This window comes from Ranitomeya variabilis, chromosome 3 (assembly GCF_051348905.1).
Source record: "Ranitomeya variabilis isolate aRanVar5 chromosome 3, aRanVar5.hap1, whole genome shotgun sequence".
Classification (NCBI taxonomy): Eukaryota; Metazoa; Chordata; class Amphibia; order Anura; family Dendrobatidae; genus Ranitomeya; species Ranitomeya variabilis.
In genome coordinates this window covers 49001722-49145900 of record NC_135234.1, presented here as the reverse complement: position 1 = coordinate 49145900, position 144179 = coordinate 49001722, and positions in this window count along the sequence as shown.

The following is a 144179-nucleotide window of genomic DNA, read 5'->3' as shown; positions in this document are numbered from 1 at the left end:
TTTAGGCCTTTGAAGCCTGTCTGCGGTCCCTCCTTCCACTAGTCCTCCACTGACCAGACCACTGCTGCCCGTGTACCCCTGGAACCAATTATAAAGTGCCTACAGCCAGCCCATTTTTTTGTTAGGCCTTTGAAGCCTGTCTGCGGTCCCTCCTTCCACTAGTCCTCCACTGGCCAGACCACTGCTGCCCGTGTACCCCTGGAACCAATTATAAAGTGCCTACAGCCAGCCCATTTTTTTATGTTAGGCCTTTGAAGCCTGTCTGCGGTCCCTCCTTCCACTAGTCCTCCACTGACCAGACCACTGCTGCCCGTGTACCCCTGGAACCAATTATAAAGTGCCTACAGCCAGCCCATTTTCTTATGTTAGGCCTTTGAAGCCTGTCTGCGGTCCCTCCTTCCACTAGTCCTCCACTGGCCAGACCACTGCTGCCCGTGTACCCCTGGAACCAATTATAAAGTGCCTACAGCCAGCCCATTTTCTTATGTTAGGCCTTTGAAGCCTGTCTGCGGTCCCTACTTTAAATACTCCTCCACTGACCACCAAGCTGCCTGCCCGTGTATCCATGTAACCGCTGTAAAACTGCCATGAGCCTATTGTTTGTTATGTTAGGCCTTTGATAGCCTGTCTGCGGTCCCTACTTTAAATACTCCTCCACTCACCACCAAGCTGCCTGCCCGTCTATCCATGTAACCGCTGTAAAACTGCAATGAGCCTATTGTTTGTTATTTTAGGCCTTTGATAGCCTGTCTGCGGCCCCTACTTGCAATACTCCTCCACTGACCACAATGCTGCCTGGAGTGCCTGCCTGTGTATCCATGTAACCGATGTAAAACTGCCATGACTGCCTACTGTTTGTTATTTTAGGCCTTTGATAGCCTGTCTGCAGCCCCTACTTGCAATACTCCTCCACTGACCACACCAATGCTGCCCGTGTACCCCTGGAACCTATTTAAAAGTTCATAGAGCCTAGTTATATATTTTATTTACTATTAATAAGGCCATGATGGACTACGCTGTACCACGCTACAAGCTAACCAGTCGACACTTCTTTTGCGAGAAAATCCATCCCAACCCTCCACCAGCATGTAGAAGACCGCATTGTCCATGCACTCTGGCAATCTGTGAGTACAAAGGTGCACCTGACAACAGACGCATGGACCTGTAGGCATGGCCACGGAAGATTACGTGTCCATTACGGCGCAATGGGTTAATGTGGTGGATGCATGGTCCACAGGGGACAGCCTACTAAGTCTGTCTGCAGTCCCTAATTCAAATTGTCCTCCACTGTCTAAATCGGAGCTTCCACCTTCTGGCTTTCGGCCTATAGTATCAGAAATTAAACTGCATTTGGCCTTCAACTTTGGTTAGGGCCTACTAACGGCTTCTGCCCCTCCCTGGTGTTGCCCTCAACTAAATAAAGCTGAGCTTCAACCTTCCGGCTCTCATTAAGTGGTTTTAAAAAAAAAAAATGGTGGTTAGGGCCTACTAACGGCTTCTGCCCCTCCCTGGTGTTGCCCTCAACTAAATAAAGCTGAGCTTCAACCTTCTGCTCCAAATTACCATTTTAAAAAATGCAATAGGCTTTTCCGGCCTACTAAAGGTGTCTGTCTGTGTGCCCCTGCCTGGTGTTGTCCTCAACTAAATAAAGCTGAGCTTCAACCTTTCGGCTCTCATTAAGTGGTTTTAAAAAAAAAAAATGGTGGTTAGGGCCTACTAACGGCTTCTGCCCCTCCCTGGTGTTGCCCTCAACTAAATAAAGCTGAGCTTCAACCTTCTGCTCCAAATTACCATTTTAAGAAATGCAATAGGCTTTTCCGGCCTACTAAAGGTGTCTGTCTGTGTGCCCCTGCCTGGTGTTGTCCTCAACTAAATAAAGCCGAGCTTCAACCTTCCGGCTCTCATTAAGTGGTTTTAAAAAAAAAAAATGGTGGTTAGGGCCTACTAACGGCTTCTGCCCCTCCCTGGTGTTGCCCTCAACTAAATAAAGCTGAGCTTCAACCTTCTGCTCCAAATTACCATTTTAAAAAATGCAATAGGCTTTTCCGGCCTACTAAAGGTGTCTGTCTGTGTGCCCCTGCCTGGTGTTGTCCTCAACTAAATAAAGCTGAGCTTCAACCTTCCGGCTCTCATTAAGTGGTTTTAAAAAAAAAAAAGGGTGGTTAGGGCCTACTAACGGCTTCTGCCCCTCCCTGGTGTTGCCCTCAACTAAATAAAGCTGAGCTTCAACCTTCTGCTCCAAATTACCATTTTAAAAAATGCAATAGGCTTTTCCGGCCTACTAAAGGTGTCTGTCTGTGTGCCCCTGCCTGGTGTTGCCCTCAACTAAATAAAGCTGAGCTTCAACCTTCTGCTCCAAATTACCATTTTAAAAAATGCAATAGGCTTTTCCGGCCTACTAAAGGTGTCTGTCTGTGTGCCCCTGCCTGGTGTTGTCCTCAACTAAATAAAGCTGAGCTTCAACCTTCCGGCTCTCATTAAGTGGTTTTAAAAAAAAAAAATGGTGGTTAGGGCCTACTAACGGCTTCTGCCCCTCCCTGGTGTTGCCCTCAACTAAATAAAGCTGAGCTTCAACCTTCTGCTCCAAATTACCATTTTAAAAAATGCAATAGGCTTTTCCGGCCTACTAAAGGTGTCTGTCTGTGTGCCCCTGCCTGGTGTTGCCCTCAACTAAATAAAGCTGAGCTTCAACCTTCTGCTCCAAATTACCATTTTAAAAAATGCAATAGGCTTTTCCGGCCTACTAAAGGTGTCTGTCTGTGTGCCCCTGCCTGGTGTTGTCCTCAACTAAATAAAGCTGAGCTTCAACCTTCTGCTCCAAATTACCATTTTAAAAAATGCAATAGGCTTTTCCGGCCTACTAAAGGTGTCTGTCTGTGTGCCCCTGCCTGGTGTTGTCCTCAACTAAATAAAGCTGAGCTTCAACCTTCTGCTCCAAATTACCATTTTAAAAAATGCAATAGGCTTTTCCGGCCTACTAAAGGTGTCTGTCTGTGTGCCCCTGCCTGGTGTTGTCCTCAACTAAATAAAGCTGAGCTTCAACCTTCCGGCTCTCATTAAGTGGTTTTAAAAAAAAAAAATGGTGGTTAGGGCCTACTAACGGCTTCTGCCCCTCCCTGGTGTTGCCCTCAACTAAATAAAGCTGAGCTTCAACCTTCTGCTCCAAATTACCATTTTAAAAAATGCAATAGGCTTTTCCGGCCTACTAAAGGTGTCTGCCCCTCCCTGGTGTTGTCCTCAACTGAACAAAGCTGAGCTTCCACATTCTGGCTTTCGCCCTATACTATCAGATATTAAACTGCATTTGGCCTACTAGTGTGGTTAGGCCCTTGAAACAGTGTCTGCTGCTCTTGGGTTTGCTACTCCACTGAACAAAGCAATGCCGCCTGTTTAGTCCTGTTACCAATTTTGAACTGCATGTAGCCTACTTTATTCTTTGGCCCTATATCTGTTTCCTCCTCATCCTGCCCATTGCCCAGCCACTGCTAAATGAGTCTGCTGGTACATTGACCTAGACCACTACATTCCCCTTGTACTCTACACAGCCAGAATCTGACCCTGCTGAAAGTAAGGTTCCCCTTCCCGCATGTTATACCACCTTACACAGGGACAAAGAGGAAGGTGCAGATGAAAGTGCAGGTTCCTTCATCAGGTGGGGGGGGCATACTCGTTGGCGACGTCACTGGCACAGGGCCCCTCAGAGTACGCAAAAGTGTCGCTGCTGGTGGGAGGCGCCCCCGCCATGCAAACACACCGCCGTACTTTGAGGGGCCCTGTGCCAGTGGCAATGCGAACGAGTGGGCCCCCCCCTGCTTGCTCAGGATCACAGCACTTGCAACTTTTAAATACTTACCTTTCCCTGCAACACCGCCGTGACGTAGTCCGCATTTCCTGGGCCCACGAAAAACTTGAGCCAGCCCTACTCCCCCCACAACTTTCCCCCAATTCCCTATGCCCAACTATTATTATACAGTTAATTAAGATTGGCAAGCTTCAGAAACAAGAATGGATGTTTTTGGCATTAAAATGGGCACTGTAGGTGTTTTCCTGGCCTCCACTCACTGCCGACTATGCTTCCCCATTGACTTGCATTGGGTTTCGTGTTTCGGTCGATCCCCGACTTTTAACGATAATCGGCCGACTGCACTCGACTCGACTCTGGACAAAATTGGGTTTCCCAAAACCCTACTCGATCTTAAAAAAATGAAAGTCGCTCAACCCTAGTGAAGACAAGGCAAAAAAACACCATCACTAATAACTCATGTCACATTGTAAAAAAGGATAAAAAAAATTACACACATCGCGCAATATATGGCAAAGACAGTTTATGACCACAAAAAATACTAAGGGACTCGCAAGCAAATACATGCGAGTTAAGTAGTGAGGTAGCAAAGTTGTAAGATGGTCCATTTGTAAATAAAGTTAATACTCTCGACTTCGGAGTGAGCAGACGTGCCCATCTGCTCTCTGCAAGATGGAGGAGACAGAGGACATAACACGGCGCCGTGCTTCTGGCAGCCCATTGCAGCAGCAGCTTCCTACCGATCAATATTGCTTGCCAGGAGGTTGAGATTGTTAAGAGCTACAAATATTTGGGGGTTCACCTTGACAGTAAACTCAATTGGAGGTGTCATACAGAAAAGGTTTACAAGAAGGGAATGAGAAGACTGTACTTTCTTCGGAAGCTCAGGTCGTTCAATGTGTGCAGTAAAATGCTGGAAATGTTCTACCAGTCCGTTGTGGCAAGCGCCATTTTTTTTGCTATCATATGCTGGGGCAGTAGTGTGCGAGTATCTGATGCTAATGAGCTCAACAAACTTATCAAGAGACAAGCGCGGCTGTTGGCCTCCATCTGGACTCTTTGGAGGAGGTATTGGAGGATAGGATTCAGAAGAAGTGTAGGGCTATAATGATCAATAATACACACCCACTATACGAGCTGTTCTTGAAGCAGAAGAGCACATTCAGCAGCCGCCTAATCCTACTGCTATGGGGATGTATAATAATTTCCTGAGGGTGGTAGACAACAATGACTGATCGCAGGTGTACTAATGTCAATTAACAGTGACTTATATACCTGAACCACCCACATTTATTTGTTATGTAATGTTGGTATACCTGTGCAAGATTTGTATCCTAATATTTTATGTACTGCTGTTTGTATTGCTGCTGTAATACCGAAATTTCCCCCGGGATCAATAAAGTGTATCGCATTGTATCGTAAAGCTATGTAGAGATAAGTGAGACTGTAAAGTTTCACAATATATCCAGAAAGGCCATTAACTCAAGGTCCTCCAGCAAAACCAGATATGGAATATTGCTACCAAAACTCATTATATGCATAAAGTGCTTTTGACAGTGCTATTGCAAAGTGCTTACCCCTGTGGGAATAGATGATGGTGAACATGTTTGCTGCAGCACCGACGCACGTTTGCCGTGGTGGGCTTCCTCGGGGAGATATGTTGGTTACCACGTATGTTAGCTCTCTATATGTCCCCTACCCAGGTGTATCAAATCAGCTCCGCACTCAAGGGAGAGCATGGGTGGCGGGTCCATGGCCGCAAACGTGTCACTTCCAGCTATCCAGGCCCCAGTGCAGGTCAAAAGAAAAAGTTCCTTGTGAACCTTCGGTAGAAGCTAGAAAGTAGGGCCTACCAGATTCTTAACCCATAGGCCCTCAAAAATCTTTTTGGAGATAATGCTCTGTGTAAAAGCCCTATTTATAATTTTTTCCGTGCTTAGCCTTTATGAATGTAGAAATACCATAACTACACCTCTTTATTTTTTATGAGCCCCTCCAGCTGGTGCCTTCAAGGTCAAGGATGTATGGATGTCCCTGCTTGTAATCACTGACAGGCTTTGCACTGTGTGCAGAGCTTTTATGAGTGTAGGAGTAATAATAATAATAATAATAATATCTAAAAAAAAGTATTGTTTTTAGGAGTTTTTCTTTTCCTTGGTGTTTATAATTTGGACCACTTTCTGCTAATTTGGTTTTTGGTTTACAACATCCTGGCCACTAATGGACAACCCCTGCTTAAACAATTCAGAATTAAGAATTAAAGTTAAAAACAATATATACTCACCTCCTGCAGTGGCGCCTTTACTATTTCATCAGAGCGCATGCACATGATAGGAGAAGGGGAAAGGAAGAATCACAGAAGACCAGATGATGGTCTACCAGGTAATGGGACAGGTGAGCATTGAAGGGAGAATTAATTTTTTATATATATTTTTTTGCACATACTTAGCTTAGTATCCGCTGGGGTGTTAAGAGACTCCAGAGCATAATGTGGTGCATTAACTTTGCATTGAATAATTTTCCAGCAAAATTACATTATTTGGGAAATCTGAATCTTGCTTGATCCGATCATTACATCTACCGTAATAACATCTACCCACAGAGGCAGCAAGTAAAGATACAACATGACACTAAAGGCCCCCATACATATAAAATAAAAATAGGCCAAATCCATCATTTTGGGTAGGATTGGCCGACCATCAAATGTTAATGGGGCTACCCAATTCTTCCCCATCAAATTTTGTTGCCGGCGATAAAGAATTATGTGGTTGAAATTCAACTGTCCAATCTTTTTGTTCTCCGGGAAGATGTGTGACTGACAGATGATTCTGGCACCAAATTAATCCACTTTCTCCATAGAGGACAAATGATTGCTCAGTTGATCTTAGCTGTTCTGTGTAGGAGGGAGTTGGGTGGGATAGCTGTGAGCTGTTGGTTTTTTGGCATTTAATGTGCATGGTCAACTTAACTGATGTAATTCCTTAAACGGTTATTTCCAAAAGGACTCCATCCACTTGAACTCCCATTAATCCAGAAAGCGGTGCACTGAAATGCCTCTTTGGAATGGAGCAATGGACGTAAATGCATTCCAGGCTCCATTCATTGTCTATGGGACTGGTGAAGAATGCTACATCTTCCGGAAAGTCCATACAGAATGGAAAGAGCACTGATGCACTTTCTCAGCTATCACTCTTTTCTGTTTGGTCATGGTGCCTCATTATCAGGATCTTTGGAGATCTCAACAGTCAAACTCCCAGTGATCTGTAAAGGTACCTTCACACGAAACGACTTTGTAACGATATCACTAGCGATCCGTGACGTTGCAGCGTCCTCGCTAGCGATATCGTTTAGTTTGACACGCAGCAGCGATCAGGATCCTGCTGTGATGTCGCTGGTCGCTGAATAAAGTCCAGAACTTTATTTGGTCGTCCGATCGCCGTGTATCATTGTGTTTGAAAGCAAAAGCAACGATACCAGCGATGTTTTACACTGGTAACCAGGGTAAACATCGGGTTACCAAGCGCAGGGCCGCGCTTAGTAACCCGATGTTTACCCTGGTTACCAGCGTAAAAGTAAAAAAAACAAACAGTACATGCTCACCTGCGCGTCCCCCAGCGTCTGCTTCCTGACACTTACTGAGCGCCGGCCCTAAAGTGAAAGTGAAAGCACAGCGGTGACGTCACCGCTGTGCTGTTAGGGCCGGCGCTCAGTCAGTGTCAGGAAGCGGACGCCGGGGGACGCGCAGGTGAGCATGTACTGTTTGTTTTTTTTACTTTTACGCTGGTAACCAGGGTAAACATCGGGTTACTAAGCGCGGCCCTGCGCTTAGCAACACGATGTTTACCCTGGTTACCCGGGGACTTCGGCATCGTTGGTCGCTGGAGAGCGGTCTGTGTGACAGCTCCCCAGCGATCAAACAGCGACGCTGCAGCGATCGGCATCGTTGTCGCTATCGCTGCAGCGTCGCTTCGTGTGAAGGTACCTTAAGTTATCACCTACCCTTTGGATAGGTGAGAACTGTAAATACTGTGAATAACATTTACAAATTGGCCAAATATGCCTTTTTGTAATTTGCAGATGATTTAGTAGGATAAGGTGAATCCTCAAGTAATTTATTTGCAAACTCAAGCAAACAAGTGATGAACATATAAATAATCCAAAGCAACGTGTCGGCTATGTAGCCTTTCAAGGATATCTGTGTATGCAAACAAGAACAAAGTGTGTAATACATAAAACAATATATAATAAATTTTTGGTGAAGAATCAACAAGTGGAACACAATTGTGAAGTTGAACGAAATGTATTGGTTATTTTACATTTTTGTGGAAAAAACTGAAAATTGGGGCGTGCAATATTATTCAGCCCCTTTACTTTCGGTGCAGCAAACTCACTCCAGAAGTTCATTGTGGATCTCTGAATGATCCAATGTTATCCTAAATGCCTAATGATGATAAATATAATCCACCTGTGTGTAATCAAGTCTCCGTATAAATGCACCTGCTCTGTGATAGTCTCAGGGTTCTGTTTGAAGCACAGAGAGCATCATGAAGACCAAGGAACAAAACAGGCAGGTCCGTGATACTGTTGTGGAGAAGTTTAAAGCCAGATTTGGACACAAAATGATTTCCACAACTTTAAACATCCCAAGGAGCACTGTGCAAGTGATCATAGTGAAATGGAAGGAGAATCATACCACTGCAAATCTACCAAGACCCGGCCGTCCCTCTAAACTTTCATCTCAAAGAAGGAGAAGACTGATCAGAGATGCAGCCAAGAGCCCCATGATCACTCTGGATGAACTGCAGAGATCTACAGCTGAGGTGGGACAGTCTGTCCATAGGACAACAATCGGTCGTACACTGCACAAATCTGGCCTTTATGGAAGAGTGGCAAGAAAAAAGCAATTTCTCAAAGATATCCATAAAAAGTGACGTTTAATGTTTGCAACAAGCCACCTGGGAGACACACCAAACATGTGGAAGAAGGTGCTCTGGTCAGATGAAACCAAAATCGAACTTTTTGGCAACAATGCCAAATGATATCTTTGGCGTAAAGGCAACACAGTTCATCACCCTGAACACACCATCCCCACTGTCAAACGTGGAGGCAGCATCATGGTTTGGGCCTGCTTTTCTTCAGCAGGGACAGGGAAGATGGTTAAAATTGATGGGAAGATGGATGGAGTCAAATACAGGACCATTCTTGAAGAAAACCTGTTGGAGTCTGCAAAAGACCTGAGACTGGGACGGAGATTTGTCTTCCTACAAGACAATGAATCCCAAACATAAAGCAAAATCTACAATGGAATGGTTCACAAATAAACGTATCCAGGTGTTAGAATGGCCAAGTCAAAGTCCAGACCTCAATCCAATCAAGAATCTGTGGAAAGAGCTCAAAACTGCTGTTCACAAACGATCTCCATCAAACCTCACTGAGCTCAAGCTATTTGCCAAGGAAAAATGGGCAAGAATTTCAGTCTCTGGATATACAAAACTGATAGAGGCATACCCCAAGCGACTTGCAGCTGTAATCGCAGCAAAAGGTGGCGCAACAAAGTATTAAGTTAAAGGGGCCGAATGATAATGCATGCCCCACTTTTCAGTTTTTGAATTTCCACAAGAATTTAAAATAACCAATAAATTTCATTCAACTTCACAATTGTGTTCCACTTGACGTTGATTCTTCACCAGAAATTTACATTTGGAATCTTTATGTTTGACGCATGATATGTGGGAAAAGGTTGAAAAGTTCCAGGGAGCCGAATACTTTCGCAAGACACTGTATTCTATGAATCATACCTGTATTGGCGGTCTTTTGGCACTGGTGAGAGGCTGCGCCGTGTGCCGGTTTTTATAGTTAGAGGAAGTATAGGTGATATCACTTCCGGATGTGCGTATGTGGAGGATCATTGGGGAAAAGTGCCCACGTGTGGGGAAAATAGTGAGGGAACGAAGATTAGATGTACATGCGTAAATGAAAGAATCTGCATTCTGACCGGCAGGCAAATGCATGATCAGGCAGTGACAGGAAAGGGCATGGATCAATGAACGAAGCATGAACTAAGAAGGCACAATATGTAATGAAATGAGATTAAGATACAAGTTTGAATTGGATTATTTATCAGTTTGTCACTTGTTGGCCTGAGTTTAGAAATAAATTACTTTTGGATTCACGTTATCCTACTAAATCGTTTTTTCTAAGTGCAGAAGGTTTTTTCACTTATCTGTTATTACTATTTTCCTTCAGAGCACAGTATTTACTTAGTTGTACAAGCCCTTATACTTTTTGTAAAAAAAAAAAATCCAATGGAGTTTTTCACCATTTCTCCTCGTATTCCAGAACTGGAAGCATTGCAGTTCATTCTTTCTCTTTTCTTGTATCAGGATGTCAGAAGAGCATATGACTGAAGAGGTCGTTATTCTTCAGTACTCTGCTCAAAACCGTCCACCTTCATTCCTGTCCCCTTAACCCAAGTTGACATCTATATCCTGCCTACTTCTAGCTTCCCAACTCTTTGGTTGCCTAGCCAACTCCTATTCTCTTTCCCAGATTACATGACCCGAGCCTTCCAGTACAATGGATGGCAGGCTGATGCGACCGTTTTATCTAGCAACATGGTATGTTTCCATATTGTGCAATCTTGTGCTCCACACCATGGATGCTAGCCAGCCTGTATTTCCTCTCTATGACACCCTAAAACTAATCTAGCTTAGAGATCTCCCTGTGTCCCCTATACACAATCCTTGTTCATTATAGAAGGTTGTTACAAAGACTCTTATGTGGAACTAGCCTATCATGCACCACATAGCCATCACATTTATTTAAATGGACTTTGTGCAATGCTAATTCCTACTGAGATGGAATCGTCTTTTATTCTCTTATGGTAATGAGTAAAGAGAGCTCGACCTCCAGTCTTTGTTTGCATACCACCTCCCTCCCAACAACGTCACAGTGTCCTCTGTTGTGTATTGCTGGTCTGGAATCTTGCACCTGCACTCTGCAATCGTGTGATTATACTTACTTTTTCCACCCTGCCTTGGGCATTTGTTTCATTGATCTTCTGGTCAGGCGCCGGGGAGTCATTTCTACTTCTTCTGCGCAGGCGCCAGTGAGTCATTTCTGCTTCTTCTGCGCAGGAGCCAGTGAGTCATTTCTACTTCTTCTGCGCAGGCGCCAGTGAGTCATTTCTACTTCTTCTGCGCAGGCGCCAGTGAGTCATTTCTACTTCTTCTGCATAGGCACCAGTGAGTGATTTCTACTTCTTCTGCGCAGGCACCAGTGAGTCATTTCTACTTCTTCTGCGCAGGCGCCAGTGAGTCATTTCTACTTCTTCTGCATAGGCACCAGTGAGTGATTTCTACTTCTTCTGCGCAGGCGCCAGTGAGTCATTTCTACTTCTTCTGCGCAGGAGCCGGTGAGTCATTTCTACTTCTTCTGCGCAGGCGCCAGTGAGTCATTTCTACTTCTTCTGCATAGGCACCAGTGACTGATTTCTACTTCTGCGCAGGCGCCAGTGAGTCATTTCTACTTCTTCTGCGCAGGAGCCGGTGCGTCATTTCTACTTCTTCTGCGCAGGCGCCAGTGAGTCATTTCTACTACTTCTGCATAGGCACCAGTGAGTAATTTCTACTACTTCTTCTGCGCAGGCGCCGGCGTGTTATTTATACTTCTACTCAGGCACTGGAGAATCATTTCTTCTTCCTCTGCGCAGGCGCCAGTGAGTCATTTCTACTTCTTCTGCGCAGGCGCCAGTGAGTCATTTCTACTTCTTCTGCATAGGCACCAGTGAGTAATTTCTACTACTTTTTCTGCGCAGGCGCCGGCGTGTTATTTATACTTCTACTCAGGCACTGGAGAATCATTTCTTCTTCCTCTGCGCAGGCGCCAGCGAGTCATTTCTACTTCTCCTGCTTAGGCACCAGCGAGTCATTTCTGCTTCTTCTGCGCATGTGTCGGTGAGTTACTGCTACTTCAATGGATACACTTGGAGATCAGCATATTAGCAAAAGACCTTTCTATGAAGTAGGGACTGTCTTTATTAGAACACAGTATTTTTGATGGCCGGAGAAGCCTTTGCAGATGGAGTCATGCTTTATTTCTAGCATCATTTTCAGAATATAGAAACCTTCCCTGCATACTTAGATGAATAAATTGTAGTTATCCTACAAGCTGCGGTTAGGAAGTAAATTGACTTTCTTTTCTTCTATAATTCATAAATAAATCATGATTGATTGTTTATTCAATAAAAGTTGACACCGGCTGCGGCCGACCTGGGAATAAATTAAATTAAGAAGGAATTTTAGACACGTCTAATTTACACCAGGAATTGACAAGAAGAGAAATAAGACGCATTTTAAATTGGAGATATTGTATTGTTTGTGTTGTATGAAAAATCTGAGGAAAGGAGAAGAGCAGAATCCCGGTGGTGTTCACAGGAGATTTAATTTACCGTCTCACTTGACCCGAGCTGTGTAAATTCCTACTGCACACAATAGCAATAAAAGTCAGGGAACACGTTGGAGGTGATTCTTTTCTATTGACTATCCTTTTAGAGTTATATTTGTTTTTATTGGGTCACCTTGGGTCAGTGTGCTGTGTAAAGCAGGGGTGAAGAGGCCGCTCGGGCTGTGTCGATCAGCTTTGCTAGTTTTGCTGCAGGTTCTTTTCGGTGACAGTTTGTATTTATTCCCACCATTTAATCTGTTTTCGACACAGGTCTATAGATTATAAAATGCCGATACAAAGTATTACAGGGCGGGAAAGCGCTTACATCTTACTGCTATCGCCCTGATCACTTTTCTCAAATTCATTTGCATCTTGACAGTTCGATCAGGGGGTAACCTGCTGAAATGAAGAAATATTATACCGGGCCGTCAATGGTGCTGACAGTTGTAAAAATTAAAGTCTAGCCCGGCGACATTAGGGGGAGTGTATATACTTTAATAAAGAGATAGCTTAGGCACGCACCCTATTAGTGAATTAAAGGGGTGGTCCAGATGTGGCATATTGATGACCCATAGCTAACTAATATCAGTTTGTTGGTTGTCTGACACTCGGCACCCCCACCGCAGCCACGACAGCACAGCTCCTTACATACCCAAAATGTTTGGTTAATCTGGATGGTTTATGGACATTTAATATACCGCACGTTTGTTTTGAAGCAACAACCTGGATCCTTATGCGTGCACAAGCATTTACCAGAGAGCCAATCCCTTACAATTGGTGCTTTGAATGGAAGCAGAATCCTAAAGGGTACATGTGACTGCCTCAGGGAAACCACATGTCTTGGCTTAAAGCGACTTCAGGAGCAAAAGCAGACAACATGGAAGAGCTGATAAAGCAACTGCTGCAGGATAATTGTAATGGTGGTGGAAGCTGATAGTTTTCTACCTGACACTCAATGGTTAAATGTATTTGATGCTCATGTATGTGGTAAAGGTATGATACCCACTGGGCCTGCAGTTGACTGGGATAGAGTTAACTGTAGTAGCCAGCCCAGTTTGGGAAGGGGAACTGACTCTTATTGGCAAATGCAGGAAGTGACAGTCAGTCTCTGTGAGGGCAGCACTGAGTAATGTAGCAGGCCTGGGCTGCTAGGGACAGCGTGAGCCTAATACTCGAGGCAGTGGATTGCCTTAAATACACTTCAATGTGATTTCGTCTAATGGCCTGGAGCCACCTCGGGATGAACGTCTGGGGTCAGAGGCACACTCAGCTTGTGAAGTTACAGGGAATGATGGTGTCAAGATCCAGTCCGGAGATTGTTTTCTACTATCCTCTCTCTGGACTGGTAATGCGGGGGCTTAATCCCCTCTGCCTTGTTTTGTAGCTGCTTGGGCTTTTTTCAGTCCTCTACAGTCTGCTGCCCAACATCTGTGATAGTTCATGCTTCTAGGCTAGAGCAGTGGACCCGTATACCATGGTGATCTTTTTGCCTCTGACTTCCTGTATTTGTGTAAGACTCATTCCCTATCCCTGACTTAGTGTTGGTGGTTTTCCTTACAGTGTATGACTCGGCCTGATCTCTGAACCCGGCCTTGCTTTCTGTCTCTGATACCTCGTTCCCTGACTGGCTTTGACTTCTGGCTCGTACCCCAACTTCATCTTACTTCTCACGTTTTGAATACCTCTGGTACTATTGCTCCTGACAGTTTCTCACTCTGCTCTTCTGACCACTCTTTCTTTACCTGTGACACCTGTGCGGCTGCTCAGTGTTGCTACGCTGTGAGTGTACAACCTCTCTTCTCTCACCCGCACTGCAGCCGCATCACATTATCACTGACCACACATTTAAAAGGGGATTTTGCATTTTTTTTTCTCTGGTCATAGATCCGCTTAATAATTTGGTGGATCAAGTGTCCAGTTTAACACAGATGATGCAGGATTTTTCGGTGGAACATCGGACCCTTGCCATGTCTCATATTCACTTTAGAAAAAAGCTGACGGAGACTGTTAAGACTGTGCAGGGAACCACCCCTCATGCTGTTAGTTGACCTGGTGATTCAGCAGATGTTGTTTTGCACTCTCCTGAACACTCAGTTAAGCTTCCTGACACCTTTTCTGGTGAAAAAGATAAATTTCGTACGTTCAGGGAAAGTTGTAAATTATTATTTTCTCTTAGACCCTGATCGTCTGGGAATGAGACTCAGCAGGTAGGGATTATTATCTCCTTACTTAAGGAGGGTCCCCAATCTTGTGCTTTCTCGCTGCCCCAAACTGCTCTTGAACAGATGTCTGTAGATAGGTTCTTTGAGGCCCTAGGACTTATCTATGATGAACCGGACCGTGTCAGCAGTGTTGGCAGAGGACACTATTATGGGTCTGGTTCAGGGAAAGCACTCAGCTGAGTGGTACAGCTTCAAGTTCAGCCGATGGTCCACTGAGGTGTCCTGGGATGACTCTGCATTGAGATGTCAGTTCAGGAGCGGACCGTCTGATTTCCTGAAGGATGAACTGGCTCTCCATCCACTTCCCAGCTCATTGGAGGAAGCTATGACTCAGGCAATCTGTATTGATTCGAGGCTGTGGGAGAGACATGTTACACAGCGAGAGGTTCCATTGCTCCCTGCTGGTTCTATTGTTTTGCCTCTGTCTGAACCTATGGAGGTGGGGCCGCCAACCTTCAGGAGAAGTAGAGGAGACAGTGACATGTAGGAAAGCTGTGTTTTTACTGCGGATATCCCGGACATTGGAAAAAGGACTGCCCCTCCTGCCCACCGACTACCAAGCGGCTGAGTCTGGGTGATTGTCGTGGAAGTCACCCAGACTCTCAGGCACCTTTTTCTGCATTATCAAAAATTTTCTTGCAAGTGGAACTTTGTTGTGGGAGTGACTCCACGCCTACTTCTGCCATCATGGATTGCGGGTCGTCCATGAACTTTATTGACTCTGACTTGGTGTCCAAGTGTAAGTTAGGGACAGTTAGGCTGGAGACTCCTATTCATGTTGTTGCCATTGACAAAACACCACTGGCTAAGAATGTCATCAAATATGTTTCAGAAAAGTTCCTCCTTAAAGTGAGTTCCCTACACCAGGAACGTATTTCATGTTTTGTTATGGACAGTCTGCTTGCGGAACTGGTGTTGGGGCTCCCCTGGCTACAATTACATAATCCTGTGATAAACTGGGAATCTCGGGACATTGTTAAATGGGGTCCTAATTGTAGTAAAAATTACCTCACTGCTGTACTTGTGTCATCCGTCAGTCTGGATGGTGTTCCAGAGTACCTGAGGGACTTTGAGGATGTGCTCTCTGAAAAGGAGGCTGAGGTTCTACCACCACACCGCCAATTCGATTGTGCTGTTGATCTTGTTCCCGGTGCCAAATTGCCCCAAGCCCACTTGTACTATCTTTCCGGCACTGAGCGGGCCGCTATGAAGGAGTATATCTCTGATAGCCTCTGTAAAGGGCACATTCGACCATCTGTCTCTCCAGTGGTGGTGGGGTTCTTTTTTGTGAAGAAAAAGGATGGTGGTTTAAGCCCATGCCTCGATTTTTGAGAACTGAATAAAATCACTATAAGAAACACTTATCCCCTCCCACTTAAACATGATTTGTACAATCAATTGTCGGGGGCCAGGTGGTTCTCTAAGTTGGAGCTCATGAGAGCATACAGTCTCATCCATATGCGTGAGGGGGATGAGTGGAAAACTGCATTTCCCACCTCTGAGGGTTTGTTTGAAAATTTGGTTATGCCCTTTGGACTGGGTAATGCACCAGCAGTGTTTTAGAATTTCATTAATTATGTTTTATCAGATTTTATTGGGCGATTCATGGTAGTTTATTTGGATGACATCTGGAGCGCCCCCACTGCCGCAGGGCCGTGGGGTACCCGGGAACCGGGCCTCTGAGTCTCTGCTATGGGGTTGTCACAGTGGCTAGACCCGGTCCGTGACCCTGCTGAGGGGCGCCCAATGAAAGGTGTGGGTGGTGATGCTGTAGTGGTGCGGTGCAGGTCGCAGTAAATAACGAGGACACCAGGTTGCAGTCTCTTTACCTCTTTACTGAAGGCTTCAGGATCCTCAGTCCGGAATACGGTTAACCGGGCTGTGGGAGTCCGGCCGGTCCGATGGCACCTCCAGAGTTCCCTTTGCAGGTGGAAATCTGTGCCTACCTTCTAGCGCTTGTGTGTTGTGGTCCTCCCCTGCTGTGCTTACGGGATAGTCCCCACAACTGTGTCTGTTTCTGAAGTTCCCTCACAACTCGATTATGATGTTCTTCTTCGTCCCCCAGATGATATGGCTAGGACGCACCCGTATGACGGGTAGGCTCGGAGCTCTTCCTGGACCCTAGTGTCGCCCCTCTCCTGTTGTTGCCCCCTATGTCTTCTTAGGTGATTTGGGTGAGACAGCCCGCCTATAACTGACTGTCCTGCCGTAGGTTTGAAGTTAGGCCTGGAGCTCTATACTTCCTCGGCGTTCCGGCCACCGGCTGCGCGCCTCAGTAGGATGTTGCCTCGTCTTACAGCACGACTCCTACTGGTGTTTCTCCTTGTTGCATTGATCTTGTTTCTCACTCAGCACAATAAACCTCGCTTCTTGTCCTTTCTTAGGGCACCGCCGCTATCTTGTGCAGGCGCGGTCCCGTAATGTTCTCTCTGTTTGCTAGGCCTCTGTCAGGATCCCACACCTGACAGTGGCCCCCCTGAATCTTCCCCTGCAACACCCCCTGCCACCGGATGTTGCCTGGTTCCAACCCAGTCAGCTTTCTAACTAACTTCCTATCCAACCCCCAGTTTTACCAGATTGTGAGGAGTGGCCTAATACATAGCACCCTTAGCTCCCCCTGGAGGCCAGACTGTGAAGTGTGTTATGACCCCAATGGCAGGGGGTCTCAGAGACAATAGCGAAGTCTGCAAACATAAAACCCAGCTCATAGGGCAGTGGTAACTGGGCTGACCATATAGCTGAACCTAGCACACAAATAACAGCAGCCGGGGAACGTACCTACGTTGATTCTAGACGTCTCGCGCCAGCCGGAGAACTAACTAACCCTAGCAGGGAAAAGAAAGACCTTTCTTGCCTCCAGAGGAAATACCCCAAAAAGTTGGATACAAGCCCCCAACAAATAATAACGGTGAGGTAAGAAGAAAAGACAAACGCAAGAAATGAACTAGGTTTTAGCAAAGAGAGGCCCGCTAACTAATAGCAGAATATAGGAAGATGACTTATATGGTCAGCGAAAACCCTCACAAAAACTCCACGCGGAATATTCAAGAACCCCCGAACCGTCTAACGGCACGGGGGGAGAACATCCGCACCCTAGAGCTTCCAGCAATATAAGGAATCAAATTTAGTACAAGCTGGACAAAAATAAGAGCACAGAAAATAACCAAAAACAAGAAAGCAGGACTTAGCTTAATTTTGCATAGAACCAGGACCAGCAGATAGGAGCAAACAGAAGGATCTGATTACAACGATGCCAGGCACCAGACTGAAAATCCAGGAAGTTCAAATAGCGACACCCCTGGACTAACGAGGCCAGGTGGATACCAAGCAAGGGAAGGAATATCAAAGTGTCATATCACTAGTGACCACAAGAGGGAGCCAAAAGGTCAATTCACAACAGTACCCCCCCTTAAGGAGGGGTCACCGAACCCTCACCAGGACCACCAGGGCGATCAGGATGAGCAGCATGAAAGGCACGAACCAAATCGGCCGCATGCACATCAGAGGCGACCACCCAGGAATTATCCTCCTGACCATAGCCCTTCCACTTGACCAGATACTGAAGCCTCCGCCTGGAGAGACGAGAATCCAAGATCTTTTCCACCACGTACTCCAACTCGCCCCCAACCAACACCGGAGCAGGAGGCTCAACAGAAGGAACCACAGGCACAACGTACCGCCGCAACAAGGACCTATGGAACACGTTGTGAATGGCAAACGACACAGGAAGTTCCAAGCGAAAGGACACTGGATTAAGAATTTCCAAAATCTTATAAGGACCGATGAAGCGAGGCTTAAATTTAGGAGAGGAGACCTTCATAGGAACAAAGCGAGAAGACAGCCACACCAAATCCCCAACGCGAAGTCGGGGACCCACACCGCGGCGGCGGTTGGCAAAACGCTGAGCCTTCTCCTGTGACAACTTCAAGTTGTCCACCACATGATCCCAAATCCGCTGCAACCTATCCACCACAGAATCCACCCCAGGACAGTCAGACGGCTCCACATGTCCCGAGGAAAAACGAGGATGGAAACCAGAGTTGCAGAAAAATGGTGAAACCAAGGTAGCGGAACTAGCCCGATTATTAAGGGCAAACTCAGCCAACGGCAAGAAGGTCACCCAATCATCCTGATCTGCAGAAACAAAACATCTCAAATAAGCCTCTAGAGTCTGATTTGTTCGCTCAGTTTGGCCATTAGTCTGAGGATGAAAGGCAGATGAAAACGACAAATCAATGCCCATCCTAGCACAAAAGGATCGCCAGAACCTGGAAACAAACTGGAATCCTCTGTCAGACACGATATTCTCAGGAATGCCGTGCAAACGAACCACATACTGAAAGAATAACGGAACCAGATCAGAAGAGGAAGGCAGCTTAGGCAAGGGCACCAAATGGACCATCTTGGAAAAGCGATCACATACCACCCAGATGACAGACATGCCCCGAGACACTGGAAGATCCGAAATGAAATCCATGGAAATGTGTGTCCAAGGCCTCTTCGGGACAGGCAAGGGCAAAAGCAACCCGCTGGCACGAGAACAGCAAGGCTTAGCCCGAGCACAAGTCCCACAGGACTGCACAAATGACCGCACATCCCGTGACAAGGAAGGCCACCAAAAGGACCTAGCCACCAAATCTCTGGTGCCAAAAATACCCGGATGCCCTGACAACACCGAGGAGTGAACCTCGGAAATGACTCTACTGGTCCATTTATCAGGAACAAACAGTCTGTCAGGTGGACAAGAGTCAGGTCTATCAGCCTGAAATCTCTGCAACACACGTCGCAAATCCGGAGAAATGGCCGACAAGATTACTCCCTCTTTAAGAATACCAACTGGCTCTGAGGCTCCAGGAGAGTCAGGCACAAAGCTCCTAGAAAGAGCATCAGCCTTAACATTCTTTGAACCAGGCAGGTACGAGACCACGAAGTCAAAACGGGAGAAAAATAATGACCAACGGGCCTGTCTAGGATTCAGGCGTTTAGCAGACTCGAGATACATCAGATTTTTGTGATCAGTCAAAACCACCACACGATGGTTAGCACCCTCGAGCCAATGACGCCACTCCTCAAATGCCCACTTCATGGCCAACAACTCCCGATTGCCAACATCATAATTCCGCTCAGCAGGCGAAAATTTCCTAGGAAAAAAAGCACATGGTCTCATTACAGAGCAACCAGGGCTTCTCTGCGACAAAACGGCCCCTGCACCGATCTCAGAAGCATCCACTTCAACCTGAAAGGGAAGCGAGACATCAGGCTGACACAAAACAGGCGCCGAAGTAAACCGGCGCTTCAGCTCCTGAAAAGCCTCCACGGCTGCAGGAGCCCAGTTAGCAACATCAGAACCTTTCTTGGTCATATCCGTCAAAGGTTTAACAATGCTAGAAAAATTAGCGATAAAACGACGGTAGAAGTTAGCAAAACCCAAGAACTTCTGAAGACTCTTAACCGACGTGGGCTGAGTCCAATCATGAATAGCTCGGACCTTGACTGGGTCCATCTCCACAGCAGAAGGGGAGAAAATAAAACCCAAAAAGGGAACCTTCTGCACACCAAAGAGTCACTTTGAGCCCTTAATAAACAAAGCATTCTCACGCAAAACCTGAAACACCATCCTGACCTGCCTTACATGGGAGTCCCAATCATCAGAAAAAACCAGAATATCATCCAGATAAACAATCATAAATTTATCCAGATACTTCCGGAAGATGTCATGCATAAAGGACTGAAACACTGAAGGAGCATTAGAGAGCCCAAAAGGCATCACCAAGTACTCAAAATGACCTTCGGCGTATTAAATGCAGTTTTCCATTCATCTCCCTGCTTAATGCGCACAAGGTTGTACGCACCACGAAGGTCTATCTTGGTGAACCACTTGGCACCCTTAATCCGGGCAAACAAGTCTGACAACAGAGGCAAAGGATACTGAAATTTAACAGTGATTTTATTCAGAAGTCGATAGTCTATACAAGGTCTCAAAGATCCGTCCTTCTTGGCCACAAAGAAAAATCCCGTACCAAGAGGGGAAGAGGATGGACGAATATGTCCCTTCTCCAGAGACTCCTTAATATACGAACGCATTGCGGTATGCTCAGGTACAGACAGATTAAATAATCTTCGATAAGGAAACTTACTACCTGGAATCAAATCTATAGCGCAGTCACAGTCCCTATGAGGAGGAAGAGCACTGGACCTGGACTCGCTGAATACATCCTGATAATCAGACAAATACTCAGGAACATCCGAAGGAGTAGAGGAAGCAATAGACACCGGAGGGGAATCGCAATGAATTCCCTGACAGCCCCAACTTGACACAGACATAGCCTTCCAATCCAAAACTGGATTGTGAGTTTGTAACCATGGCAGACCCAAAACGACCAAATCATGCATTTTATGCAAAACAAGAAAACGAATCACTTCTCGATGTTCAGGAGACATGCACATGGTCACCTGTGTCCAAAACTGCGGCCTATTTTCCGCCAATGGCGTAGCATCAATACCTCTCAGAGGAATAGGATTAACCAAAGGCTCCAGAACAAAACCACAGCGCTTGGCAAACAACAGATCCATAAGACTCAGGGCAGCACCTGAATCCACAAACGCCATAACAGGATAGGAAGACAATGAGCAAATCAAAGTCACAGACAAAATAAATTTAGGTTGCAAATTACCAATGGCGACCGGACTAACCACCTTTGTTAAGCGTTTAGAGCATGCTGATATAACATGTGTAGAATCACCACAGTAGAAACACAACCCATTCTGACGTCTATGATTTTTCCGTTGAATTCTAGTCTGAACTCTATCACATTGCAATAACTCAGGTGTCTGTTCAGACAACACCACCAGGGAATTAGCGACTTTGCGCTCCCGTAAACGCCGGTCAATTTGAATAGCCAACGCCATGGAGTCATTCAGACTTGTAGGAACGGAGAAACCCACCATCACATTCTTAATGGCTTCAGAAAGGCCATTTCTGAAATTTGCGGCCAGAGCACACTCATTCCACTGAGTAAGCACGGACCATTTCCGAAATTTTTGGCAATAAACTTCAGCTTCATCCTGGCCCTGAGAGATAGCCAGCAAAGCTTTTTCTGCCTGAATTTCAAGATTGGGCTCCTCGTATAGCAACCCAAGCGCCAGAAAAAACGCATCAACATCTGCCAAAGCCGGATCGCCTGACGCCAACGAGAAGGCCCAATCCTGAGGGTCGCCCCGTAAGAAAGAGATAACAATTTTTACTTGCTGAGCTGAGTCTCCAGACGAACGAGGTCTCAGAGATAGAAACAATTTACAATTATTCCTGAAATTTCTAAATTTAAATCGGTCTCCAGAGAACAATTCCGGAATAGGTATTTTAGGTTCTGACATTGGACTGCTAGTAACAAAATCTTGAATACTCTGCACACGAGCAGCAAGCTGATCCACACTAGTAATCACGGTCTGGACATTCATGTCTGCAGCAAGGCTCCAGCCACTCTGAGATAAAGGGGAGGAAAGAAAGAAAAAAAAAAAAAACTCAGAATTTCCTTTCTTATAATCCCACTTCTGCAATGCATTAAATATTCACTTATGGCCTGGCATACAGTTATGACCCCAATGGCAGGGGGTCTCAGAGACAATAGCGAAGTCTGCAAACATAAAACCCAGCTCATAGGGCAGTGGTAACTGGGCTGACCATATAGCTGAACCTAGCACACAAATAACAGCAGCCGGGGAACGTACCTACGTTGATTCTAGACGTCTCGCGCCAGCCGGAGAACTAACTAACCCTAGCAGGGAAAAGAAAGACCTTTCTTGCCTCCAGAGGAAATACCCCAAATAGTTGGATACAAGCCCCCAACAAATAATAACGGTGAGGTAAGAAGAAAAGACAAACGCAAGAAATAAACTAGGTTTTAGCAAAGAGAGGCCCGCTAACTAATAGCAGAATATAGGAAGATGACTTATATGGTCAGCGAAAACCCTCACAAAAACTTCACGCGGAATATTCAAGAACCCCCGAACCGTCTAACGGCACAGGGGGAGAACATCCGCACCCTAGAGCTTCCAGCAATATAAGGAATCAAATTTAGTACAAGCTGGACAAAAATAAGAGCACAGAAAATAACCAAAAACAAGAAAGCAGGACTTAGCTTAATTTTGCATAGAACCAGGACCAGCAGATAGGAGCAAACAGAAGGATCTGATTACAACGATGCCAGGCACCAGACTGAAAATCCAGGAAGTTCAAATAGCGACACCCCTGGACTAACGAGGCCAGGTGGATACCAAGCAAGGGAAGGAATATCAAAGTGTCATATCACTAGTGACCACAAGAGGGAGCCAAAAGGTCAATTCACAACAGAAGTGTATTGGTGTCTGTGATACCTGGTCAGGTGAACTCCTTCAGTGCCATCAGACGTACCATAGCCCCCCTTAGCGGCGGAGCATCAGTAATGCAACGACCAGGACTCTGGGGCGCTGCACTCCCCCCCGGTTAAATCCAGTACTCCTGGACTGGGAAGAAAACAACAATACATGTCAGCAAAAAGACATACAATTTTGAAACACAGTAACAATAAGCAAATTTGAACAGAGCTTCCCTTTATGGGAGGTGCGGACACTTGAACGTTACAAACATGGTTAAATACTTTAAATAACGTACTATAAATAACTTTTTCTTACCCAACCGGGTATTCTACTAAGTGCAAATTTTTGAACAATAATTTAACGTTGCCTTTAAGGACGTATGTTGTGAATTTGCTTTTTGCTCCCTCTAGTGGTTACTAGTTTTTTGACTCTGGTTTTTCTGTCATTCCTTTTATCCGCACCTGGGTCGTTAGTTAGGGGTGTTGCTATATAAGCTCCCTGGACCTTCAGTTCAATGCCTGGCAACGTAGTTATCAGAGCTAGTCTGCTGTGCTCTTGTCTACTGATCCTGGTTCCAGTTATATCAGCTAAGTCTGCCTTTTGCTTTTTGCTATTTGTTTTGGTTTTGTATTTTTGTCCAGCTTGTTCCAAATCTATATCCTGACCTTTGCTGGAAGCTCTAGGGGGCTGGTGTTCTCCCCCCGGACCGTTAGACGGTTCGGGGGTTCTTGAATTTCCAGTGTGGATTTTGATAGGGTTTTTGTTGACCATATAAGTTACCTTTCTTTATTCTGCTATCAGTAAGCGGGCCTCTCTGTGCTAAACCTGGTTCATTTCTGTGTTTGTCATTTCCTCTTACCTCACCGTCATTATTTGTGGGGGGCTTCTATCCAGCTTTGGGGTCCCCTTCTCTGGAGGCAAGAAAGGTCTTTGTTTTCCTCTACTAGGGGTAGCTAGATTCTCCGGCTGGCGCGTGTCATCTAGAATCAACGTAGGAATGATCCCCGGCTACTTCTAGTGTTGGCGTTAGGAGTAGATATATGGTCAACCCAGTTACCACTGCCCTATGAGCTGGATTTTTGTATTCTGCAGACTTCCACGTTCCTCTGAGACCCTCGCCATTGGGGTCATAACAGTTTGCCAGTCCAGTATTAAATGTTTAATGCATTGCAGAAGAGGGATTATAAGAAAGAAGATTCTGAGTTTTTTTTTTCTCCTTCCCCTTTACCTCAGAGTGGCTATGCTTGCTGCAGACATGAATGTCCAGACCTTGATTACAAGTGTGGACCAGCTGGCTACTCGTGTGCAGGGCATACAAGACTATGTTATCAGAAATCCTAGGTCAGAACCTAAAATACCGATTCCTGAACTGTTTTCCGGAGACAGGTTTAAGTTTAGGAATTTCGTGAATAATTGTAAATTGTTTTTGTCCCTGAGACCCTGTTCATCAGGAGATTCTGCTCAGCAAGTAAAAATTGTTATTTCGTTCTTACGGGGCGACCCTCAGGATTGGGCTTTTTCGCTGGCGCCAGGAGATCCGGCATTGGCTGATCTTGATGCGTTTTTTCTGGCGCTCGGTTTACTTTATGAGGAACCCAATCTTGAGATTCAGGCAGAAAAGGCCTTGCTGTCTATGTCTCAGGGGCAGGACGAGGCTGAAGTGTATTGCCAAAAATTTCGGAAATGGTCCGTGCTGACACATTGGAACGAGTGTGCTCTGGCCGCTAATTTTAGAAATGGCCTTTCTGAAGCCATTAAGAATGTTATGGTGGGTTTTCCCATTCCCACAGGTCTGAATGATACTATGGCACTGGCTATTCAAATTGACCGGCGGTTGCGGGAGCGCAAAACCGCAAATTCCCTCATGGTGTTGTCTGAACAGACACCTAATTCGGTGCAATGTGATAGAAAAACCGCAAATTCCCTCATGGTGTTGTCTGAACAGACACCTGATTTAATGCAATGTGATAGAATCCTGACTAGAAATGAGCGGAAAATTCATAGACGCCGGAATGGCTTGTGCTACTACTGTGGTGATTCTACACATGTTATCTCAGCATGCTCTAAACGTATAGCTAAGGTTGTTAGTCCTGTCACCGTTGGTAATTTGCAACCTAAATTTATTCTGTCTGTAACTTTGATTTGCTCACTGTCATCTTATCCTGTCATGGCGTTTGTAGATTCAGGTGCTGCCCTGAGTCTCATGGATCTCTCATTTGCTAAGCGCTGTGGATTTACTCTTGAACCATTAGAAAATCCTATTCCTCTTAGGGGTATTGATGCTACACCATTGGCAGCAAATAAACCGCAGTATTGGACTCAGGTTACCATGTGCATGACTCCTGAACACCGCGAGGTGATACGTTTCCTGGTTTTACATAAAATGCATGATTTGGTCGTTTTAGGGCTGCCATGGTTACAGACCCATAATCCAGTCCTGGACTGGAAGGCTATGTCAGTCTCAAGTTGGGGCTGTCGTGGTATTCATGAGGATTCCCTGCCTGTGTCTATTGCTTTTTCTACGCCTTCGGAAGTTCCGGAGTATTTGTCTGATTATCAGGATGTCTTCAGTGAGTCTGAGTCCAGTGCACTGCCTCCTCATAGGGACTGTGACTGTGCTATAGATTTGATCCCAGGCAGTAAATTTCCTAAGGGAAGACTGTTTAATCTGTCGGTACCTGAACATACCGCTATGCGTTCATATATCAAGGAGTCTCTGGAAAAAGGACATATTCGTCCGTCTTCTTCCCCTCTTGGTGCGGGATTCTTTTTTGTGGCAAAAAAGGACGGATCTTTGAGACCTTGTATTGATTATCGGCTTTTAAATAAGATCACTGTCAAATTTCAGTATCCTTTACCGCTGTTGTCTGACTTGTTTGCCCGGATTAAGGGTGCCAAGTGGTTCACCAAGATAGACCTTCGTGGTGCGTACAACCTTGTGCGCATTAAGCAAGGTGATGAATGGAAAACCGCATTCAATACGCCCGAAGGTCATTTTGAGTACTTGGTGATGCCTTTTGGGCTCTCCAATGCGCCTTCAGTTTTTCAGTCCTTTATGCATGACATTTTCCGGAAGTATCTGGATAAATTTTTGATTGTTTATCTGGATGATATTTTGGTTTTTTCTGATAATTGGGATTCGCATGTGGAGCAGGTCAGGTTGGTCTTTAAAATTTTGCGTGAAAATTCTTTGTTTGTCAAGGGCTCAAAGTGTCTCTTTGGTGTACAGAAGGTTCCCTTTTTGGGGTTCATTTTTTCCCCTTCTGCTGTGGAGATGGACCCAGTCAAGGTCCGAGCTATTCTTGATTGGACTCAGCCCTCGTCAGTTAAGAGTCTTCAGAAGTTCTTGGGCTTCGCTAACTTCTACCGTCGTTTTATCGCTAATTTTTCTAGCATTGTGAAACCTTTGACGGATATGACCAAGAAGGGCTCCGATGTAGCTAACTGGGCTCCTGCTGCCGTGGAGGCTTTCCAGGAGTTGAAACGCCGGTTTACTTCGGCGCCTGTTTTGTGCCAGCCTGACGTCTCACTTCCCTTTCAGGTTGAGGTGGATGCTTCGGAGATTGGGGCAGGGGCCGTTTTGTCGCAGAGAGGCCCTGGTTGCTCTGTTATGAAGCCTTGTGCCTTTTTCTCTAGGAAATTTTCGCCTGCCGAGCGAAATTATGATGTGGGCAATCGGGAGTTGTTGGCCATGAAATGGGCATTTGAGGAGTGGCGTCATTGGCTCGAGGGTGCTAAGCATCGTGTGGTGGTCTTGACTGATCACAAAAATCTGATGTATCTCGAGTCTGCTAAACGCCTTAATCCGAGACAGGCCCGCTGGTCATTGTTTTTCTCCCGCTTTGATTTTGTTGTCTCGTATTTACCAGGTTCAAAGAATGTGAAGGCCGATGCTCTTTCTAGGAGCTTTGTGCCTGATGCTCCTGGAGTCGCTGATCCTGTTGGTATTCTTAAAGATGGAGTTATCTTGTCAGCTATTTCTCCGGATCTGCGACGTGTGTTGCAGAGATTTCAGGCTGATAGGCCTGAGTCTTGTCCACCTGACAGACTGTTTGTCCCGGATAAGTGGACCAGCAGAGTCATTTCCGAGGTTCATTCCTCGGTGTTGGCAGGTCACCCGGGAATTTTTGGCACCAGAGATCTGGTGGCCAGGTCCTTTTGGTGGCCTTCCTTGTCAAGGGATGTGCGGTCATTTGTGCAGTCCTGTTGGACTTGTGCTCGAGCTAAGCCTTGCTGTTCTCGTGCCAGCGGTTTGCTCTTGCCCTTGCCTGTCCCGAAGAGACCTTGGACACATATCTCCATGGATTTCATTTCTGATCTTCCGCTATCTCAGGGCATGTCCGTTATCTGGGTGATATGTGATCGCTTCTCCAAGATGGTCCATTTGGTTCCTTTGCCTAAGCTGCCTTCCTCTTCCGATCTGGTTCCTGTGTTTTTCCAGAACGTGGTTCGTTTGCACGGCATCCCTGAGAATATTGTGTCAGACAGAGGATCCCAGTTCGTTTCCAGGTTCTGGCGATCCTTTTGTAGTAGGATGGGCATTGATTTGTCGTTTTCGTCTGCTTTCCATCCTCAGACTAATGGACAGACGGAGCGAACCAATCAGACTTTGGAGGCTTATTTGAGGTGTTTTGTCTCTGCTGATCAGGACGATTGGGTGACATTCTTGCCGTTGGCTGAGTTTGCCCTTAATAATCGGGCTAGTTCCGCCACCTTGGTTTCGCCTTTTTTCTGCAACTCTGGTTTCCATCCTCGCTTTTCTTCGGGTCATGTGGAGCCTTCTGACTGTCCTGGGGTGCATTCTGTGGTGGATAGGTTGCAGCAGATCTGGAATCATGTGGTGGACAACTTGAAGTTGTCACAGGAGAAGGCTCAGCGTTTTGCCAACCGCCGCCGCGGTGTGGGTCCCCGACTACGCGTTGGGGATTTGGTGTGGCTTTCTTCCCGCTTTGTTCCTATGAAGGTCTCCTCTCCCAAATTTAAACCTCGTTTTATTGGGCCTTACAAGATATTGGAAATCCTTAATCCTGTATCTTTTCGTCTGGATCTTCCTGTGTCGTTTGCTATTCACAATGTATTTCATAGGTCCTTGTTGCGGCGGTACATTGTGCCTGTAGTTCCTTCTGCTGAGCCTCCTGCTCCGGTGTTGGTTGAGGGCGAGTTGGAGTACGTGGTGGAGAAGATCTTGGATTCTCGCCTCTCCAGGCGGAGGCTTCAGTACCTGGTCAAGTGGAAGGGCTATGGTCAGGAGGATAATTCCTGGGTGGTCGCCTCTGATGTTCATGCGGCCGATTTAGTTCGTGCCTTTCATGCCGCTCATCCTGATCGCCCTGGTGGTCGTGGTGAGGGTTCGGTGACCCCTCACTAAGGGGGGGGTACTGTTGTGAATTTGCTTTTTGCTCCCTCTAGTGGTTACTAGTTTTTTGACTCTGGTTTTTCTGTCATTCCTTTTATCCGCACCTGGGTCGTTAGTTAGGGGTGTTGCTATATAAGCTCCCTGGACCTTCAGTTCAATGCCTGGCAACGTAGTTATCAGAGCTAGTCTGCTGTGCTCTTGTCTACTGATCCTGGTTCCAGTTATATCAGCTAAGTCTGCCTTTTGCTTTTTGCTATTTGTTTTGGTTTTGTATTTTTGTCCAGCTTGTTCCAAATCTATATCCTGACCTTTGCTGGAAGCTCTAGGGGGCTGGTGTTCTCCCCCCGGACCGTTAGTCGGTTCGGGGGTTCTTGAATTTCCAGTGTGGATTTTGATAGGGTTTTTGTTGACCATATAAGTTACCTTTCTTTATTCTGCTATCAGTAAGCGGGCCTCTCTGTGCTAAACCTGGTTCATTTCTGTGTTTGTCATTTCCTCTTACCTCACCGTCATTATTTGTGGGGGGCTTCTATCCAGCTTTGGGGTCCCCTTCTCTGGAGGCAAGAAAGGTCTTTGTTTTCCTCTACTAGGGGTAGCTAGATTCTCCGGCTGGCGCGTGTCATCTAGAATCAACGTAGGAATGATCCCCGGCTACTTCTAGTGTTGGCGTTAGGAGTAGATATATGGTCAACCCAGTTACCACTGCCCTATGAGCTGGATTTTTGTATTCTGCAGACTTCCACGTTCCTCTGAGACCCTCGCCATTGGGGTCATAACAGACGTACACGCTGAATCCACTAAAGACCTTCTTATAAAACACTATAAGGTTAATCAACTTTTCCTTCATTTTCCATCCTTACATCTGCAGGACCGCCTGTCTATCTGTCCCAGGCCTACTGCCTCTCGTTCTGTTGCAGGACCGCCCCTTTCTGCCCGGGCCTACTGCCTTTCTACTACTATACACAGTATAGAACGTATCATCCATCTCTCAGTTCAGGATCACCGAGCCATCTCTATATGGCTCCTAGGAGGACTCACCGACTAACCCCGTACGGGTTCACTTCCTGTCCTCATTCTCTAACACATTATTAAACATTCCTTACAATTAACTAGCTAACTACATATAACTGCTACATGTCAGCATTATTACTTCTTCTGTTAAAGTATCAGCATTCTCTAAGTGCTATCGATGAACGTCCCCTTTAAGAAGGGACCAAGTCTCTAAGAGGTAGTGCAACTTCTCAAGCTGCGAGTTCGTATACAGCAAGGGCTCCGGTACTGCTTCCAGGAACAGTTTCTTCACAAAGAGTCCTTTCTTTTGTAAAACCAGTAGAGGGCACCTTTAAGAAGGTGCAAACTATTTACAATGAGTTTGAAATCATGCAGTGTTCATGATCCAGCAGTTCTTTCCAACAATGATAAGACGAGAAACAAAAGCAAAAGCAAAAAGACAAAAATAGGGATCCCGGGTAAACAAAGGGATCCCTTTAAGACTAACCCTGCTCGGGTTGTAGCAGCAAAACAGCCAAACAGATGAACAGTTAACTATATACATACTCGTGGTTCCGAGGTTTACTCTCGCTCTGGCGGCCGTAGCTCTGCATAGACCTCGCTTGGCAAGGTGATCGGCGAGATCGGGGCCTTTAAGAAGTGCTCCATACCCATGGCCCGATCCCAGGGTGTAAGGCGCTGGAGTCTATAGGTCCCAGGGAGAGGGGGTACCGCAACGGGGCCTATCAGCAGGTCCTCTGCTGGCGAGGCAGGGTCGTTCTTCATACCTGCTTCAGATGCGGTCCCTCCGGTGCCGATGTGCTCCGTTTCTGCTGGGATGTGGAACGCTGTTTGCAGGGCCTTGCGCTGCGGCGTTGTCATCTCCGTTTGCAGCACCTCGCTTTCCGGCAGGGCCTTGCTTTCTGGCTTGGGAACGCTGGAACCTCTTTCCTGCTCCGGACCAGACGAGGCTGCCAACAGACGTCTGATGAGGCTCCCGATGAAGGTCTTCTTCCACCCGGCCTCAGTGCTCAGCTGCATATGCCGGAGTTGGTCGCTGAGCTCATCCACTCCGGCCTGCAGGAAATCAATATCACCGGTGGAGGCCTGGTTGCGGTGCCCCTCCGGGTAGTTGGGGGAGTCCTCTGCTCCTACCCCACGCTCCGGCTCCGGGTGGCTCGCCATGGCGTCCTCCATGTGGCTCACTTCTTCTTCCTGGTCCTTTTCCCGCTCTCTCCTCCGTGGGCGGTTTCGTTTCCTCTGCCCACCATTGAGAATCAGGAGGCGGATCTCGGCTGCTGAAGGACACGTCCTCAAGGGGCAGAAATACTTAGACTGGGCGGCCATTGTCCTACGCGCTCTTCAGCTTGTTTACGCCCACTTCCACGCCCTTCTTCTCCTGCGCTCCTCTTAGCGCTGTAATGGCGGCGGTTTTGGCGGGAACTTCTGGCGGCAAGTGGCAATCCACAGTCTTTGCAATAAGTCACAGTCCAAGCACAGTAAATCACAGTTCCAAGGCACACATGACCTGATTCTTCAGGCTTAAGTACATCCTGTTCGTGACGCCAAGTTGGAGGGCCCCCACTGCCGCAGGGCCGAGGGGTACCCGGTACCGGGCCTCTGAGTCTCTGCTCTGGGGTTGTCACGGTGGCTAGACCCGGTCCGTGACCCTGCTGAGGGGCGCCCAATGAAAGGTGTGGGTGGTGATGCTGTAGTGGTGCGGTGCAGGTCGCAGTAAATAACGAGGACACCAGGTTGCAGTCTCTTTACCTCTTTACTGAAGGCTTCAGGATCCTCAGTCCAGAATACGGTTAACCGGGCTGTGGGTGTCCGGCCGGTCCGATGGCACCTCCAGAGTTCCCTTTGCAGGTGGAAATCTGTGCCTACCTTCTAGCGCTTGTGTCTTGTGGTCCTCCCCTGCTGTGCTTACGGGATAGTCCCCACATCTGTTGTGTCTGTTTCTGAAGTTCCCTCACAACTCGATTATGATGTTCTTCTTCGTCCCCCAGATGATATGGCTAGGACGCACCCGTATGACGGGTAGGCTCGGAGCTCTTCCTGGACCCTAGTGTCGCCCCTCTCCTGTTGTTGCCCCCTATGTCTTCTTAGGTGATTTGGGTGAGACAGCCCGCCTATAACTGACTGTCCTGCCGTAGGTTTGAAGTTAGGCCTGGAGCTCTATACTTCCTCGGCGTTCCGGCCACCGGCTGCGCTCCTCAGTAGGATGTTGCCTCGTCTTACAGCACGACTCCTACTGGTGTTTCTCCTTGTTGCGTTGATCTTGTTTCTCACTCAGCACAATAAACCTCGCTTCTTGTCCTTTCTTAGGGCACCGCCGCTATCTCGTGCAGGCGCGGTCCCGCAACGTTCTCTCTGTTAGCTAGGCCTCTGTCAGGATCCCACCCCTGACAGTGGCCCCCCTGAATCTTCCCCTGCAACACCCCCTGCCACCGGATGTTGCCTGGTTCCAACCCAGTCAGCTTTCTAACTAACTTCCTATCCAACCCCCAGTTTTACCAGATTGTGAGGAGTGGCCTAATACATAGCACCCTTAGCTCCCCCTGGAGGCCAGACTGTGAAGTGTATTGGTGTCTGTGATACCTGGTCAGGTGAACTCCTTCAGTGCCATCAGACGTACCATAGCCCCCCTTAGCGGCGGAGCATCAGTACTGCAACGACCAGGACTCTGGGGCGCTGCACATCCTCATATATTCTTCTGACAAACAGAGTCACATGGGCCATCTCCTAAACTGCACTGCAGCTGCATCACAGATGGACTCAGACTACATGGGGTGGAAGATATTGCAATCCGGATATACTGCTAGAGGTGAGGAAGATTTCTTAGAAATAGGAAAGCTAGAGAGATGGACATGCCACCTATACCCGAGAACCAAGGCTGATGTTGTGTACTGTTCCTGTGGGAGAGATGACAACCTGCTATTCCTTAATCATAGTATTTGCTTGTAAATACTGTACTGACTGCCATTCACAAAGTAAAAGTTTGTTTTTTATGAGCCATGTGTCATCTGGATTAATTGCTGCCCTAGTTCCAGGAGAAAGATTCCTGGAGTCAGAAGAGGCCTGCAGGCCAGAAGTTAGTGGAGAGCACCACATACTTTGCATCACACTGGGACTGAGAACACCTTATTTGTAGGATGCCAAGGGAGTGGGGACCGAAGATCGCCCACAACTGCTTTCTTAGGCATCTTACATAATCTCCAGCAACAACAGCTATGACAGCAGCAACAATGGTGGCAGCAGCAGCACAATGATGAGATGGAACTTCTAGCTGGAGCGATCTGTGGCAGGTCAACCACCCAAACCTCAAATCAAGGTGATGATTAACATGTGGGGAAGATAGTAAGGAAAGCCTTGCAAAAGATGACCCCCGGTGATGACGGTGATGACCCTGGGTCAAGATGCTCTTGGCGGTTTTTGAAAGGGTGGCGGAACAGGAAAACAGAAAAAATTACCTCCGGAGCAGTGGGCTGAGGTTCTGGTGCCATTTCTAAAGGGGAAACCGAAGAAGGCCTATTATAACCTTGCCTTGTAGGATGCAAAAGAGTACACTAAATTGAAAACAGAGATCTTGGTGCACTTAGCAGTGACTATGACTGTCAAAGCTCAAAGTGTGCACCACTGGGCCTATCACAATGACCAACCTCCCTGGTCCCAAATGTTCGACTTATTACATCTGGTTGCTTGTGGAGCACCCCCAGACGCAGGGCCGGAGCGCCCCCAGACGCAGGGCTGCAGGGTACTCGGTACCGGTCTTCTCTGTCTCAGTTCTGGGGATGTCACGGTGGCTAGACCCGGTCCGTGACCCTGCTAAGGGGCGTCCAATGAAAGATGTGGTGGTGATGGGTGGTGCAAGTCGCGATGAATAACGAGGACACGGTTGCAGTCTCTTTACCTCTTTACTGAAGGCTTCGGGATCCTCAATCCAGAGCACTGCTAACAGGGCTGGCTGAGACCGGCCGGTCCGAAGGCACATCCAGAGTCCCCTTTGCAGGTGGGAATCAGTGTCTACCTTCTAGCGCCTGTGTGTTGTACTACTTCCCTGCTGAGCACCACGGGATAGTCCTCACAACTGTCGTATATATTTCTGTTCTTTCTCTCTCTTCGTCCCCCAGATGATATGGCTATGACGGGGTAGGCCTGGAGCTATTTTATAGGGACCCTAGGGACGCCCCTCTCCCACAGTTTGCCTCCGTTGTCTTCGTTAGGTGTAATGGTGAGACAGCCAACCTATAGTTAACTGCCCAGCCATAGTTTAAAGTAATGCATGGAGTCTCTTACTTTCTCGGCGTTCCGGCCACCGGCTACGCGCCTCAGAAGGATGTTGCTGCTCTTGAGGCACGACTCCTTCTGGTATTATCTCCTTTTTGCTGTATTCCCGTTTCTCACTTCTCCACAGTAAACCTCGCTTCTTGTCCTTTCTTAGGAGTCTGCCACTGTAAGGCTCAGGCACAACTCCGTAACGATCTGACCCTTTCTAGGACCCTGCCAGGATCCCACCCCTGACAGGTCCTCTCTCGAGCTCTTCCCAGCTACTTTCTCCCTCACTTCCTATCCAACCCCCAGTTTTACCAGAGTGTGAGGTGTGGCCTACTAGATAGAACCACTCCCCCTGGTGGCCGGAGTGTGAAGTGTAATGTGTGTCTGTGATACCTGGTCAGGTGAACTCCTTTAGTGCCATCAGACATACCATCACTCCCCTTAGCGGCGGAGTGACAGTACTGCAGCGACCAGGACTCTGGGGCGCTGCACTTGCAACCGGAATCTTCTTCTCCCAGGCAGATGATGGAGCAGGTCTTCATGGACAGGTTCATACATTCCCATGAGTCCTGGGCTGCCCAGGAAGATGCCCGGAATGTGAATGACCTGTTGGAAAGGTACCAGGCAGTCGAGAGTTCCTTGGGGAAGCAAGGGGTCTTAACATCTCCATAATAAGGTTCCAAAAGAGGGCTGACACCTAAAAGAAGGGAGCTATACCTACATCTGGGTGGTGTCCAAGAAGCCTTCTGAGTTGTTACCAAAGGCCCTATTTAGTAACAGTGATTGGTTGGAGGTGTCATGTCCCGGAGTACACAGCCGCCCATTGCCCCACGCCCACTGAGCCAATGAACTGCAGAATAGGTCAGCGCTGCTCAGAATTTGCATACCTTGCCTGCAGTACTAGCCCTCAACCCGACTAGGGGCCACAAGTTCGTCCTGCATCCGTGAACAGAGTGCCAGTGACTAGTTTGTTGGACTCGGGAAGTTTGGTAACACTAGTGAGGGCGACACTTCTTTATCGGCTGATTTCTGGGAAGATGGTGGGTGTCTGTTGTATAAGTGGGGATGCTTAAGACTACCCTGTGGCCCTGGTGGTCATTAACCACCAGGGCCACAAGGTAGTGGCATACAACCGGTCGGTAAAAGTAAGACAGTTTAGTGCTGGATAGTGTTGAGCGATACCGTCCGATACTTGAAAGTATCGGTATCGGATAGTATCGGCCGATACCCAAAAAGTATCGGATATCGCCGATACAGATACCCGATACCAATACAAGTCAATGGGACACCAAGTATCGGAAGGTATCCTGATGGTTCCCAGGGTCTGAAGTAGAGGAAACTCCCCTTCAGGCCCTGGGATCCATATTAATGTGTAAAATAAAGAATAAAAATAAAAAATATTGATATACTCACCCTCTGACGCGCCCTGGTTGTAACCGCCAGCCTCCGTTCATAAGAATGAGCGCTTGAAAGTCCTTAGATGACGTCGCGGCCTGTGATTGGTCGCGGAGCGGTCACGTGACCGCAACGTGACCAATCACAAGCCGTGACGTCATCTAAGGTCTTTCAAGTGCTTGAAAGTCCTTAGATGACGTCACGGCCTGTGATTGGTCGCGGAGCGGTCACGTGACCGCAACGTGACCAATCACAAGCCGTGAAGTCATCTAAGGTCTTTCAAGTGCTTGAAAGTCCTTAGATGACGTCGCGGCCTGTGATTGGTCGCGGAGCAGTCACGTGACCGCAACGCGACCAATCACAAGCCGTGACGTCATCTAAGGTCTTTCAAGCGCTTGAAAGACCTTAGATGACGTCACAGCTTGTGATTGGTCGCGTTGCGGTCACGTGACCGCTCTGCGACCAATCACAGGCCGCAACGTCATCTAAGGACTTTCAAGCGCTCATTCTTATGAACGGAGGCTGGCGGTTACAACCAGGGCGCGTCAGAGGGTGAGTATATCAATATATTTTATTTTTATTCTTTATTTTACACATTAATATCGATCCCGATACCGATTCCCGATACCACAAAAGTATCGGATCTCGGTATCGGAATTCCGATACAGCAAATATCGGCCGATACCCGATACTTGCGGTATCAGAATGCTCAACACTAGTCCTGGAGATTGGTTTCTAGTACTGGTACCCACGGTGGACAGTAAATTTTTGGACAAATGGAAAGGCTTCGGCCTGCAATGACTGCACCAATTGCAAGAGATCGTCTCTCAGAGTAGATGCTCGTGCACACACAAGGATCTAGTTCATTAGTTCAAAACAAACGAGTAGTTTATTAAATATCCATTTATATAAATAGGTTATATAGCTTACATACATGCCCATCTTTGTCTCTGCATACATACCACACTGTCCATTTCGTCTGGATGAGAATCCATTTCAGTGATAGCTTTATAAGTGAGTAGGAAATCTCTATAGCATTACAGGTGGGTTCTGCCATCGTCTGGGTTTACAGACTCAATTACCGTCTCCTGGTTTATGCTGTAATTTAATGAATGGAGATAGGATGACATATGAATAAAGCATGCATGCTCTTAATCAATTATATAATATATTGTTACATTATATTATTAGACGAGACATGAGCTTGCAGTAAATTAATTTAATTCAACATGCAGTTGTAGCAAAAATAATTGCCATCCTGTTTTACATCCATTGTATGTTGTCACTGTGCGGCTCTATTCGCACCATGTTTGACGCACAGATTAGGTATAGGTAACGCAGGCTGTGCATTGTAAAAAGTTCTACCACTTCCTTGTAGACTTTATATCTCAATTCCACATGGCTTTCAAGATCTCTGCTGGCAGTCATTCAATGCATTGATTAGTTTCAAGGAATAAAAGAGTCCTAGTTGGTGCACGGCTCTTTACTTTTACCTTTGTGGAAATCACTTCATGGACAATAGAAGGAAACAATAAAAATGGCTATTGTAGCTAAGCAAGCATAGATCTCGGAAAAAGTGAAAAAGTGATGCAAGAATTATATTGGTATACTGTTCATTATACAATGTAGAACCTTCAAATTTGGGAAGTATCTTTTTAGGTTCACATGTGCTTTATATGCTACCGAAAAATTTTGTAGCAAATTTCGAATATGCCATAGTGAAATTTGACCTAAATACTGTAGATTTTGGTGTAGATTACTTTTACCTTTGTTTCCTGCAAAAAAACAGATTAGCATCTAAAATAAATAATAAAAAAATATATTTACCTGTCACCCTCATATTGAGCATAGAAGCATGGCTTCAGTATAAATTGTAAATGAAAAAAGAGGTAAGGTTATATTTTGACCCCTTTGTTCTACGAACCCCTGCTGTAACCGGGTAGTAAAGTAGGTTGTCTTATGGAGAGCAGACATGGAGGCTGTACACAGAGGAAACAACAGACTGTGAGATGATACTTTTCTGCCCTGTGTAAATAAGTCTTCCTATTTTCAAAGAACTACAAGCAGCCTGCATGATGCCGGATGCCAGATATGATTATTGTTTTTTTGTGACCGTTGTAGGTCCAGTAATTATGGTATACATATTTTAGGCATTGTGGCGCATTGACGAGCACAACACATTTACTTGTATCACTGTGTGGTCTGCGCATAAGCTCTGAATTAATATCAGCCAGATGGATAATGTTGTATATGCCACATCTCATATCTAAAGAAAGTTAAAATCATGATAGGAAATATGGCATGAATATCTCCAGAACCTTTAGGATGGAAGATATCCTTAAGATTGGGGTCTCATCATTTTTGGTACCTGAGACTCATCAATTTTACCAACCCCAGCTGAGGTCACAAAGGGAAGTTTGTAGGAGTGACTCTTACCTGGTAAAAGTAGATTCTAACTTAGAGTCATTGTTCAGTACTGGGAGATACAGGTGTAAAACAGCACCATTTCATACTCAGAGTGCTCCTCTCCACAAGATCTGCACCTATGGCAACAGATCTAGTAATTTTCTTTTGTTTATCCCTTTTGTTTTTATGTGACTGAAAACACTGCATCATTTGGTCCTCTTTGTATCATCTTGTGTTTATTTTTATCAACACTGCCTAATTATTGGATTAGATATATAAAATGTAATAACTGTGTTCCTCTTGCTCTATGAACCGCTCCCCTATAGTCTTGTGAAGCTCCACAATATCAGTATGTGTGGCCAATAGACCAGCATAAACAATTGGTGGTGGCAGCTAGTTTTTTTCTGTGGTTATTGCAGAGTTTGGCAGTGACCGTACCAAAGTATATATATATATATATATATATATATATATATATAGCTTGAAGCAGATACCAGGAGACGGGCCAGTGCACAAAGAGATGTGGAGGGGGCCATAGGAGGGGAACAACCCATTAGCAGGTCAGCTACCTCCTCCTTTATGCAAAGAAGAACAGGAGGAGCAGTGCCAGAGCCCTGCAAAATGACCTCCAGCAGGCCACTAAACCAGACTTCATGAGGCTGGTATAAGGGCCCGACGTCCACAAGTGGGTGTTGTGCTTACAGCCCAACACCACGCAGGGCGATTGACATTTGCCAGAGAATACCAAGACTGGCAGATTCAACATCAGCACCCTGTGCTCTTCACTAATGAAAGCAGGTTCATACTGAGCACATGTGACAAAAGTGATAGAGTCTGGAGATGCCGTGGAGAGCAAACTGCTGTCTGCAACATCCTCCAGCATGACTACTTTGGCAGTGGATCAGTAATGGCGTGGGGAGGCATTTATTTGGAAGGCCGCACAGCCTCCATGTGGTAGCCAGAGGTACCATGACTGCCATTAGGTACCAGGATAAGATCCTCAGACCCATTGTGAGGCCATATGCAGGTGTACTGGGCTCTGGGTTCCTTCTGATGCATGACAATGCTAGGCCTCATGTGGCTGAAATGTGTCAACAGATCCTGCATGATGAAGGCATTGATGCTATGGACTGGTCTGCCCTTTTCCCCAAACATGAATCCAATCGAGCACATCTGGGACATCATGCCTCATTCCATCCATCAACTCCTTGTTGAACCACACTCCAGGAGTTAACTGATGATTTTATCCAGGTCTGGGAGGAGATTCCTCAGGAGAACATCCGCTGCCCAAGCATTGTAGGGAGGTTATACAGGCACGTGGAGGCCACACATACTACTGAGCATCATTTCATTATCTTGAGGCATTTCTAATGAAGTTGGATCAGCCTGTAATTTGACATTCCACTTTGATTTTGAGTGTCATTCCAAATCCAGACCTCCGTGGGATATTAATTGTGATTTACATTGATCATTTTTATGTTTTATTGTTCTCCACTATGTAATGAATAAAGATTTGCAACTGGAATATTTCATTTAGTGATATCTAGGATGTGGGGTTTTAGTGTTCCCTTTATTTTTGATCAGTATATATATATATATATATAAAATCAGAGCAGTAGGTTGATTTCTGTGTGGAAAATATCCCCTAGGTGTGGATGAAATTTATTCACATCTCATCTACTGTACTCACCTTGACAGAATATCACCAGCAACCTGTGAAACATTTGCCACTCCTGAAGTGTATCCCATGAATGAATGAACCCCAAACTAAATGCCTGTGTCTTTCAGAGTGGGCGCTGTAGTTAAAGAGAACATCACTTGCCATAAACAGGACGTTTTTTTCCTGTCGTAAATGCTGTTTTTCCCCTGAAGCCGGCATTGTTTTTCTTTTGTTCCTGAGCCTCTGTATTCCTGAGATATGGCTACTTTTTCCCTTTTACAAAAATCTAGTCTTGTTAGCCAAGGGGGAGTGGTCATTAACTCTTCTCTGTAGGCATCTTCTTAAGGATTACGCCCTCTTGGTTATCAAGACTCAATTTATATACAGGGAAAAGAGGGCCATATCTCAGGAATGAGGAGGAGCAGGAACAAAAGAAAAACAATGTTGGATTCAGGAGAATAGTGGCATTTAGACCTAGCTAAAACCCCCCACATATTTATAGTAAGTGACAGGTCCTCTAGTAGTTAGCAGGTTACTGTAGGCGATGATAAATGGGGTTCACAAGGATGTCTGTAAGTCCTAATTGGGCATATACAAGTGCCAAATCCAAAAGTGTTCCTAAAACCGTACAAGCATAATGCACAAGCCGTCCATTTCTAGCTATACAAAACCATTGAAACAAATTCAATCATGCATTTTGCAATCACCAGGCTCCGTCCATACATTACACACAATACAGGCCATTTAGCCGCTTGCTGTCACACAATATTTTCATTTCTACCTAATTGCTTGCATTTTATCTGCGTTTGCAAAATAAATGCGCAGAGTCGAAACAAATTATAGACGTGAGGAAGGGACATGGGGCGCTGCACTGGCAATCATTATGTTATTTTCTTCTGCCTAGAAGTCACAGAGCAAAATTAAATCTGATGAAAGGAAAGGCGCCATTCCTGGAAAAAAATAAACCAGGAGTCTATGAGCGGACACAAGCTGATTTATGATAAAACCCAACTGTAGGGTATAATTAGTACAAAATAGAGTTTTCCTAGAAAGATGGTAATTACGTGTAGTAGTAAACACTATGGTATGTGCCTCATCTATGTTACACCCTCATATAGCACATGTGTGATTGGGTCCATTTATTCTCTGTTTTCATCTCTCTATTTATTAAAATGCGCAATGGAAAATAATGTAATATAGATACAATGGATGACATCACAAAACCAAACCAAAGCAAAAGAAAAAAAAAAGATCCTAGCATTGGCAAGAATTGTAAAGAAATATTATAATGTATATAGACAACATAGTTACATTGTTATTTGCCGCATCAATGATGACAATAGCTCATTTTTCAGCTTCCCTCTGAGCACAATCTCAATTTATGCCCGAGTGATCTGGCTGTGGACTATCAAGATGAAATCGATGCACTATTGACTATTCTCTGCAAATCAAGAGGTTGTAGAGCGTCTCATCGAGTCCCAGCACCTCCATAATACAGAGACGGTTACCTTATGTGTTCCAAAATATTGCTCTCTACTGAATCATATGAGGCATTGTTTCTTGACGATAATATCTTAGTGACACAAAATCTGATGGAGCATGCCATATTATTTTTCTCCTTCGCTCATTTAGAATCTGGCATAATGGAATTAGAGTCATATTGAGGTGCAGCATGGCCTCATTGCGGTCTGTAAATGCTGGTCTAACAGGCCAAATAAACCCCTGTCCAGTTTATCCCCCAGGCCAGAGTATACTCTGGGGTATAAACTGTCCTAGGCCAAATTAGACCACATCAGGCTATAATATACCCCTCTATTTTATGAGCCCTTGTAAATAAGATAGACTTTAGATTTTAGATTTTTTAATAACTTAAAACTGACCCAAATAGTGGGAAGGTATTTGTGTTGCTGATCACATGATCACCAAAGATGACAGCAGAAATATGCCATAAATGAGCCAGAAGTGAACAGAAGGTAAGACTAACCATTGTTAATAAATGTAAAAAATTTATTTCCCTTTCCACCACACTTACTCTCATCATGCTGACATACGCTCTAACAGTTTTGGCTCCATTACTCCTCAGCCTCCTTTGCAATCCCCAAACCCCAGCACCCTCTAACCAAGTAATAATCTCTCCTTCCCTCCTTCCTCCCCACCTGACCTCCTCTGCTGGCCTGCTCCTCAACCTCAGATCTCTCCTAAAAAAACACAAAACAAGCCGCCCACTCTCCTTCTCCCACCTGCTCTCTCTCTCTGCTTCTCCTCACTGCTGGCGACTTATCTCCCAATCCTGAACTCCCACAGCTCATACCTCCCATTACTTGACCACCTCAAAACCATGCCCATGATGCCCACCCCCCTGCACCCTCTTTCTGGATCACTATGGAATGCCCGCTCCATCTGCAATAAACTCCATGCGATTCACGACCTCTTTACCTCTTGTAATCTTTCCTTTCTGGGCATCACAGAAACATGTCTGACATCCTCTGACACAACCTCCCCTGCTGCACTATGTTTTGGTGGCATCCACTTCACCAACAGTCCTCGCCCTGGCAACAAAGATGGTGGAGGAGTGGGCCTTCTCCTTTCTTCCAACTGTACCTTTAACCCAATCCCACCTCTACCCTCCCTTATTCTCCCTTCTTTTGAAGCCCACTCTGTCCGTATCTACTCCCCCTACAACCTCCAAATACACCAACCTCCGGGCCCAACCACTGCCTTTATTGACCAATTCTCCACCTGGCTCCTTCACTTTCTCTCTGCTGACATTCCCAACCTCATCATGGGTGACTTCAACATCCCCATTGACACCCACCAGTCAGCAGCCTCCAAACTGCTGTCCCTTACTTCATCCTTTGGACTTACTCAGTGGTCCTCCTCAGTCACCCACACAGACGGAAACACATTAGACCTGGTCTTCACCCGTTTCTGCTCTCTATCTAACTTCACAACCTCCCCTCTCCCTCTATCTGACCACCATCTACTCACTTTCTCATCCCTGTCCTCCTCACCTGTCACCCATGTCCAGCAACATGCGCACCCAATTCAGGAACCTCGCACACCTAGACACCCACACACTCTCTGACTCTATCCTACCACTAGCATCCATATCCTCACTCCACGACACAGACACTGCCACTGCTTTCTACAATGCCATTCTTGCATCAGCTATCGACACAGTCGCCACTGTCATGCATAGCAGAGTGCGACGAACCACAAGACAACCCTGGCACAATAACATCACTAAAAAGCTTAGACCAGTATCCAGAATTGCAGATCGGCGTTGGAAGAAAACGCATTTGCAAGATGATTTCACTGCACTCAAGCAAGCAACACTCGCATTCAAATCAGCTCTCACCTCCGCTAAACAGGCCTACTTCACAACCCTCGTATCTTCCTTATCCTACAACCCCAAACAGTTGCTCAACACTTTTAACTCCCTCCTCCACCCACCACTGCCCCCTCCGAGTTCAAAGGCAAGTCTTTTTTGTCAAACCACCACAACCCCTTTGTATACCAGACCAATGCCCAAACCCTATAACTTCCCTCTCCAAAATCACTGAAGGGGAGCTTGCTCATCTTCTCTCCAAATCACACCTCACCACTTGTCCACTTGACCCCATCCCATCCCACCTCCTCCCCAACCTCACCACTACACTAATCCCATCCCTAACCCATCTCTTCAACCTATCATTAAATTTTGATACCTTCCCCACTGTGTAATAATTATAGGGGATAACTCAGGAGACTCTTTGCGTGGAACAAGACAACTACAGGACACAGTTTTATAAGTAGTAAAGTCTATATTATCACATGGTGATTCAAACAGGTGCAGAGAGAAACTCAAGTCCACAACACTTGGTGTAAATATTAAATGCAGCTTAGCAGTCTATAGGGAACTTCAGAGGAAAATGCAATCAAGCAGAAAGTCTATGAAGCACAGTTATTTTTGAGGATACTTGACACGAATAAATCCTTGTCTTAGTCCAAACACAGATAGATAAGCTTATAAGGCAGTTCAAATCATATCTTAGCTCAATCAGGGAGGCCTGGTTAATAGTCTCAGGTTTTTGCAGAGCAGAAACAGCTTACATGTCCAGCAAATGCAGATGGAAGTAAACACGAGCAGCAGATGAAGGAGGATTACTGGAAACTGGTGTATGCAGCAGGAACTCAGAGCAGAGTAGCAGGATCACCACACAGGTTCATAGGAGCAGGTATATAGCCAGGGAGTAATCAGAGGTCAGGAGCTGGATGCAAGGCAGAATACTCTAGCACAGACTGAAGGCTGGGGTGGAGTTTTATCGCAGGAAGACACAGTGCACATGAGACCAAAGACGCCATCTTGGAAAAGGTCAGTAATGCATAAAAGGTAAAAAATGTTCAGAGTCCTGACACACTGCTTTCAAACATGCCACAATCACACCTATCCTCAAAAAGTCATCCCTTGACCCAAGCGCTATGTCCAGCTATCGCCCAATATCTTTGCTCCCATTTGCTTCCAAACTCCTTGAGCAGCACTTCCATGCTGAACTTTCCTCTCACTTTGCATCTAACTCTCTTCGACAACCTAGAATCTGGCTTCCATCCCCACTATTCCACTGAGACAGCCCTGACCAAAATTACTAATGACTTACAGTCAAAGCTAACAGACAATTCTCTATACTCCTCCTTCTAGACCTGTCCTCTGCCTTTGACACAGTTAACCACTGCCTCCTACTACAGATCCTCTCTTCCTTTGGTGTCAAAGACCTTGCCCTATCTTGGATCTCCTCATACCTTACCAACCGCACATTTAGCGTTTCCTACTCCCACACTACCTCTTCATCTCACCTCCTCTCTGTTAGTGTCCCTCAAGGCTCTGTCTTTGGGCCCTTACTCTTCTCAATCCATACACTCAGCCTGGGACAACTCATAAGGTCCTATGGCTTCCAGTACCATCTATATGCTGATGACACTCAGATCTACCTCTCTGGCCCAGATGTCAGCTCTCTGCTTTCCAGAATCCCAGAGTGTCTATCAGCCATAACCCCCTCATTCTCCTCTCGCTTCCTCAAGCTCAATGTGGATAAATCTGAACTAATTATCTTTCCTCCATCTTGCATATCTTCCCTACCTATCTATCCAAATAAATGAAATCACACTTTCCCCTGTCCCCAAAATCTGCTGCCTCGGAGTAACCCTTGACTCTGCCCTGTCCTTCAAACCGCACATCCAAGCTCTCACCACCTCCTGTTGCCTTCAGCTCAAAAATATTTCCAGAATCCGTCCCTTCCTCAACCCTGACTCTACCAAAATGCTTGTGCATGCCCTAATCATCTCTCGCCTCAACTACTGCAACATCCTCCGCTGTGGTCTACCTTCTAACACTCTTGCACCCCTCTAGTCCGTCTTTAACTCTGCTGCCGACTAATTATTCTCTCTCCTCGCTACACTCCTGCTTCCCCTTTTTGCAAATCCCTTCACTGGCTCCCAATTTCCCAGCGTATCTAGTTTAAACTACTAACGTTGACCTACAAAGCCATCCATAACCTTTCTCCTCCATATGTTTTCGAACTAGTCTCTCAATATCTTCCCTCACGTAATCTCCGGTCCTCCCAAGACCCCCTTCTCTCCTCCACGCTTATCCGCTCCTCACCCAATTGCCTCCAAGACTTCTGCCGAGTATCCCCCATCCTCTGGAATTCTGTGCCCCAACACGTCCGAATATCCATCACATATGGATCCTTCAAAAGAAACCTGAAAACCCACCTCTTCAAAGAATCTTACAGCCTGTAATGACCACACGGCCACCTCAACACCATCGGAGCTACTGCAACCCTCGACCTACTGTCTCCTTCCCCATAATCCTGTAGAATGTAAGCCAGCAAGGGCAGGGCCCTCTTCCCTCTGTACCAGTCTGTCACTGTTAGTTTTGTTTACTGTAAGTGATATTTGTATTTTGATGTAATCCCTTTTCATGTACAGCACCATGGAATTAATGGTGCTATATAAATAATAATAATAATGATGATGAAGATTAATCTTACAATACAATATCACTGGTAGTGGACAACAGTCATTACATCTGAGATTATACTGCTCTCCAGTAAGATAATTGCTTTTACCTTAGTATGCAAAATGTAACTTGATCTTATCACTTCACTGGTTTTCTTACATCTCTGATTGGTTGAAAAGTGTACCGATCTCTTTCTATCATACTCAGACACACAGCAGTTTATAACGTGAAACTACTGAGAAGTGCGGTAGATTCTTTTTACCTTAGATCACAATTGTAACTTGATCTTATCACTTCACTGGTTTTCTTACCCTGTCTCTGATTGGTTGAAAAGTGTGTAGATCTCATTTTATCATCCTCAGACAGAGAACTGCTTTTAATGTGTAACTACTGAGCAGTGCGGTAGGAATCTTTACCTTTTTATATCTTTATGGAAGTCTAATACTTTTACTGATTGAAATTTTCTGGTTCAAGTAACAAAAGTCTATGTATTTAGTATTATAAGATTTAAGTCATCTGTTATCTTCTTACGTAACTTACCTGACAAACAGGAACCCACAATAAAATGTTGAAAAATTAAGCAATTCTTGTGTATATCACTCACGTTGCTGATATCAAGGGGGGTATAATCAGGCATGAGGGGGTATTAAATGGCATAGGCCAATTTATACCCCAGAGTATAAATTAGAATAGGCTATAATATACCGGGGTATAATGAAGCCTAAGCTGCTAAATCCTAAGTACAGTCTGGACTTGGGATATGCTCCGACCTGTTACATCGGTTTATAGCCTCGCACAACTCAGAGATATAACGATACATTTTCCTTATGTGGAACACAATCTACTTTCCACATCTTGGACACCCTCTATGGCTAATTTTATAGGTGGTGTGCTAATATGTTTTTGGAGGATGAGATGAATTTGGAAAACTTGGAAGAATCCCAGGTAAACAATGGAAAACTTGCAAACTTTATGGTGACTGGAATTAGAATCCAAGAACCCAAGCAACAGTATAAAGTATTGAGACAGATTATATAGTCACTAGATGGCAGCCCGATTCTAAAGAATTGGGAGTCTAGAATCCATATATACTTTATTTATTCAAATGTAAGAATAATACAATTAATAAATAATAGTAAGAAAGAACAAAAAATGGCTGCACTCATCAGCTCTTGACAATTCTTGACAGTACGGCACATTTCTGATTGGTCGCTCGCAGCAGGCGGCAACCAATCAGAAAAGTGCCGCGCACCACGAAGGCATATATCTTTGTCCACCCTGAGCGGGTGTAGGACGCTGGTGACGTCACTTATCTCCGGACATTATCTCCGGACAAAGCCACGGAAGTTGGCACAAATTGCCGGAAGTAGTATTCTAGGCAATTATATATTACATTTTAACCCCTTAACGACCGCCGATACGCCTTTTAACGGCGGCCGCTAAGGGTACTTAATCCACAGCGCCGTTAATTAACGGCGCTGTGGAAAAAGTGAATAGCGCCCCCCAGAGTCGGATTTTCTCTGGGGTCTCGGTTGCCGAGGGTAGCCGAGACCCCAGAGAACATGATTCGGGGGTTTTTTACCGACCCCCGAGTTGCGATCGCCGGTAATTAACCGTTTACCGGCGGTCGCAACAAAAAAAAAAAACGCGATTTGCCGTTTAATTTCTCTGTCCTCCGATGTGATCGCACATCGGAGGACAGAGAAATGTGGTCCCCGATGGCCCCCAATAGCCCCCCAATACTTACCTACCTCCCCCGGTGCTCCTCGTGTCTCCCCATGGGCGCCGCCATCTTTTTTCCGGGAAACAATGGCGGGCGCACGCGCAGTGCGCCCGCCGCCCGGCACCCGGATGTTCTTTGGGGTCTCGGCTGCCGGGGGTAGCCGACACCCCAAAGAACATGATCGGGGTTGGTTTGCACCGACCCCTGCTTTGCGATCGCCGGTAATTAACAGTTTACCGGCGACCGCAAAAAAAAAAAAAAAAAGCGATCAGTTATTTCTCTGTCCTCTGATGTGATCGCACATCAGAGGACAGAGAAATAGGGGGATTCGGGGACCCTATCATACTCACCCGGGGTCCCTGGGTCCTCTTCTGTCTTCTCCTGCCAGCCGGCTTTTTCATCATGGCGGGCGCATGCGCAGTGCGCCCGCCATCTGCTGCCATCTGCCGGCCGGCAGGAGAAGACAAGTTGGGGCTAAAATTAGGGTTAGGGTTAGGGTTAGGGTTAGGGTTAGAGTTAGAGTTAGGGTTAGGGTTAGGGTTAGGGTTAGAGTTAGGGTTAGAGTTAGGGTTAGAGTTAGGGTTGGGGCTAAATTTAGGGTTAGGGTTAGGGCTAGGGTTAGGGTTAGGCTACTTTCACACTAGCATTTTTTGGCTTCCGTCGCAATGCGTCGTTGGAGAAAAAACGCATCCTGCAAAAGTGCTTGCAGGATGCGTTTTTTCTCCATTGGCTTGCATTAGCGACGCATTGCGACGGATTGCCACATGTCGCATCCGTCGTGCGACGGATGCGTCGTGCTTCGGCGGACCGTCGACACAAAAAAAACTACATGTAACTTTTTTGTGCGACGTGTCCGCCATTTCCGACCGCGCATGCGTGGCCGGAACTCCGCCCCCGCCTCCTCGCACCTCACAATGGGGCAGCGGATGCGTTGAAAAAACAGCATCCGCTGCACCCGTTGTGCGGCGCTTACAATGCTAGCGTCGGTACGTCGGCCCGACACACTGCGATGGGCCGAGTACGACGCTAGTGTGAAAGTAGCCTTAGGCTTCTTTCACACTTGCGTCGGTACGGGGCGGTCGCAATGCGTCGGCCCGATGTACCGACGCACGTTGTGAAAATTGTGCACAACGTGGGCAGCGGATGCAGTTTTTCAACGCATCCGCTGCCCAGTCTATGTCCTGGGGAGGAGGGGGCAGAGTTACGGCCACGCATCCGCGGAAATGGCGGACGCGACGTACAAAAAAAAGGTTACATTGAACTTTTTTTGTGACGACGGGGGCTAAAGTTATGGTTAGGGTTGGGGCTAAAGTTAGGGTTGGGGCTAAAGTTAGGGTTAGAGTTGGGATTAGGGTTAGGGTTTGGATTAGGGTTGGGATTAGTGTTACGTTTGGGATTAGGGTTGGGATTAGGGTTAGGGTTGGGATTAGGGGTGTGTTGGATTTAGGGTTTTGATTAGGGTTATGGTTAGGGTTGAGATTAGGGCTGTTTTGGGGTTAGGGTTGTGATTATCGTTAGGGTTGTGATTAGGATTATGGATCGGGTTGAGATTAGGGTTAGGGCTGTGTTGGAGTTAGAATTGGGGGGTTTCCACTGTTTAGGTACATCAGGGGGTCTCCAAACACGACAGCCAATTTTGCGCTAAAAAAGTCAAATGGTACTCCCTCCCTTCTGAGCTCTGCCGTGCGCCCAAACAGTGGTTTACCCCCACATATGGGGCATCAGCGTACTCGGGATAAATTGGACAACAACTTTTGGGGTCCAATTTCTCCTGTTACCCTTGTGAAAATAAAAACTTGGGGGCTAAAAATCTTTTTTGTTGGAAAAAAATATATTTTTTTATTTTCACTACTCTGCATTATAAATTTCTGTGAAGCACTTGAGCTTTCAAAGTTCTCACCACATATCTAGATAAGTTCCTTAGGGGGTCTAGTTTCCAAAATTTGGTCACTTGTGGGGGTTTCTACTGTTTAGGTACATTAGGGGTCTGCAAACGCAACATAACGCCCGCAGACAATTCTATCAAAGTCTGCATTCCAAAATGGCGCTCCTTCCCTTCCGAGCTCTGCCGTGCACCCAAACAGTGGTTTACCCCCACATATGGGGTACCAGCATACTCAGGACAAATTGGAGAACAAATATTGGCATCCAATTTCTCTTGTTACCTTTGTGAAAATAAAAATTTGGAGGCTAAAAAAATCTTTTTTGTGGGAAAAAAAATATTTTTTATTTTCACTACTCTGCATTATAAACTTCTGTGAAGCACTTGGGCATTCAAAGTTCTCACCACATATCTAGATAAGTTCCTTGGGGGTCTATTTTCCAAAATGGGGTCACTTGTTGGGGGTTTCTACTGTTTAGGTACATTAGGGGTCTGCAAACGCAACATAACGCCCGCAGACAATTCTATCAAAGTCTGCATTCCAAAATGGCGCTCCTTCCCTTCCGAGCTCTGCCGTGCGCCCAAACAGTGGTTTACCCCCACATATGGGGTACCAGCATACTCAGGACAAATTGTACAACAACTTTTGGGGTCCAATTTCTCTTGTTACCCTTGTGAAAATAAAAATTTGGGGGCTAAAAAAATCTTTTTTGTGGGAAAAAAAATATTTTTTATTTTCACTACTCTGCATTATAAACTTCTGTGAAGCACTTGGGCATTCAAAGTTCTCACCACATATCTAGATAAGTTCTTTGGGGGGGTCTATTTTCCAAAATGGGGTCACTTGTTGGGGGTTTCTACTGTTTAGGTACATTAGGGGTCTGCAAAGGCAACATAACGCCCGCAGACAATTCTATCAAAGTCTGCATTCCAAAATGTCACTCCTTCCCTTCCGAGCTCTGCCGTGCGCCCAAACAGTGGTTTACCCCCACATATGGGGTACCAGCATACTCAGGACAAATTGGACAACAACTTTTGGGGTCCAATTTCTCTTGTTACCCTTGTGAAAATAAAAACTTGGGGGCTAAAAAATCTTTATTGTTAAAAAATATATATTTTTTATTTTCACGACTCTGCATTATAAACTTCTGTGATGCACTTGGGCATTCAAAGTTCTCACTACACATCTAGATAAGTTCCATGGGGGGTCTAGTTTCCAAAATGGGGTCACTTTTGGGGGGTTTCTGCTGTTTAGGCACATCAGGGGCTCTCCAAACGCGACATGGCGTCCGATCTCAATTCCAGTCAATTTTGCATTGAAAAGTCAAATGGCGCTCCTTTGCTTCCGAGCTCAGCCATGCGCCCAAACAGTGGTTTACCCCCACATATGGGGTGTCGGCGTACTCAAGACAAATTGTACAACAGCTTCTGGGGTCCATTTTCTCCTGTTACCCTTGGTAAAATAAAAATTTGGAGGCAAAAAGATCATTTTTGTAGAAAAAATGCGATTTTTTTATTTTCACGGCTCTACGTTATAAACTTCTGTGAAGCACCTGGGGGTTTAAAGTGCTCACCACACATCTAGATAAGTTCCTTAAGGGGTCTAGTTTCCAAAATGGTGTCATATGTGGGGGGTCTCTACTGTTTAGGCACATCAGCGGCTCTCCAAACGTGACATGGCGTCCGATCTCAATTCCAGCCAATTCTACATTGAAAAAGTAAAACGACACTCCTTCTCTTCCAAGCTCTGCGGTGCGCCCAAACAGTGGTTTACCCCCATATATGGGGTATCTACGTACTCAGGAGAAATTGCACAACAACTTTTGTGGTCTAATTTCTCCTGTTACCCTTGTGAAAATAAAAATTTGGGGGCAAAAAGATCATTTTTGTAGAAAAAATGAGATTTTTTATTTTCACGGCTCTACGTTATAAACTTCTGTGAAGCACTTGGGGGTTCAAAGTGCTCACCACACATCTAGATAAGTTCCTTAAGGGGTCTAGTTTCCAAAATGGTATCACTTGTGGGGGGTTTCCACTGTTTAGGCACATCAGGGACTCTCCAAACGCGACATGGCATCCGATCTCAATTCCAGCCAATTCTGCATTGAAAAAGTCAAACGGTGCTCCTTCACTTCCAAGCTCTGCGGTGCGCCCAAACAGTGGTTTACCTCCACATATGGGGTATCGACGTACTCAGGAGAAATTGCACAACAACTTTTGTGGTCTAATTTCTCCTGTTACCCTTGTGAAAATAAGAATTTGTGGGCGAAAAAATCATTTTTGTGAAAACAAATGCGATTTTTTATTTTCACGGCTCTACGTTATAAACTTCTGTGAAGCACTTGGGGGTTCAAAGTGCTCACCACACATCTAGATAAGTTCCTTGGGGGGTCTAGTTTCCAAAATGGTGTCACTTGTGGGGGGTTTCCACTGTTTAGGCACATTAGGGGCTCTCCAAACGCGACATGGCGTCCGATCTCAATTCCAGCCAATTCTGCATTGAAACAGTCAAACGGTGCTCCTTCACTTCCAAGCTCTGCGGTGCGCCCAAACAGTGGTTTACCTCCACATATGGGGTATCGGCGTACTCAGGAAAAATTGCACAACAAAATTTGTGGTTAAATTTCTGTTTTTACACTTGTGAAAATTAAAAAAAATGGTTCTGAAGTAAAATGTTTGCAAAAAAAAGTAAAATGTTCATTTTTTTCTTCCACATTGTTTTAGTTCCTGTGAAGTACGTAAAGGGTTAATAAACTTCTTGAATGTGGTTTTGAGCAGCTTGAGGGGTGCAGTTTTTAGAATGGTGTCACACTTGGTTATTTTCTATCATATAGACCCCTCAAAATCACTTCAAAGGTGATGTGGTCCCTAAAAAAAACATGGTGTTGTAAAAATGAGAAATTGCTGGTCAACTTTTAACCCTTATAACTCCCTAACAAAAAAAAAAATTGTTTCCAAAATTGTGCTGATGTAAAGTAGACATGTGAGAAATGTTATTTATTAACTATTTTTTGTGACATATCTCTCTGATTTAAGGGCATAAAAATACAAAGTTTGAAAATTGCAAAATTTTAAAAATTTTCGCCATATTTCCATTTTTTTCATAAATAATCGCAAGTAATATCGAAGAAATGTTACCACTAACTTGAAGTACAACATGTCACGAAAAAAGAATCTCAGAATCAGCGGGATCCGATAAAGCGTTCCAGAGTTATAACCTCATAAAGTGACACTGGTCAGAATTGTAAAAATTGGCTCGGTCATTAAGTACCAAATTGGCTCTGTCACTAAGGGGTTAATGTTATCAGTGTTTACCTTTGAACGTTTATATTGTATTGTCCTGTCGCCAGCCATGTGTACGATTATCATCCGAAAGCCTCTCTGGAACCAATAATCACCCCATGTAAAGGTATCTTTATAAGTTAAAGATTCAGAATACTATGACTTTCATCATATCCTGAACAGTCAAGGTTTTTCTGAACCGTTAAGGTTTTCTGGTTGAAGTAAAAAAAAACTCTGAGTGTTTACAGTTTGAAACCATAAAATGTTGAAAAATTATGTCATTCTTGAGTATATCACTCAATGGTGCTCATAAACGTGTCAAATTTGATCTATAATATACTTTAATATACGTTACTTTAATCTTTAATATACTTAAGAACAGGGCCCCAGACATCACACAGGGGGTCTGAAACACCGCACAGTGGTCCAAAATATCGCTGTGCTCTGCCTGGGGCCCCATATGCTGCCTGGGGCCCCTGTGCTCTGCCTGGGGCCCCATAGGCTGCCTGGGGCCCCAGTGCTCTGCCTGGGGCCCCTGTGCTCTGCCTGGGGCCCCATGTTCTGCCTGGGCCCCTGTGCTCTGACTGGGGCCACTGTGCTCTGCCTGGGGCCCCATATGCAGCCTGGGGCCCCTGTGCTCTGCCTGGGGCCCCATATGCTGCCTGGGGCCCCTGTGCTCTGCCTGGGGCCCCATAGGCTGCCTGGGGCCCCTGTGCTCTACCTGGGACCACTGTGCTCTGCCTGGGGCCCCATATGCTGCCTGGGGCACCTGTGCTCTGCCTGGGGCCCCTGTGCTCTGCCTGGGGCCCCATGTTCTGCCTGGGGCCACTGTGCTCTGCCTGGGGCCCCATAGGCTGCCTGGGGCCCCTGTGCTCTGCCTGGGTCCACTGTGCTCTGCCTGGGGCCCCATATGCTGCCTGGGGCCCCTGTGCTCTGCCTGGGGCCACTGTGCTCTGCCTGGGGCCCCATATGCTGCCTGGGGCCCCTGTGCTCTGCCTGGGGCCCCTGTGCTCTGCCTGGGGCCCCATGTTCTGCCTGGGGCCCCTGTGCTCTGCCTGGGTCCACTGTGCTCTGCCTGGGGCCCCATGTTATGCCTGGGGCCACTGTGCTCTGCCTGGGGCCCCATAAGCTGCCTGGGGCCCCTGTGCTCTGCCTGGGACCACTGTGCTCTGCCTGGGGCCCCATATGCTGCCTGGGGCCCCTGTGCTCTGCCTGGGACCACTGTGCTCTGCCTGGGGCCCCATATGCTGCCTGGGGCCCCTGTGCTCTGCCTGGGGCCACTGTGCTCTGCCTGGGGCCCCATATGCTGCCTGGGGCCCCTGTGCTCTGCCTGGGGCCCCATGTTCTGCCTGGGGCCCCATGTTCTGCCTGGGGCCCCTGTGCTCTGCCTGGGGCCACTGTGCTCTGCCTGGGGCCCCATGTTCTGCCTGGGGCCACTGTGCTCTGCCTGGGGCCCCATAAGCTGCCTGGGGCCCCTGTGCTCTGCCTGGGACCACTGTGCTCTGCCTGGGGCCCCATATGCTGCCTGGGGCCCCTGTGCTCTGCCTGGGGCCACTGTGCTCTGCCTGGGACCCCATATGCTGCCTGGGGCCACTGTGCTCTGCCTGGGGCCCCATATGCTGCCTGGGGCCCCTGTGCTCTGCCTGGGGCCCCATATGCTGCCTGGGGCCCCTGTGCTCTGCCTGGGGCCCCTGTGCTCTGCCTGGGGCCCCATGTTCTGCCTGGGGCCCCTGTGCTCTGCCTGGGGCCACTGTTATGGTTCTCAATGGCAAGAGAACATAGCCCAGCATACATAGGAACTAGCTCTTGGAAGGATGGAAACTTAAACTGACCATGAACTAAACCTGCCGCACAACTAACAGTAGCCGGGTAGCGTAGCCTGCGTTTTATCCCTAGACGCCCAGCGCCGGCCGGAGGACTAACTAATCCTGGCAGAGAAAAATATAGTCCTGGCTCACCTCTAGAGAAATTTCCCCGAAAGGCAGACAGAGGCCCCCACATATATTGGCGGTGATTTAAGATGAAAATGACAAACGTAGTATGAAAATAGGTTTAGCAAAATCGAGGTCCGCTTACTAGATAGCAGGAAGACAGAAAGGGTACTTTCATGGTCAGCTGAAAACCCTATCAATACACCATCCTGAAATTACTTTAAGACTCTAGTATTAACTCATAACATCAGAGTGGCAATTTCAGATCACAAGAGCTTTCCAGACACAGAAACGAAACTGCAGCTGTGAACTGGAACAAAATGCAAAAAACAAACAAGGACAAAAGTCCGACTTAGCTGGAAGTTGTCTGGTAGCAGGAACATGCACAGAAAGGCTTCTGATTACAATGTTGACCGGCATGGAAGTGACAGAGGAGCAAGGTTAAATAGCGACTCCCACATCCTGATGGGAACAGGTGAACAGAGGGGATGATGCACACAAGTTCAATTCCACCAGTGGCCACCGGGGGAGCCCAAAGTCCAATTTCACAACAGTACCCCCCCCTCAAGGAGGGGGCACCGAACCCTCACCAGAACCACCAGGGCGATCAGGATGAGCCCTATGAAAGGCACGGACCAGATCGGAGGCATGAACATCAGAGGCAGTCACCCAAGAATTATCCTCCTGACCGTATCCCTTCCATTTGACCAGATACTGGAGTTTCCGTCTGGAAACACAGGAGTCCAAGATTTTTTCCACAACGTACTCCAACTCGCCCTCAACCAACACCGGAGCAGGAGGCTCAACGGAAGGCACAACCGGTACCTCATACCTGCGCAACAATGACCGATGAAAAACATTATGAATAGAAAAAGATGCAGGGAGGTCCAAACGGAAGGACACAGGGTTAAGAATCTCCAATATCTTGTACGGGCCGATGAACCGAGGCTTAAACTTAGGAGAAGAAACCCTCATAGGGACAAAACGAGAAGACAACCACACCAAGTCCCCGACACAAAGCCGAGGACCAACCCGACGCCGGCGGTTGGCAAAAAGCTGAGTCTTCTCCTGGGACAACTTCAAATTGTCCACCACCTGCCCCCAAATCCGATGCAACCTCTCCACCACAGCATCCACTCCAGGACAATCCGAAGATTCCACCTGACCGGAGGAAAATCGAGGATGAAACCCCGAATTACAGAAAAAAGGAGACACCAAGGTGGCAGAGCTGGCCCGATTATTGAGGGCAAACTCCGCTAAAGGCAAAAAAGCAACCCAATCATCCTGATCTGCAGACACAAAACACCTCAAATATGTCTCCAAAGTCTGATTCGTCCGCTCGGTCTGGCCATTAGTCTGAGGATGGAAAGCAGACGAGAAAGACAAATCTATGCCCATCCTAGCACAGAATGCCCGCCAAAATCTAGATACGAATTGGGTTCCTCTGTCAGAAACGATATTCTCCGGAATACCATGCAAACGAACCACATTTTGAAAAAACAGAGGAACCAACTCGGAAGAAGAAGGCAACTTAGGCAGGGGAACCAAATGGACCATCTTAGAGAAACGGTCACACACCACCCAGATGACAGACATCTTCTGAGAAACAGGAAGATCCGAAATAAAATCCATCGAGATGTGCGTCCAAGGCCTCTTCGGGATAGGCAAGGGCAACAACAATCCACTAGCCCGAGAACAACAAGGCTTGGCCCGAGCACAAACGTCACAAGACTGCACAAAGCCTCGTACATCTCGTGACAGGGAAGGCCACCAGAAGGACCTTGCCACCAAATCCCTGGTACCAAAGATTCCAGGATGACCTGCCAACGCAGAAGAATGAACCTCAGAAATGACTTTACTGGTCCAATCATCAGGAACAAACAGTCTACCAGGTGGGCAACGATCAGGTCTATCCGCCTGAAAATCCTGCAAGGCCCGCCGCAGGTCTGGAGAAACGGCAGACAATATCACTCCATCCTTAAGGATACCTGTAGGTTCAGAATTACCAGGGGAGTCAGGCTCAAAACTCCTAGAAAGGGCATCCGCCTTAACATTCTTAGAACCCGGTAGGTATGACACCACAAAATTAAACCGAGAGAAAAACAACGACCAGCGCGCCTGTCTAGGATTCAGGCGTCTGGCGGACTCAAGATAAATTAAATTTTTGTGGTCGGTCAATACCACCACCTGATGTCTAGCCCCCTCAAGCCAATGACGCCACTCCTCAAAAGCCCACTTCATGGCCAAAAGCTCTCGATTCCCAATATCATAATTCCGCTCGGCGGGCGAAAATTTACGAGAAAAAAAAGCACAAGGTTTCATCACGGAGCAGTCGGAACTTCTTTGCGACAAAACCGCCCCAGCTCCGATTTCAGAAGCGTCGACCTCAACCTGAAAAGGAAGAGCAACATCAGGCTGACGCAACACAGGGGCGGAAGAAAAGCGGCGCTTAAGCTCCCGAAAGGCCTCCACAGCAGCAGGGGACCAATCAGCAACATCAGCACCCTTCTTAGTCAAATCAGTCAATGGTTTAACAACATCAGAAAAACCAGCAATAAATCGACGATAAAAGTTAGCAAAGCCCAAAAATTTCTGAAGACTCTTAAGAGAAGAGGGTTGCGTCCAATCACAAATAGCCCGAACCTTGACAGGATCCATCTCGATGGAAGAGGGGGAAAAAATGTATCCCAAGAAGGAAATCTTTTGAACCCCAAAAACGCACTTAGAACCCTTCACACACAAGGAATTAGACCGCAAAACCTGAAAAACCCTCCTGACCTGCTGGACATGAGAGTCCCAGTCATCCGAAAAAATCAGAATATCATCCAGATACACGATCATAAATTTATCCAAATACTCACGGAAAATGTCATGCATAAAGGACTGAAAGACTGAAGGGGCATTTGAAAGGCCAAAAGGCATCACCAAATACTCAAAGTGGCCATCGGGCGTATTAAATGCGGTTTTCCACTCATCCCCCTGCTTAATTCGCACCAAATTATACGCCCCACGGAGATCTATCTTAGAGAACCACTTGGCCCCCTTTATGCGAGCAAACAAATCAGTCAGCAGTGGCAACGGATATTGATATTTAACCGTGATTTTATTCAAAAGCCGATAATCAATACACGGCCTCAAAGAGCCATCTTTCTTAGACACAAAGAAAAAACCGGCTCCTAAGGGAGATGACGAAGGACGAATATGTCCCTTTTCCAAGGACTCCTTTATATATTCTCGCATAGCAGCATGTTCAGGCACAGACAGATTAAATAAACGACCCTTAGGGTATTTACTACCCGGAATCAAATCTATGGCACAATCGCACTCCCGGTGCGGAGGTAATGAACCAAGCTTAGGTTCTTCAAAAACGTCACGATAGTCAGACAAGAATTCAGGAATCTCAGAGGGAATAGATGACGAAATGGAAACCAAAGGTACGTCCCCATGCATCCCCTTACATCCCCAGCTTAACACAGACATAGCGTTCCAGTCGAGGACTGGGTTATGAGATTGCAGCCATGGCAATCCAAGCACCAACACATCATGTAGATTATACAGCACAAGAAAGCGAATAATCTCCTGATGATCCGGATTAATTCGCATAGTTACTTGTGTCCAGTATTGTGGTTTATTACTAGCCAATGGGGTGGAGTCAATCCCCTTCAGAGGTATAGGAGTTTCAAGAGGCTCTAAATCATACCCACAGCGTTTGGCAAAGGACCAATCCATAAGACTCAAAGCGGCGCCAGAGTCGACATAGGCATCCGCGGTAATAGATGATAAAGAACAAATCAGGGTCACAGATAGAATAAACTTAGACTGAAAAGTGCCAATTGAAACTGACTTATCAAGCTTCTTAGTACGCTTAGAGCATGCTGATATAACATGAGTTGAATCACCACAATAAAAGCACAACCCATTTTTTCGTCTAAAATTCTGCCGTTCGCTTCTGGACAGAATTCTATCACATTGCATATTCTCTGGCGTCTTCTCAGTAGACACCGCCAAATGGTGCACAGGTTTGCGCTCCCGCAGACGTCTATCGATCTGGATAGCCATTGTCATGGACTCATTCAGACCCGCAGGCACAGGGAACCCCACCATAACATCCTTAACGGCATCAGAGAGACCCTCTCTGAAATTCGCCGCCAGGGCGCACTCATTCCACTGAGTAAGCACAGACCATTTACGGAATTTTTGGCAGTATATTTCAACTTCATCTTGCCCCTGAGATAGGGACATCAAGGCTTTTTCCGCCTGAAGCTCTAAATGAGGTTCCTCATAAAGCAACCCCAAGGCCAGAAAAAACGCATCCACATTGAGCAACGCAGGATCCCCTGGAGCCAATGCAAAAGCCCAATCTTGAGGGTCACCCCGGAGCAAGGAAATCACAATCCTGACCTGCTGAGCAGGATCTCCAGCAGAGCGAGATTTCAGGGACAAAAACAACTTGCAATTATTTTTGAAATTTTGAAAGCAAGATCTATTCCCCGAGAAAAATTCAGGCAAAGGAATTCTAGGTTCAGATATAGGAACATGAACAACAAAATCTTGTAAATTTTGAACTTTCGTGGTGAGATTATTCAAACCTGCAGCTAAACTCTGAATATCCATTTTAAACAGGTGATCACAGAGCCATTCCAGGATTAGAAGGAGAGAGAGAGAGAGGAAGGCTGCAATATAGGCAGACTTGCAAGTGATTCAATTGAAAGCACACTCAGAACTGAAGGAAAAAAAAAAAAAAAAAAATTTTCAGCAGACTTCTTTTTTCTCTCCTTTCTCTGCCAATTAATTTAACCCTTTGTGGGCCGGTCAAACTGTTATGGTTCTCAATGGCAAGAGAACATAGCCCAGCATACATAGGAACTAGCTCTTGGAAGGATGGAAACTTAAACTGACCATGAACTAAACCTGCCGCACAACTAACAGTAGCCGGGTAGCGTAGCCTGCGTTTTATCCCTAGACGCCCAGCGCCGGCCGGAGGACTAACTAATCCTGGCAGAGAAAAATATAGTCCTGGCTCACCTCTAGAGAAATTTCCCCGAAAGGCAGACAGAGGCCCCCACATATATTGGCGGTGATTTAAGATGAAAATGACAAACGTAGTATGAAAATAGGTTTAGCAAAATCGAGGTCCGCTTACTAGATAGCAGGAAGACAGAAAGGGTACTTTCATGGTCAGCTAAAAACCCTATCAATACACCATCCTGAAATTACTTTAAGACTCTAGTATTAACTCATAACATCAGAGTGGCAATTTCAGATCACAAGAGCTTTCCAGACACAGAAACGAAACTGCAGCTGTGAACTGGAACAAAATGCAAAAACCAAACAAGGACAAAAGTCCGACTTAGCTGGAAGTTGTCTGGTAGCAGGAACATGCACAGAAAGGCTTCTGATTACAATGTTGACCGGCATGGAAGTGACAGAGGAGCAAGGTTAAATAGCGACTCCCACATCCTGATGGGAACAGGTGAACAGAGGGGATGATGCACACAAGTTCAATTCCACCAGTGGCCACCGGGGGAGCCCAAAATCCAATTTCACAACAGGCCACTGTGCTCTGCCTGGGGCCCCATATGCTGCCTGGGGCCCCTGTGCTCTGCCTGGGGCCCCATATGCTGCCTGGGGCCCCTGAGCTCTGCCTGGGGCCCCTGTGCTCTGCCTGGGGCCCCATATGCTGCCTGGGGCCCCTGTGCTCTGCCTGGGGCCCCATGTTCTGCCTGGGGCCCCTGTGCTCTGCCTGGGGCCACTGTGCTCTGCCTGGGGCCCCATATGCTGCCTGGGGCCCCTGTGCTCTGCCTGGGGCCCCATATGCTGCCTGGAGCCCCTGTGCTCTTCCTGGGGCCACTGTGCTCTGCCTGGGGCCCCATAGGCTGCCTGGGGCCCCTGTGCTCTGCCTGGGACCACTGTGCTCTGTCTGGGGCCCCATATGCTGCCTGGGGCCCCTGTGCTCTGCCTGGGGCCACTGTGCTCTGCCTGGGGCCCCATATGCTGCCTGGGGCCCCTGTGCTCTGCCTGGGTGTAGGACACTGGTGACGTCACTTATCTCCGGACATTAGCTCCGGACATTAGCTCCGGACATTAGCTCCGGACAAAGCCACGGAAGTTGGCACAAATTGCAGGAAGTAGTATTCTAGGCAATTATATATTAGATGGGCATTTCCTGAAGGAAATACATGGTGCTTGAACAGCGCTACCAGCTTTACAGCAGCACTTTTCACACACAGGACTGGGTGGCGCGCTTACTTTTGCACCCGGGGCCGGGGGCGCGCTTACTTTTGCACCCGGGGGCGCACTTACTTTTGCACCCGGAGGCGCACTTACTTTTGCACCCGGGGGCGCACTTACTTTTGCACCCGGGGGCTCACTTACTTTTGCACCCGGGGGCGCACTTACTTTTGCACCCGGGGGCGCACTTACTTTTGCAACTGGCGGCGCACTTACTTTTGCACCCGGGGGCGCACTTACTTTTGCACCCGGGGGCGCACTTACTTTTGGGGCCGCACTTACTTTTGGTGGGCGGGGCTACTCGGCCTCCGATTTGGTTGGTGGGGCCCCTCGTCCTCCGATTTGGTGGGTGGGGACCCTCGGCCTCCGATTTGGAGGGCGGGGACCGGCCTCCGATTTGGTGGGCGGGGACCCTCGGCCTCTGATTTGGTGGGCGGGGACCCTTGACCTCCGATTTGGTGGGCGGGGACCCTCGGCCTCCGATTTGGTGGGCGGGGACCCTCGGCCTCCGCTTTGGTGGGCGGGGCCCCTCGGCCTCCGATTTGGTGGGCGGGGTCCCTCTGCCTCCGATTTGGTGGGCGGGGACCCTCGGTCTCCGCTTTGGTTGGCGGGGCCCAACGGCCTCCGATTTGCTGGGCGGGGTCCCTCTGCCTCCGCTTTGGTGGGCAGGGCCGCTCGGCCTTCGATTTGGTGGGCGGGGCTCCTCGGCCTCCGATTTGGTTGGTGGGGCCCCTCGGCCTCCGATTTCGTGGGCGGGGCCCCTTATCCTCCGATTTGGTGGGTGGGGACCCTCGGCCTCCGATTTGGTGGGCGGGGCCCCTCGGCCTCCGATTTGGTGGGCGGGGCCCCTCGGCCTCCGATTTGGTGGGCGGGGACCCTCGGCCTCCGATTTGGTGGGCGGGGACCCTCGGCCTCCGATTTGGTGGGCGGGGCCCATCGGCCTCCGATGTGGTGGGCGGGGCCCCTCGGCCTCCGATTTGGTGGGCGGGGACCCCCAGCCTCCGATTTGGTGGGTGGGGCCCCTCGGCCTCCGATTTGGTGGGCGGGGACCATCGGCCTCCGATTTGGTGGGCGGGGACCCTCGGCCTCCGATTTGGTAGGCGGGGCGCCTCGGCCTCCGATTTGGTGGGCGGGGACCCTCGGCCTCCAATTTGGTGGGCGGGGACCCTCGGCCTCCGATTTGGTGGGCGGGGACCCTCGGCCTCCGATTTGGTGGGCGGGGCCCCTCGGCCTCCGATGTGGTGGGCGGGGCCCCTCGGCCTCCGATGTGGTGGTCGGGGCCCCTCGGCCTCCGCTTTGGTGGGCGAGGCCAGGCCCCTCGGCCTCCGCTTTGGTGGGCGGGGCCGCTCGGCCTTCGATTTGTTGGGTGGGGCTCCTCGGCCTTCGATTTGGTTGGCGGGGCCCCTCGGCCTCCGATTTGGTTGGCGGGGCCCCTTATCCTCCGATTTGGTGGGCGGGGACTCTCGGCCTCCGATTTGGTGGGCGGGGACCCTCGGCCACCGATTTGGTGGGCGGGGCCCCTCGGCCTCCGATTTGGTTGGCGGGGCCCCTCGGCCTCCGATTTGGTGGGTGGGGACCCTCGGCCTCCGATTTGGTGGGCGGGGACCCTCGGCCTCCGATTTGGTGGGCGGGGCCCATCGGCCTCCGATGTGGTGGGCGGGGCCCCTCGGCCTCCGATTTGGTGGGCGGGGACCCCCAGTCTCCGATTTGGTGGGCGGGGACCCTCGGCCTCCGATTTGGTGGGCGGGGCCCATCGGCCTCCGATGTGGTGGGCGGGGCCCCTCGGCCTCCGATTTGGTGGGCGGGGACCCCCAGCCTCCGATTTGGTGGGTGGGGCCCCTCGGCCTCCGATTTGGTGGGCGGGGACCCTCGGCCTCCGATTTGGTGGGCGGGGACCCTCGGCCTCCGATTTGGTAGGCGGGGCGCCTCGGCCTCCGATTTGGTGGGCGGGGCCCCTCGGCCTCCGATTTGGTGGGCGGGGACCCTCGGCCTCCGATTTGGTGGGCGGGGACCCTCGGCCTCCGATTTGGTGGGCGGGGACCCTCAGCCTCTGCTTTGGTGGGTGGGGCCCCTCGGCCTCCGATTTGGTGGGCGGGGTCCCTCTGCCTCCGATTTGGTGTGCGGGGACCCTCGGCCTCCGCTTTGGTGGGCGGGGCCCCTCGGCCTTCGATTTGGTGGGCGGGGCCCCTCGGCCTCCGATTTGGTGGGCGGGGCCCATCGGCCTCCAATGCGGTGGGCGGGGCCCCTCGGCCTCCGATTTGGTGGGCGGGGACCCCCGACCTCCGATTTGGTGGGCGGGGCCCCTCGGCCTCCGATTTGGTGGGCGGGGACCCTCGGCCTCCGATTTGGTGGGTGGGGACCCTCGGCCTCCGATTTGGTAGGCGGGGCCCCTCGGCCTCTGATTTGGTGGGCGGGGACCCTCGGCCTCCAAGTTGGTGGGCGGGGACCCTCGGCCTCCGATTTGGTGGGCGGGGACCCTCGGCCTCCGATTTGGTGGGCGGGGCCCCTCGGCCTCCGATTTGGTGGGCGGGGCCCCTCGGCCTCCGCTTTGGTGGGCGGGGACCCTCGGCCTCCGATTTGGTGGGCGGGGACCCTCGGCCTCCGATTTGGTGGGCGGGGACCCTCGGCCTCCGATTTGGTGGGCAGGGACCCTCGGCCTCCGATGTGGTGGTCGGGGCCCCTCGGCCTCCGCTTTGGTGGGCGAGGCCAGGCCCCTCGGCCTCCGCTTTGATGGGCGGGGACGCTCGGCCTTCGATTTGTTGGGTGGGGCTCCTCGGCCTTCGATTTGGTTGGCGGGGCCCCTCGGCCTCCGATTTGGTTGGCGGGGCCCCTTATCCTCCGATTTGGTGGGCGGGGACTCTCAGCCTCCGATTTGGTGGGCGGGGACCCTCGGCCTCCGATTTGGTGGGCGGGGCCCCTCGGCCTCCGATTTGGTTGGCGGGGCCCCTCGGCCTCCGATTTGGTGGGTGGGGACCCTCGGCCTCCGATTTGGTGGGCGGGGCCCCTCGGCCTCCGATGTGGTGGGCGGGGCCCCTCGGCCTCCGCTTTGGTGGGCGGGGCCGCTCGGCCTTCGATTTGGTGGGCGGGGCTCCTCGGCCTCCGATTTGGTTGGCGGGGCCCCTCGGCCTCCGATTTGGTTGGCGGGGCCCCTCGGCCTCCGATGTGGTGGGTGGGGCCCCTCGGCCTCCGCTTTGGTGGGCGGGGCCGCTCGGCCTTCAATTTGGTGGGCGGGGCTCCTCGGCCTCCGATTTGGTTGGCGGGGCCCCTCGGCCACCGATTTGGTTGGCGGGGCCCCTCGGCCTCCGATTTGGTGGGCGGGGACTCTCGGCCTCCGATTTGGTGGGCGGGGACTCTCGGCCTCCGATTTTGTTGGCGGGGCCCCTCGGCCTCCGATTTGGTGGGTGGGGACCCTCGGCCTCCGATTTGGTGGGCGGGGCCCCTCGGCCTCCGATGTGGTGGGCGGGGCCCCTCGGCCTCCGCTTTGGTGGGCGGGGCCGCTCGGCCTTCGATTTGGTGGGCGGGGCTCCTCGGCCTCCGATTTGGTTGGCGGGGCCCCTCGGCCTCCGATTTGGTTGGCGGGGCCCCTCGGCCTCCGATGTGGTGGGTGGGGCCCCTCGGCCTCCGCTTTGGTGGGCGGGGCCGCTCGGCCTTCAATTTGGTGGGCGGGGCTCCTCGGCCTCCGATTTGGTTGGCGGGGCCCCTCGGCCTCCGATTTGGTTGGCGGGGCCCCTCGGCCTCCGATTTGGTGGGCGGGGACTCTCGGCCTCCGATTTGGTGGGCGGGGACCCTCGGCCTCCGATTTGGTGGGCGGGGACCCTCGGCCTCCGATTTGGTGGGCAGGGACCCTCGGCCTCCGATTTGGTGGTCGGGGACCCTCGGCCTCTGCTTTGGTGGGTGGGGCCCCTCGGCCTCCGATTTGGTGGGCGGGGTCCCTCTGCCTCCGATTTGGTGTGCGGGGACCCTCGGCCTCCGCTTTGGTGGGCGGGGCCCCTCGGCCTTCGATTTGGTGGGCGGGGCCCCTCGGCCTCCGATTTAGTGGGCGGGGCCCCTCGGCCTCCAATGCGGTGGGCGGGGCCCCTCGGCCTCCGATTTGGTGGGCGGGGACCCTCGGCCTCCGATTTGGTGGGTGGGGACCCTCGGCCTCCGATTTGGTAGGCGGGGCCCCTCGGCCTCTGATTTGGTGGGCGGGGACCCTCGGCCTCCAAGTTGGTGGGCGGGGACCCTCGGCCTCCGATTTGGTGGGCGGGGACCCTCGGCCTCCGATTTGGTGGGCGGGGCCCCTCGGCCTCCGATTTGGTGGGCGGGGCCCCTCGGCCTCCGATTTGGTGGGCGGGGCCCCTCGGCCTCCGATTTGGTGGGCGGGGACCCTCGGCCTCCGATTTGGTGGGTGGGGACCCTCGGCCTCCGATTTGGTAGGCGGGGCCCCTCGGCCTCTGATTTGGTGGGCGGGGACCCTCGGCCTCCAAGTTGGTGGGCGGGGACCCTCGGCCTCCGATTTGGTGGGCGGGGACCCTCGGCCTCCGATTTGGTGGGCGGGGCCCCTCGGCCTCCGATTTGGTGGGCGGGGCCCCTCGGCCTCCAATGTGGTGGTCGGGGCCCCTCGGCCTCCGCTTTGGTGGGCGAGGCCGGGCCCCTCGGCCTCCGCTTTGGTGGGCGGGGCCGCTCGGCCTTCGATTTGTTGGGCGGGACCCTCGGCCTCCGATTTGGTTGGCGGGGCCCCTCAGCCTCCGATTTGGTGGGCGGGGACCCTCGGCCTCCGATTTGGTGGGTGGGGCCCCTCGGCCTCCGATTTGGTTGGTGGGGCCTCCGATTTGGTGGGCGGGGACCCTCGGCCTCCGATTTGGTGGGCGGGGACCCTCGGCCTCCGATTTGGTGGGCGGGGACCCTCGGCCTCCGATTTGGTGGGCGGGGCCCCTCGGCTTCCAATTTGGTTGGCGGGGCCCCTCGGCTTCCAATTTGGTTGGCGGGGCCCCTCGGCCTCCGATTTGGTGAGCGGGGACCCTCGGCCTCCGATTTGGTTGGCGGGGCCCCTTATCCTCCGATTTGGTGGGCTGGGACTCTCGGCCTCCGATTTGGTGGGCGGGGACCCTCGGCCTCCGATTTGGTGGGCGGGGCCCCTCGGCCTCCGATTTGGTTGGCGGGGCCCCTCGGCCTCCGATTTGGTGGGCGGGGACCCTCGGCCTCCGATTTGGTGGGCGGGGCCCCTCGGCCTCCGATTTGGTTGGTGGGGCCCCTCGGTCTCCGATTTGGTGGGCGGGGACCCTCGGCCTCCGATTTGGTGGGCGGGGACCCTCGGCCTCCAATTTGGTGGGTGGGGACCCTCGGCCTCCGATTTGGTGGGCGGGGACCCTCGGCCTCCGATTTGGTGGGCGGGGACCCTCGGCCTCCGATTTGGTGGGCGGGGCCCCTCGGCCTCCGATTTGGTGGGCGGGGCCCCTCGGCCTCCGATATAGTGGGTGGGGCCCCTCGGCCTCCGCTTTGGTGGGCGGGGCCAGGCCCCTCGGCCTCCGCTTTGGTGGGCGGGGCCGCTCGGCCTTCGATTTAGTGGGCGGGGCTCCTCGGCCTCCGATTTGGTTGGCGAAGCCCCTCGGCCTCCGATTTGGTTGGCGGGGCCCCTCGGCCTCCGATTTGGTGGGCGGGGACCCTCGGCCTCCGATTTGGTGGGCGGGGACCCTCGGCCTCCGATTTGGTGGGCGGGGCCCCTCGGCCTCCGATGTGGTGGGCGGGGCCCCTCGGCCTCCGATTTGGAGGGCGGGGACCCATGGCCTCCGATTTGTTGGGCGGAGCCCCTCGGCCTCCGATTTGGTGGGCGGGGACCCTCGGCCTCCGATTTGGTGGGCGGGGACCCTTGGCCTCCGATTTGGTAGGCGGGGCTTCTCGGCCTCCGATTTGGTGGGCGGGGACCCTCGGCCTCCGATTTGGTGGGCGGGGACCCTCGGCCTCCGATTTGGTGGGCGGGGACCCTCGGCCTCCGATTTGGTGGGCGGGGACCCTCGGCCTCCGATTTGGTGGGCGGGGCCCCTCGGCCTCCGATGTGGTGGTCGGGGCCCCTCGGCCTCCGCTTTGGTGGGCGGGGCCGGGCCCCTCGGCCTCCGCTTTGGTGGGTGGGGCCGCTCGGCCTTCGATTTGGTGGGCGGGGCTCCTCGGCCTCCGATTTGGTTGGCGGGGCCCCTCGGCCTCCGATTTGGTTGGCGGGGCCCCTCGGCCTCCGATTTGGTGTGTGCTCTGCCTGGGGCCACTGTGCTCTGCCTGGGGCCCCATATGCTGCCTGGGGCCCCTGTGCTCTGCCTGGGGCCCCATATGCTGCCTGGGGCCCCTGTGCTCTGCCTGGGGCCCCATGTTCTGCCTGGGGCCCCTGTGCTCTGCCTGGGGCCACTGTGCTCTGCCTGGGTGTAGGACACTGGTGACGTCACTTATCTCCGGACATTAGCTCCGGACATTAGCTCCGGACATTATCTCCGGACATTAGCTCCGGACAAAGCCACGGAAGTTGGCACAAATTGCAGGAAGTAGTATTCTAGGTAATTATATATTAGATAATATGCCCATGCCTATGAGGTCTGATGTTTGCATCAGTGCCGATAAGCTGACAGTATATGTTTAAGGTCTCATTCATACATCAGTATTTGGTCAGTATTTTGCATCAGTGTTTGTATATCAAAGCCAGGAGTGGAACTTACAGAGAAAAACTATCATAGAAATATTGACAACTGTTTTGTGTTTTGTAGGCACTCCTGGTTTTGACATACAAATACTGATCAAAAATACTGATGAGGCCTATAGTCTATACAGGCAGGCTTGGACTGGTGCATCGGGGGACAGGTAAATTCCCTGGTAGGCCACACACTTACATGAACATTGCAACTACACTTGATTCAATATTTACAGGCAGACGCAACATATAGTTATTCATTAAACAAACTACTCCGTTTGTCATTCCATAGAAGCCAAAACTAAGTAACTTGTGTACTGGTCTCAGTTTAGTTTTGCAAATAACAGAATAGTGGGCCCCCAGAATCAATCTTAATGATGGGCTCTTGGTATCACAGTCTGACACTGTATACAGGAGTATAAAACATTTCATCAATAAACTATAGACTCACCAAATCATTTTTTTCCGAGAATGCATCAACTTTAAAGCAAAAATGTCTAAAAAGTCCTATTGGTGCCTGGAGACTGAAGTGGAGGTGACACTTTATAATCCTTCTGATGATAAATATTGACTCAGTAAAGTGAGATAATACTGAAAATCCCGCCGGCAATGGAAAACAATTCGATATTCACTTATTCATAAACATTGTAACTTATCCTTATCATAAAAATGTAAAATTATTTAGTTTTGTCTTCATTCGCTTTTATTACATACAATATGTTGAGTCTTCTGGGAAATTGATTTTTATGAGATTGTAAAGTACAACAATATAAACAAGGAGTTTAATGCACTTTTTTTCTGAAAATACAAACAATAAACAGATGCCATAAATTATCCCTCTTAAAAATGTCTCATTAGATGGTGAAAAATCAGTGACAAAAATGAATTCTTTATTTTCCATTTAAACAAACAAGTGATGGCTCATTTTGATACTGCTGGAAATTAAACTTTTTTTTGTTGTAAGTTATCTAAGACATTGTGAAGATGGATAGAGAGAGCAGTAGAGCTGAACTAGGAAGCTACGAGCAACAAGGACTATACAGAACATTAGGGAGGCTGTGCGTCTTGGATAACATGACACATTTGATGTTACACTTTCAAGCATTACAGGCATGCTCACCACTAATAGTACACCTCTGGACACTGCTGCATTAATTGTGCTACCTGATCTACTCAGTTCTGCTGCATTGTTTGAGTCTGCTGCATTATTTTTGCTACATGACCTACTCAGCTCTGCTGTGATGTTGGATATATATATATATGTATATATATATATATATATATATATGTATATATATATATATATATATATATATATATTTATGTGTTTTGAAGAATATTTTGTTTTAAAACTATGTGTCAATGACAGAGGACAGCTGTATGTAAAAGCTCATATTAAAATCACATTGCATACGGACACTAGATGCGAGAAAATCGCATCATCGCATTGCAAATGGATTACACACAGATCACAATAAGGATCTACAAGGTCAGCAAGAATTTATGATTATGTTAGTCCTAAAACATTTATGCAACTGGTCACAAAAGGAGTTCGAAGTTGCATATCACTTGCAGTGAATTTTTTGGTGATAAGGACTTCATATGCAACTCTCACCTTTTGACCATAAATATAATTTTTTTTGTGATGGTTGTGTTATGGTGAGGGTAGTTTATAGTTTGTCGTACTAATCCAATGACAATCATTAAGTACAGTCTCACAGTTCAACACAGCAATCTTCATGCCACACTATCTTAACCCATTACATCTCTTCAGTAGTTTACCTACCATGAGGGGCAGAGAGGGCGGTCACCTTGGGCCCCACGCTCTGAGGTGTCCACCCGGAGCTACACTACTGTAACTGTATCAGCGTGCGCAGCCTACCCATACAGTTACACTCTGCAGCAAAGCAGGGAGACTTGATTACCTTGCACTGCCACCTGGTCGTTATGGCGCCTTTGAGCAGGAAGGGGGGGGGCCCGGTGCCCTCCACCCGTCATCACAAGCTCAACTGTGTTGGCTAGATGCCGATACAGTTGAAAGAAATGATGAGACAGGGAGCGACACACTCCCTCTCCCATCAGTTCCCCTTTGCGTCGGATGTCAATGATGCAGACACTGACAGCGGGCACGATGAAGTCAGTACATGGCGCCTGCTGTGCTGAGATGAGTGGGTGCTCAGAACAGCGGGGGAAGTATATTATATTACATTATATTATTATACATTACACTGTATACAGGCATTATACTACAGTATATGAAGGCCTAAGGGGAGTATATCATACTATATGGAGGCCAATGGAGAATTTTATTATTATTATTATTATACATTTTTATAGTGCCATTTATTCCATGGTGCTTTACATGTGAACGGGGCAAATATAGATAAGTACAATAAACAGGAGTAAAACAAGGCACACACAAGTACAGGAGGAGAGAGGACACTGCCCGCGAGGGCTCACAGTCTACAGGGGATGGGTGAGGATACACTAGGAGAGGGTAGAGCTGGTCATGCGGCGGTTCAGTAGACTGGGGATCACTGCAGGTTGTAGGCTTGTCGGAAGAGGTGGGTCTTCAGGTTCCTTTTGAAGGTTTCCGTGGTAGGTGAGAGTCTGATGTGTTAGGGTAGAGAGTTCCAGAGTATAGGGGAAGCACGGGAGAAGTCTTGGATGCGGTTGTGGGAGGAAGAGATGAGAGAAGAGTAGAGCAGGAGATCATGAGATGATCGAAGGTTGCGTGTAGGTAGGTAACGGGAGACCATATCACAGATGTATGGAGGAGTCAGGTTGTGAATGGCTTTGTATGTCATTGTTAGTGTTTTGAACTGTAGCCTCTGGGCAATAGTAAGCCAGTGAAGGGCCTGGCAGAGAGGAGAGGCTGGGGAGTAACGGGGAGACAGGTGGATTATTCGGGCAGCAGAGTGTAGGATGGATTGGAGTGGTGCTAGAGTGCTAGAGGGGAGGCCAGAGAGTAGGAGGTTGCAGTAGTCAAGGCGGGAGATGATAAGGACATGTACTAGTGTTTTTGTGGTTTCATGGTCAAGGAATGCACGGATCCGGGAAATGTTTTTGAGTTGGAATCGGCAACAGGAGGCAAGGGCTTGGATATGTGGCTTGAAAGAGAGGGTAGAGTCAAGGATCACCCCGAGGCACTGAGCGTGCGGGACCGGGGAAAGTGAGCAGCCATTGACATTGATGGATAGGTCGGGTGGAGGGGTAGAGTTAGGTGGGGGAAAGATGATGAATTCTGTTTTGTCCATGTTCAGTTTTAGAAAACGAGCAGAAAAGAAGGATGAAATAGCAGACAGACATTGTGGGACTTTGGCCAGTAAGGAAGTGAGGTCAGGTCCAGATAGGTAGATCTGCGTGTCATCAGTGTAGCGATGATATTGTAAACCGTGGGATTCAATGAGCTGTCCCAGGCCGAAGGTGTAGATGGAGAAGAGTAGGGGTCCTAGAACTGAGCCTTGGGGAACACCGACGGACAGGGGGCGAGATGAGGAGGTGGTGTGGGAGAGGGAGACACTGAATGTCTGGTCTGTTAGATATGATGAGATCCAGGATAAGGCCAAGTCTGTGATGCCAAGAGATGAGAGAATCTTAAACAGGAGGGAGTGGTCCACAATATCGAAGGCAGAAGACAGATCCAGGACGAGGAGAACAGAGTAGTGTTGCTTGCTCTTGGCGGTTAGTAGGTCATTGGTCACTTTAGTCAGGGCAGTTTCAGTTGAGTGAGAGAATGCATTATACTTTATGGCGGCCTATGAGGAGCGCATTATAATATTTGAAGTCATATGGGGAGTGCATTAAACAATATGGAGGCTTATGGGGAATGCATTATACTATATGTAGACCTATGGGGAGTGCATTATACTATATAGAGGCCTACGGGGAGTGCATTATACTATATAGAGGCCATTGGGAAGTGTATTATTTTATATAGAGACCTATTGGGAGTGCATTATACTATATAGAGGCCTTTGGGGAGCACATTACATTATTTAGGGGCCTATGGGGAGTGCATTATACTATCTGGAAACCTATGGGGAATGCATTATGATATAGAGAGGCCTATGGGGAGTGAATTATACTATATAGAGGCGTATGGGGAATGCATTATACTATATGAAGGCCTATTGAGAGTTCATTATACTTTATGGAGGCCTATGAGGAGTGCATTTCACTATATAGAGGCCTATGGGGAATGCATTATACTATAAGGAGGCCTATGAGGAATGCATTATACTATATATAATCATATGGGGAGTGCATTATATTGTATAGAAGCCTATGGGGAATGCATTATACTATGTAGAGGTCTATGGGGAGTGCATTATACTGTATGGAGGCCTATAGGAAGTGCATTATACTATCTGGAGCCCTATGGGGAGTGCATTATACTGTATAGAGGCCTATGGGTAGTGCATTACAGTATATGCAGACCTATGGGGAGTGCATTAAAGTATATGAAAGCCTTTCGGGAGTGCATTATACTATATAGCGGCCATTGGGGAGTTCATTATGCTATATAGAGGCCTTTGGGGAGCACATTACACTGTATAAAGGCCTATGGGGAGTGCATTATACTATATGGAGACCTATTGGGAGTGCATTATACTATATGGAGGCCTATGGGAAGTGCATTATACTGTATAGAGGCCTATGGGGAGTGCTTTATGGAGCTATATTTAATTGCCATCATACAGTGTGGGGATTACAGTGAGGTGGCCATCATACAGTGTGGGAGGTAATGTGGGGTATTTGTATAGTGTGGGGGCCATCATACAGTGTTGGAGCCATCAAAACAGTTTGGGGACTACTAAAGGGTCAGTGTACTGTGTGGAGGCATTATATTGTACAGTGGGTGGATTTGGAACATTGCTAACTGTTTAGTGGGCAATTATTGTTATAGGGGCACTCTGATTATTGTGACTGTCAAAGGGCTACACAGAGGGCATTATTACTTTCTAGAAGGCAAAATGTTGGTATTGTGTTCTAGGGGACTTGCACACAGCTTTACTATATTCTAGAGGTTTGTTTTACTATCTAGAGGGTACACAGTACCTCACAGTAGGAGCAGTAATAGGGACACTTACAGCAGTAGCCACTCAGTGTTTGGGCATTAGCAGGATGAGTAGTTTGTGCAGGTTGGGGATACATGGGAATGGTGCTGGAAATGTGGGAAGTCAGATGTGTCTTTGTTGTAATTAGAGTTGAGCGACTTTTACTTTTTTAGGATCGAGTCGGGTTTCGCGGAACCCGACTTTGTCAATAGTCGGGTCGGGTGAAATCGGCCGATTATTGCGAAAAGTAGGGGGATCCGACTGAAACATGAAACCCAATGCAAGTCAAAGGGGAAGCAAAGCCGGCAGTGAGTGGAGGACAGGAAAACACCTACAGTGCCCATTTTAAAGGGAACCTGTCACCCCGTTTTTTCGGTATGAGATAAAAATACTGTTAAATAGGGCCTGAGCTGTGCATTACAATAGTGTAGTTTGTGGACCCCGATTCCCCACCTATGCTGCCGAAATACGTTACCAAAGTAGTCGTTTTCGCCTGTCAATCAGGCTGGTCTGGTCAGATGGGCGTGGTGTCTTCCCCCAGATCTTGCGTAGTTTTCCGTTGGTGGCGTAGTGGTGTGCGCATGTCCAAGGTCCCGAATCCTGCACAGGGGTGTGAAAATAGCAGCGATGTCCATTATTCCATTGGTGGTCGGTGGGCGCGGCCATCTTGCTTTGGCCGCGCGTGCGCAGAAGCGGCACTCTGCTGGCCGCGGCTTCAGGAAAATGGCTGCGGGCATCCGCGCGTGTGCAGATGGCTATCGCGGCGGCCATTTTCGTGAAGCCGAGATGCGAACTCTGCTTCACGAAAATGGCCGCCGCGATAGCCATCTGCACACGCGCGGATGCCCGCAGCCATTTTCCTGAAGCCGCGGCCAGCAGAGTGCCGCTTCTGCGCACGCGCGGCCAAAGCAAGATGGCCGCGCCCACCGACCACCAATGGAATAATGGACATCGCTGCTATTTTCACACCCCTGTGCAGGATTCGGGACCTTGGACATGCGCACACCACTACGCCACCAACGGAAAACTACGCAAGATCTGGGGGAAGACACCACGCCCTTTTGACCTGACCAGCCTGATTGACAGGCGAAAACGACTACTTTGGTAACGTATTTCGGCAGCATAGGTGGGGAATCGGGGTCCACAAACTACACTATTGTAATGCACAGCTCAGGCCCTATTTAACAGTATTTTTATCTCATACCGAAAAAACGGGGTGACAGGTTCCCTTTAATGCCAAAAACATCAATTCTTGTAACTTAACCCCTTCATGACCTTGGGATTTTTCATTTTTACGTGTTCGTGTTTCACTCACCTCCTTCCCAGAGACATAACTTTTTTATTTTTCTGTCAATTTGGCCATGTGAGGGCTTATTTTTTGCGGGAGGAGTTGTACTTTTGAACGACATCATTGGTTTTAGCATGTCGTGTACTAGAAAACGGGAACAAATTCCAAGTGCAGTGAAATTGCAAAAAAAGTGCAGTCCCACACTTGTTTTTTATTTGGCTTTTTTGCTAGGTTCACTAAATGCTAAAACTGACCTGACATTATGATTCTCCAGGTCAGTACGAGTTCATAGACACCTAACATGACTAGGTTATTTTTTACCTAAGTGGTGAAAAAAAATTCCAAACTTTGCTAAAAAAAAAAAAATTGCGCCATTTTCCTATACTCGTAGCGTCTCCATTTTTCATGATCTTGGGTTGGTTGAGGGCTTATTTTTTGCGTGCCGAGCTGGCATTTTTAATTATAGCATTTTGGTGCAGATACGTTCTTTTGATTGCCCGTTATTGCATTTTAATGCAATGTCGCGGCGACCAAAAATACAAAATTCTGGCGTTTCAAAATTTTTTCTCACTACGCTGTTTAGCGATCAGGTTAATGCTTTTTTTTATTGATAGATCGGGCGATTCTGAACGCGGCGATACCAAATATGTGTAGGTTTGATTTTTTTTTATTGATTTATTTTGATTGGGGCGAAAGGGGGGTGATTTAAACTTTTATATTTTTTTTATTTTTTTCACATTTTTTTTACTTTTTTTTTTACTTTTGCCATGCTTCAATAGCCTCCATGGGAGGCTAGAAGCAGGCACAGCACGGTGTGCTGTGAGCGCCAACCACAGGGTGGCACTCACAGCTGCCGGGGATCAGTAACCATAGAGGTCTCAAGGACCTCTATGGTTACAATACTGAAGCATCGCCGACCTCCGATCATGTGACGGGGTCGGCGATGCCGTCATTTCCGGCTGCCCGGCCGTATGCGGTAGTTAAATGCCACTGTCTGTGTTTGACAGCGGCATTTAACTAGTTAACAGGCGTGGGCAGATCGCGATTCTGCCTGCGCCAATTACGGGCACATGTCAGCTGTTCAAAACAGCTGACATGTCCCAGCTTTGATGCGGGCTCACCGCCGGAGCTCGCATCAAAGAGGGGCTTCTGACCTTGGACGCACTATCCCGTCCGAGGTCAGAAAGGGGTTAAGCTTGTCAATCTTACTTTGCCTTATAATAATAGTTAGGCATTGAAAATTGGGAGTCATTTGGCTAAAGTTGTGAGGGGGGGGTAGGGCTGGTTCAAGTTTTTTGTGGGCCCAGGAAACGCGGACTATTTAGCGGTGGTGGAGCAGGGTGAGGTAAGTATTTAAACTTTGCAAGTGCTGTGATCCTGAGCAAGCAGGGGGGCCCACTCGTTTGCATTGGCACTGGCACAGGGACCCTCAAAGTACGGCAGTGTGTGCCCCACCCACCTGATGAAGGAACCTGCACTTTCATCTGCACCTTCCTCTTTGTCCCCGTGTAAGGTGGTATAGAGTGCAAGGGGAATGTAGTGGTCTGGGTTAATGTACCAGCAGACTCATCTAGCAGTGGCTGGGCAATGGGCAGGATGAGGAGGAAACACAGATATACGCCCAAATAATAAAAGTGGGCTAAATGCAGTTCAAAATTGGTAACAGGAGTAAACTGGCAGCATAGCTTTGTTCAGTGGAGGACAATTGTAAGGAGTGGCAGACACAGTTAGTAGGCCCAAAAAAGTACGTAGGCTAAATGCAGTTCAAAATTGGTAACAGGAGTAAACAGGCGGCACTGCTTTGTTCAGTGGAGGAGAACAACAAGCAGCGGCAGACACCGTTAGTAGGCCCAACCAAACAAGAAGGCCAAATGCAGCTTCTTATCCGATATAGGCTGAAAGCCTTAAAATTGAAGCTCAGCTTTGTTCAGTGGAGGGGAACAACAAGCAGCGGCAGACACCGTTAGTAGGCCCAACCAAACAAGTAGGCCAAATGCAGTTTCATAGTTCACATAGGCTGAAAGCCTGAAAATTGAAGCTCAGCTTTGTTCAGTGGAGGAGAAAAGCAAGGAGCGGCAGACACCATTAGTAGGCCCAACCAAACAAGTAGGCCAAATGCAGTTTCATAGTTCATATAGGCTGAAAGCCTGAAAATTGAAGCTCAGCTTTGTTCAGTGGAGGAGAACAACAAGCAGCGGCAAACACCATTAGTAGGCCCAAACAAACAAGTAGGCCAAATGCAGTTTAATATCTAATATAGGCTGAAAGCCTGAAAATTGAAGCTCAGCTTTGTTCAGTGGAGGAGAAAAGCAAGGAGCGGCAGACACCGTTAGTAGGCCCAACCAAACAAGTAGGCCAAATGCAGTTTCATATCTGATATAGGCTGAAATCCTGAAAATTGAAGCTCAGCTTTGTTCAGTGGAGGAGAACAACAAGCAGCGGCAGACACCATTAGTAGGCCCAAACAAACAAGTAGGCCAAATGCAGTTTCATAGTTCATATAGGCTGAAAGCCTGAAAATTGAAGCTCAGCTTTGTCCAGTGGAGGAGAAAAGCAAGGAGCGGCAGACATCGTTAGTAGGCCCAACCAAACAAGTCGGGCAAATGCAGTTTAAAATTGGTTACAGGGGTACACAGGCAGCAAAGGTTTGTTCAGTGGAGGTCAACTGTAAGGAGTGGCGCAGACAGACTTAGTAGGCCTAAAATAAAAAAGTAGGCTCAATGCAGTTTAAAATTGGTTACAGAGGTACACAGGCGGCATAGCTTTTTTCAGTGGAGGTCAACTGTAAGGAGTGGCGCAAACAGACTTAGTAGGCCTAAAATAAAAAAGTAGGCTCAATGCAGTTTAAAATTGGTTCAGGGGTACACAGGCGGCAAAGGTTTGTTCAGTGGAGGTCAACTGTAAGGAATGGCGCAGACAGACTTAGTAGGCCTAAAATAAAAAAGTAGGCTCAATGCAGTTTAAAATTGGTTACAGAGGTACACAGGCGGCATAGGTTTTTTCAGTGGAGGTCAACTGTAAGGAGTGGCGCAAACAGACTTAGTAGGCCTAAAATAAAAAAGTAGGCTCAATGCAGTTTAAAATTGGTTACAGGGGTACACAGGCGGCATAGGTTTGTTCAGTGGAGGTCAACTGTAAGGAGTGGCGCAGACAGACTTAGTAGGCCCAAAATAAAAAAGTAGGCTCAATGCAGTTTAAAATTGGTTACAGGGGTACACAGGCAGCATAGGTTTGTTCAGTGGAGGTCAACTGTAAGGAGTGGCGCATACAGACTTAGTAAACCTAAAATAAAAAAGTAGGCTCAATGCAGTTTAAAATTGGTTACAGGGGTACACAGGCGGCATAGCGTTGTTCAGCGGAGGACGATTGTAAGGAGTGGCAGACACAGTTAGTAGGCCCAAAAAAGTAATAGGATAAATGCAGTTTAAAATTGGTAACAGCAGTAAACTGGCGGCATAGCTTTGTTCAGTGGAGGACAACTGTAAGGAGTGGCTGACACAGTTAGTAGGCCAAAATAATAAAGTGCGTTAAATGTCTGCCAAAACAATTTTCAAAAATAAACAGGTGGCATAGCTACGTACAGGGGTGGGCTCCTCTGCTGAGTAGCAGTCAGTTGTAGTTGGCGCAAAGTATTAAATGTTCTAAATGGAGGCCAGGGCCCCTGTATATTTTAACTATCATCTATCATTTCAACAAATTTGTATTGGCAGTGCCATCGAAGGCTTTATCAGCACAGACTACACTGTGGTGGAGCAGGGAGAGGTATGTATTGCAAGTGGTAGAGCACTGTTCGACCTGGGGGGAACACTCTCTCGGTACTGGCACAGGGCCCCTCATATTACGACGGTGTGTCTGACGTTGGTTGTGCACCACCACTGTCAGAGACACTTCATTGTACTATGAGGGACCCTGTGCCAGTGCCGTTGCCCAAGAGTGGGCACACCCACCTGTCCAGGCAAACGGCACTTACACGGGTGCTTGCGCCAGGTGGTGACCACGGCCCTGTGGGGGGAGTCAGCCCATTTAGGGAGGTAAAAAAATGGCCTATGGTGGACATTCAGCAGCTGCCAATGGAGGAATTGGTGCAGTCAGTAAGAGGAGGCCAAAAGCAAGACATTTTTCAGGCAAGCTATGTGTCAGCAGGGGAAGGTGGGGCAAAATAATTAGAAATCCATGATTGGTTCATTTTATTGAAGGTTAGATCATCAACATTTTGGGTAGCCAGACGAGTCCTTTTTTCGGTCAGTATTGAACCAGCAGCACTGAAGACTAGTGTTGAGCATTCCGATGCTGCAAGTATCGGGTATCGGCCGATACTTGCTGTATCGGAATTCCGATACCGGGATTCCGATACTCTTGTGGTATCGGGTATCGGGTATCGCAACAACATTAATGTTAAAATGTGTAAAAGAGAGAATTAAAATAAAAAATATCGCTATACTCACCTCTCCGACGCAGCCGGGACTTCAGCGAGGGAACCGGCAGCGTTGTTTGTTTAAAATTCGCGCTATTACTTGGTTACGTGAATTCCCGGCTTGTGATTGGTCAGGTCGGCCACGTTGCCGGGACGCGGACCAATCACAGCAAGCCGTGACGAAATTACGTCACGGCTTGCTGTGATTGGTCCGCGTCCCGGCAATATGGCCGCCCTGACCAATCACAAGCCGTGACGTCATGGGAGGCTGGACACGCGCCCATTTTAAAATGAGCGCGTCCAGCCTCCCGGCTTGTGATTGGTTGACCGCGGCGCAACCAATCACAAGCCGTGACGTCACGGGAGGCTGGACACGCGCCCATTTTAAAATGAGCGCGTCCAGCCTCCCGGCTTGTGATTGGTTGACCGCGGCGCAACCAATCACAAGCCGTGACGTCACGGGAGGCTGGACACGCGCCCATTTTAAAATGAGCGCGTCCAGCCTCCCGGCTTGTGATTGGTTGACCGCGGCGCAACCAATCACAAGCCGTGACGTCACGGGAGGCTGGACACGCGCCAATTTTAAAGTGAGCGCGTGTCCAGCCTCCCGTGACGTCACGGCTTGTGATTGGTCAGGGCGGCCATATTGCCGGGACGCGGACCAATCACAGCAAGCCGTGACGTAATTTCGTCACGGCTTGCTGTGATTGGTCCGCGTCCCGGCAACATGGCCGACCTGACCAATCACAAGCCGGGAATTCACGTAACCAAGTAATAGCGTGAATTTTAAACAAACAACGCTGCCGGTTCCCTCGCTGAAGTCCCGGCTGCGTCGGAGAGGTGAGTATAGCGATATTTTTTATTTTAATTCTTTCTTTTACACATTTATATGGTTCCCAGGGCCTGAAGGAGAGTTTCCTCTCCTTCAGACCCTGGGAACCATCAGGAATACCGTCCGATACATGAGTCCCATTGACTTGTATTGGTATCGGGTATCGGTATCGGATTGGATCCGATATTTTGCCGGTATCGGCCGATACTTTCCGATACCGATACTTTCAAGTATCGGACGGTATCGCTCAACACTACTGAAGACTCTTTCTGATAGCACACTAGCAGCTGGGCAAGCGAGCTCCTGTAATGCATATTCTGCCAATTCAGGCCAGGTGTCTATTTTAGATGCCCAGTAATCAAAGGGGAATGATGTGTGAGGGAGAACATCGATAAGGGAGGAAAATTAGTTCGTAACCATACTGGACAAATGTTGTCTCCTGTCACTTTGAATTGATGCAGCAGTACCTGTCGTGTCTGCGGTCATTGCGAAATTACTCCACAACCTGGTCATAAAACCCCTCTGTCCAACACCACTTCTGATTTTTGCACCTCTAGCACCTCTGCCATGTTGCACCCTGCAGCTTGTGTGAGAACCATCACCGCCGAAGTGTGCTGGGAATGCCTGAACCAAACGGTCTACAAGAGTTGCTTGTTTGGTAGCCAATATTTGCTCAAGGTTCTCATGTGGCATGATATTTTGTAATTTCCCTTTGTAGCGTGGATCCAGGAGGCAGACCAACCAGTAATCGTCATCGGTCATCATTAGTGTTGAGCGATACCTTCCGATATGCATTGGTATCGGATCTCGCCAATACCGAAACCCGATACCAATGCATTTCAATGGGACGCAAAGTATCGGAATGGTTCCCAGGGTCTGAAGGAGAGGAAACTCTCCTTCAGGCCCTGGGATCCATATTCATGTGTAAAATAAAGAATTAAAATAAAAAATATGGATATACTCACCTCTCCGGCGGCCCCTGGATCTTACCGCTGTAACCGGGAGCCTCCGTTCCTAAGAATGAGCGCGTGAAGGGCCTTCGATGACGTCGCGGCTTCTGATTGGTCGCGTGACCGCTCATGTGACCGCTCACGCGACCAATCACAAGCCGCGACGTCATCGCAGGTCCTTCACGGGCTCATTCTTAGGAACGGAGGCTCCCGGTTACAGCGGTAAGGTCCAGGGGCCACCGGAGAGGTGAGTATATGGATATATATGGATATACTCACCTCTCCGGCGGCCCCTGGACCTTACCACTGTAACCGGGAGCCTCCGTTCCTAAGAATGAGCCCGTGAAGGACCTGCGATGACGTTGCGGCTTGTGATTGGTCGCGTGAGCGGTCACATGAGCGGTCACGCGACCAATCAGAAGCCGCGACGTCATCGAAGGCCCTTCACACGCTCATTCTTAGGAACGGAGGCTCCCGGTTACAGCGGGAAGATCCAGGGGCCGCCAGAGAGGTGAGTATATCCATATTTTTTATTTTAATTCTTTATTTTACACATGAATATGGATCCGATACCGATTCACGATACCACAAAAGTATCGGAACTCGGTATCGGAATTCCGATACCACAAGTATCGGCCGATACCCGTTACTTGCGGTATCGGAATGCTCTACACTAGTCATCATTTTTATAATGCGGGGGTCCCATTTTAGGATACGCAAGGCATAATCAGCCATGTGGGCCAATGTTCCAGGTGTCAATTCACTGCTTGTGCAGGTCTCCGGCAAAAACCCTGTACCTGACCTTGCAACGCCACCAGTTTCTATTGCCCCCTGAGAAGCATCCTCCTCCCATAAATATTCATCCCCATCATCCTCCTCCTTCTCCTCCTCTTAGTCTTCCACCTCGTCCAGGAGAGTTCCCTGAGCAGACAATGGCTGACTGTCATCAAGGCTTCCCTCCTCCTCGGCTGCAGATGCCTGCTCCTTAACGTGCATCAAACTTTGCATCAGCAGACGCATTAGTGGGATGCTCATGCTTATGATGGCATCATCTGCACTTACCAGCCGTGTGCATTCCTCAAAACACTGAAGGACTTGACAGAGGTCTTGTAGCTTCGACCACTGCACACCTGACAACTCCATGTCTGCCATCCAACTGCCTGCCTGTGTATGTGTATCCTCCCACAAATACATTACAGCACGCCTCTGTTCGCACAGCCTCTGAAGCATGTGCAGCCTGGAGTTCCACCTTGTTGCAACGTCGATTATTAGGCGGTGCTGGGGAAGCTTCAGCGATTGCTGATGGTTCTGCATATGGCTGGAGTGTACGGGCGACCGGCGGATGTGCGAGCAAAGTCTTCGCACCTTCAGGAGCAGGGCTGGTAAGCCCGGATAACTTTTCAGAAAGCACTGCACCACCAGATTCAAGGTGTGAGCCAGGCAAGGTATGTGTTTCAGTTCTTAAAGTGCTATGGCAGCCATAAAATTCCTTCCGTTATCCCTGACTACCTTGCCTGCCTCAAGATGTACACTGCCCAGCCATGACTGAGTTTCTTGCTGCAAGTACTCTGCCAGTACTTCCGCGGTGTGTCTGTTGTCGCCCAAACACTTCATTTCCAACACAGCCTGCTGACGCTTACCACTAGCTGTTCCATAATGGGACACCTCGTGTGCAACACTGGCAGCTGCGGATGGAGTGGTAGGGTGACTGCGCTCTGTGGACGACCTTTCGCTTCTGGAGGAGGAGGAGGAGGAGGAGGAGGGGTGTCGAACCCCTACAGCCAACTGTTTCCTAGACAATGGGCTAGGCAGAACTGTCCCACTATGGCTGTCCCCTGTGGACCCTGCATCCACCACATTAACCCAGTGCACCGTGATGGACACGTAACGTCCCTGGCCATGCCTACTGGTCCATGCATCTGTTGTGAGGTGCACCTTTCTACTGACTGATTGCCTGAGTGCATGGACAATGCGGTCTTTGACATGCTGGTGGAGGGCTGGGATGGCTGTTGTGAATTTGGATTCTGGGCTCCCCCGGTGGCTACTGGTGGAATTGAACTGGTGTCTTCATCTTCTCTGTTCACCTGTTCCCATCAAGATGTGGGAGTCGCTATATAACCTTGCTGCTCTGTTAGTTGCTTGCCGGTCAACAATGTTATCAGAAGCCTCTCTGTGCTTGTTCCTGCTCCTAGACAACTACTAGATAAGTTGGACTCTTGTCCATGTTTGTTTTTGCATTTTTGTTCCAGTTCACAGCTGTAGTTTCGTTACTGTGTCTGGAAAGCTCTTGTGAACAGGAATTGCCACTCTGGTGTTATGAGTTAATGCCAGAGTTTTAAAGTAATTTCTGGATGGTGTTTTGATAGGGTTTTTAGCTGACCATGAAAGTGTCCTTTCTGTCTTCTGCTATGTAGTAAGTGGACCTCAAATTTGCTAAACCTATTTTCATACTACGTTTGTTATTTCATCTTGATTCACCGCCAATACATGTGGGGGGCCTCTGTCTCCTTTCGGGGTATTTCTCTAGAGGTGAGCTAGGACTAATATTTTCCTCTGCTAGCTTTATTTAGTCCTCCGGCTGGTGCTGGGCATCTAGAATCAACGTAGGCATGCTACCCGGCCACTGCTAGTTGTGCGTTAGGTTTAGTTCATGGTCAGCTCAGTTTCCATCTTCCAAGAGCTAGTTCCTATATATGCTGATGCTATGATCTCTTGCCATTGAGATCATGACAGTTTGACCGGCCCACTAAAGGGTTAAAATCCTTGGCTGAGAAAGGAGAGAAATAAGTAGTCTGCTGAAATTTTTTTTTTTTTTTTTTTTTTTTTTTCTCTCCTTTGAATGGCTCTGTGTTCACCTGTTTGCAATGGATCTTCAGAGTGTAACTGCAGGTTTGAATAATCTCGCCACGAAGGTACAAAATTTGCAAGATTTTGTTTGTCATGCACCTGTATCTGAGCCGAGAATTCCTTTGCCGGAATTTTTCTCGGGGAATAGATCTGGGTTTCAGAATTTTCGAAATAATTGCAAATTATTTTTGTCCCTGAAATCTCGCTCTGCCGGAGATCCTGCACAGCAGGTCAGGATTGTGATTTCCTTGCTCCGGGGCGACCCTCAAGACTGGGCTTTTTCATTGACACCAGGGGATCCTGCGTTGCTCAATGTGGATGCGTTTTTTCTGGCCTTGGGGTTGCTTTATGACGAACCTCATTTGGAGCTTCAGGCAGAAAAAACTTTGATGTCCCTATCTCAGGGGCAAGATGAAGCGGAAATTTACTGCCAAAGATTCCGTAAATGGTCGGTGCTTACTCAGTGGAATGAGTGCGCCCTGGCGGCGACTTTCAGAGAGGGTCTCTCTGATGCCATTAAGGATGTTATGGTGGGGTTCCCTGTGCCTGCGGGTCTGAATGAGTCCATGACAATGGCTATTCAGATCGATAGGCGTTTGCGGGAGCGCAAACCAGTGCACCATCTGGCGGTGTCCACTGAGAAATCGCCAGAGAGTATGCAGTGTGATAGAATTCTGTCCCGAAGCGAGCGGCAGAATTTTAGACGGAAAAATGGGTTGTGTTTCTATTGTGGTGATTCTACTCATGTTATATCAGCATGCTCTAAGCGCACTAAAAAGCTTGGTAAATCTGTTTCCATTTGCACCTTACCGTCTAAGTTTATTCTATCTGTGACCCTGATTTGCTCTTTGTCATCTATTACCACGGACGCCTATGTCGACTCTGGCGCCGCTTTGAGTCTTATGGATTGGTCCTTTGCCAAACGCTGTGGGTATGATTTAGAGCCTTTGGAGACTCCTATTCCTCTGAAGGGGATTGACTCCACCCCATTGGCTAATAATAAACCACAATACTGGACACAAGTAACTATGCGTATTAATCCGGATCACCAGGAGATTATTCGCTTTCTGGTGCTGTATAATCTACATGATGATTTGGTGCTAGGATTGCCTTGGCTGCAATCTCACAACCCAGTCCTCGACTGGAAAGCTATGTCTGTGTTGAGCTGGGGATGTAAGGGGGCTCATGGGGATGTACCTGTGGTTTCCATTTCATCATCTATTCCCTCTGAAATTCCTGAGTTCCTGTCTGACTATCGTGACGTCTTTGAAGAATCCAAGCTTGGTTCGTTACCTCCGCACCGAGAGTGCGATTGTGCCATAGATTTAATCCCGGGTAGTAAATACCCAAAGGGTCGTTTATTTAATCTGTCTGTGCCTGAACATGCTGCTATGCGTGAATATATAAAGGAGTCCTTGGAAAAGGGACATATTCGTCCATCGTCATCTCCCTTAGGAGCCGGTTTTTTCTTTGTGTCAAAAAAAGACGGCTCTTTGAGACCATGTATTGATTATCGGCTTTTGAATAAAATCACTGTTAAATATCAATACCCATTGCCGTTGCTGACTGATTTGTTTGCCCGCATAAAGGGGGCCAAGTGGTTCTCTAAGATTGACCTTCGTGGGGCGTATAATTTGGTGCGAATCAGGCAGGGGGATGAGTGGAAAACCGCATTTAATACGCCCGAGGGCCACTTTGAGTATTTAGTGATGCCTTTTGGTCTTTCAAATGCTCCGTCAGTTTTCCAGTCCTTTATGCATGATATTTTTCGCGATTATTTGGATAAATTTATGATTGTGTATCTGGATGATATTCTGATTTTTTCGGATGACTGGGACTCTCATGTCCAGCAAGTCAGGAGGGTTTTTCAGGTGTTGCGGTCTAATTCTTTGTGTGTGAAGGGTTCTAAGTGTGTTTTTGGGGTACAGAGGATTTCCTTTTTGGGATATATTTTTTCCCCCTCTTCCATTGAAATGGATCCTGTCAAGGTTCAAGCTATTTGTGATTGGACGCAGCCCTCTTCTCTTAAGAGTCTTCAGAAATTTTTGGGCTTTGCTAACTTTTATCGTCGATTTATTGCTGGTTTTTCGGATATTGCTAAGCCATTGACCGATTTGACTAAGAAGGGTGCTGATGTTGCTGATTGGTCCCCTGATGCTGTGGAGGCCTTTCGGGAGCTTAAGCGCCGTTTTTCCTCTGCCCCTGTGTTGCGTCAGCCTGATGTTGCTCTACCTTTTCAGGTTGAGGTCGACGCTTCTGAGATCGGAGCTGGGGCAGTGTTGTCGCAGAAAAGTTCTGACTGCTCCGTGATGAGGCCTTGTGCCTTCTTTTCCCGTAAATTTTCGCCCGCTGAGCGGAATTATGATGTTGGGAATCGGGAGCTTTTGGCCATGAAGTGGGCTTTTGAGGAGTGGCGCCATTGGCTTGAGGGGGCCAGACATCAGGTGGTGGTATTGACTGACAACAAAAATTTGGTTTATCTTGAGACCGCCAGGCGCCTGAATCCTAGACAGGCGCGCTGGTCATTATTTTTCTCTCGGTTTAATTTTGTGGTGTCATACCTACCGGGTTCTAAGAATGTTAAGGCGGATGCCCTTTCTAGGAGTTTTGAGCCTGACTCGCCTGGTAACTCTGAGCCCACAGGTATCCTTAAGGATGGAGTGGTATTGTCAGCCGTTTCTCCAGACCTGCGGCGGGCCTTGCAGGAGTTTCAGGCGGATAGACCTGATCGTTGCCCACCTGATAAACTGTTTGTTCCTGATGATTGGACCAGTAGAGTCATCTCTGAGGTTCATTCTTCTGCGTTGGCAGGTCATCCTGGCATTTTTGGTACCAGGGATTTGGTGGCAAGGTCCTTCTGGTGGCCTTCCCTGTCACGAGATGTGCGAGGCTTTGTGCAGTCTTGTGACGTTTGTGCTCGGGCCAAGCCTTGTTGTTCTCGGGCTAGTGGATTGTTGTTGCCCTTGCCTATTCCTAAGAGGCCTTGGACGCACATCTCGATGGATTTTATTTCAGATCTGCCTGTTTCTCAGAAGATGTCTGTCATCTGGGTGGTGTGTGACCGTTTCTCTAAGATGGTCCATTTGGTTCCTCTGCCCAAGTTGCCTTCTTCTTCCGAGTTGGTTCCTCTGTTTTTTCAAAATGTTGTTCGTTTGCATGGTATTCCTGAGAATATCGTTTCTGACAGAGGGACCCAATTCGTGTCTAGATTTTGGCGGGCATTCTGTGCTAGGATGGGCATAGATTTATCTTTTTCGTCCGCTTTCCATCCTCAGACGAATGGCCAGACTGAGCGGATTAATCAGACCCTGGAGACATATCTGAGGTGTTTTGTGTCTGCTGACCAGGATGATTGGGTTGCTTTTTTGCCATTGGCGGAGTTCGCTCTCAATAATCGGGCCAGCTCTGCCACTTTGGTGTCCCCGTTTTTCTGTAATTCGGGGTTTCATCCTCGATTTTCCTCTGGTCAGGTGGAATCTTCGGATTGTCCTGGAGTGGATGCTGTGGTGGAGAGATTGCATCAGATCTGGGGGCAGGTGGTGGACAATTTGAGGTTGTCCCAGGAGAAGACTCAGCTTTTTGCTAACCGCCGTCGTCGTGTTGGTCCTCGTCTTCGTGTTGGGGACTTGGTGTGGTTGTCTTCTCGTTTTGTCCCTATGAGGGTCTCTTCTCCTAAGTTTAAGCCTCGGTTCATCGGCCCGTATAAGATATTGGAGATTCTTAACCCTGTTTCCTTCCGTTTGGACCTCCCTGCATCCTTTTCTATTCATAACGTTTTTCATCGGTCATTATTGCGCAGGTATGAGGTACCGGTTGTGCCTTCCGTTGAGCCTCCTGCTCCGGTGTTGGTTGAGGGTGAGTTGGAGTACGTTGTGGAGAAAATCTTAGACTCTCGTGTTTCCAGACGGAGACTCCAGTATCTGGTCAAGTGGAAGGGATACGGCCAGGAGGATAATTCTTGGGTGAATGCATCTGATGTTCATGCCTCTGATCTGGTTCGTGCCTTTCATAGGGCCCATCCTGATCGCCCTGGTGGTTCGGGTGAGGGTTCGGTGCCCCCTCCTTGAGGGGGGGTACTGTTGTGAATTTGGATTCTGGGCTCCCCCGGTGGCTACTGGTGGAATTGAACTGGTGTCTTCATCTTCTCTGTTCACCTGTTCCCATCAAGATGTGGGAGTCGCTATATAACCTTGCTGCTCTGTTAGTTGCTTGCCGGTCAACAATGTTATCAGAAGCCTCTCTGTGCTTGTTCCTGCTCCTAGACAACTACTAGATAAGTTGGACTCTTGTCCATGTTTGTTTTTGCATTTTTGTTCCAGTTCACAGCTGTAGTTTCGTTACTGTGTCTGGAAAGCTCTTGTGAACAGGAATTGCCACTCTGGTGTTATGAGTTAATGCCAGAGTTTTAAAGTAATTTCTGGATGGTGTTTTGATAGGGTTTTTAGCTGACCATGAAAGTGTCCTTTCTGTCTTCTGCTATGTAGTAAGTGGACCTCAAATTTGCTAAACCTATTTTCATACTACGTTTGTTATTTCATCTTGATTCACCGCCAATACATGTGGGGGGCCTCTGTCTCCTTTCGGGGTATTTCTCTAGAGGTGAGCTAGGACTAATATTTTCCTCTGCTAGCTTTATTTAGTCCTCCGGCTGGTGCTGGGCATCTAGAATCAACGTAGGCATGCTACCCGGCCACTGCTAGTTGTGCGTTAGGTTTAGTTCATGGTCAGCTCAGTTTCCATCTTCCAAGAGCTAGTTCCTATATATGCTGATGCTATGATCTCTTGCCATTGAGATCATGACAGATGGCTTTTCTCGCAAAGAAGTGTCGACTGGGTAGGTCATAGCATGGTACTGCGTAGGCCATCAGGGCTTTGAAAGCTTTGCTTTCAACCAACCTGTAGGGCATCATCTCTAACGAGATTAGTCTAGTAATGTGGGCTGTTGTGAATTTGGATTCTGGGCTCCCCCGGTGGCCGCTTGTGGAATTGGACTTGTCATCCTCTTTCCTGTTTCACCTGATTCCATCAGTAGTGGGTGTCGCTATTTAAGCTCATTTCTCTGGTGGTTTCTTGCCGGTCAACAATGTTATCTGATGCCTCTCAGTGCTTGTTCCTGCTTCTAGACAACTACTGATAAGTTGGACTTTTGTCCATGTTTTGTTTTGCCTATTTGTTCCAGTTCGCAGCTGAAGTTTTGTTACTGTGTCTGGAAAGCTCTCGTCGATCAGGGATTGCTACTCTGGCGTTATGAGTTAATGCCAGAGTTTAAGGTAATCTCTGGATGGTGTTTTGTTAGTATTTTTCTGCTGACCATGAAAGTATACTATCTGTCTTCTGCTATCTAGTAAGCGGACCTCAAATTTGCTAAGACTATTTTCCTGCTGCGTTTGTTGTTTCATCTGAACTCACCGTCATTATATGTGGGGGGCTACTGTCTTCTTTGGAATATTTCTCTAGAGGTGAGCCAGGTCTTATATTTCCCTCTGCTAGCTATTTAGGTCTTAGGCCAGAGCTGGGCATCTAGCTATAAATAGGAAATGCTACCTGGCTATTTCTAGTTGCGCGGCAGGCTTAGTTCATGGTCAGTATAGTTCCATCTTCCGAGAGCTTGTCCCTCTATAGGCTTGCTATGATCTCTGCCTGCAGAGATCTTGACAGTTTGACCGGCCCACTAAAGTGTTAAAGACCCAGGTTGAGAAAGGAGAGTTATAAGAAGTCTGCTGGAATTTTTTTTTTTTTTTTCTCCAGTCTGCCTTGCTGCAGTCTTTTTTCTCTCTCTCCTCCTAATCTCTGTATGCTCTGTGTGCACCTGACAATAATGGATCTCCAGAGTGTAACTGCGGGTTTGAATAATCTCATCACGAAAGTACAAAATTTACAAGATTTTGTAGTACATGCTCCGGTATCTGAGTCGAGAATTCCTTTGCCGGAGTTCTTCACAGGGAATAGAGCTAGCTTCCAGAATTTCCGAAATAATTGTAAGCTTTATTTGTCCCTGAAGTCTCGTTCAGCTGGAGACCCTGCTCAGCAGGTTAGGATTGTGATTTCCTTGCTCAGGGGTGACCCTCAAGATTGGGCCTTCTCATTGCCAGCAGGGGATCCTGCGTTACGCGATGTGGATGCGTTTTTTCTGGCCTTGGGCTTGCTTTATGAGGAACCTCATTTGGAACTTCAGGCAGAAAAAACTTTGATGGCACTATCTCAGGGGCAAGACGAAGCTGAAGTTTTCTGCCAAAAATTCCGTAAATGGTCTGTGCTTACTCAGTGGAATGAGTGCGCCTTGGCGGCAACTTTCAGAGAAGGTCTCTCTGATGCCGTTAAGGATGTTATGGTGGGGTTCCCTTTGCCTGCAGGTCTGAATGAGTCCATGACAATGGCTATTCAGATTGATAGGCGTCTGCGGGAGCGCAAACCGATGCACCATCTGGCGGTGTCTATGGAAAAGACGCCAGAAAGTATGCAGTGTGATAGAATTCTGTCCAGGAGTGAGCGACAGAATTTTAGACGGAAGAATGGATTGTGTTTCTATTGTGGGGATTCTACTCATGTTATATCGGCATGCTCTAGGCGTACAAAGAAGCTTGATAAGTCTGTTTCCATTGGCACCATTCAGTCTAAGTTTATTTTGTCTGTAACCCTGATTTGCTCTTTGTCATCCATTGCCACGGACGCCTATATTGACTCTGGCGCCGCTCTGAGTCTTATGGATTGGTCCTTTGCCAATCGTTGTGGTTTTGATTTAGAGCCTTTGGAGACTCTTATTCCTCTGAAGGGGATTGACTCCACCCCATTGGCTAATAATAAACCACAATACTGGACACAAGTAACCATGCGTATCAATCCGGATCACCAGGAGATTATTTGTTTCCTGGTGCTGTATAATTTACATGACGATTTGGTACTGGGATTGCCATGGTTGCAGTCTCACAACCCAGTCTTGGACTGGAGAGCTATGTCTGTGTTGAGCTGGGGATGTAAGGGTATTCATGGGGACGTACCTTTGGTTTCTATTTCGTCGTCCATTCCCTCTGAAGTCCCTGAGTTCCTCTCTGATTATCAAGACGTCTTTGACGAACCCAAGCTTGGGTCGTTACCTCCGCACCGTGAGTGCGATTGTGCCATAGATTTGATACCGGGTTGTAAATATCCAAAGGGGCGTTTGTTTAATTTGTCTGTGCCGGAACATGCTGCTATGCGGGAATATATAAAGGAGTCTTTGGAAAAGGGACATATTCGTCCATCTTCTTCTCCCTTGGGAGCTGGGTTTTTCTTTGTCTCAAAAAAAGACGGCTCTTTGAGACCATGTATTGATTATCGGCTTCTGAATAAGATCACTGTTAAGTATCAATACCCATTGCCATTGCTTACTGATTTGTTTGCTCGTATAGAGGGTGCTAAGTGGTTCTCTAAAATTGATCTTCGTGGGGCGTATAATTTGGTGCGGATCAGGCAGGGGGATGAGTGGAAGACCGCATTTAATACGCCCGAGGGCCACTTTGAGTATTTGGTCATGCCTTTTGGTCTTTCTAATGCCCCTTCAGTTTTCCAGTCTTTTATGCATGATATTTTCCGCGATTTTCTGGATAAATTTATGATAATATATCTGGATGATATTCTGATTTTTTCTGATGACTGGGACTCTCATGTCCAGCAGGTCAGGAGAGTTTTTCAGGTTCTGCGGTCTAATTCTTTATGTGTGAAGGGGTCTAAGTGCGTTTTTGGGGTCCAGAAAATTTCCTTTTTGGGGTATATTTTTTCTCCCTCTTCCATTGAGATGGATCCCGTCAAGGTGCAAGCTATTTGTGACTGGACTCAGCCCTCCTCTCTTAAGGGTCTTCAGAGATTTTTGGGCTTTGCCAACTTTTACCGCCGATTTATTGCTGGTTTTTCGGATGTCGTTAAACCACTGACTGATTTGACCAGACAAGGCGCTGATGTTGCTAATTGGTCCCCTCATGCTGTAGAGGCCTTTCAGGAGCTTAAGCGCCGTTTTGCCTCTGCCCCTGTGTTGCGTCAGCCTGATGTGAATCTGCCTTTTCAGGTTGAGGTTGACGCTTCGGAGATCGGAGCTGGGGCAGTGTTGTCGCAGAAAGGTTCCGACTGCTCCGTCATTAGGCCTTGTGCCTTCTTTTCTCGCAAATTTTCGCCCGCAGAGCGGAATTATGATGTTGGGAATCGGGAGCTTTTGGCCATGAAGTGGGCGTTTGAGGAGTGGCGCCATTGGCTCGAGGGGGCTAGGCATCAGGTGGTGGTATTGACTGACCACAAAAATTTGATTTATCTTGAGACTGCCAGACGCCTGAATCCTAGACAGGCGCGCTGGTCTTTATTTTTTTCTCGCTTTAATTTTGTGGTGTCATACCTACCGGGTTCTAAGAATGTTAAGGCAGATGCCCTTTCTAGGAGTTTTGACCCGGACTCTCCTGGTAATTCTGAACCCACAGGTATCCTTAGGGAGGGAGTAATTTTGTCGGCCGTTTCTCCTGATCTGCGGCGGTCCTTGCAAGAGTTTCAGGCGGATAGACCGGATCGTTGTCCGCCTGATAGACTGTTTGTTCCGGATGATTGGACCAGCAGAGTCATCTCTGAGGTACATTCTTCTGCATTGGCAGGTCATCCCGGAATTTTTGGTACCAGGGATTTGGTGGCAAGATCCTTCTGGTGGCCTTCTCTGTCACGAGATGTGCGAGTCTTTGTGCAGTCATGTGACGTTTGTGCTCGGGCCAAGTCTTGTAGTTCTCGGGCTAGCGGACTGCTGTTGCCCTTGCCTATTCCTAAGAGGCCTTGGACACACATCTCGATGGATTTTATTTCAGATCTGCCTGTTTCCCAGAAGATGTCTGTCATCTGGGTGGTCTGTGACCGTTTCTCTAAAATGGTCCATTTGGTTCCTCTGCCCAAGTTGCCTTCTTCTTCTGAGTTGGTTCCTCTGTTTTTTCAGAATGTTGTCCGATTGCACGGTATTCCTGAGAATATTGTTTCTGACAGAGGTACCCAATTTGTGTCTAGATTTTGGCGGGCATTCTGTGCTAGGATGGGCATAGATTTGTCTTTTTCATCTGCTTTTCACCCTCAGACTAATGGCCAGACCGAGCGGACTAATCAGACCCTTGAGACATATCTGAGGTGTTTTGTCTCTGCTGACCAGGATGATTGGGTTGCTTTTTTGCCATTGGCAGAGTTCGCCCTCAATAATCGGGCCAGTTCTTCCACCTTGGTGTCCCCGTTTTTCTGTAATTCGGGGTTTCACCCTCGATTTTCCTCCGGTCAGGTGGAATCCTCGGATTGTCCTGGAGTGGATGCGGTGGTGGAGAGATTGCATCACATCTGGGGGCAGGTTATGGACAATTTGAAGTTGTCACAGGAGAAGACTCAGCGTTTTGCCAACCGTCATCGTCGTGTTGGTTCTCGGCTTTGTGTTGGAGATTTAGTGTGGTTGTCTTCTCGTTTTGTCCCTATGAGGGTCTCTTCTCCTAAGTTTAAACCTCGGTTCATCGGCCCTTATAGAATATTGGAGATTCTTAATCCTGTTTCTTTCCGTTTGGACCTCCCTGCGTCCTTTTCCATTCATAACGTTTTTCATCGGTCGTTATTGCGCAGGTATGAGGTACCTGTTGTACCTTCTCTTGAGCCTCCTGCTCCGGTGTTGGTTGAGGGTGAGTTGGAGTACGTTGTGGAGAAAATTTTGGACTCTCGTGTTTCCAGACGGAAACTCCAGTATCTGGTCAACTGGAAGGGTTACGGCCAGGAGGATAATTCTTGGGTCAATGCATCTGATGTTCATGCTTCTGATCTTGTTCGTGCCTTCCATAGGGCTCATCCTGGTCGCCCTGGTGGATCTGGTGAGGGTTCGGTGCCCCCTCCTTGAGGGGGGGGTACTGTTGTGAATTTGGATTCTGGGCTCCCCCGGTGGCCGCTTGTGGAATTGGACTTGTCATCCTCTTTCCTGTTTCACCTGATTCCATCAGTAGTGGGTGTCGCTATTTAAGCTCATTTCTCTGGTGGTTTCTTGCCGGTCAACAATGTTATCTGATGCCTCTCAGTGCTTGTTCCTGCTTCTAGACAACTACTGATAAGTTGGACTTTTGTCCATGTTTTGTTTTGCCTATTTGTTCCAGTTCGCAGCTGAAGTTTTGTTACTGTGTCTGGAAAGCTCTCGTCGATCAGGGATTGCTACTCTGGCGTTATGAGTTAATGCCAGAGTTTAAGGTAATCTCTGGATGGTGTTTTGTTAGTATTTTTCTGCTGACCATGAAAGTATACTATCTGTCTTCTGCTATCTAGTAAGCGGACCTCAAATTTGCTAAGACTATTTTCCTGCTGCGTTTGTTGTTTCATCTGAACTCACCGTCATTATATGTGGGGGGCTACTGTCTTCTTTGGAATATTTCTCTAGAGGTGAGCCAGGTCTTATATTTCCCTCTGCTAGCTATTTAGGTCTTAGGCCAGAGCTGGGCATCTAGCTATAAATAGGAAATGCTACCTGGCTATTTCTAGTTGCGCGGCAGGCTTAGTTCATGGTCAGTATAGTTCCATCTTCCGAGAGCTTGTCCCTCTATAGGCTTGCTATGATCTCTGCCTGCAGAGATCATGACAGTGGGCATTCAAACCTTGTGTACGCGGATGAGAGAATGAGTACTTCCTTTTCCTAACGAGAGTCTCTTGTAGGGTGAGCTGGACTGGAGAGCTGCATATGGTGGAGCTTGAGGGGGTGGTGGTGGACATGGCAGATTGAGAGAGGGTTGGTGATGGTATTCTTGATGTTAGCCTACATGCAGTGTTTCTGCCCAAGAACCTGGTGATTCCCTGACTGCCTTGGCCTTACGACGATACCTCCACATTTGCTGCAGGTGGTGTCCTAAATGGTGGGCTTACAGTGAGGGAAGCAATGTAGCGTTGCTGACTACCTTAATTCTGAGTGCACCAACGTTACGGGACGTTTGGTAGTTAGTCCAGTGTCATGATTCTCAATGGCGAGAGAACATAGCCCAGCATATATGAGAACTAGCTCCTGGAAGATGGAAACTATACTGACCATGAACTAAACCTGCCGCACAACCAGAAGTGGCCGGGTAGCATGCCTACGTTTTTTTATCCCTAGATGCCCAGCGCCAGCCGGAGAACTACCTAATCCTAGCAGAGGAAAAGACAGTCCTGGCTCACCTCTAGAGAAATTTTCCCAAAAGGCAGACAGAGGCCCCCACATATATTGGCGGTGATTTTAGATGAAATGACAAACGTAGTATGAAAACAGGTTTAGCAAAAATCGAGGTCCGCCTACCAGATAGAAAGAAGACAGAAAGGGCACTTTCATGGTCAGCAGAAAACCCTATCAAAACACCATCCAGAAATTACTTTAAGACTCTAGCATTAACTCATAACACCAGAGTGGCAATTTCCGCTCACAAGAGCTTTCCAGACACAGTAACGAAACAGCAGCTGTGAACAGGAACAAAATGCAAAAACACACAAGGACAAAAGTCCAACTTAGCTGGGAGTTGTCTAGTAGCAGGAACATGCACAGAAAGGCTTCTGATTACATTGTTGACCGGCATGAAACTGACAGAGGAGCAAGGTTATATAGCGACTCCCACATCCTGATAGGAGCAGGTGAACAGAGGGGATGATGCACACAAGTACAATTCCACAAGTGGCCACCGGGGGAGCCCAGAATCCAATTTCACAACAGTCCAGGCTTGCAAGTGCATGCTGGTTAAATGTCTATGAAAGCATGTTGTATTTAAATTTAGGGGATTCTTCCCTCTGCTAAAGGTCTTTGAGCATTTCTTACAGATAACTTTGCACTGATCATTCGGATCTTGGTAAAAAAATTGCCACACTGCACTCTTCCTACTATCGAATACCTTTTCAGGCATTGCACGCTGTGCTACTTTCACCAGATGGCCACGCTGCCCTAAAACTGTTTTTGTTTTAGACACACGTTTTGGGCCTGATACAGGCCTGCCAGATGAAAGCTGTTGCGATGTTGATGCCTGCTGCGGATCATCCTCCTCCGCTTCAGAGCTACTGCCAGCGGCACCCTGTTCCCCCAATGGCTGCCAATCTGGGTCAACAACTGGGTCATCTATCACCTCCTCTTCAATGTCCTGTGCACCGTCATCTGTGTCACTGTGTAAGGTGCTGTAGCATTCGGGACGGGGCACCATAGTCTCATCAGGGTCACATTCTGGCTTAGTACACTGTGAGGGCAATGTAGCAATCTAAGTCAATGGAACAGCATAATAATCTAGCTGTGGCTGTGCATCTGTGCACTCCATGTACGATTCATCTTGTAATGGGCTGTTAACTATTTCCCTTTCTAACCCTGGCACGGTATGTGTAAAGAGCTCCATGGAGTAAACTGTAGTGTCGCCTGCCGCATCCTTCACTTTTGCTTTGGGTGAAGACACAAGGAAGCGACTTGTTCCTGACCGGGAGCATCCACTGACGACTCGCTGCTTTTATATTTCGAACTGTCTGAAGAGGAGGCGAAAGAGCTAGAGACTGAGTCAGCAACGAAAGCCAAAACTTGTTCCTGCTGCTCCGGCTTTAAAAGTGGTTTTCCTACTCCCAGATAAGGGAGCCTTCGAGGCCTTGTGTAGCCAGACGATGACGCTGTCTGAACAACTAGAGCCTTAGGTGCTATTTTGCTTTTCCCACTACCACCAGATGCTTCACCATTACCACCACCATCATTACCAGCTAGCAATGACCGTCCACAGCCTCTTCCACCAGACTTCCTCATATTTGGGAAAATGTAACCAAACAAACAACCGTTATATGGTACTATAAAACAAGGTAGAAGGTGTATATAAACTTGTTGATAATTTAAATCTCCCTTTTTTGTGTGGGAGACTGCTGCAAAAAACCAGGCCCACTGTATTACACTATTCAATGTAAGTGTCAGAAAGTGGCAGGCAGATATACCACAAACAGAACTGATGCAGATCCACTTAGTGGCAATTTAAATCTCCCTTTTTTGTGTGGGAGACTGCTGCAAAAAACCAGGCCCGCTGTATTACACTACTCAATGTAAGTGGCAGAAAGTGGCAGGCAGATTTACGACAAACAGAACTGACGCAGATCCACTTAGGGGCAATTTAAATCTCCTTTTTTGTGTGGGAGATTGCAGCAAAAAACCAGGCCCGCTGTATTACACTATTCAATGAAAGTGGCAGGCAGATATTCGACAAACAGAACTGACGCAGATCCACTTAGGGGCAATTTAAATCTCCTTTTTTGTGTGGGAGAGTGCTGGAAAAAACCAGGCCCACTGTATTACACTACACAATGTAAGTGGCAGAAAGTGGCTGGCAGATATACGACAAACAGATCTGACGCAGATCCACTTAGGGGCAATTTAAATCTCCCTTTTTTGTGTGGGAGACTGCTGCAAAAACCAGGCCCGCTGTATTACACTACTCATTGTAAGTGGCAGAAAGTGGCAGGCAGATACTGTATATGACAAACAAAACTGACGCAGATCCACTTAGGGGCAATTTAAAACTCCCTTTTTGTGTGGGAGACTGCTGCACAAAACCAGGCCCGCTGTATTACACTACTCAATGTAAGTGGCAGAAAGTGGCAGGCAGATATACAACAAACAGAACTGACGCAGATTCACTTAGTGGCAATTTAAATCTCCCTTTTTTGTGTGGGAGACTGCTGCAGAAAACCAGGCCCGCTGTATTACACTACTCAATGTAAGTGGCACAAAGTGGCAGGCAGATATACGACAAACAGAACTGATGCAGATCCACTTAGGGGCAATTTAAATCTCCCTTTTTTGTGTGGGAGACTGCTGCAAAAAACCATGCCCGCTGTATTACACTACACAATGTTAGTGGCAGAACGTGGCTGGCAGATATACGACAAGCAGAACTGATGCAGATCCACTTAGTGGCAATTTAAATCTCCCTTTATTATGTGGGAGAGTGCTGGAAAAAACCAGGCCCACTGTATTACACTACACAATGTAAGTGGCAGAAAGTGGCTGGCAGATATACGACAAACAGATCTGACGCAGATCCACTTAGGGGCAATTTAAATCTCCCTTTTTTGTGTGGGAGACTGCTGCAAAAACCAGGCCCGCTGTATTACACTACTCATTGTAAGTGGCAGAAAGTGGCAGGCAGATACTGTATATGACAAACAAAACTGACGCAGATCCACTTAAGGGCAATTTAAAACTCCCTTTTTGTGTGGGAGCCTGCTGCACAAAACCAGGCCCGCTGTATTACACTACTCAATGTAAGTGGCAGAACGTGGCAGGCAGATATACGACAAACAGAACTGATGCAGATCCACTTAGGGGCAATTTAAATCTCCCTTTTTTGTGTGGGAGACTGCTGCAAAAAACCAAACCCACTGTATTACACTACTCAATGTAAGTGGCAGAAAGTGGCAGGCAGATATACCACAAACTGAACTGAGGCAGATTCACTTAGTGGCAATTTAAATCTCCCTTTTTTGTGTGGGAGACTGCTGCAAAAAACCAGGCTCGCTGTATTACACTACACAATGTAAGCGGCAGAAAGTGGCAGGCAGATGTACGACAAACAGAACTGACGCACATTCACTTAGTGGCAATTTTAATCTTCCTTTTTTGTGTGGGAGACTGCTGCAAAAACCAGGCCCGCTGTATTACACTACTCAATGTAAGTGGCAGAACGTGGCAGGCAGATATACGACAAACAGAACTGATGCAGATCCACTTAGGGGCAATTTAAATCTCCCTTTTTTGTGTGGGAGACTGCTGCAAAAAGCCAAGCCCACTGTATTACACTACTCAATGTAAGTGGCAGAAAGTGGCAGGCAGATATACCACAAACTGAACTGAGGCAGATTCACTTAGTGGCAATTTAAATCTCCCTTTTTTGTGTGGGAGACTGCTGCAAAAAACCAGGCTCGCTGTATTACACTACACAATGTAAGCGGCAGAAAGTGGCAGGCAGATGTTCGACAAACAGAACTGACGCACATTCACTTAGTGGCAATTTAAATCTTCCTTTTTTCTGTGGGAGACTGCTGCAAAAAACCAGGCCCACTGTATTACACTACTCAATGTAAGTGGCAGAAAGTGGCAGGCAGATATACCACAAACAAAAGTGACGCAGATCCACTTAGTGGCAATTTAAATCTCCCTTTTTTGTGTGGGAGACTGCTGCAAAAAACCAGGCCCGCTGTATTACACTACTCAATGTAAGTGGCAGAAAGTGGCAGGCAGATATACGACAAACAGAACTGACGCAGATCCACTTAGGGGCAATTTAAATCCCCCTTGTTTGTGTGGGAGACTGCTGCAAAAAACCAGGCCCGCTGTATTACACTACTCAATGTAAGTGGCAGAAAGTGGCAGGCAGATATACGACAAACAGAACTGACACTGATCCACTTAGGGGCAATTTAAATCTCCCTTTTTTGTGTGGGAGACTGCTGCAAAACACCAGGCCCGCTGTATTACACTACTCAATGTAAGTGGCAGAAAGTGGCTGGCAGATATACGACAAACAGAACTGATGCAGATCCACTTAGGGGCAATTTTAATCTCCCTTTTTTGTGTGGGAGACTGCTGCAAAAAACCAGGCCCACTGTATTACACTACTCAATGTAAGTGGCAGAACGTGGCTGGACGATATATATATATAAAAAAAGGGACAGTACTACAATAACAATCTCCCTACAATGATCTCAGGACAAGTATGGCAGTCAGTAGGGTTGAGCGACTTTCATTTTTTTAAGATCGAGTAGGGTTTTGGGAAACCCGATTTTGTCCAGAGTCGAGTCGAGTGCAGTCGGCCGATTATCGCTAAAAGTCGGGGATCGACCGAAACACGAAACCCAATGCAAGTCAATGGGGAAGCATAGTCGGCAGTGAGTGGAGGCCAGGAAAACACCTACAGTGCCCATTTTAATGCCAAAAACATCCATTCTTGTTTCTGAAGCTTGCCAATCTTAATTAACTGTATAATAATAGTTGGGCATAGGGAATTGGGGGAAAGTTGTGGGGGGAGTAGGGCTGGCTCAAGTTTTTCGTGGGCCCAGGAAATGCGGACTACGTCACGGCGGTGTTGCAGGGAAAGGTAAGTATTTAAACGTTGCAAGTGCTGTGATCCTGAGCAAGCAGGGGGGGGCCCACTCGTTCGCATTGGCACTGGCACAGGGCCCCTCAAAGTACGGCGGTGTGTTTGCATGGCGGGGGCGCCTCCCACCAGCAGCGATACTTTTGCGTACTCTGAGGGGCCCTGTGCCAGTGACGTCGCCAACGAGTATGCCCCCCCACCTGATGAAGGAACCTGCACTTTCATCTGCACCTTCCTCTTTGTCCCTGTGTAAGGTGGTATAACATGCGGGAAGGGGAACCTTACTTTCAGCAGGGTCAGATTCTGGCTGTGTAGAGTACAAGGGGAATGTAGTGGTCTAGGTCAATGTACCAGCAGACTCATTTAGCAGTGGCTGGGCAATGGGCAGGATGAGGAGGAAACAGATATAGGGCCAAAGAATAAAGTAGGCTAAATGCAGTTCAAAATTGGTAACAGGACTAAACAGGCGGCATTGCTTTGTTCAGTGGAGTAGCAAACCCAAGAGCAGCAGACACTGTTTCAAGGGCCTAACCACACTAGTAGGCCAAATGCAGTTTAATATCTGATAGTATAGGGCGAAAGCCAGAATGTGGAAGCTCAGCTTTGTTCAGTTGAGGACAACACCAGGGAGGGGCAGACACCTTTAGTAGGCCGGAAAAGCCTATTGCATTTTTTAAAATGGTAATTTGGAGCAGAAGGTTGAAGCTCAGCTTTATTTAGTTGAGGACAACACCAGGCAGGGGCACACAGACAGACACCTTTAGTAGGCCGGAAAAGCCTATTGCATTTTTTAAAATGGTAATTTGGAGCAGAAGGTTGAAGCTCAGCTTTATTTAGTTGAGGACAACACCAGGCAGGGGCACACAGACAGACACCTTTAGTAGGCCGGAAAAGCCTATTGCATTTTTTAAAATGGTAATTTGGAGCAGAAGGTTGCAGCTCAGCTTTATTTAGTTGAGGGCAACACCAGGGAGGGGCAGAAGCCGTTAGTAGGCCCTAACCACCATTTTGTTTTTTAAAAACCACTTAATGAGAGCCGGAAGGTTGAAGCTCAGCTTTATTCAGTTGAGGACAACACCAGGCAGGGGCACACAGACAGACACCTTTAGTAGGCCGGAAAAGCCTATTGCATTTTTTAAAATGGTAATTTGGAGCAGAAGGTTGAAGCTCAGCTTTATTTAGTTGAGGACAACACCAGGCAGGGGCACACAGACAGACACCTTTAGTAGGCCGGAAAAGCCTATTGCATTTTTTAAAATGGTAATTTGGAGCAGAAGGTTGAAGCTCAGCTTTATTTAGTTGAGGGCAACACCAGGGAGGGGCAGAAGCCGTTAGTAGGCCCTAACCACCATTTTGTTTTTTAAAAACCACTTAATGAGAGCCGGAAGGTTGAAGCTCAGCTTTATTCAGTTGAGGACAACACCAGGCAGGGGCACACAGACAGACACCTTTAGTAGGCCGGAAAAGCCTATTGCATTTTTTAAAATGGTAATTTGGAGCAGAAGGTTGAAGCTCAGCTTTATTTAGTTGAGGGCAACACCAGGGAGGGGCAGAAGCCGTTAGTAGGCCCTAACCACCATTTTGTTTTTTAAAAACCACTTAATGAGAGCCGGAAGGTTGAAGCTCAGCTTTATTCAGTTGAGGACAACACCAGGCAGGGGCACACAGACAGACACCTTTAGTAGGCCGGAAAAGCCTATTGCATTTTTTAAAATGGTAATTTGGAGCAGAAGGTTGAAGCTCAGCTTTATTTAGTTGAGGGCAACACCAGGGAGGGGCAGAAGCCGTTAGTAGGCCCTAACCACCATTTTGTTTTTTAAAAACCACTTAATGAGAGCCGGAAGGTTGAAGCTCAGCTTTATTCAGTTGAGGACAACACCAGGCAGGGGCACACAGACAGACACCTTTAGTAGGCCGGAAAAGCCTATTGCATTTTTTAAAATGGTAATTTGGAGCAGAAGGTTGAAGCTCAGCTTTATTTAGTTGAGGGCAACACCAGGGAGGGGCAGAAGCCGTTAGTAGGCCCTAACCACCATTTTGTTTTTTAAAAACCACTTAATGAGAGCCGGAAGGTTGAAGCTCAGCTTTATTCAGTTGAGGACAACACCAGGCAGGGGCACACAGACAGACACCTTTAGTAGGCCGGAAAAGCCTATTGCATTTTTTAAAATGGTAATTTGGAGCAGAAGGTTGAAGCTCAGCTTTATTTAGTTGAGGGCAACACCAGGGAGGGGCAGAAGCCGTTAGTAGGCCCTAACCACCATTTTGTTTTTTAAAAACCACTTAATGAGAGCCGGAAGGTTGAAGCTCAGCTTTATTCAGTTGAGGACAACACCAGGCAGGGGCACACAGACAGACACCTTTAGTAGGCCGGAAAAGCCTATTGCATTTTTTAAAATGGTAATTTGGAGCAGAAGGTTGAAGCTCAGCTTTATTTAGTTGAGGACAACACCAGGCAGGGGCACACAGACAGACACCTTTAGTAGGCCGGAAAAGCCTATTGCATTTTTTAAAATGGTAATTTGGAGCAGAAGGTTGAAGCTCAGCTTTATTTAGTTGAGGACAACACCAGGCAGGGGCACACAGACAGACACCTTTAGTAGGCCGGAAAAGCCTATTGCATTTTTTAAAATGGTAATTTGGAGCAGAAGGTTGAAGCTCAGCTTTATTTAGTTGAGGGCAACACCAGGGAGGGGCAGAAGCCGTTAGTAGGCCCTAACCAAAGTTGAAGGCCAAATGCAGTTTAATTTCTGATACTATAGGCCGAAAGCCAGAAGGTGGAAGCTCCGATTTAGACAGTGGAGGACAATTTGAATTAGGGACTGCAGACAGACTTAGTAGGCTGTCCCCTGTGGACCATGCATCCAACACATTAACCCATTGCGCCGTAATGGACACGTAATCTTCCGTGGCCATGCCTACAGGTCCATGCGTCTGTTGTCAGGTGCACCTTTGTACTCACAGATTGCCAGAGTGCATGGACAATGCGGTCTTCTACATGCTGGTGGAGGGTTGGGATGGCTTTTCTCGCAAAAGAAGTGTCGACTGGTTAGCTTGTAGCGTGGTACAGCGTAGTCCATCATGGCCTTATTAATAGTAAATAAAATATATAACTAGGCTCTATGAACTTTTAAATAGGTTCCAGGGGTACACGGGCAGCATTGGTGTGGTCAGTGGAGGAGTATTGCAAGTAGGGGCTGCAGACAGGCTATCAAAGGCCTAAAATACCAAACAGTAGGCACTCATGGCAGTTTTACATCGGTTACATGGATACACAGGCAGGCACTCCAGGCAGCATTGTGGTCAGTGGAGGAGTATTGCAAGTAGGGGCCGCAGACAGGCTATCAAAGGCCTAAAATAACAAACAGTAGGCAGTCATGGCAGTTTTACATCGGTTACATGGATACACAGGCAGGCAATCCAGGCAGCATTGTGGTCAGTGGAGGAGTATTGCAAGTAGGGGCCGCAGACAGGCTATCAAAGGCCTAAAATAACAAACAGTAGGCAGTCATGGCAGTTTTACATCGGTTACATGGATACACAGGCAGGCACTCCAGGCAGCATTGTGGTCAGTGGAGGAGTATTGCAAGTAGGGGCCGCAGACAGGCTATCAAAGGCCTAAAATAACAAACAGTAGGCAGTCATGGCAGTTTTACATCGGTTACATGGATACACAGGCAGGCAATCCAGGCAGCATTGTGGTCAGTGGAGGAGTATTGCAAGTAGGGGCCGCAGACAGGCTATCAAAGGCCTAAAATAACAAACAGTAGGCAGTCATGGCAGTTTTACATCGGTTACATGGATACACAGGCAGGCACTCCAGGCAGCATTGTGGTCAGTGGAGGAGTATTGCAAGTAGGGGCCGCAGACAGGCTATCAAAGGCCTAAAATAACAAACAATAGGCTCATTGCAGTTTTACAGCGGTTACATGGATAGACGGGCAGGCAGCTTGGTGGTGAGTGGAGGAGTATTTAAAGTAGGGACTGCAGACAGGCTTCAAAGGCCTAACATAAGAAAATGGGCTGGCTGTAGGCACTTTATAATTGGTTCCAGGGGTACACGGGCAGCAGTGGTCTGGTCAGTGGAGGACTAGTGGAAGGAGGGACCGCAGACAGGCTTCAAAGGCCTAACATAAAAAAATGGGCTGGCTGTAGGCACTTTATAATTGGTTCCAGGGGTACACGGGCAGCAGTGGTCTGGTCAGTGGAGGACTAGTGGAAGGAGGGACCGCAGACAGGCTTCAAAGGCCTAACATAAAAAAATGGGCTGGCTGTAGGCACTTTATAATTGGTTCCAGGGGTACACGGGCAGCAGTGGTCTGGCCAGTGGAGGACTAGTGGAAGGAGGGACCGCAGACAGGCTTCAAAGGCCTAACATAAGAAAATGGGCTGGCTGTAGGCACTTTATAATTGGTTCCAGGGGTACACGGGCAGCAGTGGTCTGGCCAGTGGAGGACTAGTGGAAGGAGGGACCGCAGACAGGCTTCAAAGGCCTAACATAAAAAAATGGGCTGGCTGTAGGCACTTTATAATTGGTTCCAGGGGTACACGGGCAGCAGTGGTCTGGCCAGTGGAGGACTAGTGGAAGGAGGGACCGCAGACAGGCTTCAAAGGCCTAACATAAAAAAATGGGCTGGCTGTAGGCACTTTATAATTGGTTCCAGGGGTACACGGGCAGCAGTGGTCTGGCCAGTGGAGGACTAGTGGAAGGAGGGACCGCAGACAGGCTTCAAAGGCCTAACATAAAAAAATGGGCTGGCTGTAGGCACTTTATAATTGGTTCCAGGGGTACACGGGCAGCAGTGGTCTGGTCAGTGGAGGACTAGTGGAAGGAGGGACCGCAGACAGGCTTCAAAGGCCTAACATAAAAAAATGGGCTGGCTGTAGGCACTTTATAATTGGTTCCAGGGGTACACGGGCAGCAGTGGTCTGGTCAGTGGAGGACTAGTGGAAGGAGGGACCGCAGACAGGCTTCAAAGGCCTAACATAAAAAAATGGGCTGGCTGTAGGCACTTTATAATTGGTTCCAGGGGTACACGGGCAGCAGTGGTCTGGTCAGTGGAGGACTAGTGGAAGGAGGGACCGCAGACAGGCTTCAAAGGCCTAACATAAAAAAATGGGCTGGCTGTAGGCACTTTATAATTGGTTCCAGGGGTACACGGGCAGCAGTGGTCTGGTCAGTGGAGGACTAGTGGAAGGAGGGACCGCAGACAGGCTTCAAAGGCCTAACATAAAAAAATGGGCTGGCTGTAGGCACTTTATAATTGGTTCCAGGGGTACACGGGCAGCAGTGGTCTGGTCAGTGGAGGACTAGTGGAAGGAGGGACCGCAGACAGGCTTCAAAGGCCTAACATAAAAAAATGGGCTGGCTGTAGGCACTTTATAATTGGTTCCAGGGGTACACGGGCAGCAGTGGTCTGGTCAGTGGAGGACTAGTGGAAGGAGGGACCGCAGACAGGCTTCAAAGGCCTAACATAAAAAAATGGGCTGGCTGTAGGCACTTTATAATTGGTTCCAGGGGTACACGGGCAGCAGTGGTCTGGTCAGTGGAGGACTAGTGGAAGGAGGGACCGCAGACAGGCTTCAAAGGCCTAACATAAAAAAATGGGCTGGCTGTAGGCACTTTATAATTGGTTCCAGGGGTACACGGGCAGCAGTGGTCTGGCCAGTGGAGGACTAGTGGAAGGAAAGACCGCAGACAGGCTTCAAAGGCCTAACATAAAAAAATGGGCTGGCTGTAGGCACTTTATAATTGGTTCCAGGGGTACACGGGCAGCAGTGGTCTGGCCAGTGGAGGACTAGTGGAAGGAGGGACCGCAGACAGGCTTCAAAGGCCTAACATAAAAAAATGGGCTGGCTGTAGGCACTTTATAATTGGTTCCAGGGGTACACGGGCAGCAGTGGTCTGGTCAGTGGAGGACTAGTGGAAGGAGGGACCGCAGACAGGCTTCAAAGGCCTAACATAAAAAAATGGGCTGGCTGTAGGCACTTTATAATTGGTTCCAGGGGTACACGGGCAGCAGTGGTCTGGTCAGTGGAGGACTAGTGGAAGGAGGGACCGCAGACAGGCTTCAAAGGCCTAACATAAAAAAATGGGCTGGCTGTAGGCACTTTATAATTGGTTCCAGGGGTACACGGGCAGCAGTGGTCTGGTCAGTGGAGGACTAGTGGAAGGAGGGACCGCAGACAGGCTTCAAAGGCCTAACATAAAAAAATGGGCTGGCTGTAGGCACTTTATAATTGGTTCCAGGGGTACACGGGCAGCAGTGGTCTGGTCAGTGGAGGACTAGTGGAAGGAGGGACCGCAGACAGGCTTCAAAGGCCTAACATAAAAAAATGGGCTGGCTGTAGGCACTTTATAATTGGTTCCAGGGGTACACGGGCAGCAGTGGTCTGGTCAGTGGAGGACTAGTGGAAGGAGGGACCGCAGACAGGCTTCAAAGGCCTAACATAAAAAAATGGGCTGGCTGTAGGCACTTTATAATTGGTTCCAGGGGTACACGGGCAGCAGTGGTCTGGTCAGTGGAGGACTAGTGGAAGGAGGGACCGCAGACAGGCTTCAAAGGCCTAACATAAAAAAATTGGCTGGCTGTAGGCACATTATAATTGGTTCCAGGGGTACACGGGCAGCAGTGGTCTGGCCAGTGGAGGACTAGTGGAAGGAGGGACCGCAGACAGGCTTCAAAGGCCTAACATAAAAAAATGGGCTGGCTGTAGGCACTTTATAATTGGTTCCAGGGGTACACGGGCAGCAGTGGTCTGGCCAGTGGAGGACTAGTGGAAGGAGGGACCTCAGACAGGCTTCAAAGGCCTAACATAAAAAAATGGGCTGGCTGTAGGCACTTTATAATTGGTTCCAGGGGTACACGGGCAGCAGTGGTCTGGTCAGTGGAGGACTAGTGGAAGGAGGGACCGCAGACAGGCTTCAAAGGCCTAAAATAACAAACAATAGGCTCATGGCAGTTTTACAGCGGTTACATGGATACACGGGCAGCTTGGTGGTGAGTGGAGGAGTAGTGCAAGGAGTGTCTGTCCCAGTACTCCCAAAATATAAATAGATGTTAATGTCTCGCAAAACAACCAAAACAAAAAAAAAGGTGGCATACTTAGGTACAGGGGTGGGCTCATCTGCTGAGTTTCTGACATAGTAATTTGGCAGTAACTATTTAATGGTGCCAATATAGGACACAGACACAGACTACTTTAAGTTGCATCATAGATGTCTACAAATGTGTATTGTCAGTGCCAGACATTGAATGATGTCAGCGAATAGACTAAAGATTGGTGGAGCTGTGCGACATAATTTTGCATGTGGTAGAGCACATTTTGAGCTGGGGTAGGGGGGAACTCTCTAGAGGCCGGCGGGACCGCCCCAGGGCCCCTCATGTTACAACGGTGTGTCTGACGTTGGGTGCGCACCACCACCGCCAGAGACACTACATTGTACTATGAGGGACCCAGTAGCAATGCCGTCAACCAAAAGCGAGCACACCCACCTCTTCAGACAAACAGCAGTCTCACGGGTGCTTGCGCCAAGTCGCGATACCACGGCCCCGTGTGGGGAGTTTGGCCATTTAGGGAGGTGTAAACATGTCGTATGCTGTACAATCAGCTGCAGCAAATTAGACATTAGAAAAGTAATTCACAGGCAAGAGCCTTTCATAGGAAAGCTAGGTGTCGGCCGGGCAAGGTGGGGCAAAAGATTTCGAAATCCAGTTGTGGTTCATTTTAATGAATGTTAGATCGTCAACATTTTGGGTAGCCAGACGAGTCCTTTTTTCGGTTAATATTGAACCTGCAGCACTGAATACTCTTTCTGATAGGACACTTGCTGCCGGGCAAGCAAGCTCCTGCAATGCATATTCTGCCAATTCTGGCCAGGTGTCTAATTTGGAGGCCCAGTAATCAAATGGGAATGACGGTTGAGGGAGAACATCGATAAGGGATGAAAAATAGTTAGTAACCATACTGGACAAATGTTGTCTCCTGTCACTTTCAATTGATGCAGCAGTACCTGTCCTGTCTGCGGTCATAGCAAAATCACTCCACAACCTGGTCAGAAAACCCCTCTGTCCAACGCCACTTCTGATGTGTGCACCCCTAACACTCCTAGTCTGCTGCCCCCTGGGGCTCGTGTGAGAACGATCACGTGCGCTGTGTGCTGGGAATGCCTGAAGCAAACGGTCAACAAGAGTTGATTGTTTGGTTGCTAATATTAGTTCCAAGTTCTCATGTGGCATAATATTTTGCAATTTGCCTTTATAGCGTGGATCAAGGAGGCAGGCCAACCAGTAATCGTCATCGTTCATCATTTTCGTAATGCGTGTGTCCCTTTTTAGGATACGTAAGGCATAATCCGCCATGTGGGCCAAAGTTCCAGTTGTCAAATCTCCGGTTGTGATTGGTTGAGGGGCAGTTGCAGGCAAATCTACGTCACTTGTGTCCCTCAAAAAACCAGAACCCGGCCGTGACACGCAACCAATTTCCTGTGCCCCCGGGAAAGGTTCGGCATTAAAAATATACTCATCCCCATCATCCTCCTCGTCCTCCACCTCCTCTTCGCCTGCTACCTCGTCCTGTACACTGCCCTGACCAGACAATGGCTGACTGTCATCAAGGCTTTCCTCTTCCTCTGGTGCAGACGCCTGCTCCTTTATGTGCGTCAAACTTTGCATCAGCAGACGCATTAGGGGGATGCTCATGCTTATTACGGCGTTGTCTGCACTAACCAGCCGTGTGCATTCCTCAAAACACTGAAGGACTTGACACATGTCTTGTATCTTAGACCACTGCACACCTGACAACTCCATGTCTGCCATCCTACTGCCTGCCCGTGTATCCTCCCACAAATAAATAACAGCACGCCTCTGTTCGCACAGTCTCTGAAGCATGTGCAGTGTTGAGTTCCACCTTGTTGCAACGTCTATGATTAGGCGATGCTGGGGAAGGTTCAAAGACCGCTGATAGGTCTGCATACGGCTGGCGTGTACAGGCGAACGTCGGATATGTGAGCAAAGTGCACGCACTTTGAGGAGCAGGTCGGAGAACCCAGGATAAGTTTTCAATAAGCACTGCACCACCAGGTTTAAGGTGTGAGCCAGGCAAGGAATGTGTTTCAGTTGGGAAAGGGAGATGGCAGCCATGAAATTCCTTCCGTTATCACTCACTACTTTGCCTGCCTCAAGATCTACTGTGCCCAGCCACGACTGCGTTTCTTGTTGCAAGAACTCGGACAGAACTTCCGCGGTGTGTCTGTTGTCGCCCAAGCACTTCATAGCCAATACAGCCTGCTGACGCTTGGCAGTAGCTGGCCCATAATGGGACAACTGGTGTGCAACAGTGTCATCTGCCGATGGAGTGGTTGGCAGACTGCGTTCTGTGGAAGAGCTGTAGCTTCTGCAGGAGGACGAGGAGGAGGAGGAGGAGGGGGTGCGAACGCCTACAGCCAACTGTTTCCTAGACCGTGGGCTAGGCACAACTGTCCCTAAATTGATGTCGCCTGTGGACCCTGCATCCACCACATTCACCCAGTGTGCCGTGATGGACACATAACGTCCCTGGCCATGCCTACTGGTCCATGCATCTGTAGTCAGGTGCACCTTTGTACTCACAGATTGCCTGAGTGCATGGACGATGCGCTGTTTAACATGCTGGTGCAGGGCTGGGATGGCTTTTCTGGAAAAAAAGTGTCGACTGGGTAGCTCGTATCGTGGTTCAGCGTACTCCATCAGGGCTTTGAAAGCTTCGCTTTCAACTAACCGGTAGGGCATCATCTCTAACGAGATTAGTCTAGCTATGTGGGCGTTAAAACCCTGTGTACGCGGATGCGAGGATAAGTACTTCCTTTTTCTAACCAGAGTCTCATGTAGGGTGAGCTGGACTGGAGAGCTGGAGATCGTGGAACTTTCGGGTGTGCCGGTGTACATGGCAGACTGAGAGACGGTTGGAGACGGTATTGTTTCCGCCGGTGCCCTAGATGCAATATTTCCTCCTACAAAACTGGTGGTTCCCTGACCCTGACTGCTTTTGACTGGCAAAGAAACCTGCACAGATACTGCCGGTGGTGCAGAAAATGGTGGCCTTACAGTGACGGAAGGGATGTTGCGTTGCTGACTAGCTTCATTGGCCGAGGGTGCTACAACCTTGAGGGACGTTTGGTAGTTAGTCCAGGCTTGAAAATGCATGGTGGTTAAGTGTCTATGCATGCAACTAGTATTTAGACTTTTCAGATTCTGACCTCTGCTTAAGCTAGTTGAACATTTTTGACAAATGACTTTGCGCTGATCTGTTGGATGTTGTTTAAAAAAATGCCAGACTGCACTCTTCCTAGACTCGGATCCCTTTTCAGGGATTGCAGACTGAGCTTTAACCGGATGGCAACGCTGTGCTCCAACAGGTTTTGGCTTTGACACGCGTTTTGGGCCAGATACGGGCCCGGCAGATGGAACCTGTTGCGATGTTGATGCCTGCTGCGGCCCCTCCTCCACCTCCGCTTCTGAACTACTGCCGCCTGCACCCTGTTCCCCCAATGGCTGCCAATCGGGGTCAATAACTGGGTCATCTATTACCTCCTCTTCGAGCTCGTGTGCAACTTCGTCTGTGTCACTGTGTCGGTCGGTGGTATAGCGTTCGTGGCGGGGCAACATAGTCTCATCAGGGTCTGATTGTGGATCTGTACCCTGAGAGGGCAATGTGGTGGTCTGAGTCAAAGGAGCAGCATAGTACTCTGGCTGTGGCTGTGCATCAGTGCACTCCATGTCAGAATATACTTGTAATGGGCATGGCCTGTTAAATGTTTCACTTTCTAAGCCAGGGACGGTATGTGTAAAGAGCTCCATGGAGTGACCCGTTGTGTCGCCTGCTGCATCCTTCTCTCTTGTTGTAGTTTTTGCTGAGGAGGACAAGGAAGCGACTTGTCCCTGACCGTGAACATCCACAAGCGACACGCTGCTTTTACATTTACCAGTTTCGGAAGAGGAGGCAAAAGAGCTAGAGGCTGAGTCTGCAATGTAAGCCAAAACTTGCTGTTGCTGCTCCGCCTTTAAAAGCGGTTTTCCTACTCCCAGAAAAGAGAGCGTTCGAGGCCTTGTGTAGCCTGACGACGAAACTGGCTCCACAGCTCCTGACTTAGGTGGAATATTTTTATCCCCACGACCACCTGATGCTCCACTACCACTACCATCATTACCAGCTGACAATGAACGCCCACGACGACCTCTTGCACCAGACTTCCTCATTGTTTTAAAATCTTAACCAAAGTAACTTTATTTGTTGCTGTCAAACAACTTACACGGTGAGCTATAACTTCAGTATGACTTCAATATCCCTTAACAGGTTGGTGAGACCACAAGGAAAATCAGGCACAATGTTACACACTCTGTTTTCTGTGGCACAAAATCACAGAGATGACACACACGCAGGACTGTCACTCAAGCACTAATGTCAATATTAATCTCCCACCTAATTTATTTTTATTTTTTTCTCAGGGAGACTTTAGAAACCAAATAATATTAAAAAAAAAAAAAAAAAAAAAAGGCTTTCTATGGCCCACAATTAGAGAGAGAGAGGTGGCACACCCAGGAGTCAAGACTGGCGCACAAGCTGAAAGGGCAATATTACTCTCCCACTGTTTTTTTATGTTTTTTTTGTTTTTTTCAGGGAGACTTTAGAAACCAAATAATATTAAAAAAACAAAAAAAAAAAAATAGCCTTTCTATGGCCCACTGAATGAGAGAGAGAGGTGGCACACCCAGGAGTCAAGACTGGCACACAAGCTGAAAGGGCAATATTACTCTCCCACTGTTTTTTTATGTTTTTTTTTTTTTTTTCAGGGAGACTTTAGAAACCAAATAATATTAAAAAAACCAAAAAAAAAAATAGCCTTTCTATGGCCCACTGAATGAGAGAGAGAGGTGGCACACCCAGGAGTCAAGACTGGCACACAAGCTGAAAGGGCAATATTACTCTCCCACTGTTTTTTTATGTATTTTTTTTTTTTTAAGGGAGACTTTAGAAACCCAATAATATTTTTTAAAAAAAATAAATAGGCTTTCTATGGCCCACTGAATGAGAGGGAGAGAGGTGGCACACCCAGGAGTCAAGACTGGCACACAAGCTGAAAGGGCAATATTACTCTCCCACTGTTTTTTTAGGTATTTTTTTTTTTTTCAGGGAGACTTTAGAAACCAAATAATATTAAAAAAAAAAATAAAATAAATAGGCTTGCTATAGCCCACTGAATGAGAGATAGCACACACAGCAGTGACACACAAGCCCTGACTGAGGCCAATATTTTTCTCCCACTGATTGATGTAGTGTTTTTGTGTTGAGGTAGAATTTAGAACACAAATCACGGAAAAAATAAATAGGCTTTCTATGGCCCACTCAGTGAGAGATGGCACACACAGGGATGGCACTGTAGCAGAAATGCCAATCTTAATCTCCCACAAAAAAAACAAAAAAAAAAACAGGGACTGTCCTACAATTACTATCTCCCTGCAGTAATCTAAGCCAGGTATGGCAGGCAGCAATAGGAGTGGACTGATGCACAAATTAAATAAAAAGTGTGGACAAACAAAAAAGATAGCTGTGCAGAAAGGAAGGAACAAGAGGATATGTGCTTTGAAAAAAGCAGTTGGTTTGCACAGTGGCGTACACACAGCAATACAGCTATCACGGAGCCTTCTAGGGCAGCCCAATGAGCTACAGCGCTGAGGGGAAAAAAAAAAAAAAATAGCTTCCACAGTCCCTGCACACTGAAGGTGGTGTTGGACAGTGCAAATCGCTGCAGCACAAGCGGTTTGGTGGTTAGTGGACCCTGCCTAACGCTCTCCCTGCTTCTGACGAAGCGGCAGCAACCTGTCCCTAAGCTCAGATCAGCAGCAGTAAGATGGCGGTCGGCGGGAACGCCCCTTTATAGCCCCTGTGACGCCGCAGACAGCAAGCCAATCACTGCAATGCCCTTCTCTAAGATGGTGGGGACCAGGATCTATGTCATCACGCTGCCCACACTCTGCGTTCACCTTCATTGGCTGAGAAATGGCGCTTTTCGCGTCATTGAAACGCGACTTTGGCGCGAAAGTCGCGTACCGCATGGCCGACAAGCACAGGGGTCGGATCGGGTTTCATGAGACGCCGACTTAGCCAAAAGTCGGCGACTTTTGAAAATGATCGACCCGTTTCGCTCAACCCTAGCAGTCAGCAATAAAAAGGACTGCTGCACACAAAAGTGTGGACAAATAAACAATAGAACTGTGCAGAAAGGAGCAACAGGATTTTTGCTTTTAAAAAAGCAGTTGGTTTGCACAGCGGCATACAAACAGCAATGCATCTATCAGGGAGCCTTATAAGCTACAGAGCTGATGCACAAAAAACTAGCCTCACTGTGCCTGCAAAGAAAAGGTGGTGTTGGACAGTGGAAATCGCTACAGTACAAGCGGTTTGGGGGTTAAGCTTATCTCCCTAACAATATCCCTGCTTCTGACGAAGCTGCAGCAACCTCTCCCTATGCTCAGATCGGCAGAAGTAAGATGGCCGTCGGCGTGCATGCCCCTTTATAGCCCCTGTGACGCCGCAGAAAGCAAGCCAATCACTGTAATGCCCTTGTCTAAGATGGTTGGGACCGAGACCTATGTCATCACGCTGCCCACACTCTGCGTCCTCCTTCATTGGCTGAGAAATGGCGCTGAAAGCGTCATACTAATCTCGACTTTGGCGCGAAGATCGCCGACAGCATGGCCGATCCCACAGTGAGATCGGGTCGGATTTCACGAAACCCAACTTTGCCGAAAGTCGGCAATTTTTCAATTTGTCCAATCCGTTTCGCTCAACCCTAGTTGTAATCTCTGCAGCTGAGACCTGGCTGGAGAATTTGTCATGTCGGTCTGAGCCAGATGGAAAAGACAGGAAAAGAGAATGACTGCATAAGAAAGAACGTCAGCTGTAAGTCACTATCTTTAGCTGCCCAGTAATCTATTACATGTTCTGCATGACTGGTACCACTATATGGTCACTATTTGGCGATAATATCAGTGTTGGTATTTTTATCAATAACAGTGCGGTCATCTGCTGAGGTTCTCCTCCACTATTAGGGTGCATCACCCAGTTGTAATCAGAGTTACCTGGTTAGGGGCCCACTCAGAAGTTTGCCCCCCCGAAACAAACCCCTAGCTACGCCTCTACACTTCTTCTTGAATATCAGTTGGCGCTCTCTCGCATCCTCCAGTATAATGTATCATCACCTGTAAGTGTTTGGACTAATTGAAGAGTCTTGTTTACATCTGCAGCAGTAAATTACTCTGTGGAGGAGCCCACAAGACACATATTATGATTTCCAAAAGCGGAGCGGAATCCTTTGTTTAATGTAATGTATGAGAGCACCGGTGCGTGAAGCACAAATGAATCCTTTATCTTGAATAATTTGAGGGGATAAGTCAAGTGACTGGAAGCATATGCTCTCATCTTAAAGCTGTCAGATCACATTTATCTCAAAACACAAAGTAACCCAACAAAAGCTGGAGATCAGTGAGGATGTGATTCGCTTGAAATGAATGAGGCGTTAGCCAAGTGTGAAGATAAGAATCTGTATCACAAAACTTGCTTCTTCCTAATTGCTATTGTTTTGCTATATCTGAGCCTCAAGCTCATTGCAGAAACACAACAGGAAAAGGGAAGGTTCTAACAACCGCGACGCATCATTAAATTTAGGTGTTTTTTTGAGATTTTATGATTTTTTTTCCTTTCAAGTTTTTTTCCTTTCGACCTGGACCTATTGAAGCGCAGTCCGCGCGAAATGGCCGTCGTCCTCGGTCACCTTGCACCCTCGCATATACCTGCCACTGTTATTATGATGTCCTCAGTCCACGCTATGGCGCAATAAAGGACTTTTTTGTCGCAGCACAAGTTGGTGAGTGCCACATTTTCTTCTTTCTTTGCATATGTTGCTCTTGGACTGTTAATCAATGTTGAGCAGCACCACAAAGCCAGTGCAAGATACCACCTGATAGTGTACAGGGAACTTTTGCTGCTGCAGCCACAGAAAACTGCAGGTGTAACCTAGTGCCGTTCTACTTTTCTCTATGAAATTCATCAAAAGTGTGGAAATATTAACTTCAGTTAATCGGTCTTTGCTGCTGTGCTGTGTAATGTATGGCTAATGCTTATTTAGGCTGCACACTGTGGCTGGCATGACCTGTAGACTCAAGTCATATGACACAGAAGACATCAACATCAGATGGCACCACATTTTAAAAAGACATTGAAAAACTGGAGCAAGTTCAGAGAAGAGCTACCAGGATGGTGAGCGGACTGCAAAGTATGTCCTACGAAGAATGGTCAAAGAATTTTGGAATGTTTAGGGCCAAGAGGAGACCTATTAGCTGTCTCAAAATGTCACAGTGTAGAGGGCTCATCCTTATTCTCATTTGTACATGGAAACAAGAGTAGCAGTGGAATAAAACTGAAAAGGGAGAAAATACAGGTTAGATATTATAAATAGTGTTGAGCGATACCGTCCGATACTTGAAAGTATCGGTATCGGAAAGTATCGGCCGATACCGGCAAAGTATCGGATCTAATCCGATACCGATACCCGATACCAATACAAGTCAATGGGACTCAAGTATCGGACGGTATCCTTGATGGTTCCCAGGGTCTGAAGGAGAGGAAACTCTCCTTCAGGCCCTGGGAACCATATTAATGTGTAAAATAAAGAATTAAAATAAAAAATATTGCTATACTCACCTCACCGAGGGAACCGGCAGCGTTGTTTGCTTAAAATGCGCGCTTTTCCTTCCTTCCGTGACGTCACGGCTTCTGATTGGTCGCGTGCCGCCCATGTGGCCGCGACGCGACCAATCACAGCAAGCCGTGACGTAATTTTCGGGTCCTTCTAGGCATTCAGTATTTTAAAATTACGTTCCGTGTTGTGATTCGGTTCGTGGGCTCCCCCGGTGGTCTCTTGTGGTACTGGTGTCCTGCAAGCTTTGCCTTTTCAGTTCACCTGTTCCTATCAGGATGTGGGAGTATCCTATTTAACCTTGCTCCTCAGTCATTCTAATGCTGGCCATCAATGTATCCAGAGTGATTCTGTTGCATGTTCCTGCTCCCAGTTTTCTGCTCAGCTAAGTTGGACACTTTAGTCCTTAAGTCTATTTTTGTATGTTTTGTCCAGTTTGCACTTAGGTGAATCTCTGCAGCTGGAAGCTCTTGTTGGGCTGAAATTACCACTCCAGTGGCATGAGTTGTCACATGAGTTAAGGTAATTTCAGGATGGTGTTTTGAAGGGTTTTGCAGCTGACCGCGAAGTCCTCTGTTGTATCTTTCTGCTATTTAGTTAGCGGGCCTCTCTGTGCTAAATCTGCTTTCATACTACGTGTGTCTTTTCATCTGCTCTCACCGTTATTATATGTGGGGGGCTGCTATCTCCTGTGGGGACATTCTCTGGAGGCAAGCCAGGACTGTGTTTTCTTCTACCAGGGGTAGTTAGTTCTCCGGCTGGCGCGCGGCATCTAGAGACAACGCAGGAATGCCCCCTGGCTACTTCTAGTGTGGTGTGTAGGTTTAGCATCGCGGTCAGCTCTAGTTTCCATCACCCGAGAGCTTGTCCGTTTATTCTATGCTTCTGATGTTTCCTTGCCATTGGAAACCATAACAGTTCCGGCTTTGTGATTGGTCGCGACAAAACCAATCACAAGCCGTGACGTCACGGGAGGCAGGAGACGCGCGCATTTTAAAATGCGCGCGTGTCCAGCCTCCCGTGACGTCACGGCTTGTGATTGGTCGCGTCGCCCATGTGGCCGCGACGCAACCAATCACAGCAAGCCGTGACGTAATTTCAGGTCCTTTAGGATTTTAAAATTACGTTCTGGCTTGTGATTGGTCGCGTTGCGGTCACATTTTAAAATGCGCGCGTCTCCTGCCTCCCGTGACGTCACGGCTTGTGATTGGTCGCGTCGCCCATGTGACCGCGACGCGACCAATCACAAAGCCGGAACGTAATTTTAAAATACTGAATGCCTAGAAGGACCTGAAAATTACGTCACGGCTTGCTGTGATTGGTCGCGTCGCGGCCACATGGGCGGCACGCGACCAATCAGAAGCCGTGACGTCACGGAAGGAAGGAAAAGCGCGCATTTTAAGCAAACAACGCTGCCGGTTCCCTCGGTGAGGTCCAGGCTGCGTCGGAGAGGTGAGTATAGCAATATTTTTTATTTTAATTCTTTCTTTTACACATTAATGTTGTTTCGATACCGATACCCGATACCACAAAAGTATCGGATCTCGGTATCGGAATTCCGATACAGCAAATATAGGCCGATACCCGATACTTGCAGTATCGGAATGCTCAACACTAATTATAAAAACTTTTTGGCAGTGAGTGATGAGTTGAACAGGCTGCCATAAGAGGTGGTGAGTTCTCATTCAATGGATGTCTTCAAACAGAGACTGGACAGGCATCTGTCAGAGATGGTTTAGTGAACCCTGCATTGAGCAGGGGGTTGGACACGATGACTCTGGAGGTCCCTTCCAACTCAAACATTCTATGATTCGATCACAGGTCCTTCTACTCTTCTATGTCTACAAAAAGAACTTTAAATGAAAATGAAAGACCTGCAGTACTCACCAATTAGTGTGCTACTCTGGGCTTAGTTATGGAAAAGGAAGTCTCACAGCAAGAAATTACAAGGTCCTTGTGCTCTGTCTTGAACTTAAGGGGCTAGCTTAACACCTAAATTGTGAAGATGTAAAGCCACTGCAGGGGGATCAGAGGAGCTTATTCCTATGGGTGTGTAAGAGAGACCACTGCAAAGAAGACAGAAGTGGCTACTGCGTGCACGCGAGAAGAGTGTTCACCAGATAAGGCATGTATCACCGCTAGAGTTGGTGCAAATCGATTCTCAAACAGAAATGTGTGGCTGTTGGATGAGAGACCTTACTTGTTGACATCCGTGCCTCTTCTTTAGGTTAGCTGGCCTGACAACATGGGCATCGTACCAAAACGATGATATCATGCCAGGCCTGATGATCAAAAGAAGGATATTAAAAAGGAGTGCATCACTCCACTTGTGCCCAGCGGCAGCTGGATGTAAATAGTTTGAACAGATCTGCACTGCACATCTCTGTTCAATGTGTGGCAGCCACTGCCGAGTACTGCAGAACAGCTCCTATTCTTTTAAATATGAACTGCGCTGCAGGACCCGGTAGCTGCCACTACACTTTGAATGGAGCAGTGAAGCACAGCTTTGCTCAAAATGTTTACATCTGATAGCTAATGAAGCAAAAAGAACTGATGGATGGGGGTGCTGGGTGTCTGGCGCCCACCCAGGGGCAGACATATCATTGGTTCAACTTGTGCTGCAGCACAATGGCTCCTGATGTAAAGGGGCATCTTCAACCTACAAAAGCAAAAATCAGCTTCTGTCTGTTTCGCACAGAGGCCCTTTTCTGTCTATGTCCGCCAGTGTCCCAACCAACCTCATTTTGATGATTTATCTTATGCTGTTGCTGACCAGTCTATCCCCTTAAATTGTATGCAATATTCCTCTAAATACACATAACGCATGATCTATAAAATAAACTCATAACCAAATGGAAATCCACATTTTACATTAACCCCCTGCATGCCTGAATGTTCATCTCACATCCCGCCCTATAGCCATGCACCGAGGCTGTGCACTCGTCTCTCCGGCTTTTATCTCATTATTGTTTTGCTGACAAAGTATAAGAGATTCTTGCTGATGTAGCATTGTCATATATGTTATTCTGCGGTATGAGGATGATTAAGTATAACTGAATTAAATGACAGAACTCTCCATCACAGCTCCAGACAGGTGAGAAAATGACTTTGCAAGTATCGGCTAGGCATTGTGAGACAGGAACCGAGTGATGCAGATATTAAGGACAATCAGAAAGGGCCACACTGCACCAGAAATGGCACAGGGCGTTGATGATTTTTTTGGAATCATGTAATTTACATGTAGCCATGGAGTATATTGCCTGCTCTTGTCCATGATGCCAGTGGGTGGTGTTTGCTTCCCGTTCAGTAGCCGCTCCCGGACATAATGTTGGCCAATGTAACTCACGGCGTCTTGCATTTGACACAATGAAAATTTCTCATAACATTGTCCTCCATTTTGCCTCCTAGAGGGGGACCCACATCTATATTGTCCATACGCAGCCTGTGCACAAGTGACTGGGGATTACAGACATCCATGCAAATGCTGCGTGAAATGAAATTTCCTTCAGAAATATGACGCATCCTTACGGAACCATATTGGGTTTTCCTTTCATACCATAAATTTCATACATTTTTTCTTCCAACAGTCTCTTCTTCTTTTGTGCCCTTTTCATTTTTTTTAATCACAATTACTTTTTTTATTGCAGAAAATATGGGAAAATGCATTATACCTAGTGCATCATACCTAGTGCATCTTGGCAAAAAAATGGCAAAATTTCTAAAAACATACAAATGCAACAAGCAAAGGAAGGCATTACAGAACTGTCAAATTAACATCTGGCTGCAGTAATTTTTGCCCCCCCCCCGTAATATGACAAAAAATAATATACAAAAAAAAAGAAATATAACAAAACCACTCTCAAAAAATGTATTTAAAAAAATGCCCTATTGTCTAAAACAGGTTTTCGTGTTAATTTTCATTTTGTGTTTATTTATAAAAAAAATTAGCAGTAGTGAATGTGAATAATTCTATATTTTATAAACGTGGCAGTAGCGATTTGTGACCAACGCTTTTTTCCGATGCGTATGACTGAAAAACTAATGGGGTAAAAAGGAACAACTGACTGTTTATATCATTTGCAATGTTCAGTGCAGGAGTAAAAACCACAGTCATCTGCAGTTGTTACATTCATTTATCCATCGCTACTTCTGAAATAATGGTGATTGATATGGACAATTCTGCTTTTTTAAGTACCGGTGTACCTATATGTACATGGGCAGGATGTGCATTATTTATCATCCCTTTGTTTATTGGAGTTAATGTGGCTTTACTTTTTATATTTGCTGAGGTCTGTTTTTCTTCAACCATCCATAACAGCATATTGGCATTTGTAGTGTATAGAAATATAATGCCTTATCTGGCGGCAAGCAGCTTTGCTATGGATTAATGGGAGGGAAGAGGCTAATTTAATAGTCTGAGATATATTCCTTTTTGAGACTATATGGTGTGGAATCTTAAAATTGTAAAGTTTGTTATATGTTTTCATTTTCGTTATATTGTAAATTGAAATATCTACCGTCATGAGAAAAACTAAGCGCATTATCTCATTCTCTTTGGTTTTACGTATCAAGACATAATAAAACAAAGATACCTGGTCCTTAGAAGGTGTTAAAGTGGGTAAATGCAACCTCAGATAAACAACCGCACGTGACAATTTGTGAAAAACAAAGTACACCCCAAGGATCAATAGCTTGAAGAAGCATATTTAACAGTAATAACTTGAAGTTATAATTTTCGGTAAGGCTTTATCATTCTTCAAAGTAAAAGGAACAGCATCAAGTCCAGGTGATAAAAAAAATCCAATGTCTTTATTCTGCCATAATGCGACGTTTCGACCTAAAAAGGTCTTTATCAAGGCTTTATCAGTGTCTTACATCGTTCTGGAGGAATTTTCTCCCCTCTTCATTACACCGTTGCTTAAATTGATTGTGTTTTTTTCGGCATTCCATTATACAGAACTCTTTTAACCTTTAACCCCTTCACCCCCGGAGCTTTTTCCGTTTTTCCGTTTTCGTTTTTCGCTCCCCTCCTTCCCAGAGCCATAACTTTTTTATTTTTCTGTCAATTTGGCCATGTGAGGGCTTATTTTTTGCGGGACGAGTTGTACTTTTGAACGACATCATTGGTTTTACCATGTCGTGTACTAGAAAACGGGAAAAAAATTCCAAGTGCAGTGAAATTGCAAAAAAAGTGCAATCCCACACTTGTTTTTTGCTTGCCTATTTTGCTAGGTTCACTAAATGCTAAAACTGACCTGCCATTATGATTCTCCAGGTCAGTACGAGTTCATAGACACCTAACATGACTAGGTTCTTTTTTACCTAAGTGGTGAAAAAAAATTCCAAACTTTGCAAAAAAATAAATAAATAAAATTGCGCCATTTTCCGATACCCGTAGCGTCTCCATTTTTCGTGATCTGGGGTCGGGTGAGGGCTTATTTTTTGCGTGCCGAGCTGGCATTTTTAATGATAGCATTTTGGTGCAGATACGTTCTTTTGATCGCCCGTTATTGCATTTTAATGCAATGTCGTGGCGACCAAAAAAACGTAAATCTGGCGTTTCGATTTTTTTTTCATTACGCCGTTTAGCGATCAGGTTAATGCTTTTTTTTTATTGATAGATCGGGCGATTCTGAACGCGGTGATACCAAATATGTGTAGGTTGGGTTTTTTTTTTATTGATTTATTTTGATTGGGGCAAAAGGGGGGTGATTTAAACTTTTATATTTTTTTTATTTTTTTCACATTTTTTTTTACTTTTTTTTTTAACTTTTACCATGCTTCTATAGCCTCCATGGGAGGCTAGAAGCAGGCACAGCCCGATCGGCTCTGCTACATAACAGCGATCATCAGATCGCTGTTATGTAGCTAAAATGCAAGTGTGCTGTGAGCGCCGACCGCAGGGTGGCGCTCACAGCCACCGGCGATCAGTAACCATAGAGGTCTCCAGGACCTCTATGGTTACAATGTACAAGCATCGCCGACCTCCGATCATGTGACGGGGGTCGGCGATGCGCTCATATCCGGCCGCACGGCCGGATGCGGTAGTTAAATGCCGCTGTCTGAGTTTGACAGCGGCATTTAACTAGTTAATAGCGGCGGGTGATCGCGATTTCACCCGCCGCTATTGCGCGCACATGTCAGCTGTAAAAAACAGCTGACATGTCGCGACTTTGATGTGCGCTCACCGCCGGAGCGCACATCAAAGCGGGGGTCCCGACATGTGACGTACTATTCCGTCACATGTCGGGAAGGGGTTAATAAGTTGAGTAGGGTTTATTGGACTCCGAGTTTGTTTTCTTTAAATTTCGGCAAGTGTTGAAGGAAGCTAAGTGGCAAGTCACCACCCTAGAGACTCTTTCCTGGTTCCCATTTACCACTTGCATAAAGATTTCACTTCTACCTTCTTGCACAAAACAGATAACCTTGATAAAGGCCAAATAATGTTTGAAACGTTAGCTCATTCTACAGTCAGCAATGTGCAGGGAATAAAAAGCAATTGCAAATGTTAGTGTAGAACAAAAGACATGTATTCAAAAAACAAATTGCCCCTTACGGTGTCCATATCCTTTAATTTCATAGGAGTATCAAAGACTACAATAATGCCCTATTTTTCAGAGGACATACTGTTGTTGCCATAAATGTTGGCCAAACTTAGACAATCTGTAACAATTTTCCATTTTTCAATATAGTACGTCATACTTTATGACACTTTTTTAGTTTATACCTACATCCGTAGCCTAAGTCGGTAGTTTCATCTGATTTGTTGGCAGGCATCTAATATATAATTGCCAATTGGCTCTGTCACAGCTTCCGGCGATTGTGTCGCTATCCCACAATCCACCGAGGCTGAAAGCTGTGACAAAAACGGCACCGCTATTCCGTCGGGAGATCAGCAGCGCTGCGAACTACGTCGACCGCTATATTGGAATACCCAAGTTATGGGTATTCCGATATGGTGGCCGGGATTCATATCCCCGCCAAGCCGCGCAGCACCGCTCATTAGCTAAGCGCCCCTGGCGCTCAGCCAATGAGCAGCGCAGGATTCAAATCCCCGCCCCGCCGGCTGAGCCAATGAGCGTTGCCGCGCGGGATTTGAATCCCCCGCCAAGCCACGTGGCACTGCTCATTGGCTGAGCGCCCCTGGCGTCAGCCAATGAATGGTGCGGGATTCAAATCCCCCGCCAAAGCCGCACAGCTCCACTCATTGGCTGAGCCACCCACCTGCTAAGGCTTGGCGGGGATTCAAATTCCACGCGGCACCGCTCATTGGCTCAGCCGGCAGGCGGCCCAGCCAATGAGCAGTGCCGCACAGCTTTGGCACGGGTTTCAAATCCCCCACCAAAGCCCCTGGTGCTCAGCCGATGAGCGGCATGGGATCCAAATCCCCCACTCCTGCCGGCTGAGCCAATGAGCGTTGCTGCGCAGGATTTGAATCCCGGGGGATTCAAACCCGTGCGGCATCGGCTGAGCCAATGAGCAGTGCTGGGTTGCTTTGGCGGGGTGTTATGACCCCAATGGCGAGGGTCTCAGAGGAACGTGGAAGTCTGCAGAATACAAAAATCCAGCTCATAGGGCAGTGGTAACTGGGTTGACCATATATCTACTCCTAACGCCAACACTAGAAGTAGCCGGGGATCATTCCTACGTTGATTCTAGATGACACGCGCCAGCCGGAGAATCTAGCTACCCCTAGTAGAGGAAAACAAAGACCTTTCTTGCCTCCAGAGAAGGGGACCCCAAAGCTGGATAGAAGCCCCCCACAAATAATGACGGTGAGGTAAGAGGAAATGACAAACACAGAAATGAACCAGGTTTAGCACAGAGAGGCCCGCTTACTGATAGCAGAATAAAGAAAGGTAACTTATATGGTCAACAAAAACCCTATCAAAATCCACACTGGAAATTCAAGAACCCCCGAACCGTCTAACGGTCCGGGGGGAGAACACCAGCCCCCTAGAGCTTCCAGCAAAGGTCAGGATATAGATTTGGAACAAGCTGGACAAAAATACAAAACCAAAACAAATAGCAAAAAGCAAAAGGCAGACTTAGCTGATATAACTGGAACCAGGATCAGTAGACAAGAGCACAGCAGACTAGCTCTGATAACTACGTTGCCAGGCATTGAACTGAAGGTCCAGGGAGCTTATATAGCAACACCCCTAACTAACGACCCAGGTGCGGATAAAAGGAATGACAGAAAAACCAGAGTCAAAAAACTAGTAACCACTAGAGGGAGCAAAAAGCAAATTCACAACAGTACCCCCCCCTTAGTGAGGGGTCACCGAACCCTCACCACGACCACCAGGGCGATCAGGATGAGCGGCATGAAAGGCACGAACTAAATCGGCCGCATGAACATCAGAGGCGACCACCCAGGAATTATCCTCCTGACCATAGCCCTTCCACTTGACCAGGTACTGAAGCCTCCGCCTGGAGAGGCGAGAATCCAAGATCTTCTCCACCACGTACTCCAACTCGCCCTCAACCAACACCGGAGCAGGAGGCTCAGCAGAAGGAACTACAGGCACAATGTACCGCCGCAACAAGGACCTATGAAATACATTGTGAATAGCAAACGACACAGGAAGATCCAGACGAAAAGATACAGGATTAAGGATTTCCAATATCTTGTAAGGCCCAATAAAACGAGGTTTAAATTTGGGAGAGGAGACCTTCATAGGAACAAAGCGGGAAGAAAGCCACACCAAATCCCCAACGCGTAGTCGGGGACCCACACCGCGGCGGCGGTTGGCAAAGCGCTGAGCCTTCCCCTGTGACAACTTCAAGTTGTCCACCACATGATTCCAGATCTGCTGCAACCTATCCACCACAGAATCCACCCCAGGACAGTCAGAAGGCTCCACATGACCCGAAGAAAAGCGAGGATGGAAACCAGAGTTGCAGAAAAAAGGCGAAACCAAGGTGGCGGAACTAGCCCGATTATTAAGGGCAAACTCAGCCAACGGCAAGAATGTCACCCAATCGTCCTGATCAGCAGAGACAAAACACCTCAAATAAGCCTCCAAAGTCTGATTGGTTCGCTCCGTCTGTCCATTAGTCTGAGGATGGAAAGCAGACGAAAACGACAAATCAATGCCCATCCTACTACAAAAGGATCGCCAGAACCTGGAAACGAACTGGGATCCTCTGTCTGACACAATATTCTCAGGGATGCCGTGCAAACGAACCACGTTCTGGAAAAACACAGGAACCAGATCGGAAGAGGAAGGCAGCTTAGGCAAAGGAACCAAATGGACCATCTTGGAGAAGCGATCACATATCACCCAGATAACGGACATGCCCTGAGATAGCGGAAGATCAGAAATGAAATCCATGGATATATGTGTCCAAGGTCTCTTCGGGACAGGCAAGGGCAAGAGCAAACCGCTGGCACGAGAACAGCAAGGCTTAGCTCGAGCACAAGTCCCACAGGACTGCACAAATGACCGCACATCCCTTGACAAGGAAGGCCACCAAAAGGACCTGGCCACCAGATCTCTGGTGCCAAAAATTCCCGGGTGACCTGCCAACACCGAGGAATGAACCTCGGAAATGACTCTGCTGGTCCACTTATCCGGGACAAACAGTCTGTCAGGTGGACAAGACTCAGGCCTATCAGCCTGAAATCTCTGCAACACACGTCGCAGATCCGGAGAAATAGCTGACAAGATAACTCCATCTTTAAGAATACCAACAGGATAAGCGACTCCAGGAGCATCAGGCACAAAGCTCCTAGAAAGAGCATCGGCCTTCACATTCTTTGAACCTGGTAAATACGAGACAACAAAATCAAAGCGGGAGAAAAACAATGACCAGCGGGCCTGTCTCGGATTAAGGCGTTTAGCAGACTCGAGATACATCAGATTTTTGTGATCAGTCAAGACCACCACACGATGCTTAGCACCCTCGAGCCAATGACGCCACTCCTCAAATGCCCATTTCATGGCCAACAACTCCCGATTGCCCACATCATAATTTCGCTCGGCAGGCGAAAATTTCCTAGAGAAAAAGGCACAAGGCTTCATAACAGAGCAACCAGGGCCTCTCTGCGACAAAACGGCCCCTGCCCCAATCTCCGAAGCATCCACCTCAACCTGAAAGGGAAGTGAGACGTCAGGCTGGCACAAAACAGGCGCCGAAGTAAACCGGCGTTTCAACTCCTGGAAAGCCTCCACGGCAGCAGGAGCCCAGTTAGCTACATCGGAGCCCTTCTTGGTCATATCCGTCAAAGGTTTCACAATGCTAGAAAAATTAGCGATAAAACGACGGTAGAAGTTAGCGAAGCCCAAGAACTTCTGAAGACTCTTAACTGACGAGGGCTGAGTCCAATCAAGAATAGCTTGGACCTTGACTGGGTCCATCTCCACAGCAGAAGGGGAAAAAATGAACCCCAAAAAGGGAACCTTCTGTACACCAAAGAGACACTTTGAGCCCTTGACAAACAAAGAATTTTCACGCAAAATTTTAAAGACCAACCTGACCTGCTCCACATGCGAATCCCAATTATCAGAAAAAACCAAAATATCATCCAGATAAACAATCAAAAATTTATCCAGATACTTCCGGAAAATGTCATGCATAAAGGACTGAAAAACTGAAGGCGCATTGGAGAGCCCAAAAGGCATCACCAAGTACTCAAAATGACCTTCGGGCGTATTGAATGCGGTTTTCCATTCATCACCTTGCTTAATGCGCACAAGGTTGTACGCACCACGAAGGTCTATCTTGGTGAACCACTTGGCACCCTTAATCCGGGCAAACAAGTCAGACAACAGCGGTAAAGGATACTGAAATTTGACAGTGATCTTATTTAAAAGCCGATAATCAATACAAGGTCTCAAAGATCCGTCCTTTTTTGCCACAAAAAAGAATCCCGCACCAAGAGGGGAAGAAGACGGACGAATATGTCCTTTTTCCAGAGACTCCTTGATATATGAACGCATAGCGGTATGTTCAGGTACCGACAGATTAAACAGTCTTCCCTTAGGAAATTTACTGCCTGGGATCAAATCTATAGCACAGTCACAGTCCCTATGAGGAGGCAGTGCACTGGACTCAGACTCACTGAAGACATCCTGATAATCAGACAAATACTCCGGAACTTCCGAAGGCGTAGAAGAAGCAATAGACACAGGCAGGGAATCCTCATGAATACCACGACAGCCCCAACTTGAGACTGACATAGCCTTCCAGTCCAGGACTGGATTATGGGTCTGTAACCATGGCAGCCCTAAAACGACCAAATCATGCATTTTATGTAAAACCAGGAAACGTATCACCTCGCGGTGTTCAGGAGTCATGCACATGGTAACCTGAGTCCAATACTGCGGTTTATTTGCTGCCAATGGTGTAGCATCAATACCCCTAAGAGGAATAGGATTTTCTAATGGTTCAAGAGTAAATCCACAGCGCTTAGCAAATGAGAGATCCATGAGACTCAGGGCAGCACCTGAATCTACAAACGCCATGACAGGATAAGATGACAGTGAGCAAATCAAAGTTACAGACAGAATAAATTTAGGTTGCAAATTACCAACGGTGACAGGACTAACAACCTTAGCTATACGTTTAGAGCATGCTGAGATAACATGTGTAGAATCACCACAGTAGTAGCACAAGCCATTCCGGCGTCTATGAATTTTCCGCTCATTTCTAGTCAGGATTCTATCACATTGCATTAAATCAGGTGTCTGTTCAGACAACACCATGAGGGAATTTGCGGTTTTTCTATCACATTGCACCGAATTAGGTGTCTGTTCAGACAACACCATGAGGGAATTTGCGGTTTTGCGCTCCCGCAACCGCCGGTCAATTTGAATAGCCAGTGCCATAGTATCATTCAGACCTGTGGGAATGGGAAAACCCACCATAACATTCTTAATGGCTTCAGAAAGGCCATTTCTAAAATTAGCGGCCAGTGCACACTCGTTCCAATGTGTCAGCACGGACCATTTCCGAAATTTTTGGCAATACACTTCAGCCTCGTCCTGCCCCTGAGACATAGACAGCAAGGCCTTTTCTGCCTGAATCTCAAGATTGGGTTCCTCATAAAGTAAACCGAGCGCCAGAAAAAACGCATCAAGATCAGCCAATGCCGGATCTCCTGGCGCCAGCGAAAAAGCCCAATCCTGAGGGTCGCCCCGTAAGAACGAAATAACAATTTTTACTTGCTGAGCAGAATCTCCTGATGAACAGGGTCTCAGGGACAAAAACAATTTACAATTATTCACGAAATTCCTAAACTTAAACCTGTCTCCGGAAAACAGTTCAGGAATCGGTATTTTAGGTTCTGATCTAGGATTTCTGATAACATAGTCTTGTATGCCCTGCACACGAGTAGCCAGCTGGTCCACACTTGTAATCAAGGTCTGGACATTCATGTCTGCAGCAAGCATAGCCACTCTGAGGTAAAGGGGAAGGAGAAAAAAAAAAAAACTCAGAATCTTCTTTCTTATAATCCCTCTTCTGCAATGCATTAAACATTTAATACTGGCCTGGCAAACTGTTATGACCCCAATGGCGAGGGTCTCAGAGGAACGTGGAAGTCTGCAGAATACAAAAATCCAGCTCATAGGGCAGTGGTAACTGGGTTGACCATATATCTACTCCTAACGCCAACACTAGAAGTAGCCGGGGATCATTCCTACGTTGATTCTAGATGACACGCGCCAGCCGGAGAATCTAGCTACCCCTAGTAGAGGAAAACAAAGACCTTTCTTGCCTCCAGAGAAGGGGACCCCAAAGCTGGATAGAAGCCCCCCACAAATAATGACGGTGAGGTAAGAGGAAATGACAAACACAGAAATGAACCAGGTTTAGCACAGAGAGGCCCGCTTACTGATAGCAGAATAAAGAAAGGTAACTTATATGGTCAACAAAAACCCTATCAAAATCCACACTGGAAATTCAAGAACCCCCGAACCGTCTAACGGTCCGGGGGGAGAACACCAGCCCCCTAGAGCTTCCAGCAAAGGTCAGGATATAGATTTGGAACAAGCTGGACAAAAATACAAAACCAAAACAAATAGCAAAAAGCAAAAGGCAGACTTAGCTGATATAACTGGAACCAGGATCAGTAGACAAGAGCACAGCAGACTAGCTCTGATAACTACGTTGCCAGGCATTGAACTGAAGGTCCAGGGAGCTTATATAGCAACACCCCTAACTAACGACCCAGGTGCGGATAAAAGGAATGACAGAAAAACCAGAGTCAAAAAACTAGTAACCACTAGAGGGAGCAAAAAGCAAATTCACAACAGCGGGGGATTTTATGTCAAAATGATAAAAACCATGGGAAAACCCGGAGATCTTATGTATACTTTTGAAATCCATTGCACGTCAGATCCAACCATGTGTTGTGCCTTCCATTAGAAAAAGAAGTCACTCTTTAGATGAACAAACCAACATCTACATATCAATTACTACCATAAATAGTAGCCCACTATATAGCACCTCCATAATATAACAAACAAAAAAGTTTCATTCCCGAAAAACATCTAAATAGCCACATAGAACCTTTATATATTCTTACCGGCTCTACAGTAAGTAGAAGATTCCTCAATAAAGCAGAAATTTTCTTTTCTGTCTCCCTATTCCCCCCATGATTACTTTTTATGATTATAAAAACAAGTAGTTTATGGGTGGAATCAAACTTCTGAAACTTAAGATACTCCAATACTATTAATTTTGCTGGTTAAGCTCTGACATTTCATATATTCGGCACAGCTCATTCAACAATGATAATAAAAATGTCACCAGAGATATAGAGCCTGGAACTTCACTGTAAATATAAAGTTATCTCACCCTCACATCATAACAGATGCTTCTTAGTCACTGATGGCCAAAGTCAAGGAAGGAAATGTCTATAAAATCAGTATATCATGTAAGTCGGTTGACTGATATTAAAGCCATAAAGTGAACAAGAAACAAGATTGCTTTTGTTTTAATAAGTATAAAATGAACATTTCTTTCATGATGATGGGTTGAAGACCATTTTGAAGTATAACCAGTATGGTGGCCTATGATGATCAAAATCCAACTGGAAGGATCTTATGATTTTCTAGGAGATACTTCTGGGAAGATCATATTGATGAAATTTGAGCAGAAAACCTTCGACATAGCAGTGCCCAAAAGCAAAAAAAAAGTATTGTTCATAGTTTTAAAATAAATATATTTCAGTAAGTTAAGATTTATTTTTTAGTTAGTCAATATATAATTTTATTTTTTAACAACAGTATGCCAAAATTTGCTGAAAGGACAAAAGACAAAGTTAGGTTGGAATTTGCCATACTACTTTTTTATGTGGTAAGCACTTTATTGGTCAACCTACTGGCATCTAGTGTACCTTGTGGAAAAAGAGACAATTATTTGATAAACGAAGAATTACAGTTACATAGGTCTACAAAAGACTTGCGTACATCATTTAATCTTTCTTGACCAATTATACATTATCCAGATTTAGTTTAATTATAATGATATAATAATGATAGTGTTAAAATAATACTCAGACATCATGGAATGATAAGGTGACTTCACTCTTCTAATTACAAACCTACACTGGTGATTAAAACACACATCCATTACGGCCCCATACACATTAGATAGCTATTGGCTGATCAATGCTTCAGATGATCATTCAGCTATCAGCCGTCTCAGCTGACTCTCACACCGAGGAAGCACTCCTGTGTTCCCTACGAGAAAGTCATCGGCTGACACATCAGCCGGTGGCTAATCTCTAGTAGGACACTGCAATCTGAAGCCAAAATAAAAAATGCCTGATTGAGATCTCTGACCATCAGTTGGTATCCCCATATATAGTAGATTCTTGGCCAAACACATTGCCTATATTAGTTTAATGTGTTTTGAGGCTTTTGATTGTTGCCTTTTACAAATAGTGAAGCCTCCCTACAAAAGACTCTTTGAGAATACCAATCCTTATCTAGACTAAATTTCCATTGACAGATTGTTCCACCCTTTGCTATGTATAATGCTAATCTCCTTTTAGAAGACCACTGCCTAAAAGACTTTCAATGCAATTTAGGGTTGTGGTCTCCAGAATTTTTATTGCTGTTTTTAACTTTACTATCACTTCTTCTCAGGTCATCACTTCTTATTAAGGCCAGTGAGAGCTCACACTGTCACTGTGCATGTGGCACAGTTGGCGAGCGTCATGTGTCTGACACCCTGGCACATTACAGACAATTGTGGGTTCTCTCTGGGTGCTAGTGTAGTGAGGGACTTGTGCCCATGCATGCCATCAGTAGCCAATGGTAATGTCTGGCCAGGACCACTAGTTCACCAGATTAATAAAGGAGACTTCAATTCAAACTTGGGAACTTTACTGAACTTGATGAACTATTGGTTATGCACAAGGAATAGTGAGTACACAGTATTAAGAACATTTAATTTATGTCAAGAAGCCTTTTCACAGACATCGTTTCCTTCCACTGTAGTTTACTCCATGCTCGGTACAGCACGCGTCCCAGAATGCACTGAGATTCTCAAACGAATCGTCATCAAACAGGATATAGTAAAAATAAAATAATTAAGCAGTTAGGTAACGCAGTGAGGGAATGATAGGGATTTTTAAATTAAAGTATATTAGAAAAAAGATTACAGTATGACCTTAAATCAATAAAGATTTAGGTAGAGAACACATTTTCGTTTTGAACCACCCGTTTAAATCTCCATAAGTTGGTGTGAGTAAGCCCAAATAATTAGAGATTTGTTGAAAACAAAAACAACAGATCAGGGCACAAAAAATGAGCCCTCACCCAGTCCCAGATCCCGAAAAATGAAAACGTTGCGGGTCTCAGAAAATGGCAACAAAAGCAAATTTTTTTTATACCAATTTCCAAATTTTTTTCATCACTTAGAGAATTAAAACCTGTACATGTTTGGTATCTATGTACTCATACTGACCTGGAGAATCATATTGCCAGGACAGTTTGCCATATAGTGAACATGGTAAATGAAAAACCCAAACCCACTTTTTTGCAATTTTACTGCACTTGGATTTTTTTTGCTGTTTTCCACTACATTATGTGGTAAAATCAATGGTGTTATTCAAAAGCACAACTCATTCCCAAAAAAAAACAAGCCATCAAACAGCTATATTGACAGAAAAAAATTAAAGTTATGGCTCTTGGAAGAGGGTGAGGGTAAAAGGAAACAAAAATGAAGCAGGTCTTTAAATACTCTGACCTCATGGACCTCAGTGCCACAGTTCGTTTTTTTTAGTCATGCTAGCAACGGGGTAGTCCTCGGCATCCCCGCGAATACAGTGGACACCCACGAGTTTTCCGGGGATCAACTGGTGGCGGAGTGGGGGCCTTACCAGGGTCACCAAACTCCCCAAGTCCAAGAGTCCGGAAACCCCATTTATTGTCACGGCACATGTCTGTGGACTCTTACCGGGCTGATTGCCCACAATGCAGGCTGGATAGTGAGTACACTATGCTGTAGTTCATCTGTTCTGTGGCCATAGGGCAACGGACGTCTGTGTGCCTAGGACCGTGACATCTCCAACAAATTAAGTCCATGCCAGCGGCCTTCAGCAACTTCTCAGTGACCCCTTGGGAGTTTGGACTCCCCCTTTTGTTGCTCTATTGCCCTTTTTTTGAGAGTCGAGCTCCTTCTAGGTACCTCGATATGTGGATACAGCAATGTCCGGTTTCCTTAATGATTTCTTGACCACCTGGTACCATTTCACTAGGCCTACCAGTTCTTCTGCATTCGGGGGGTCTTCCCAGGCAACCCAGGTCTTCACTGGACTAGCAACAGGAATCCCATATACATACTTAAAGACCGGGGTAGCGACACAAATGGTCTGCAACCCCTGATCAAGCAATATCAGCTCCAATCAATATCAGAAGACAATAGGAGGAAAAAGGAGCAAACTGATTATATCTGGTAAAAATAGTCATCTCGTTTTATTATTTCGTAGAAAAGGTAAAATATCACAACAGATGAGTGGGAACAAGGGGGGTCGGATGGGATCCTCCATCCGACCCCCCTTGTTCCCACTCATTTGTTGGTAAGCATTGTACCTCTTGTAACTTACTATTGTACTTTAAATGAAAGATAGGCCGGTGTTATTTTATTCCCAGCCACCTGATTGATGCATGCTGATCTTCAGATGCACATTTTGGATGCACTGTTTTCCCTTGGTTTACGGTCTTTGGACCTTTATTGCTACTTAAGGGATTTATGTGCATATGTGGGGTGGGGATAGGTGTGGGTGGGGTATATAGCAATCTGCATTGTTTATGGCTCTTTATGTATTGTTGTGATATTTTACCTTTTCTATGAAATAATAAAATGAGATTACTATTTTTACCAGATATAATCAGGTATTCACTGGACTAGGTAGGGAGTGGATAAATCTGTACATAACAGGCAGCTCGACCATCAGAGCTGGGATACAGGAATTTGGCTGCAAGCACTTCCAGGAACAGCCTCTGTGAGGAGTTCCATCTGCCACATAAACACCTCCTGTTGCTGTTGCTGCTGTTGTTGGAGCTGCTACACCATCAGTTTGTTACCTATTGTATTAGCTGTTGCTGTTGGGCTTGCACCATGTGCTTGGTCAGCTCCTCCATGCTGCCTGACTTTGCTTCCTAGCTTACCACCGACTACACCCAAGACCTGCAGTTTATCCACAGCCATCACACCTGCTTCTCACTGTCTTCACCAACTATGGTAGATCGTCTCATTTGGCTGCTAACAGAGGTAGACACAGAAACGTTTTCCATTTGAATCGTCTACTGGTTTATTAATACAAAATGTACTGCATAAACCAGTGCAAAGTTAAGAAAAAGAAACACGGCCTTTCTGGCATAACAAAAAAATAATATATAGCATATTGTGTGTGGCTGTGGGGATCTGCACGCTCAGGGAAAACAGCAAGGTTCAGCTCTCTTTATCCCAAACGCAGCTCTGAGGCTCTTTTCTCCAGAGACACTGACCACTGAATGACTCAGAAGGCTGTCTACTTACCTTCTGGATCACACCCTGGGGTGGTGACATCTTGGAAAGTGTCCCACCTACTCTTCACTTTCCACAAAAACTCAGCCCTTAACATGGCTGTTTAACCCCTCTTAGCACTTAGTGTGCTGGACTATTTTTCTAGGTTCATATTACTAAAGCTAACATCCTCAGTGACACATATCTCCCCTCCAGTATTTTACCAGTGACCTTGTCACACTCTAGATAAATACAGTGAAAAATAATAACAAATTTTTTTTTCAAAATATATATAAAAAAAATTTGAATCACCCCATTTTCCTCCAAAGTGGTATCGCCAGGGCTGGCATTTAGTGTGTGTGTACTTGTGGAGAATAATTGGACAATTGCCCAGGACCCCCATTCTTGAGATGATGACCCATAGTATTAGCTATGGAGATCCAATACAATTTGCCTGGGGCTGTGGGAGCCATCATACTATATATGTATACTATATGTATGTATATACTACTCTTAGCTCGAATCTGTACATGCATGGTTTCTGTTTGGAAGTGACGATCAGTCTTTTGTTATTTGTATGCATAGGCTTCCTGACTGAGCACTCCACCTATCTGATGGTTTTAATCATAGCAGGATCCTATAGCAGGATCCTATCTGCCCATTTAAATGCAGGCTTCAGACTAGGAGAGGATTCACATTAGAAAGGCAGCTGAGGAGTTATTATACTGTATTTAAGCACTTGTGGAGATATCATACTGCATATAAGGGAGCAGTGGGAGGAATCCTACTATACATAATGAGCTGTGGGGGTCATCACGCTGTAAATAGGGAGCTGTGGGGGCCATCATACTGTACATTGAGAGCTGTGGCGCCATCATACTGCACACAGGGAGCTTTCGGGGTCATCACACTGTACATAGGGAGCTGTGGGGCCATCATACTGAATATAGAAAGCTGTGGGGGCCATCATACTGTATATGTTAAGGGGAGAATGTATGGCATATGAAGATATACTGGAATCAAACTTATATGGACGCTTTGCTGAACATTAGATTCATGTCACTTTAAGGTTTTCTAATTCACTGTTATAAGACTAAATTCTGTTTGTTACTCTGTACCAGGATGTACCAAGATCCGTGTAAATCCCCTAGTCTTACCGAGAGTAAATGTACCTGCACCTAGGTGAATTGATCCCCAATAAACCAAAGATAAGTAGAATGCGTGCATAGACAGATGTCAGCTTGACCCAAAACAGCCATTAGGCCGATAGCGGTACAGAATTTGACTAAAAGCAATAATCATTAGAATAATGATACTATAGTAATAAAGATAATAACATAGAACATGTAAGATTAAAAGAGTTTTGTCATAATTGATAAGTTGGAAAAACCCATGATGTAATGTGCTGAATCTGCTTACTTACTCCTATAAAAGGAGACATTCTGCCGGACAATAAACCAGGCGAGAAGCATTTGAGACATGATTCACTGTCTTGTGTGTTCTTTCCTCCGTGCACGTACCTTCTCTTTCAGAGAACCAATTTGACCACAGACAATTAAGACGGGTCGCACCCTAGTGTGACAGAATCAACAGCTGGCGCCCAACGTGGGGCTAGGACGAAAGTTCGAACCTGACCAGCCGCAAGGAAGACCTCCAATCTTGGACCGGACCACTCGAGGGTGGAGAAGTGCACCTCCTACTAGGTAAGAAAATCATTCATCTTACCTATAACCCTCCAGTGTTTCCGTGCTGAGATAAAGGTCAGCCGGCTGTCAGACTCGGACATAGTGACCGTTCTGACAAGTCCTAGCACCAAAAACCCAGCCTGGTCACGATTTCCTTAATTGTCTGCCTTATCTGTTTTTGCTTTTGCCTCTCTGCTTTGCTGTTTTGGTTGTTTGCATATGTGGTGCTAACTCAGTCAGCCTGAAAAAGATAGGGAGACGTACTGAGCAATTTCACTGTCACTCTGGTTCCGGTCCTGCTCTCAGGCTTGACCGATGGTCGCAGAAGTCTGAATTGTGTCTCTCCCAGTGGAAGTGGGAGTAGTGGCTTGATTACTCTGAGTGATTTTACAACCTCTAAGTGGTTGGTGACTTCTTGCGGATGCCCACCGGAGATCACCTGGCTATGGTGATGATGTTTTGGCTGTAGCATAAGTTCATAGGTTTTATTCTATAAGGGTGGAAGGGTAATTACAATTACCGTATTGATGTGACTGAGTGATTGCTCTCTCCCTGTCTACCTAAAGTGTGGTCTGCCCAGGTATAGACTTTTTATCTCTACAGATCAGGCTGGCATATAGATTGGTAGATTGTGAAGTGTTTTGTTGTCAGGGATTCGCAGTATCTGACATCAGTGCCAGTTTAAGCTGTCTTTTGTCTGTTTGTATAGTGTATGGTTTGCCAGCAGGAGACGTACTAGCATATGGTTAAAGGTTTGAATTCATACTGTATATATATATATGTTGTGAGATTAGAGAATTAGTTAACCGGTTTTGTTTTGCATACTTTAGAATTATAAAGTTAGTTGTTACAATGTGTTCATGTAGGAAGAGAATTCCTTGAATGGTAATTGCTTTTACTTGTACAGATATCTCTGGTAGTGTGAGATCCAAAGTCCATTGTTACTCTTTAGTTAATGTTTGACTAACGTCACTGCATTTTTATGTGAAACAGTTTTGAAAATATTGTTAAAGTGAAAGTGTTGTGGAAGCAGATATTCTAGCAGTTTATCTGGTGTTTTTAGACTATGCATTTTCTGGATATACAAGAATTGTTAAATACCCTGGTGGTAATTGTTAGCTAACTTCCTATATCACTGTGTTCAAAATACTAGACATCACAATATCACTGAAGGACCCCTTCCTTTGATGTAAGGAGTACATACAGCGTTCACAGTCACATATATCCAACTGTTCAAAACCCCGTGGGAATTTGTCTCAAGAGATAGAAACACATGTCCCTCAGGCGCACTCAGAATTCAGATGATAGAATGGGTGGGAGTAGTCAGTCAACACACATAAGACAGACACGACCCATAGGGGAGCAAAGAAAGAAAACGCATGTTAAGAAGAACCCTCTGACCCCAAAGGGGGGAGAATTAGATAAGAAGGTATGGAAGAATGTGTTAATGAGTAGAGAGCAGGGTCCTAGGCTTAGGTATTATGAAATCCTACAGAACCCTGAAGAATTTTATAAGATGGTAAAGGAAGTTAGAAGACAGGTATGGAGAGAAGAATATGATAAGGATACTGAATTTTATGCCAAACAGGCGCCTACGGAAAATGTGTCAGTTACAACATCTGCATTACAGTCATTGATACCGCCCATATACATTCCCGACGACTGGACATGTACCATCTGTCAGACACAGAATGCAGAATACCGTGAGACTTGTTCTGACTGTCAGATGACCAACCCAAATAGCCCTACTTTCTATCCAACTATATATGTAGATGGAATACCTTATGCTACATCCTGTCCAGCATCCACTATAGCTCCATTAATTAATGCAGTCTATAAAAATAATAATGACGGAGAAGATGAACCTGACATGGAGGTACATAATCAAGCAGAAGAGGGAAGACAGGAATCAACAGCTGGCGACCAATCAACAGCTCAGACTGATAATCCACAGCATCCACCAATATATGGTGGGAGTACATTATCATCATCTTCTAAACCTCAAAGCTTGCACTCTCGCATACAACCTACTCCACACAAGAACTCCTGGAAATACCAGGAGACAGACACCCTAGTGAGCAGCTTGCCAGACCCAGTGCAACATCCCATGCTATTTTATAAAAGGATACGTCAAATACAGAAGGCACACTCTGCCTCATGGGCAGATTTAGAAAGGCTCACTGAAATTACAGCAGGATATTCCCTTTGGCCAAGGATGCGACTAGCCCTTGAGCCTGATAACTTCCATGTAGAATGGCTTGAGTCACGTGTATCCGGAGAATATTTCCTCCATAAGCTTTACGTCTGGGCTAAGAACCGCCTGCCAGCCCAGACCCCCATTTTCCAGGATGTCATGCAGGGGAAAGGAGAACCTGTGGATAGTTTCTTCCATCGATGTAATCAAAAGTTTCAGAATCTCAGATTTGAAATGCAAGTTAGTCAATTAGAAGAAACTTTGACACCCATCACTACCGCGCTCCAGACCCTAATAGGGTATTGGCATACTGAATCTGCAACCCACGAAAGTACGTATACTCTTACAGTCCACAAAAATACCCGAGAGAAGCGTAATCAGGAAACATTGACTTACCCGACCCAGACTTTCTCACGGATGCAGTAGTGCCTTTTGTAGGGGTGAATGGTAACACACAGTACACTCCAAGGATCAGACCCCTACACAAAGGCCTACAACCTACAGAGTATGCTGTCTCAATTGGTTGTCTCATCTACCTACCCTGTCAGTTTTACTAGGATCAGATCTACTACCAGAATTCCAAGCCAGCATTCTGTCTCATAAGGACAAACTGTCACTTTCACAGGAGCAGTCTGCAGAAGTGTACGGTCTCTTCTCTCTACAAGGACACACCTGTAGATCATGTGGACTTTGAACTGATGGCATTGATCCCAGACTTACTGCGGACACGAGGCCCAGAAGAAATTGGCAGGCTCAAAGTCCAGTCTATGAAGGTGGAACTGGAGTCAGGAGCCCTGCTGCCATGGAAACTGCAGCCATCACCGGAAAGATGACACATCCCACTGCCACTCTGGCTGAAGACAGGAAAACAGGAAAGCAGCATACCTCTGTCAGCCAAGCCAACACAGTTGCAGTCCTTCATTGGACTAGTTTCCTGTCGTCCCTGGAGCCTGGATGTCTCTACACATGATCCCCTGTATGATTGCCTCAAGGACACGCCTTTCAGTTCAACTAAGGAAGCCATTGATTGGTTTGACATGCTAATCTGCACGCACATCCTCTCCTGGGTACTACTATTAAACCAGTGGCCCGGGGAGTCCAAACCTTCACGAGAGCCAGTCACAAGTTGAAGATCCTGGCCCAAAGCCCTATTCTGCTGTCCTATGTCTGCAATGCCCTATTCTGCTCCCGGACAACGTCACCATCTCCAGATGTGCTGTCCATAACCTAGCTCCTCTCCTACCTCTGCCAAGGGGGGAGAGGGTGAAGATCACATTTCTTACACATCAGTAAGACTCTGAAATGGCTCATTGCGATTGTCTCACTGTCATGAGACAAGAAAACCTCTGGAAGATCCTGACCTGATGCTCTTTGTGGTTTGACCAAGGTATGCAGACCAAGAAGGCCGTTCGCACACTGGTATAGCAGTAGCTACAGAAGATACATTCAAAACTGCTGCCTTCTCCCTAAGGCAGGACTGCGGGCCTTGACAGAAGCATGCAAGAGGTCCACTCAACCCGAAGCTATGACCAATCTGGAGGGAAAGATACTTCATTGTGGCTAATGGAACGCCGGTCAGACGACCCCACAAAGCCATACAAGAGTTAATGGAGTCCTTGTTGATGCCAGGAAGAGTTGCGGTGGTAAAAGGTGAAGACACACAAACACTGGAGACACCTCAAGGGAAGCAGTGGGCAGCAGACTAACTGAAGCAACAGCAACAGAAGCAGCAATGATACTACTTGACACAGAAACATCTCATCTGTACTCTAATATGGATCCAGAAACAGAGGAATAAAGGACTAACCCTGGAAAAAGATGTCCCAACATTCCAGAAGCAAGCATCCAAAGAAGAGAAGAAGAAAAGGAACCAAGATGGAGCCACACCGAAGAAAACACGCCTACGGATGAACAAGGGAAATTGGAGGCCTTGAACAAAAGACCGTACATACTTAATGCTAGACAGGAAACAGTGGAGCTATAGCATAAGCAGTTTTAGTTCTTCCCTTGGGTCTCACATACGCATGTACACACACACACGCTAGCAGGTCCTACAAACTCAGCACTATAGGATCCTACTAATATTCCCAGTTTAGGGTTATACCTTTTCTAACTACAGTTGCCTATATGCAGACTAAGTTTATTGTTAAATAGAACATGTGACTAAATTTGTTCTCAAGTTCCATCCATCCCAGATCCTGAGGACCTAGAAGGTGCCCACCAGATCCTGCCCGATGACTGATTCCTCATCACCAAGAGGTTCAACAGACGTACCCTCAAACCTAGAGATGACAGCCCGTTCCAAGTCCTGTCTACTACCACAGCAGTCCATGGGTCCACGCTTCCCACTGCAAGGAGATGCCAGATCCAGAGTCCAGTGGCGGCTGCCACTCTTCATCTGTCTGACACTTATCCTTCACCTAGTCCAAGGGGTAGCCAGTCACCAAGGGGTAGTCACTCATGAGGAGGGTATAGTGACATTTTGGTATAATATCTCCTCCCCAAGAGTAACATATCAATTTGACTATTGCCTCATAGTAGAATGCCCAGGCCCCATGGCACAGTTTGACATATGGCTAAATACACAATTCATCTGTGTCACCATTGCTGAAACAGGGGAAGGTTCAAACTGTGAGGATTGGTCACTTGTTGGGTGGCAAACTGGTGAAAGTGACTGGGAATATCAACCAGTCCAGGCCCTGCAACGCAGAGACAAATGGGGAATCAGCCTATTAACCCGCATGACCCTGTCCAAAGCCCCATTTTCAGTTTCAATACTCCACATCCCTGCAACTCATTGCCCCAAGGAGGGATGCATAGTCCTGTACCTCACCATTGACAACCCCTCAGAGAATGACCAAGGGTTATATGTACTAGGCTCAAGTACTAAACTTGGGAGCGAGAATGGTGGCACAAAAGGTAAATTTTGGCTAAGAAGCATAGATACCAATGGGGGCACACAGGGGGTACCTGATACATTCAAAGCGAGGAACGAGACAGCAGTTCGGCTTAAACCTATCATTCCCATAAGTAAGAACATACAGTGGATAAACTACCTATACTATAACCAACAACGGTTTATAGAATACACTGGTGATGCCATAAAGGCACTTATTGACCCATTAAGTTTTCAATAACTATTATATCTGTTTTAACTGTATTAGCCTTAATTCTTTACCAGCATAGCTAAATGCCTTAAGAAAATGATGATGAGGACCATGGAAACCAAAGTAATGATGACCATACATGCTGATTTCAAAGATCCCACAGATGAAAGATGCTGCTGTGAAGCCACGAGAGGAATGTCATATCCACATCCCCCGGAATATGTCTGCCTGAAGCACACCGATGAGGGAGAGACCAGGATCTGACTTCCTCCTGTGCAAAGTCCGTTAGGAGGGGGTCCATCTACTAGAGATGGGTCGTCTCGTCTATACGGTGAAGGTTAGTTAGATAGGCTTCAGATTAGACCAGGAGGACAGATCGATAGGCTCGACGAGATCAGAGTTTGATTTTGCATATCTCCAAAGGGGGGACTGTTAAGGGGAGAATGTATGGCATATGAAGATATACTGGAATCAAACTTATATGGACGCTTTGCTGAACATTAGATTCATGTCACTTTAAGGTTTTCTAATTCACTGTTATAAGACTAAATTCTGTTTGTTACTCTGTACCAGGATGTACCAAGATCCGTGTAAATCCCCTAGTCTTATCGAGAGTAAATGTACCTGCACCTAGGTGAATTGATCCCCAATAAACCAAAGATAAGTAGAATGCGTGCATAGACAGATGTCAGCTTGACCCAAAACAGCCATTAGGCCGATAGCGGTACAGAATTAGACTAAAAGCAATAATCATTAGAATAATGATACTATAGTAATAAAGATAATAACATAGAACATGTAAGATCAAGAGTTTTGTCATAATTGATAAGTTGGAAAAACCCATGATGTAATGTGCTGAATCTGCTTACTTACTCCTATAAAAGGAGACATTCTGCCGGACAATAAACCAGGCGAGAAGCATTTGAGACATGATCCACTGTCTTGTGTGTTCTTTCCTCCGTGCACGTACCTTCTCTTTCAGAGAACCAATTTGACCACAGACAATTAAGACGGGTCGCACCCTAGTGTGACAGAATCAACATAGGGAGCTGTGGGGGCAATCATACTATATATATTTGATAGCTGTGTGGGGTTATCATGCTGTATATAAGGGGACTGTTGATCATTAGTGAACATTATTGCTTTTAGGGGCACTCGGGAGAGAACACTTAAGAGGCATCATTACATTACAGCTGCACTCAGGGCATTTCTATAATTCAACCCTTTCTTACTTTTGACTCTGCAAAATCTATTACTGTTTCTCTTATTAATTCTCATCTGGACTATTGTAACTCTCTACTAACCGTTCTCCCTCTTACCAAACTCTCCCTTCTCCAATCTGTCCTGAATGCTGCTGCCAGGATCATATTCCTCACCAACCATTACATCAATGCCTCTACCTTGTACCAGTCATTACACTGGTTACCCATCCTCTTCAGGAATTCAGAATTCAGTATAAACTTATTACCCTCACCCACAAAGCACTCCATGGCTCAGCATCCATCTCCTCCCTCGTCTCAGTCTACCCCCCTACCCATGCCCTCCGTTCTGTTAATGACCTGAGCAGTGGCGTAACTACAAAGTTATGGGCCCCGGTGCGAACTTCCAAATGGGGCCCCCCCCCGCCATAAAATTCAATGTAAGCCCCATAGAATACAATGCAGCCCCCCTCATAGTATAATGCAGCCCCTCCATACAGGGGCAGTGACAAAGACACGAGCAAATGGTGACGAGGGGGCAGAGGAGAGGGAACAAGGGGGCAAGGAAGACAGGCACTAGGGGACACATGGGGGCTAGGAGGCAGGGGAGAAGGATACAAGGGGTCTAGTGGGCAAGGGAGACTGACACAAGTGGGCAAGGGAGACTGACATAAAGGGCACACGGGGACTAGTGGACAAGAGAGACTGGCACACGGGGACACGGACTAGTGGGCAAGGGAGACTGACACACGGGGAATAGTGGGCAAGGGAGACTGATACAAGGGGACTAGTGGGCAATGGAGACTGACACACGGGGAATAGTGGGCAAGGGAGACTGATACAAGGGGACTAGTGGGCAATGGAGACTGACACACGGGGACAAGGACAAGGGAGACAGGCACAAGGGGACACATAGGGACAAGTGAGCAAGAGACTGACACAAGGGGACAAGGGATACAAGCACAAGGGGACACACAGGGACAAGTGGGAAAGGGAGACTGACACACAGGGACTAGTGGGCAAAGGAGACTGACACAAGCACAAGGGGACAAAGGAGACTGACACAAGCACAAGGGGACATAGGAGACAGGCACATGGGGACACACAGGGACTAATGGGCAAGGGAGACTGGCACACGGGGACACAAGCATAAGGGAGACAGGCTCAAGGGGACACACAGGGACTAATGGGCAAGGGAGACTGGCACACGGGGACAAGGGACACAAGCATAAGGGGACAAGGGAGACAGGCACATGGGGACACACAGGGACTAATGGGCAAGGGAGACTGGCACATGGGGACACAAGCATAAGGGAGACAGGCTCAAGGGGACTCACGGCCCCCTGACCTGCCAGAGCCGCTTGCAGCTGCGACCGTAGTAGTTACGCCGCTGCCTCACACACACACATACTACAGATATCACACACACACTACAGATATCACACACACACACATCATACTACAGATATCACACACACACACACATCAGTTATTACACACACTACAGATATCACACACACACTACAGTTATCACACACACACACTACAGATATCACACACACACACAGACATACTACAGATATCACACACACACACACAATACTACAGATATCACACACACACACACTACAGATAACACACACACACACACACACACTACAGATATCACACACACACACACACACACACACACACACACATACACACACTACAGATATCACACACACACACACATACACACACTACAGATATCACACACACACACACATCATACTACAGATATCACACACACACTACAGATACCACACACACACACACACACACACACACACCAGAGATACCAGCTCATATACACAACTCACAATCTCCTCTCTGGTACAGGGGTGGCTGATGTAAACCGGCTGCAGCTCCTCAGCTTCTCCTGACTAAGGCTAGTTTCACACTAGCGTCGGGAACAACCCGTCGCTGTGCGTCGGGCCGACGTTCCCGACGCTAGTGTGGTCTCCGCCGCACAACGGGGGCAGCGGATGCATTTTTCCCACGCATCCGCTGCCCCATTGTGAGGTGCGGGGAAGTGCGGGGAGGTGGGGGCGGAGTTCCGGCCGCACATGCGCGGTCGGAAAAAGTGGACCGTCGGGAGCAAAAAACGTTACATGTAAGGTTTTTTTCTCCCGACGGTCCACTACCACACGCCCAAGCGTCGCAAAACGGACGCAACGTTTGGCAATGCGTCGCAAATGCGTCGCTAATGTTAGTCTATGACGAAAAAACGTATCCAGCAAGAACTTTTGCTGGATGCGTATTTTCGGCAAAACGACGCATTTGCGGCGTATTGCAGTTAACGCTAGTGTGAAACTAGCCTAAAGCGGCTCTGTCCCGCACCTCCCCCCTGCTCTCGCCTTCTGTCCCGGGGTTATTTTGGCTTTCTCTTAAAGGGAACCTGTCACCCCGTTTTTTCCGTATGAGATAAAAATACTGTTAAATAGGGCCTGAGCTGTGCATTGCAACAGTGTATTTTGTGGACCCCGATTCCCCAACTATGCTGCAGAAATACGTTACCAAAGTAGTCGTTTTCGCCTGTCAATCAGGCTGGTCTGTTCAGATGGGCGTGGTGTCTTCCCCCAGATCTTGCTTAGTTTTCCGTTGGTGGCGTAGTGGTGTGCGCATGCCCAAGGTCCCGAATCCACTGCACAGGGGAGTGAAAATAGCGTGATGTGCGACATTTCATTGGTGATCGGTGGGGGCGGCCATCTTCCTTTGGCCGCGCGTGCGCAGAAGCGGCGCTCTGCTGGCCGCGGCTTCAGGAAAATGGCCGCAGGATGCCGCGCGTGCCCAGATGGAGATCGCGGCGGCCATTTTCCTGAAGCAGAGATGCGACACCTTGTACACACCCGACTCCGCTCCGTACACCCCCGACTCCGCTCCGTACACCTCGTACACACACGGCTCCGCTCCGTACACCTCGTACACACACGGCTCCGCTCCATACACCTCGTACACACACGGCTCCGCTCCGTACACCTCGTACACACACGGCTCCGCTCCGTACACCTCGTACACACACGGCTCCGCTCCGTACACCTCGTACACACACGGCTCCGCTCCGTACACCTCGTACACACCCGGCTCCGCTCCGTACACCTCGTACACACCCGGCTCCGCTCCGTACACCTCGTACACACCCGGCTCCGCTCCGTACACACCCGGCTCTGCTCCGTACACCTCATACACACCCAGCTCTGCTCCGTACACCTCATGCACACCCGGCTCTGCTCCGTACACCTCATGCACACCCGGCTCTGCTCCGTACACCTCATGCACACCCGGCTCTGCTCCGTACACCTCATGCACACCCGGCTCTGCTCCGTACACCTCATGCACACCCGGCTCCGCTCCGTACACCTCATACAGACCCGGCTCTGCTCCGTACACCTCATGCACACCCAGCTCTGCTCCGTACACCTCATGCGCACCCAGCTCTGCTCCGTACACCTCATGCACACCCAGCTCTGCTCCGTACACCTCATACACACACTGCTCTGCTACATCCACCCAAACCCCTCCTGACCTCACACAAAAGCTTACCCTCCTCCTGGAGGAGTCCTCCAGCATGATGACAAACAGCACTGCACTACTGTCCTGCACTACACGGAAGCCCTTGATCATGTGACTCCAACTCCTCCCCTCCTGTGACCTCATCACAGGTCCTGTGCGCACAGAGCAGTGGCAGCTATAGTAGTGGTGTGCGGCTCTCTGCGGTGGAGGGGCTCTGCTGCGGGTCAAGTGCAGTCCCACCCGTGATCGCGAGTGCACGCGCAGCAGGGCCTGTAAGGAAGAATTATTTAAAGGGCCGGCGGCCCATTTTGTAGCTTAGAGTTCTTAGGAGCCCGCCCAGTCTGCTGGACTGGGTGGGCCCCTAAGCACTGCGGGCCCCGTCGCAATTGCGACCCCTGCGACCGCGGTAGTTACGCCCCTGGACCTGAGGTTAGCATCCTCAATAATCAGAACCTCCCACTCCCGTCTCCAAGACTTTTCACGTTCTGCACCAATTTTTTGGAATGCACTACCCAGGTTAATTCGATTAATCCCCAACACCCACAGTTTTAATCATGCCCTAAAAACTCATTTCTTCAGACTGGCCTACCGCCTCAATGCATGAACCTAACTATCCCTGTGTGGCTCATTCAAAATTTTTACCATAATCAGGTTC